Source organism: Staurois parvus, unplaced genomic scaffold, assembly GCF_062004578.1.
Source record: "Staurois parvus isolate SC_StPar_1 unplaced genomic scaffold, SC_StPar_1.0 ptg000390l, whole genome shotgun sequence".
Lineage (NCBI taxonomy): Eukaryota > Metazoa > Chordata > Amphibia > Anura > Ranidae > Staurois > Staurois parvus.
The window spans coordinates 6,076,508-6,192,468 of record NW_028318186.1 but is presented as its reverse complement, the minus strand read 5'-3'; the positions used below and the strand labels follow the sequence as shown (position 1 = coordinate 6,192,468).

The 115,961-nt window shown below is 40.9% G+C and overlaps 2 protein-coding genes across 3 annotated transcripts; both read right to left on the bottom strand.

Moving 5' to 3' along the window:
- Window positions 1-29,197: 29,197 nt before the first annotated feature.
- On the bottom strand, window positions 29,198-66,602 carry LOC149455651 (cytochrome P450 2C5-like). 2 transcript variants are annotated; one of them, XM_089686044.1, is made up of 10 exons: window positions 65,731-66,602; window positions 52,966-53,159; window positions 50,546-50,708; window positions 46,531-46,680; window positions 40,363-40,523; window positions 38,704-38,880; window positions 35,911-36,052; window positions 32,371-32,555; window positions 31,277-31,418; window positions 29,198-30,157 (listed from the first exon to the last, which is right to left on the bottom strand). In XM_089686044.1, the coding sequence occupies exons 2-10, from the start codon at window positions 53,143-53,145 to the stop codon at window positions 29,979-29,981; spliced, it is 1,479 nt and encodes a 492-aa protein (XP_089542170.1). In that variant the 5' UTR covers window positions 53,146-53,159; window positions 65,731-66,602; the 3' UTR covers window positions 29,198-29,978. The 2 variants fall into 2 exon arrangements, with proteins under 2 accessions (XP_089542170.1, XP_089542169.1); XM_089686043.1 differs by lacking the exon at window positions 65,731-66,602 and adding an exon at window positions 59,083-59,198.
- A 2,228-nt stretch (window positions 66,603-68,830) lies between these two features.
- On the bottom strand, window positions 68,831-100,500 carry LOC149455650 (cytochrome P450 2C5-like). Its single transcript, XM_089686042.1, has 10 exons — window positions 100,411-100,500; window positions 96,297-96,490; window positions 90,939-91,101; window positions 84,292-84,441; window positions 81,280-81,440; window positions 79,628-79,804; window positions 78,482-78,623; window positions 77,313-77,497; window positions 73,028-73,169; window positions 68,831-71,977 (listed from the first exon to the last, which is right to left on the bottom strand). The coding sequence occupies exons 2-10, from the start codon at window positions 96,474-96,476 to the stop codon at window positions 71,799-71,801; spliced, it is 1,479 nt and encodes a 492-aa protein (XP_089542168.1). The 5' UTR covers window positions 96,477-96,490; window positions 100,411-100,500; the 3' UTR covers window positions 68,831-71,798.
- Window positions 100,501-115,961: the final 15,461 nt, after the last annotated feature.

Sequence of the window (115,961 nt, the reverse complement as noted above, 5' to 3'; positions counted from 1 at the left end):
CATTGCTGCTGTCTCCATCGCCACACTCTGCTGCCATGTGCCACTTTCAGGTCTCTTCACACTGCTGGTGTGTTTAATTTTTTGACATAGGGTGCAGGCAGATTACGGGCCTCACATAGCTGCTGCCAGGCCCCTAATCTGCCATGGGCCCCTATATACCGCCTCCTCATGCTGCTGCCAAGTCCAGAGTCTCTCATGGGTCCCTGTACGGCCTCCCATTGCTGCTGTCTCCATCGCCACACTCTGCTGCCATGTGCCACTTTCAGGTCTCTTCACACTGCTGGTGTGTTAAATTTTTTGACATAGGGTGCAGGCAGATTACGGGCCTCACATAGCTGCTGCCAGGCCCCTAATCTGCCATGGGCCCCTATATACCGCCTCCTCATGCTGCTGCCAAGTCTAGAGTCTCTCATGGGTCCCTGTACGGCCTCCCATTGCTGCTGTCTCCATCGCCACACTCTGCTGCCATGTGCCACTTTCAGGTCTCTTCACACTGCTGGTGTGTTTAATTTTTTGACATAGGGTGCTGCAAGATAACGGGCCTCACATAGCTGCTGCCAGGCCCCTAATCTGCCATGGGCCCCTATATACCGCCTCCTCATGCTGCTGCCAAGTCCAGAGTCTCTCATGGGTCCCTGTACGGCCTCCCATTGCTGCTGTCTCCTTCGCCACACTCTGCTGCCATGTGCCACTTTCAGGTCTCTTCACACTGCTGGTGTGTTAAATTTTTTGACATAGGGTGCAGGCAGATTACGGGCCTCACATAGCTGCTGCCAGGCCCCTAATCTGCCATGGGCCCCTATATACCGCCTCCTCATGCTGCTGCCAAGTCTAGAGTCTGTCATGGGTCCCTGTACGGCCTCCCATTGCTGCTGTCTCCATCGCCACACTCTGCCATGTGCCACTTTCAGGTCTCTTCACACTGCTGGTGTGTTTAATTTTTTGACATAGGGTGCAGGCAGATTACGGGCCTCACATAGCTGCTGCCAGGCCCCTAATCTGCCATGGGCCCCTATATACCGCCTCCTCATGCTGCTGCCAAGTCCAGAGTCTCTCATGGGTCCCTGTACGGCCTCCCATTGCTGCTGTCTCCATCGCCACACTCTGCTGCCATGTGCCACTTTCAGGTCTCTTCACACTGCTGGTGTGTTTAATTTTTTGACATAGGGTGCAGGCAGATTACGGGCCTCACATAGCTGCTGCCAGGCCCCTAATCTGCCATGGGCCCCTATATACCGCCTCCTCATGCTGCTGCCAAGTCTAGAGTCTCTCATGGGTCCCTGTACGGCCTCCCATTGCTGCTGTCTCCATCGCCACACTCTGCTGCCATGTGCCACTTTCAGGTCTCTTCACACTGCTGGTGTGTTTAATTTTTTGACATAGGGTGCTGCAAGATAACGGGCCTCACATAGCTGCTGCCAGGCCCCTAATCTGCCATGGGCCCCTATATACCGCCTCCTCATGCTGCTGCCAAGTCCAGAGTCTCTCATGGGTCCCTGTACGGCCTCCCATTGCTGCTGTCTCCATCGCCACACTCTGCTGCCATGTGCCACTTTCAGGTCTCTTCACACTGCTGGTGTGTTAAATTTTTTGACATAGGGTGCAGGCAGATTACGGGCCTCACATAGCTGCTGCCAGGCCCCTAATCTGCCATGGGCCCCTATATACCGCCTCCTCATGCTGCTGCCAAGTCTAGAGTCTGTCATGGGTCCCTGTACGGCCTCCCATTGCTGCTGTCTCCATCGCCACACTCTGCCATGTGCCACTTTCAGGTCTCTTCACACTGCTGGTGTGTTTAATTTTTTGACATAGGGTGCAGGCAGATTACGGGCCTCACATAGCTGCTGCCAGGCCCCTAATCTGCCATGGGCCCCTATATACCGCCTCCTCATGCTGCTGCCAAGTCCAGAGTCTCTCATGGGTCCCTGTACGGCCTCCCATTGCTGCTGTCTCCATCGCCACACTCTGCTGCCATGTGCCACTTTCAGGTCTCTTCACACTGCTGGTGTGTTTAATTTTTTGACATAGGGTGCAGGCAGATTACGGGCCTCACATAGCTGCTGCCAGGCCCCTAATCTGCCATGGGCCCCTATATACCGCCTCCTCATGCTGCTGCCAAGTCTAGAGTCTCTCATGGGTCCCTGTACGGCCTCCCATTGCTGCTGTCTCCATCGCCACACTCTGCTGCCATGTGCCACTTTCAGGTCTCTTCACACTGCTGGTGTGTTTAATTTTTTGACATAGGGTGCAGGCAGATTACGGGCCTCACATAGCTGCTGCCAGGCCCCTAATCTGCCATGGGCCCCTATATACCGCCTCCTCATGCTGCTGCCAAGTCCAGAGTCTCTCATGGGTCCCTGTACGGCCTCCCATTGCTGCTGTCTCCATCGCCACACTCTGCTGCCATGTGCCACTTTCAGGTCTCTTCACACTGCTGGTGTGTTAAATTTTTTGACATAGGGTGCAGGCAGATTACGGGCCTCACATAGCTGCTGCCAGGCCCCTAATCTGCCATGGGCCCCTATATACCGCCTCCTCATGCTGCTGCCAAGTCTAGAGTCTCTCATGGGTCCCTGTACGGCCTCCCATTGCTGCTGTCTCCATCGCCACACTCTGCTGCCATGTGCCACTTTCAGGTCTCTTCACACTGCTGGTGTGTTTAATTTTTTGACATAGGGTGCAGGCAGATTATGGGCCTCACATAGCTGCTGCCAGGCCCCTAATCTGCCATGGGCCCCTATATACCGCCTCCTCATGCTGCTGCCAAGTCCAGAGTCTCTCATGGGTCCCTGTACGGCCTCCCATTGCTGCTGTCTCCATCGCCACACTCTGCTGCCATGTGCCACTTTCAGGTCTCTTCACACTGCTGGTGTGTTAAATTTTTTGACATAGGGTGCAGGCAGATTACGGGCCTCCCATTGCTGCTGCCAGACATGTAATCTGCCATGGGCTCCCGTACCGACTCCTCATGCTGTGACGTTGCAACAAGGTGTAATTCAACCCTACATATGTTAGACCGCCTTTACGAACAGCTAAAGGCCATCACAGATTTCCTGATGTTAAAAGCGGATAAAGGTACTCCCTGTGTAACTTAGATGTCAGCCATTGTCAGCTCATGTGTGACACCTGCGCTTGCTCAGGCCCTTTGAGGAGGCCACGCTATTCGTGAGTCGGCAGGACTATGGGATGAATGAGGTCAAATCGGCCATGGGCCCCCGTACCGCCTGTTCACGCTGATGCTGGTCCCACAGTGTGACCTGGGTCCCTGTACGGCCTCCCATTGCTTCCACTCTGCCATGTACCTCTTTGAAATCTCCTCACACTCCTGCGGTTGTCCATTTTGTCATAGGTTGCTGGCAGATTAGCGGCCTTCCATAGGTGCCGCCAGGCCCCATATCGACCATGGGCCCCCGTACCTCCTGGTCACGCTGCTGCTGAGCCCACAGTGTGACCTGGGTCCCTGTACGGCCTCCCATTGCTTCCACTCTGCCATGTGCCACTTTGAAATTCTCTCACACTCCTGCGGTTGTCCATTTTGTCATAGGTTGCTGGCAGATTACAGGCCTTCCATAGGTGCCACCAAGCCCCATATCGGCCATGGGCCCCCGTACCGCCTGGTCACGCTGCTGCTGGGCCCACAGTGTGACCTGGGTCCCTGTACCGCCTCCCATTGCTCCCACTCTGCCATGTGCCACTTTCAGGTCTCCTCACGCTCCTGCTGGTTTCCATTTTGTCATAGGTTGCTGTATGGCCTCCCATTGCTGCTGCCTCCACCGCCACACTGTGGCTCCAAACACTGGTTTTGGCCCCGTGACTGGCCAAAGGAGTGAAGTGTGCAGTGATTCTAAGATCGACGGCACTCATCTGCATGTCATACTGACAGACAGTATTATTTCTCTTCCCCAGCAGACTCCAAGGGCATTTAAATTAAAGGTACAGTGTTCTGCACTAATATTAAGTCTCTCTGAAGCCTAGAAACACCCTTTTTTAAGTTAAATTCACAGCGAATTTATTCGACTCGAATCGAATATTGTCCACGAATTCGCCGAATCAGTCGAATCGAATTTTTCATTTCTTCGCTCATCTCTAATTGTTACCATAGTAACATTGTACTACTTTGGGGAAGTGATCAGTATTTTTTATTTTTTTTTACACAATTTGCTTATAGCAAATAATTACTTTGCTATAAGCAAGCATTTACCTGAATGACATCGATTCATTCAGGTTTTTTTTTTTTTTTTTTTGTGCTTAGCTGTGATTTGGCCACAGCTAATCACATGACATGTGCATGTGACCTGCTGTGACCATTCACAGCTAGGCACTAGTATACAATGGATGGCATGAATGAAGCCATCCATTATATAGCATTGTCATGTGACCTGCTGTGATTGGTCACAGCAGGTCACATGGCACTGGCAACGGAGGCTGGTACTCAGATCTGTCATCGGCCGTGTCCGAGGTACACGGCCTGTGACAGATCGCGCCGCGCTCTGCAACCGTGCGAACTGCGCATGTGCGGGAGGACGCCAAATGGCGTGCACCCGGAAAGGTAATACATTTTTGCCACCGCCAAACGGCTATAGGCCGGGCGGCTAATGGTTAAAGATGAAGGCAGCAAAAGTGGTACATGCTGGGTTTAGTGCATTTCTCTCTGAAAATCTGAGTAAAATGGGTCATTCCAGACATTGTTCAGAAAAACAGCGTACTTTGAAATTAATTGGAGAAGGTGGAAAACATATAAAGAAGTGCAGAAACGGATAGGCTGCTCAGCTAAAATTATCTTAAATAGTTTAAAATGGCAACTAAAATCAGAAAGACGTGGAAGAAAACAGAAAACTACCATTAGAATGGATCAAAGAATAACCAAAATGGCAAAGACTCAGCCAATGATTATCTCCAGGGTGATAGAGCTTTTGCTGCTTAGAAAAATAAAGAACCAGGGACCTGCACAAGACTACCCAGACTGCCATCCATATGAGACTTTGAGGGGTGCAATATGAATGTTATTATGGTTGACCTGTAACTGCCTTTAATATAATGCACTATTAAACTTTGTAGTTTGTTTTTTATGATAACTGCGAAACCAAAACCTTAAATTAGAAGCTGAAAGACACAAACTGACTGCCCCATTGCCTTGGCTAGAATGCCAGGAAGGGAAGGAAAGTGGCATGACCATCAGGTATTAATATTGCTCAAAAAGAAAGGACATATCCAAGAAGTCTTACTGGCAAAGGACTGAATTAATAGGATACTGGTGATCAGGTTTAAATACACTTAATAGTCTAGCTTTTTAGAGGCAAAATTCTTAACATAGGGAACCACAATAAGCAAAATTCACATATGTAAATTCTCTTACCTGTCAATTTTTAATTCCGTTTTGAAAGTCTTGTGATCCTGTACAGCTCGAATTCGCATAAATTAAGCTATTCCCAAAGAATTCAAACAAGATGCAAAAAAAAATTACTAGTGAAGGTCAAACTATGAGGCAACTTATGTGCTTTGTGGGACATTTAATTATATTACAGTTTTTATATATTGGCAGTCTATAAATACAGGAAACATATAATGACAGAGTTGAGTTGAGTTATACTGCATTTACTGGGGCGTAGCTATGGATTACTACTGGCATGTATCCATCTGGCTTGAGCTAGAAGGACATGATAAAAAATTAAAATGGTGGCCAGACCCTATGGCAGCTTAATGATGAAAACGTTTCTCCTGTTGTATTATACTGCAACTACTGGGGTGTATCCATGGTTTACTATTGGCATGTATCCATCTAGCCAGATGCCTTGACCAAGTATGGAATTATAGGAAAATAAAATTGGGAGCTAGACCCTGTTACAGCTTTTAACTAAAGTAATTTTTGCAAAAAAGAAGAGTGACCAGATATGCATTCTGAAATATTCTTTTCCAGCTCATTCATCAGATCATTTAACTATGATCACATTGATTCCATTCTTCTTTTTTGTCCAACCTTCTCAAAAATGTCCCTCGTTGATATGTTGAATTGTCCTTCTTCATCTATCCTTTGCCAAAAGAAAAAAAAATGAAAGATATGATTTGTTATCACACGATTCTTATCCTTGACATGAAGCCATATAAGTTTATGCATTTAATTATATTTTGAAAATATAATTTGGATGTGAACTGCAATTTTGCCACTTATAAATCCATTCCTCTGTACCATTTTCCCTGGTGTGGATTGTGACTTACCTATCATTTCCTTTGGTCTCTTTTTGAATTGGTATTAGCCTTTTGTCCCAGACTGCGACACATATTCCAATGAAGGTTTAGCACAATCTTCCTTTTTAAAAAAAAGATTCTATCTTTTTCACTGCTTGCTAAGCTCAGGGCGTTCCAAAACAGGTATCATCATCACCTTCAAGTTTGCTAATTGCACCATTTCCATATTGTGAAGGTTGTTTTTACGATAGAAAGCCCTGAGGCACCAGTTCAAATTTCTGAAAAATTACTTATTCAGTGTGGCATTGGTCCAGATCAATCTGACCTTGTTTTTTGAGGTAACGTTTCCATTTTGTTGACTTAGCACTCAGCACCTTGTTAGACTTCGGGGTGAGAGTAATTGCCAATAAGCTTGAGTCGATTCCAGAATGTACACTTTCACCAACTCCTGCTGTGCTCTGTATATGAAGTATGTTCTCCTCCTTTCTATACATTATTATCTGATTCACTGTGCTTAGTTAAATTTAAATTATGGAGGAGTCTAGGATTGAAGCACCACACTGTGATGTTGTAGTCTAGATGCAGCAACCTTTCTCAACTTTCTGAACATGGGGTAACCCTTGAAATAACTTACAGGTCTCAGGGAGCTCCTGGCAATTATTACTACAGCTACAGTTCACAATACATTGTGGTCAGTAGGACGAATGCTTTTTACAATGGTGCTTAGTGGGAATGATGCTAACTTACAGATAGCTAAAAGAGATTATTGGTGTCAATGTGGTTACACATATAAAATGTAGAAGCTGTTCATTACTCAATTAACACTAGCAAACCTCTGTAGGAACCCTAGTTGAGAAAGCATGAGATACAGATTTATTCCAATGTAGAATCAGATAAAAATATGTATAGAAAGCCAACATGCTTCGAGGGATAAGCTTTGTCACTTCATCGGGGATAAAAAAAATGGCATAGATAATAAAGCCATAATTATCATTAAACATATAACACCTAGTTTTAGTAGCGTGTGTGATAAAGTACTAATAAAGCACAAATAAATATATTTCACATAATAAGAATATACAACTAAGGGTGATAAATACGAGGGTTCAAAAAATTTCCACACTTTTCTAACTCTATTTATTAAGAATTTAAAAGACAATGTGACAACTAAACTGCAAGTTCAGCAGGCTCGGCAGACAGATTAGTCACATGACACTCTCAGACATGACCAATTACTACTCCTCCCACTCTCACTGTTTCCAACGAAAATAGAGTGGAAACGTTTTTGAAGACCCCACATACATATTTATCTCATTTAAAAAATACATAAAATGAAAGACTAGATATAGCATTAGACGTGCAATTCCTTTTATTACAAGTCAAAATTTGGATGAAATTTTTGTTATTCAGAGATTGGAATGTATATGATTCTCTGAATTGCAATAGTAAAGAATTTCAACAAATCCAAAATAAAATATAATGAAACAGCAAAATTCTTTGTATTCATTTGTTTCATTTAGATGACATGATGCAATAGTTGGGCCTTTTATTCATGTTTGAAGCATCTGAAATTGCATAATGACATAACAAATGAAGCTGAAATTAATTTCATTCCATTTGTTCATTCAGATCCATTTCTTTTTTATTTTGCATTAACATTTTTCATTATTATAAAAATTGCACTACATACTGTATGAAATGGAAACATGTTGCAATAAATACAGTAAGATATAAAAGTGAAAAAAAGGTGATTCTAATATCCCAATTATTGTGTTTTGGGTTGAATTGAGGTGGATCCATCAGAATATCTGAATCATAACGTAATGAATGAGTCTGAAATTAATTTTGTTTCATTCATTCTTTTGGACAACGTCCAATCAGCTCATTCAATTTCTCTTATCGTATCGTAGAAATATAACGAATGAATTCAAAATGTATTTTGTTCCATTTATTTCTGGGATATTGTCCAGTCAGCTCATTTCACATTCCAAATATACAAAGCTAATCCGAATATACAAAACAAATTCTGAATATACAAAACAAATTCCAAAAACGAACATGAATAGGAGAAAACAAAATTATTAACATAACAAATGAATCCGAAATGAAACCAATTTCAAGCCTTTCCTGGATGGATTCCTGTCAGGTGGATGGGAAAGATAAAATGATCCATTAACATCCCCTTGTGTTACCTGCACTTACATCTGAATCTCCCTTTCGGTTGAGGCCAACCTGTAGCACATCGCTCTTATTGTGACCATCTTCATGTTTGCCATTCTATCAACTATATTACATATTATGTATATATAGAGGATGGACTGCTGACAATCTCTTGTGTGTGTTTTCCATTCTCATTTCTAGGTGTCACCGTTGTGCCTTTCTTGTGGAGGAGGAGGTGCCCTCGTTTCTTTCTCCACCTGGCGCATCAAGGCCAACCGTGACTCTCGCGGCTGGCCCTGAAATTACCTAGCAGTGAAAGGGGGAGAGAAGCGGGCCTTTAACGCCTCACCCTATGGGGGATAATTTCCTCTGGTCCCCATATACTGGCTCTGCCAGTCTGCTGGTTTGTCGCCGGTGGGGCAGCTACGCATGACATCATCATGCCCTGATGGGTTGCGTGGCACCACACGTGGCCATAACAACCGGGACTGCATATGCGCAGTGTAAGGGTTTCACTGCGCATGCACAGGCATCTGGACACCACATTTAAATCCTGGGATCTCCCATTAGTAACTTTACTGACTGATATTTAGGTTACTATGCAGGTGTGTTTTCCCTTGGCTTGATAAGTGGGCATTTTAGGTAAGAACTGGTTAGTTATCTCACTATTTTTTTTTTTGGGGGGGGGGGTCATTTGGGTAATTGGCCACTGAGAGATATATATTTTGCACTTTGGACAGATGGGCAGAATTCTGGCTGGCCCCTGTGCATGTTTATTTGTATACATTTTTGTTTGTTCTCAGTCTCAGCCACATTTATGCCCTTTAGACAACTGATGTAAAGCCCCTGATTTGGTTCCAGTGTGCTATTTTAGAGTGACTTAAGTGTTAGAATTCTGAGGGTGTACAATAGACATTTTCTAGTAAAATTCCCACTGTTTTTTCTTTTTCCCTCTGTAGATGCTACCTTGGCAACTGACTTGACTTAAGTTCCTGACTTGGTTCTGGTGTGTTATTTTGGGGTGACTCCAGTGTAAAAATTCTGGTGGCTTTTCCCTGTCTCCCCACGACTCACAGATACCAAGCACAGGATGCTCACGAAGTGGGCGGTGGACACACACTATCAAGAAATTCTCTATAATCTTTGTAAATTGGGCGATTAACCTATTTAAAGAAACTGGATGGTATGTAATACTGTTTTATGTCTCTAATTACATTGTTTGAATCAAATAAGCATTAAATCTCATTGATATTTATTGGATTCTATAGAATGCTTTTTAGCCATCCCTTTTCTCCAGTTTACCCCTGAGGAAAGACTTAGTTCTGAAACACGTTGGATTTTCCAGATGAAGATATTTTGCCCCTTCCCTCCTCCCTTGATCATCTTGAAAAGGAAGGTATTTCCTCACTACAAATCCGCATGTTTCTTTGCAACCACCTCCACGTGTGGATTTCAGTTGGGTTTTTCAGCTGAAGAAAATGTGCCTTTCTCTTTCTTGTTTACCATCTTATAGGTGGAAGCTAATCTCCACAACAAGTCAGCATGTTTGTTCACAACCGCCTATGTATATTGATTTTAGTAATTTCCTAATATGTTGATTCTATAACTTTTTAAAGAATTTCTGTAATAAAATGTATTTGTTTATATAGATTTGTGTATTTTGCCTAAACAGTCCCATTATATTCATGGGGAAAATTTCTTGTTCTCTATTCGTTCTTTGGACATTGTCCAATCAGCTCATTCCATTTCTCTTTGTAACGTATAAATATAACAAATGAATCCAAAATTAAATTTGTTCCATTCATTTTTGGGATATTGTCCAATCAGCTCATTCCACATTCCAAATATACAAAACTAATCCAAATATATGAAACAAATTCTGAGTATACAAAACAAATTCCAGAAAGGAATCATTCTAACATAACGAATAGAATGAAACAAAATTATTAACGTAACAAATGAATCTGAAATGAAACAAATGTTTTTGTTATGCACATCTCTATATACCATATGAATTAATATGAAAATGGAACTTTAATCTATAGAAAATTACAGTGCACATACAATCTAATTGTGTTGGGATTTTGAATATGAAAACATAGTAAAATATAATATAATATGTTTTCATATAATATTGCAGTCATTTTCTGATACATTTTTAAATTGATATAACTTTACAAATCAATGTAATGAATACACAAATAGTGATAAATGAAATCTAATCAAGAGGTTTATTATGAGTCTATCATGTTAAAATACCAGCATATGTTATTGTACACTTGCTGAACGCTCATGGAGTCATTGTTGCTGTTCCTCTTCCCCTCCCCCCCCGTCTGACCCCCCTTCAAACTTCCCCCTATTTCTTTAATGCATTTGGGAGACATCACTTTGATTGGCTGGAACAATAATGTCTTTTGTTGTCAACTTTTACCTACCTGTTTCCGCTAGTAATATATAGACAATTGTACTATGACCCTCATTCATATTGTTTTTTTTATGTCCTATTGCCACTTCAATGTCCAGTGTACATTAGCAATGTCTCTTGTTTGTTCCACTCTGATTTATTGTTAATAAAATTGTTTGAACAAGAAAATACCAGCATATGGTATAACTTGCTTTCATATACAAGACAGATAAAACAATGTCTCTTTCCTTTTTTTGTATGCTGATTTCTCCTGCTTATCTTAAAATCTCAAGCAACTGGCAACAGGTAGAATGTGTCAATCATTTGCATGATGAGGTTAAGGAGGAACCACCTATAGCTTTTGGAGAACTCCCAAAAGTGGAATTCAAACAGAATCCAAGAGGAAATGGACCAGCGATGATCAAACCTTAAGGCAGTTGTACTTTCTGCAAGACTGTGTAATACACTGTGACCACATAAAAACAAGAAGTGAATATTAAGAAATAGGTGTTTCCTGTTGTTTTATAGCACTAGTCTTACCTGCTGTATTGCAGATTATAACATGGCTCCTTTGTTACTCATGAAAACATAAAAGAAACATATACAACATTTATAGCCAATATCTGACTAATTTCATCTTAATGCTATTAAAGTGGACCATGCAGTATGCTAGATCCATTCCTGAGCCCCCTTCCTATGTAAAAATTGGTGCTTATGTCAGAAATGTACCTGTAAAGAAAAAATTAGATTTTATACAGGACACAACATCATTATCCTTTTGGCAAGATTTTTGGGAAATAACGAGTACCCCAAAATCGCAAGAAGACAATCCAGTCCAGTGCAAAAGTGTCCCAAGATCATGTCATCCTCAATTTGGCGCCGCAGAGACAGAGAAGAGATGGATTTAAGGTAATATATAATCTTTTTTCATAACAGATAGATTTCTGAATTACAGTATTACTGAACTGTACTATTGGACAGTGATTTTTACAAGAGGAGGGGGCCTGGACCTACTAAGTAGACCTTGCATTTTACTGTCAGTCCGGCTTTAACCACTTGCCCTCCAGACGATTTACCACCCTTCCTAACCAGGCCATTTTTTGCATTACGGTGATGCGCTGTTTCAACTGGTAATTGTCATTGCAATGCTGTACCCAAACAAAATGTGTCCCTTTTTTCACACAAATGGAAATTTCTCTTGGTGGCATTTGATCATCTCTGGGGTTTTTTTTTTTGCGATATAAACAAAGACCGAAAATTTTGAAAAAAAAAATATTATTTACTTTTGGCTATTAAAAAAGTATAGTAAACTCAAAGTTATACATTTAGGCCAAAATGTATTCTGCTACATGTCTTTTGGTAAAAAAAAATCCCAATAAGTGTATATTGATTGTGTGAAATTTATAGCGTCTACAAACTGTAGTATAGATACTGCAATTTACACCATTTCTACAGCATTGTGCTAGTTTAACTGTCAATTGTGCGGTTATGAAATAAGGTATATAAAATTAAGTTTATGTCCTTTTTTCACACAAATAGAGTTTTCTTTTGATGGTATTTGATCACCTCAGTTGTTTTTGCACTATAAACAAAAAAAGACAGAACATTTTGAAAAAAACTATATTTTCTCATTTCTCTTATAAAAATATCCAATAAACTAAAGTTCCATCATAAATTTAGGCCAACATGTATTTTGCTATATGTCTTTGGTAAAAATAAATGCCAATAGGTGCATATTAGTTAGTCTGTGTGAAAGTTATAGCGTCTACAAATGGAGGTATAGATATTGGAATTTGTCATTTTTTTCTTTACGGCGCTGCACTAGTTATTATTATTATACAGTATTTATATACCGCCAAAAGGTTTGCTCAGCACTGTACATTATAGTGGGGGACAGTACATGAGAAAATACAGTAACAATACAATATACGAGGGGTTCGAGGGCCCTGCTCTTTCAAGCTTACAATCTAGGAGGGAGGGGATAGTGGTACAGGAGGAAGTGGCTGTGGGGGATGGAGTGGTAGGAGGAGTTTAACTGACAGTTGTGCGGTCATGCAATACTGAACATAAATTCAATTTATGTCACTTTTTTCACACAAATAGAGCTTTCTTTTGGTGGCATTCGATCACCTCTGTTTTTTTTCTGTGGTATAAACAAAAAAACAATGAAAATTTTGAAAAAATTATATTTTCTCCTGTCTGTCATAAATAATATCCCAAAAATTCAAATTTCATCATAAATTTAGACCAAAATGTATATTGTACATGTCTTTGGTAAAAATATCCCAATAACTGCATATTAATTGTTTTGTGTGAAAGTTAAAGTGCTTACAAACTATGGCATGGATACTGGAATTTACACAGCTTTAATTTCTGGCTGCCTATCACATTCCTTGAGGTACTAAAATACCAGGGCAGTACAAATACCCCCAAATGACTCCTTTTCAGAAAATGTAGACATCCTAAGCTTTTTGTTGAGAGGCATTTTGAGTCCATGGAAGATTTATTTTTTTCCACAAGTGTTTGGAAAATGACAAAAACATATTTATTTTGTACACAAATTTGTTACTTAAATGATATATTGCTAACGCATGCCATGGGTATATGTGGTAATACACCCCAAAACACATTCTGCTACATCCACTGAGTATGGGGATACCACATGTGTGATACATTTTGAGAGCCTAGCCACATACAGGAGCCCGAAATCCAATGACCAGTTTGAAAGCCTGAAGGAGCATAATTTCTTCATTTCACTTCCTCACTACCTATCACAGTTTCGGAGGTCCTGAAATGCCAGAAAAAAAGAAGCATAGTGAGTATTTTTCAGATCTATTTTTTCTCACAAGGGTTTAAAAAATAAAAAAATAAAATAAAAATATGTTTTAGTTTTCTTTATTCATTTACTCAAATACTCACCAAGTTTTTTTATCAAATTCCTTGGGGTGTCTACTTTCCAAAAAAGGGTCATTTGGGGGAGGTTTATGCTATTCTTGTATTTCGGGGTCTCTGAAACTGTAATAGGTAATCAGGAAGTGTATTGAGGAAATAAAGCCCATTAAAAGTCTTAAGGTGCCTATTGGATTTTGGAGTCCTGTACGCAGCTAGACTGCCAAAAAGTCTCTTACATGTGGCATCCCCATACTCAGGAAAAGTAGCAGAATGTATTTTGGGGAATAATTCCACATATACCCATGGCATGTGTGAGCATAATATCATTTAAGTGACAACTTTGTGTAAAAAAAAATTATTTTGTTTTTGTTATTTTCCAAAAACTTGTGGTAAAAAAATATATTCTTCTATTGACTCAGCATGCCTCTCAGCAAATAGTTTGGGGTGTCTACTTTACAAAAAGGAGTCATTTGGGGAGGGGGCATTTTATTCCCAGCATTAAAAGTTTATCCCACACATCACTCACTCTTCTAACCACCTGAAGACCCAGCCTTTTCTGACATTTTTTGTTCACATGAAAAAATCTGTATTTTTTGCTAGGAAATTACTTTGAACCCCCAAACATTATACATTTTTTTAAAGCAGACACCCTAGTAAATAAAATGGTGGGTGCTCCTAATTTTTTTTTGATGCACAAAAACACAATATATTGGCCAATTGTTTGGTAAAGTATAAAAGATGATGGCATGTCGAGTAAATACATACCAAACATGACATGCTTTAAAACTGTGCTTGCCGTGTACAATGGCGACAAACTGCATACATTTTTAATATCCATAGGCGACGTTTTAAAAGCCTTTACAGGCTACCATTTTAGATTTACTCAGGAAGTTTAGTGCACGTATTACTGCCCTCATTCTGATGTTCGCGGATATACCTCACATGCATGGGCGATGGTGCTTTTTTTTTTTAGTTATTTTGCTGTTTTAAAATTATTTTTACACTGTCCCTTTCATTTTTTCTTCTTCTTGCAGCTAATTAGCCACTAGGATTGCTATTACATAAAAGCCGATCGCCGGATGAAAAGAACAATACCAGGATGATGCCTGCAGCTGCAGGCATCATCCTGGTATAACCACTCAAAGTGCAGTGATGTACCAGTATGTCTGTCAGGAATGGATTCACCACTGGTGGTGGGACTCACCTGCCATGTGGGCTGCAGTACCAGGGCTGGCCAGCGGGTGCTCTCAGCAGCCAGAAGTTCACTCCTGTAATCAAGCCATCACCCGAGGCTGATTGCAGGAGGTGTATTTAAGGAATGGCCAGGCCTGCAGTCAGTGCCTTGGTGCATTGTTCCCATGAGCCCCTGTACCTGCATCCTGTCTGCTTCCTGCCTGATCCTGACTTTGCTTTGATCCTGACTCTGCACGAACTCTGCCTGTACCAACCTCGGCTATTCCTGATCACTCTTCCGCCTGCTCCTTGTACCTTGTCTGCCCATTTGCTACTGACCTGGCCCACCTGACTACGTTTGGTGTTGTACATATTATTATCTGTTGGAGGTTTGGTTTGTTTGCACTGTGTTTATGTTTAGCCTTGCACTGCGTTTATGTATTGTTTAGCCTTTAATAAATTGTATTGTTTTATACTATACCTAAAGTCTGCATTTCCCTGTGTCGGTCCACACATCTCTGGTCATACCCGGATCCCTGACAATGTCGCTGGCCCTTGGGTATATATGCTATGTTGTTTTTTTTTTATACAGCCTGTGGGCTGAATGAAAAAAAAAGGAGAAATCTCTGCCAGAAAAAGTGTTTGGTATGCTCACCATTGGAATATACCACTGTGCATCCACCCATTTCTAATGGTGGGCACAGAAGAGATTTTCTTTTTTTGTCGTTCAGCCTGTGGGCTGAACGGAAAAAAAAGAACCTGGCAGATTCCTCTATTCACATCAATTGATGTGGATGAAGACAGCTCTGCCAAAATTCTTTTAAAAAATATATGCAGAAGCTTAGCAGCCATCCATCCACTGGCCACCCCGGGCCCCCATGCTTGGGCATATATTCTCTTTTTTAACTGCGGATGAAAATTCTCATCCAACAGCACTGCACACACTTACTTATGTATATTCTGAGAGCAAGACCCTGAATAAGTCTGTGCTGCAGCTGAATGGCATTCCTGCAAAGAAAACAGCAATGATTACCAATAAAACAGTAACTCAATAAAAGAAAGACATCAACATCAATCAATCAAATAATGAACAGTGCTTAGAAATTCATAGATATGTAAAATATAATATATAAAGTTAATTCAACTCCAGATATTGCATGATCTGACACCACAATGAATTGCATACATTATAGTGCCACCTCAGTGCTCTAAGAATTCTCGCCTCCATTGCGTATTACACTGCACGTTTTTTTTAAATATTTCCATTGTTGATCTCTATCTCCTCCAACCACTAGGTACTGTCCACTCCTCCTCTCCTTTAGTAGATGTTAGGGTAGCCTTAAGGGTTCCACCATTTAGGATGGAAAAAAACACCCGTTGATGCAGTAAAGGCTTCTTTCTGGGACCTCGACCATGCAGCTCATTTATGTTCAAGTGTCATCATATTGTGCTTCTTCAAAACAACCACACTGTCTTTTTCCAGAGCAGCCTGTATTTTTCTTGTGGTTACCTATGGGCTTGCCTTTGTATCCCGAACATTTCTTCTGGCAGTTGTGGCTGCAATCTTTCTTGGTCTACCTGACCTTGGCTTGGTATCAAGAGATCCCCGAACTTTCCACTTCTTATAGGTGATTTAACAGTACTGACTGCCATATTCAAGGCTTTGAACATCTTTTTATGTCCTTTTCCATCTTTATAAAGTTCCATTACCTTGTTACGCAGGACTTTTGACAGTTCTTTTCTGATCCCCATGGCTCAATATCTAGCCTAGTCAGTGCTTCTACTTAAGAGTTAACAAACTCATTGACTATTTATACACTAACTGAAATTTAAAAAGCCACATATGTAGGACATTAACCTCTAATTGGCATTAACCCGTGTGTGTCACCTTGTGTGTCTGTACCAAGGCCAAACATCCCAGGATATGTAAACTCTTGATCATGGTCATTTGGGTGATTCCTGTTATCATTATGATTTAAAAAGGAGCCAAACAACTATTTGATAATCAATGGCTTCATATGATCATCATCCTTCAATAAAAGAGCATTTTTTGGCATGATCAATCATATTTTCAATATCAATGCAAAAATTTCACAATTTCTGCCAGGGTATGTAAACTTTTGAGCACAACTGTATATTTATATGCAGAAGGTCAGTAGATCTAGTAAATACATTTCTGCTTCTCAGTCTTAGTTGAACTTTTCATTCTGACAGGATTGTAGAAATTATTTCACTTCCAACCATTCCACACAAATAAAATATTCATATATTGTAGCAAAATCTCTTTATTTCAGAATATGTAGCCATAAAAAAAGTCAAACAGGATGGTGCTTTTATTTCAAATCTTTTTTATTGAAATTTTAACAATTACAACAATATAGATAGATTCAGGATAGAAAATCCTTAGCACCATGGCGCTAGTATGCTCTCAAATCTAAGAAAACAATCGTACACTGACCTATTGGCCTTCAAAGGTATACAAAAACAAAACAAGTCAATAATTGCAATTTTAGTTACCAACAAAATTGGTTACAATTAAGGTGTATAGTAACTGCATAGTGCATATTATAGTCTTAGGAAAAAAGAGAGAAAGGGGAAAAGGATGAGAAAGTAAAGGAAGAAACATAAAGGGCTAGAGGAGTACAGAGCACAAATTTAGCCAAGGAGACAATATTATACTTAAAACTATATATTTATATTGTGTAGCATTTCTTTCCAACAAGACCACTTCAAGTCAAATTTTCCCATGTGCTGATAGGAAAGGGTTACAGCCCTCTCGCAGATGTAAAGTGAGTGTACTCTTTGAATTACTTCTGATATAGAGGAAGTTTTAGTTGATTTCCAAGCAGCAGCAATGGACATTCTGGCAGTGATAAGTATATGGCCAATTTTTGTTCTAAATTGTCCAGGGAATAGGTTTAAGGTAATATAAAGTAACGCCAGATGTGGTGCTGGGCTAGTCATCATTCCAGACACCCGCAAAATAGGTGCAAAAACCTCTTGCCAGAAATTGTGTAAACAGGATCATTCCTACATAATATGAAAAAGGTTACCTTCCCTGCCACAGTTCCTCCAGCACAATGGCAACACATTAGGATACAATTTAGCTAGTTTGTATGGGGTGAGATAAAATAAGTGGCAAGCGAGCGCTCAATTCAAATCAGCTGCTAGCATAAAGGATGAAACCCTATATCCTCAAACAAACTGGAAACATAAAATGCAGCGCTAAATATTTAAAATGATGAGAAAGTGACAAGTGCATAAAAAGGCACAAAATAATGTGCTAGAGAAGTGTAAAATTAAGTGTCGTCAATGAGTGACGAGAAAAAAGTGAATGGATAATCACTAAAGTGTATCAAGTGGCAAATATATACATTAGTGAAATGTATAAAATAGCGATCAGTTAATGACAATAGGAAATATATTGCAATACATTAGATGACAATTGGAGATATCTTGAGATATAAGCAGTCCAATAAAAGTGATGCATCAAATTTCCATGCTCGTGACTTCTTCTGATAAAGGGTTGAAGTATGCTTGCACTCACTGGAAGAGCAATATTAATGCGCATGTAATAATATCCGGGAAAACACTGGTGGTCATCAGGGTTCTGGTCAGGGACAGGGGGCTCCGCTGGTGCACACACAGCACACAGGAAAGGCACTCCAGACCTCACAAACCGGACACTCACAGCATACAGGGACAGCTCCTTCTATGCATCTTCACCAGGAGAATAGATTTCCAAACTGGTACTACTCCACCTTAAATGGCTCAAGAACAAGCCACCAAACAAAGGTATTGTCAGGAATCTAGGAATGACCAGAAAGGTGTGGACTGACACAGGGAAATGCAGGTTTCAGGTATAGTATAATAATACAGTTTATTATTAGCCACCCAGATATAAATATATAAACGCACAGTGAACAAACCAACCTTCCACTAATCTTAGTAGGTGCAGGAACACAGGCGTAGTCAGGGCTGGAGAGGTGGAACGGTCAGGCCGGCCATAGGGTTCTGTAATGACCGTTTGGTGGTACCTCTAGTGGTCCCCAGGACAGGATTCCCCAGGGCGCGGAGTCTAAGTCCCAGTCTGCTTATTCACCAGGGCCCCTGATGGTGGGGATGGACTTGGAGCAGACAGGAACCAGGTCGCGGCCCCTGAGTACACCTGCTAGTGGTAGAGGGATCCGCCAGAGGTATGTGCAGGTACGGCTGGATCCGTGCAGGATGGATGGATGGCAGAGTAGTTAGCGTGGTCAGACGGGCCAAGTCAGCAACGTGCGGGCAGCAAGGTACCAAAGGAGCAGGCAGAGAATGGTCAAGGTCACAAGCTGGGTTCAGTAACTCACGGGCAGCATGGTACAGGGGATCAGGCAGAAGGATGGTCAGGCAAGCCAGGGGTTCAACAGGAGACGGTCAGCAGAGGTCAGGATCAAGCCGGGTCAGCAACGAAGCAGGAACACAAGATACCAGGTACAGAGGCTCATGGGAAAACATTCACCAAGGCCCAGTTCACAGGCCTGGTCATGCCTTAAATACACCTTTCTGCAATCAGCCCCAGGTTTGGCTGATTGCACGTGTGAGCTTCTGGCTGCTGAGAGCACCCGCTGGTCAGCTCTGGTACTGCAGCCCACACGGCAGATGAGTCCCACCACCAGTGCTGAGTCCATTCCTGACAGGTATTTTGATAGTGTAGTATTTTTAATGAATATTGTCAAAGAATTCCAGGTATGCAGTATAAAAATTGTAAGCTTACAGAGCAGTGATATAATTCAGTATTAAAAATGGCCGCTGGTCTACCATGTGGCCTCGGTGGTGTGACGTCAGTGCGGCAAGGCTCCTCACTGATGCGTTTCGTGCGAAAGCCCGTTATCAAAGGGATCCCTTTGCCACTTGATACACTTTATTGATTATCCATTCACATTTTTTCTCGTCACTCATTGATGACACTTATGTTACACTTACCTAGCGCATTATTTTGCGCCTTTTTATGCACTTGTCACTACCTCATCATTTTAACTATTTAGCGCTGCATTTTATGTTTCCTGTATGGGGTGAGGTAGCTACGGTATAATATTTTTAGAGAACAATCCCAGTGATTTGTACATTTAGTAATACTCAGATTATTGCTCAAGGCTTCATCCCACTCATCTCTGGTGAATGATCTCTGTACATCCCTCTCCCATCTACCCACTCAGTTTAGAATAGAAAGATCGTTATCATAATGTAAAAACTTATAAAACCGTGAGATACCTTTTTTTTAGTCTAATAGGATTAGTTAAGACATGTCAAATTTTAGAATCTATTTCAATCCATGTCTTTGGATTCACACTATGATTACCTCTTATTTGCAGTAAAGAGGGTAGGCCTCTGCTTGGGATAATGTTTCATATTTCAGTGAAAGTCATGTAGCCTAGGTTGGTATTGAGATTTGGGATAAAGTATTCATACGCTGATAATGGAATATCAATTTGAAGCTAGGGAGAGGAGGTAGTTAATTTATCCAGGCCAATTATCCATGCTTCAAGAGTTGCGGTGATGAATGTAAGTAATATAGTTAGGAGTTTGGATGTGACAAATCTAGCCAACAGTAATGCCTGAAGGTCTCTATTGGGAAGCACATTTTGTTCTATTTGTACCCATAATTTATCTGACGGGACAAACCATGCCAGAAGTTGATCTAAGATAGTTGCATAATAAGTAGAAAGTACTGGAAGACCTATCCCTCCTTTGGATTTATGTTTAGTGAGGGACAGGAATGGGGTCCGCGATTTCTTTCCCCTCCAGATATATCTTTTAAGCTCCGCCTCCAATTTACTGAAGTAGGCATGAGCAGGGGCAGACTGACCATTTGGAAACCCAGGCACTGCCCGAGGGCCCGGGGTCAGTAGGGGGCCCCATGAGATGCCCCTGGTACCTTTTTCATAGGCTTTTTTGAGTTTGGGCAAGGACATAGGGGCCCAATGATCCCCTATTGCCCGGGGGCCCCATGAGTTGTCAGTCCGCCCCTGGGTATGAAGAATAATAATCGGAATCGATCGAAAATAATATAATATTTTGGGAAATATCAGCATCTTAAACACCGCTATTCTACCTACCCACAAGGTTTCAAATTTGTCAAGCCACTGTAACTCCACTAGGATGGACTGGTACAATTTTTCATAGTTGTCTTTAAATGTATTGGAGGATGGAGCAGATATATACATATCAAGGTAGTCAAATTTTTTATGGGTCCAGGTAAGGTATTTCAAGGGACCCTTTGCTACAACTATTGGTAAAGCACATGATTTTGTAATGTTAAGTATATAGTAAGAAACTGCACTAAATGACTGCAAGGAAGCCGACATTTCTGTAAGGGAATTCACAGGGTCAGTAACAGTAAGTATAACATCATCTGCAAACAGTCCAATTTTATGGGATGTAGTCGCTACTTGAATGCCCAAGATCCATGGGTTAGTTCTAATTGCAGTTGCTAGAGGTTCCATTACTTGTGAAAAAATAATGGGAGATAGAGGACAACCCTGCCTTGTTCCATTAGTGATGCTAAAAGGTTCCGATAGTGCGTTGGACATAGACACTTGTGCGGAAGGGACTGTATATAGTGCCATAATAGCCGACTTTATAAATCCACTGATACCAAATTTGTTTAGAGTAGCATCTAAGTATTGCCAATGAACTCTATCAAAGGCTTTTTTGGCATCCAATGCCAAAAACACAGCCTGTAGGCCATGAGTTTCAATCAAATGCATCAGGTTGAGTATTCTACGGGTGCCATCTGCTGCTTGTCTGCCCTTAACGAAGCCCACTTGATCAGCCTTAATAAGGAGAAGGGTTACATTTAGGAGACGAGTTGCTATGATTTTGGCATATATTTTAAGGTCTGTGTTTAGCAGGGAAATGGGCCTAAAATTTTGTGGGCGGTCCAGAGTCTTCCCTGGTTTAGGCAGAGTGACAATGATAACCTTCAACATCTCGAGTGGAAATGTGGACTTAAGCACTGCTTCATCAAAAGATCTGCCCCGTAGCCCTTTCCAGCCTTGTGGAGGTCCACAATTTTGTCTCTGGTGTCTTTTGACAGCTCTTTGGTCTTGCCCATGGTATTAGTTGGCGTCTGACTGACTGTGGGGTGGACAGGTGTCTTTAAAGAGCTCAGACAGGTGCTACTAAGTTAGATTAATGAGTGGAGTAGAGGTGGACTTTTTAAAGGCACAGTAACAAGTCTTTGAGAGCCAGAATTCTTGCTGTTTCTTAGGTGTTCAAATACTTATGTTCAGCAGTGCAAGACAAATAAATTCTTTAAAAATCATGCAATGTGATTTCCTGAATTTTTTTTTAAATTCTGTCTCTCAGAGTGGGAATGCACCTACAATGTGAATTTCAGACCCCTCCATGATTTCTAAGTGGGAGAACTTGCAAAATCGCAGGGTGTTCAAATACTTCTATACCTCACTGTAGATTGGAATTCGTTATAGTACTTTAAGTGGAAAAACCATCAGCCCCCGGAGATTTCCCTTTTGGTAACGCTTTAATAGCCGCAATTATTTCACTTTCAAGGATAGGTTGTTTAAGCCCCTCTAATTTTTGATGTTCTAATGTAGGCAATGGTAATTTTTCAAAGAATTGATTAATCAGCTCTGGAGTAGGTTTTGGAGTATGAGGGTCATCTTTAAGATTATATAATTGGGAGTAGTAGGAGCGAAATGCTACCATTATTTTGTTAGGATGGTAGGTGAGTTTATTCGATATAGGATCCAGAATTGAGGATAATTTAGATTTGGATTGTCTAGCTGCAAGATATTTTGCAAGCATCTTGTCGGCTTTGTTCCCCTGCGTGTAAAATGTAGCTTTAGCCTTTTTCAAATTTTGTCCATGTCGCCATAATAAGAGGCTCCTAAGTTCAAATCTAGTGGTTTGGAGTTCCTGCAATATGGTGGGAGATAAAGATTGTGTATAAATTCTAGTCTAGCTATCTTGTCAACCGTGTCAGAAAAAGCTTGATTCCTGTTATGTTTTGCCTGTGAGGATAACTTCAATAGTAAACCTCTACAATATGCTTTGTGTGCGCACCACGTGCTAAATACATTTGTGTCAGGAGAAGAGTTAATATCAAAATATTCCTGTAAAGCTGTAGTGAGAATAGATCGAAAAGCGGGATTACAAAACATAGAGATATCATTATGCCACAAAAATACTAGGGAGAATTTTAGAGTCTCTTCAATACTCAAGGAGATAGGTGCATGGTTCAACCTCGTCATCGGATGGATCTCAGTTTTGGATAAATTTTGCAGTAATTGAATGTCCATTAGAAAGAAGTCAATTCTTGAATAAGATTTGTGAGGGTCCAAGTAATGCGTGAAACCTTTTTCAGATGCATGTAGGCATCTCCAAGGATCATAGAGATTAGCTTCAGCTAAAACATGAGCTAAGGAGTTACTAAATAAAATAAGTGAATATTACTTATGAGCCACTAAAGATAAATAAATTAATGACTTCTAAATATTAGTGTGATTCGCTGGCATAAATACACATCCTCATAATTATGTATTAATCAACCATAAATAATAAAAACTAAAATGCCTCGCACCAGAATTTGATTACCATAAAAATCAATATGCAATACCACATTTCCATAATTGTATCATTAATCATGTGTATATTACCCTGTGTGCTTTGTGATTTGATTAGATAAAAATTAAATATAAAGTGAATTAAATAAATAAATCTATTACATAATAAAAATACCAATCCAAATTAAAATAAATAAATAGTGAAAGTCCAAATTAATATATGTGATCCAGATGATATCTATATTCCTTGCGTGAGTTCCTTCAAATTATAGTAGTGCTAAGCGCTCATCTCCATGAAAGCCTAATATATATAGGCAAACATAGATATCACATCCCCCTGACGAAGCCACATGACCCGGTGTTGCAACGCATAGGGTAGGGGCTCTGACGTCACCACGCACCTGAGCATAGACAGCGAGTATAGGCTGTGTGCAGCAGACAAACAGAGGAGGCTGTGTTATTTATATATTAAACGTGTTACTTATTTTAACAATGTGAGTGCACAATCTTACTGGGCAATAAATATAGTTGCAAGAAAAAGTATGTGAACCCCTTGGGATTACGTGGAGTTTTGCATGAATTGGGCATAAAATGTGCTCTGAACGTCATCTAAGTCACAATAATAGAAGGACACAGTCTGCTGAACATAATACTACACAAACATTAGATGTTGCCATGGTTTAATTGCACATAACATGTAAACATTCACAGTGCAGGGAGGAAAAAGTATGTGAACCTTTGGACTTAATAACTGGTTGACCCTCCTTTGGCAGCAATAACCTCAACCAAACGTTTCCTGTAGTTGCAGATCAGACCTGCACAACGATCTGGAGTAATTTTGGACCACTCCTCTTCACAAAACTGTTTCAGTGTAGCAATATTCTTGGGATGTCTGGTGTGAATCGCTCTCTCAAGGTCATGCCACAGCATTTCAATCGAATTGAGGTCAGGACTCTGACTGGGCCACTCCAGAAGGCGTATTCTGTGCTGTTGCAGCCATTGTTTTGTTGAATTACTTGTATGCTTTGGGTCATTGTCCTGTTGCATCACTCATCCTCTGCGGAGCTTCAGTTGGCGGACAGATGGTCGTACGTGCTGGTCCGGAGAGGAGCAGGGACCGGCACCATTTTGAGAGGAGGGGGCACCCGCCGGAGTGAAGAACTCCGTATATTTGCGGGGCCCCTCCTTTATCTTTCATTTTCTCATTCCTCTTATATGTTGCCCCACACCACCCAGAGGTGAGCAGTAGTGTCAGCAGGTATTCCCGCTGCCGTTTGTCGCTGTCAAAGGTTGCAGCTCTCGGCAGCTGTCAGAGCTCTCCTACTATGCGGCCATCTCCGTCCACAGCCGGCCTCGCCCCCAGGATGGTGCTTTTTTCAAGCAATTGTGATCAGTATTTGTGACCAGTATTTGTATACACTTCAAGAGGCAGAAATGTTGGATACAAATAACCATAGATACGCATCCAAAATATGTGTAGGCAGTCTCAAAGTATGTGGAAGTAACATAGTTACATACTTAGTCTGGTTGAAGAAAGACAAAAGTCCATCCAGTTCACCCATTAAAAAAAGTTATAATCCTATACCCACAGTTGATACAGAGGAAGCCAAAAAAACCCAGCAAAGCATTATCCAATTTGCTCCTGCAGGAAAAAAAATTCCTTCCTGATCCCCCGAGAGGCAATTGGATATTCTCTGGATCAACTTTACCTATAAATGTTAGTATCCAGTTATATTGTGTATCTAAGAAAGAATCCAGGACTTTTTTAAAGAAATCCACTAAGCTGGCCAGAACCAACTCTTGAGGGAGTCTATTCCACATTTTCACAGCTCTCACTGTGAAGAAACCTTTCCGTGTTTGGAGATTAAATTTCTTTTCCTCCAGACATAAAGAGTGCCCCCTTGTCCTCTGTGATGACCTCAGGGTGATTAGCTCTACACCGAGTTCACTATATGAACCACTGATGTATTTATACATGTTGATCATATCCCCCCTTAATCTCCTCTTCTCAAGAGAGAATAAATTAAATTCCTCTAATCTTTCCTCATAGCTGAGCTCCTCCATGCCTCTTATCAGTTTGGTTGCCCTTCTCTGTACTTTCTCAAGTTCCTCAATGTTCTTTTTGTGAATTGGTGCCCAAAACTGAACTGCATATTCCAGATGTGGTCTTACTAATGATTTGTACCGGGGTAATATGATATCTCTCTCTCTGGAGTCTATACCTCTTTTAATACAAGAGAGGATTTTGCTCGATTTAGAAACTGCAGCTTGGCATTGCATGCCATTATTAAGCTTGTGACCTACCAGAACCCCCAGATCCTTCTCCACCATTGATTCCCCCAGTTGTACCCCCCTAGTATGTATGATGCATGCATATTCTTAGTCCCCAAGTGCATAACCTTACATTTATCTACATTAAACCTCATTTGCCACATAGTTGCCAAATTAAACAGTGCATTGAGGTCGGCTTGTAAATTGGAGACATCCTGTAAGGACGTTATTCCATTGCACAGCTTGATGTCATCTGCAAAGACTGAAATGGTATTTTTAATCCCAGACCCTATATTGTTTATAAATATATTAAAAAGTAATAATCCCAACACTGAACCTTGGGGTCCACCACTGACAACCCTAGACCATTCAGAGTATGAATCATTAACCACTACTCTCTGAATACGATCTGTTAGCCAGTTTTCTAACCATTTACATATTATTATACAGGATATATATAGCGCCAACAGTTTGCGCAGTGCTTTACAATATAAATATGGAAAGCCTGTAGACTTTATCTTACACATTAGCCGTGTGTGGAGCACTGTGTAAAACGCTTTTGCAAAATCCAAGTATACCACGTCCACCGCCACCCCTCTGTCCAAGTATACCACATCCACCGCCACTCCTCTGTCCAAGTATACCACGTCCACCGCCACCCCTCTGTCCAAGTATACCACGTCCACCGCCACCCCTCTGTCCAAGTATACCACGTCCACCGCCACCCCTCTGTCCAAGTATACCACGTCCACCGCCACCCCTCTGTCCAAGGTTTTTATCCACCTCCTCATAAAAAGAAATCATATTTGTTTGACAACTTCTTTCCTTAATGAATCCATGCTTAAAATATTTTTTTCCAGCAAGAACTTATTTATGTGGTCTTTTATTAAACTCTCCAATATCTTCCCAACTACAGAAGTTAAACTAACAGGTCTATAATTACTTGGTAAAGATTTTGACCCATTTTTAAATATTGGCACCACATTGGCCTTACACCAATCCAGCGGTACTATGCCAGTCATTAAAGAGTCCCTAAAAATTAGAAACAATGGCTTTGAAATGACAGAGCTCAATTCTTTAAGGAACCATGGGTGTATGCCATCCAGTCCAGGTGCTTTATTCACCTTTATTCTGTCTAAATATTTTTGGACCATATCAATTGTGAGCCAACGTGGATCATCTGGAGCTGTGTCAATACCATGCCCATTATGGACAAAAGCTCCCCCATGCTCCTTTGTATACACAGAGCTGAAGAAGGTATTTAAAAAATTTGCCTTCTCTTTGTCCCCAGTCACCCACTCTAGATTATTTTGTAAAGGGCCTACATGCTCGGATCAGACCATTTTACTATTAATATATTTGAAGACTATTTTGGGGTTGTTCCTGCTACCTTTTGCAATCTGTTGTTTGTTTTCAAATTTTGTGGCCTTTATTTTCCTTTTGCATTTTCTGTTATATTCTTTGCAATGTTTAAACGATGATAGCATTCGTTCATTTTTATATTTAAAAAAATTTCTTTTCTTATCGTCTATAGCTTTTTTAGCTTTGGCTGTAAGCCACATAGATTTGATTTTTAGCCTTTTAAAGTTATTGCCCATGGGAATATATTTTGCAGTGTGTTCACATACAGTCTTTTTGAAGAACTCCCATTTGTGTGCTGTGTTCATTGATGCCAATATTCCCTCCCAGTCTAAGTCTTGGAGAGCAGCTCTCAGCCTTGGAAAATTAGCTCTCTTAAAGTTGAGCGTTTTTATTTTACCCGTATGTGCTTGAAGTTTACAGCTAACAGTAAATGAAATCATGTTATGGTCACTGCTACCCAGATGTTCTTTTATATGGACATTTGTAATAAGCTCTTCATGGTTTGAGATTACCAGGTCCAGCAGAGCATCATTCCTAGTAGGGGCCTCTATGAACTGTACCATAAAATTGTCCTGTAGTAGGTTTAAAAATGTTTGCCCTTTAACTGCTCCTGCAGTACCATTACTCCAGTCAAGTCAAAGTAGTTAAAATCCCCTATTATTATCACTGTCCCAGCCCTTGCAGCCCTTTCGATCTGTGCATGGAGCTGAGCCTGCGCCTCCTCATTAACACTGGGAAGTGCGAAGGAAATTTAATGAGATATGTTTTTTAAGGACTTTTTCTATCCAAAATATAAGAGTTTGCGCTTAATAAAGTATTCTGTGCTCAAGATCGCCCTTTTCATTTGCCCTCCCCCCTTCCCAAATGGAGCACACTTTGACTTTAGAAACTACAGTATATTCATGCCTTTTTTAAGGTGTTTTCTATCTGGACACGTCTTCTATGAACTTTACTTGCTCTGGAGGAAGGCAGATTTTGAATGAAAGCTGTAGAGGATAATTATGTGGTGCCATTCTCCAGGACTGCTATTAGAAATCACTAGGCCCATGCAGCCTACCTGAAATTCAAATGCCATGGGGGATGCTATGCTCTGCAGCCATCACAGAAAAGATACCCTCATCAAACAGGACCCATCCAAGTGAATAGCACTGCTCTGCAAGTGCCTCACAACAGCATGCAAAGCAAGCACTTGCAGTGCATTAGTACGGGGTTAAAGCAGGTGGTGAGGAGGCAATATGTCTTACCACCTGTAAAATGCTCTCTGAAGAGCAATCCAAATGTTGACTGCTCTTCAGACAGCAAAGCACATGTGATGAGCCCTTCATTTTTCTTTTTGTATTATTTATTTTTATTTTATTTAAAAAAAAAAATTTTTTAGAATTTAAGTTTTTATTTAATTAGCTTTTTCTACTTTTTTTAACTGCCCTGTTGGGAGGCTGAGGTAAAATATGGATCTAAACAAACCCCAATGTCTCACATTTTGTGATGTCTCAGAAATTCATCAGTCCCTTTCTCTGCAGCCTCAGCTGTACAGATTAATATTTGGGAAGCGCTCTGAAGCTCCTTATTCATTTATAGACTGAAGCATAAACACAGTTTACTATGTTTTGGTAATGAATGGACACAGGAGTGATTGGTACTGTTTAATCACTGTGGTTGGTACTGATTAATCACTGTGTTCATTCAGGAAAGGAAAAGACCACTCTCTAACCTGAAACCAATCTCCCTGTGTGCCCTGAAGAGCTGCCAATGGGAGAAGAGAAGAAGGAAGCTGGTAGCTCTGTGAGGAGGGGGGCACACAGGGGTGCCTGACAGCAGGTGGAAGGGGGCGCAGATAGTAAAACCGATCCCCCTGCAGTGCAGCTGGAGGGAGAACACTGGCAGAGCTGCAGTGGGAGGCAAAAGAGTCACAAGTTAGTTCAGCCAGCCCTTCTTCTGAGAAGGAACAGAAGAACTGATTGCCTTGAGAGTGACCCTGCCACTCTCTGCAGCATTTGTTTAGGACAGGGGGCAAACCGTTGATGGCCTTGAATCAGTGAAAATGTAAATCTGTCAGGAGTAGCACCAGAGAGAAGGTAAGTATCGCAGATGTTTTTCTTTTTCTTCAAGAGTTACCGTGAACTTACATTCTGAATTTTTTGTTATTAAGTTGAGCTTTAAAGTAAAAAAGTAGAAGTCCATAATCAGTACAAATAATGTTTATGGGGTTCCTCTTAATATAACAGTCATACATGTGTGAAAGTTAAAAAATAGAACTTTTGACTGTCTGAGCCAGAAAAAAACAGGTCCAGTGAACTTGTAGGACCAAATGGACTGATCAATTTGCAAGGGAATTTAGTGGATGTGGTGATTCTCTGCTTTTTACATTTTCTTTGCTATCATTGGCTATTCTTTGCAAAGTGAAATTTCACCACATTTACTAAGTTCTTGGTAAAATGTCTATTACTAAACTAATTACTTATGTCAGTCATGGTGGTACAACAGCAGGGACAGGCACAAATACAGCCCTTCTTTAACTGACTCCCAAGAATCTTATGCAGGACAGGCTGAGAAAACCTGTGGATGTCTGGTTAGTTAATAAACCACCCTATATATTAGCAGCCCTCATGACTCCCAAAATTGAGACAAATTTGAGAATAGGTTGTAATTTGAGATCTAATTGCCTGTCATGTTATATTTACTGTGTCTGTTAACAGTAACTAAGGTATAAAATACAGATAATTGTTTGACTTGGTCTTTTGAATACATCAGCTAATCTGCACTGGTGTTTTACAGAATTATTGGGGCTCAATAATATATTTGTCACTGGGCCACTATTATCTGCCAAAAGAAAAGCATTAATTCTTAAAGGGGCAAGTTAAGGCTAATATCCATATTGCAATTGATATATTTTTTTTTTGGAATACATTCACATTATCAGCAAAATCAATACAAAGTCATTTTCACATTGTCCTGATCCCGTATTATACACGGGGTAACGCACAAATTTTATGACTCACAGGACCTCGTGTGAACCCAACTGCTGTTTTAAAGTCCAACTTAGTTCCAGGAGGAGCCTGGAAAGTGAAGTTCTGTAGAAGACTTACAAAGAACAGAAACAATTCCATTTTGCCCAGTGTTTCACCAACACAGCTTCTTTTACCTGTTAAATACAAAAATATATCAAGTTGTCTGAATTGGCATGGAAGTGAGTCAAACTCTCCCTAATAATGATAGAAGCAATAAAAACCCCCAAATTGAACCCTTCCCCACTCTATCCAAAACTATATATAAAGTTTTGGTTGGATATATTGGCTTATATATGACCCCATCAGGTGACTTTTCCAAAATATGAATGAATTGCTGGCAGAATATAAAGGGAGTTTAGACACAGTGATTTAGAAGGTGAACATGTATTATATGATGATGTAAATAAATATAAAATATATTAATAAATTAATCTGAAATTAGTGTAAATCTAGGAATAAATAGGGAAAAATAATTTTCTATTGATTTTATATTCTGTATTTCCCTAACAGACCCTGAGAGAACAAAAGAAAAAACATGAGGCAGAATAAACCCAAGGTTAGCATTCCCTAGCTATCCCTCCATCTCATACACTACTGCATGTCTCACCCTTCTTCCCTAAAGCAGACCTGTGAGGCATGGAAATCTATGTAAACACTTACTAAAGATAGTATACAGTCCTCAACATAATAATATAGCCCAACTCCAACCAAAACTTTGTTTTAGTTTTTGTAGAATAGAGCAGATCTAGCCAACTTTTTATTATCATTTATGTCAAAATCTGGGATTTTTCTCCTAGTTGCTTTATATGTTTTGGGTGTCATACAGAATAGGAAATAAGGGGATGTCTTCGCAATGAGGGCAAAAACAAGGTTCAAACTTATGCCAGCTGTCAGTATTTGTATTGGGTAGACTTCTCCTAAATTGTAAAGAGTCCCTGCAATTTCCCTTAAATTATCTAAATGCATATCCCAATGGGAATCAGCCCAAAAGATCCTTCATAAATGGTATTACACTCCTAACTATAAATATACTACTCATATATAAGTCAGATAACAGAAAAATCTCCTCAGTGGAGCACAGACAGCAATTACATCAAACAGAGGCTTCAACTCTTTTACTTTCTATCTGAATAAACAAAAAATAAAAGGTCAATAGAGTAAGATTTCAACATTCTGTGTGGATCATTTTTATAAATTACAAACCCATAAACTGGGATCATATCTTGGGACCACACATGTGACTTTTAACTCACCAGCCGAAAACGGGATGAAGGCTTCTTTCTTCACAAAATTTCCTTTAGCATCCAGAAAATGTTCAGGAAAAAACTCTTCTGGTTTTTCAAAGTGAGCCTCATCGAACATCACAGATGTCAGCAATGGAATCACATGTGTGCCCTTAGAAAAGAGCAACATTTAATAAACATCACATTAAAATACAGCTTGATAAGTTTGTAAAATTATTATGATGATGTGTTTTTAAACTAATGCTTCATCAGTGGGGTACAAGTACAACATAAGGCAAAGTGTTTCTAATTTTTAGTTTTTGATGGAGTGGAGATGGATTAGAACAACTGTCAGGTTTCTATTGCTGTGTGTGCCATTAGGGAAATTCACCCTCTATGTTTGTCCTGTTTACCATTATCATCGAAAGTGAAAGTAAAAGAAAATTCCACATTTCCGGTTGTCCCCAGAAGGGGACATTTTCCAATGTGGACACTAGTTCTGGAGACCTCAGGATCCCCAAAGAATTCCCTTGATTTGCATGTTTTTCCTCTGACTTCCTGTTTTGGCTATCGGACAGGAAATTAGGGTAAATCTCTCCAATGGGACACAGGTGGCAAAAAATAAACTGTCAGGGTTTATAACCCTCCCTTACGCAATCCCAAAAAAACGTTTTGCCCATAGTTCTACTTTAGGTCTGGCTTTTTTTTTGGATAAAGTAAGGTACGATTGTCAGTCCTGTCAGTTTAATTTTTTCCATCTGTGTCCCATTGTAGAGATGTACATTCACTTCCTGTCCTAGAAAGGAAAGAAGAGACAATCCCTGCAAATGAAGGGAATTCTTTGGGGACCCTCAGGTCTCCAGAACTAGTGTCCTCATTGGAAGATTTCCCCCTATTACATTTCTGTGGACACTCTAAAATTTAGGATCTTATTTCACTTTCACTTTCAATGATAATGGCAAACAGGACAAGGATAGAAGGTGAACGTCCCTAATGGGGACACAAACAGCAATAAAAAAACAGATGTTCTTCTAATCCCTCACCACTCTATCCAAAACTAAAATAAAAGTTATGCCTTTAGTTATACTTTAAATAACAAGGCACAGTATTAACTTGCTGCTTACCTTTGGAAGGAAATACCCTCGGAAGTTGGTGTCTTGAGTAGTAGCATGTGGGACATTGGTTGGGACAATATTTCCGAATCTTTGAATCTCGTGAATAACAGCATCTGTGTACGGCATGTCTTTACGGTGTCTTGCCTGTGGCGAAGATGATCCAATCACTTTTTCTATTTCTTTTTGGACTTTTTCTGGTTCCAATACAAGAATTAAAGTTGCAAGGTCCAGTAAAATATCAAAGTAAAATGTTCAGTCACAATAATTTTTTTACTTTAAATCTTTAAACATGGGGTCTTGTGAGCTACTATGGTGTAAAGAATATTCTTAATTTGTTAAATCAATAATGTGAATATTTCCATTAAATAAAAACAATTGGAATATAATTAAAGTAAAATGAAATTGAAATTAGTGGGCCGCCTACACTCATAGTGTCATAGTGAAACCAAGAAAATTATAAACAGTGTCGCTTTACACTAACAATTGCAATGAAGAGTGAAAAAATATTAAATAGATGAAATACAGTCCAACAGTAAATTTTATGTGAAAATGCAATCGCGCTTCTGCTGCAAAAAATATCCCTAATTAGTCCGTGACTTTGACATTCCTTCTAGTGATGTGCTAAAAGATGATTTGCATGCAATCCGCCAATCATAAAAGAGTGCACCTTCACCAACTGTGCTCTCACCTGGAATATATGACCAAACCGTTAAGTGAGGTCATATAAGGCTTGTGTCCCTTTAATTGGACTTAGAGATGGATGAAAATATCCATCTTCACAATTGGAGGTCTCCTCACTTCCTTCGGACTCTTCCTCCATAGGTATAAGTGCCATGAAGAGTAATAAAGAATATACTGCCTTATCTTCTTTTTAAAACATTTATTAAATAAATAAAGTAGCGAACTCACATGTAATGTAAGTTAAAATTGCTTTAAAACATTGTAAAGCGAATCCACACTGTGCTTTTAAAAGCTGCAGTATGCTTGCTGTGTGTTGCCTTTAAGCGTCGTGATGTCAGAGCCCCTCCCCTACTTGTTACGCCTCCGGGTCACATGACTTCATTAGCGCCTTCATTAGTGGAGCGAGACCCTGTTTATAATTTTCTTGGTTTTACTTTAAATCTTGCTGCTACATAAAACTAGACTATGTTTTCACTGTACTTACAAGCTGAGACATATAGCTGAGTTGGAACAACTGCATTTCTTTTTTTTTAATTTAACTGCTTTTCATACATGTTATATAGAATCTTTATTATACATATAACCATCTATTACAATGGTCATCCATGAAGATAGCCTAGCACTAATCACATGTTGTTCAGTTGCCTCTGGGAGAAAGAGCTATTTCATGGTGCTCCAACTGCTGGCAGAAAGCAACACATATATAAAAAATGGAAAATATATTTATTATTTTTTTTTATACTAAAAGTGCAAGGGGCAATCAAGTCAAACCAAAACTTTTAATTTTACAGGTTTAAAATGGGATGCTAATGTAGTGGAACTACAAGCAGTAGTAGGTGGCAAGTGTGTCCCATTACTTAGGCGGTGCACATATCGATGGCTAGTCCAGAGGCCATTAATCAAGATAATAGACCCAAGCTTGCATGCATCGAAAAGCGTGTGGTGATGAAGTTTCTTGTGAACGAAGGCGTAAAGCCCTCAGATATCTACAGAAGACTTCAAAAAGAGTTGAAGGAGCATTTTGACAGAGAAGGCCATGATTTCCTGGACCGCATCATTACATGTGACGAAACTTGGGCACATCATTTCACTCCAGAATAAAAATGAGCATCAAAGCAAGGAAGAGTGCAGACTCACCACCACCAAAAAACATTAGAAGAATTGCGTCGGCAGGTAAAGTGTTGGCAAGTGTTTTCAGACAAACGTGGTGTTATTCATGTAGATTTTCTACTCCGTGGTGCCACTATCAACAGTGGATATTACTATCCTGTCCTGAGTGACGTGCATACATCTCTGCAAAAAAAAGGGCCTGGTTTGATCACTAACAGTGTCTTGTTTCTCCAGGACAATGCACATACTAAGCTCATCACCGCACTACATGCACATTACAGCAACTCGGCTGGGGGGTATTGCTACATCTTCTTTACAGCCGGACCTTGCTCCAAGTGATTTCCACCTCTTTGGACACCTAAAAGAGTTCCTCAGATGATGAAGTGAAGCAGACTGTCCTAGGATAATTCAGGCATACTGATAAATCTTTCTATGCTGAAACTTTCCAGGCATTAGTTAAATGCAGGGGTGGACTGACCATTTGGAAACTCGGGCACTGCCCGAGGGCCTGGGTCAGTAGGGGGCCCCATGAGATGCCCCTGGTACCTTTTTCATAGGCATTTTTGAGTTTGGGCAAGGACACAGGGGTCCCATGATCCCCTATTGACCCATGAGTTGTCAGTCCATCCCTGGTTAAATGCTGGGATAAGTGTATAAATGTAGCAGGGGAGTTATTTTAATTTGTTTGAAATTTGTTCTTTTATTATATAAACTCAAAAGTCCTGGTTTGACTTTAATGCCCCTTGTATATATATAATGTAGCACCCTCTTAAAGTAAGTTGCTAGAGAGGTTCCAGTAAATCTAGTTATTTAGCTCCTCTGTAATTATTGGAGTGCTGTGTGATTTGTTTTTTTAATTTTATGAGTATCACTGACTGCAGGCTGAACTGCTTCTGCCTGTTTTCTGGTGGATTCTAGAATGCAGTGGGTTGGAAGAGTCAGACACTTGGCCTGAATATTTATGTGCCCTAGCGAACCCCTGTGGGAAGGAATGCCCAGTACATGGCTAAATATGGGGCCTGGAGCAGCAGGGTTCTTTTCCAGAGGGAGAAGACCCCAGCTTGAAGGGCTGAAGTTGCAGGAGTTCATTGAGGTCCCAGCTCAGTGGGAGCTGAGGGGCCTATTTTCTGCAAAACATCAAAATAGTCAAATCAAAGGACTTCACTGAGGATCTGATCTGGAAATGCATGGTAGAAGTGTCTGGCTGATATTGGAAGAAGCATCCAAGTATCTGGGGATATTGTGAGTACAGGGCTCGGTGTAGAATCCTAGTGACTGTCCATTGCTACTATCTCTTTGAGCAGTTGCTCCAGTGCTATTGGTACTATCTTAATAAATGTAGACAAAGCAAACAGTGTTCTCTGATTATTTTTTTTTGCACTGTGTTCTGGAGTATCTTACACCATAAAAAGACACCTTACGTGTGATCATTGAGCTGTGAGACTGTCTGCACTGCTGAATGCTTGACTGCTTCTACATCAAATTGGGAAGAGAACCTGGGACAAACTATTGGGCTCTTCTAAAATAATTTCTCACTTTCAGTAACGATACTGGTTGCACTGTCTGACATACAGACAGGCTGTTCACTCTAGTTTTTACAAGCCAGTATGTGAAACATTATCATGTTTCATAAAATATGACTCAGGCATACAAAATATAAACAATAAATTAAAAACTGTCTTCAGCTATATGTTATACTGACCACACAGTTGAAAGGCATTTCAAATAGACCATACAAAAGTCCAGCTCCTATCTTACTTTGGATATCTGGGTATTTCATCATCAGTAGAATTCCCCAGCGAAGTGTAGTTGAGGTGGTCTCCATTCCAGCAGAAAAGAGATCTGTCACAAGCATTGTCAGGTTTTCATTGGTGAAAAATAATTTTTCATTGGGTTTCTCCTGCAAGACAAGACCATTGTTAATCTCCTAATCTTGTTAGCCTTTGTCCCAGAATTGGGCATTTTTAAGTTCTGCCCTTCTTCTCTGACTTCAACCTTTATGAAGACTCCAAAAAGCTGCTAGCCAATCTCACACAAGTCAATCATTGGCTCATCCAACTGTCTGTAGTGGCTTATAGGAGAAATGTGGAATGAGCACGTTTGGAGCTTATTTCATAAGCACTTTATTGGAGTTTATTGTATGTTATTTGAAAAAAAAATGTTTTTATAGATACATCATAGACACTTGATTAATGTTTTCATTTATTTATACACATTTATGAAATTACATTATTTTCCCTGGCTCAATTTGCAGTATTGAACACTTCGCCACTTTAATAATTAGATAATTATTTTTGGGGTTTTTTTTAAACTACGAACCGAAAAATACATTTGTTTTTTGTTTCATGTATGTAAATTAGCACAGAACATTTTGGAGGATAATACTTGAACACATTTTGGTCTTAACACTTTATTGGTTAAATATTAAAAAGTGATGTAGCTTTATACATTGAATACTGATACTATATCTGTTTTTATAACTGTTCTGCATGCAATATTCACTTATTATTTGTTTATATAACCACTTTGAGTGTTGATTGTCAGTTAAAGTGGAGTTCCACCCAAAAGGGAAAGTTCTGCTTTAATTATTGGCCCCCGCTCCCCATGAGGAATTGGCACCCTTAGGGAGTGCCCGATTTTGACAGGTACCCGCTCCCACTTCCACTGCGATAGCCTAGGCCAGGGGTCTCCAAACTTTTCAAAAAAGGTCCAATTTACTGTCCTTCAGACTTTAGAAGAGCCGAATTAGGGCCAGTAAGGATAGAAAATGTCCTGGCCCCAGCATCAGTGAGAATAAACATGGCCTCAGCGTTGTTGGTCAGTAGGAGAAGGAGTAGCACCCCATCATTGGTATTAGTGGGAAGAATAGTACACCATCATTGGTTTTATGGGAAGACATACTACCCCATTGTTGGTCTCAGTGGGAGGAATAGTGCCCCAAGGGCCAGATAAAGGGTAGCAAAGGGGCCATACCTGGCCCTCAGGCCACAGTTTGGAGACCCCTGGCCTACGTGATCAGAAGTGGAAATTGTCTTCCCTCCCCGTTGTCTTCTGGGACACGTGATAGGTCCCAGAAGACTGCGAAACCATTCACAAGGCGCAGTGCTACTTGTGCATGCACTGTGGGCACCCAGCTGCGAAGCCACAAGCTGTCATAGCCGGGTGCCCACATTAAAAAAACTGGCACTGGAGAGCAAGGACGGCTTGTGAAACTGGCTGTGGTGAGTAAACTGCTGGATTGTGGGAGAAGTGAGTGGCTGTTTTTTAAAGTCAGCAGCTACAGTTTTTGTAGCTGCGGACATTTTATTTTTTTAGCTTTTGTCGGGAGCTGTGCTTTAAGAACCTATTTCATAGTTGGAAGTTAAAGTAATCTTTAAGTTAAACATTAAAAAAAATAACACTTACGGTATCTGCTCTGTCCAACAATGTTGCTCAAATATGTTACTTTTCTTCTCTCGTAGCAGTCCCTGCCAGTGCTGTAGGTAGCTCCCCTCCTTTGGGTGCCTCCAGTACATAGCTTGTTGGCAGGTGGAGGGCTGTCTTGCGGGTGGTTGCAGCGAGCAGCAAAGCTGACCCCCCCAATGTAAAACTGACCTTCTGGGCAATTCAAGACCTTGCCTGACAGAGTAACTGAATAAAGACACCGCCAAGCTGAATGTGGTTAATGTTTTTTACTTGAAAGCATCAATCAATCACATGGCTTCAATGGGTCTCAAACCCCAAACACAGTTCCAACAGTAAATGGACCCTTGGTCGCAGGTCCTACTGGTTGCTGCTTGTGTCCCTGCAGAAAGGCACTCACTTCCTGTTGACATGATGATCTTCCTGGGTTAAGGATGGGAAGAACAGAGGGGTATACCAGCTTCCAAGGTTCTCTCTTTCTCTATTGGGGTTAGGATGGGAAACCCCAGGACACTCTGTCCTTCCCCAGGAGAGAGGAGAGCAAGAGCCAGCAGACAGATGTTGCTCCTTTCTCTTCCTTTTAAGTCTCAACCACCTCCCTCCTAGGTCCTGCCTAGTCTTCCAGTCTTCTTTCAGGAGAAAGAGGAACCTTAAAGGGGAACCTACCCTACCACCTGCCTAAATGTGGTGTTATGAAAGCATCCTTATGTGCCTGTTCTCATTGGGTCCCACTCCAATCTGTGTGTGCCCATGGACACACAAAGCGCTAGTACGCCATACCCCCACATCCTCCTCACAAACAATTGACTGATGACAGCAGGAGCCCAAGGCTTTGGAAGTGAGGAACATAAGGGGAGCAGCACTGGAGCTGCTGTTGGTGACATGGATCCAGGAAAGTGTTTAGGGATGGGGGTGGGTAGGACAGGTACTGGGGCATTTTTTTTACCATAATGCAGAGAATACATTATTGTAAAAAATGTTTAGACTTTAGCAGTACTTTAAATTTCTTTTCATACAACCTCGGAATGACTTTTTTTTAATTTTAAAGATGTAGTCAAGCAAAAAATCATTTATATAGGCAGTTTTACCTGCAATCATTTTTTTAACGTAATTACTTCTCTTAATCAGTTTCCCAAAGTGTCGCCTTACCTCTTGCTGTTTCACCAAGAATGCATCAACCAGGTTCCTCTGGTCATTGACATCCAGTTCCATCTTATGTGTGGTAAAGGTCTCCCTAATGTATGCATGCATTTCTTTTTGGTTTTGCATGACTGTCCTGTGTGTTCCAGGCAACCAACGTAATATCGATGGAAATGCATTATACAGCTGCCAAAACAGAGGAACAAGAGCATAAAATATACTGTATGCTAAAATATAATTAATGAACAAATTAATGGACTAAATTTGAGATATATTATATGCCAGTTCAGTTTCAAAATAAAGACATTTAGAAATGCAAGCAGTGTGAGTAACTGAATTTGACTTTGCACTGGCATCTTGCAGTACTTGTACAGCAGAGCTCAAATTGGGGGAGGAAGAGGCATCACAAGGAGCCAAGCAGCTGTACTGCAGCGCTCATGTGCTAAGCATGTAATAAGCATGTTGATAAGAGGAAGATGGAGTGACAGAGAGATAAGCTCATTAGTATGCTGCTTCTGCTTTTACTGTAGAGCAGGGGTCACCAAGCTCACTAAACAAAGGGCATTTTTACAGTCCTTCAGACTTTAGGGGGGCTGGACTATGGCCATTGGGAGTAGAAATGTTTCTGGCATCAGTGGGAGTAAAGAGTGTATCTTTGGCATTAGGGGAAGGAATAATGATCCATCATTGGTGTCAGTGGGAGGAATAGTGTCCACTGTTGGTGCCAGTGGAAGGAATATTGCCTCATTGTTGGTGTCAGTGAGAGGAATGATATTCTATTGTTGGTGTCAGTGGGAGGAATGGTGTCCCATTGTTGATATCAGTGGGAGAAATGGTGTCCCATTGTTGGTGTTAGTGGAAGGAATAGTGTCCTGATGTTGATGTCAGTAACAGGACTGATGCCCCATTGTTGGTGTCAGTAAAAGGAAAAGTGTCTTGCATCATTGGGAGGAAAAGTGCCCAAACAGCCACAAGCAAAGTGCCTCCTCTGTACCCCAGGCCACATATTGGAGACCACTTCTGTAGAGTCATATGTTGGTGAAGAGTGAGACCTGTAAGTTTGATTTACAGTAAGTGCAGCAGAGAAAAGGGGCATGACCAGGGGCGGACTGACAACTCATGGGGCCCCCGGGCAATAGGCGATCATGGGGCCCCTGTGTCCTTGCCCAAACTCAAAAAAGCCTATGAAAAAGGTACCAGGGGCATCTCATGGGGCCCCCTACTGACCCCGGGCCCTAGGGCAGTGCCCAAGTTTCCAAATGGTCAGTCCGCCCCTGGGCATGACAGTGAGATGAGCCAATTATTGAGTTTCCTTTTCTTTCACTGTCCACAGGGTGGGAGTGGAGAGGAAATCTGTAAGTGAAACTGAAACTGCAGCAGAGAAAGATAAAGTCCCCTTCACTGCCAGGCAGGGCTGCAATGTGTGGAAGAGCTGTGTACATTTTGAAACTGGAAGGACAGAAATATTAATTCTTTGGTAGGTAAAACAGCTCATTGATCTTATTTAACTTATATAATTAGCTACTTGTCCTTCTGATAAAGGAAACTGAACAAACATCAAGCTGTATCGTAAAACTAAAGCTGCCTACTGAATTTAGTGTAGACCTTCTTGGTTACTTCTGTAGGTCCCAGAATGGTCTATATCAAGAACGGAATTTAGTTGCTTACCATAGCTGCTGGACTGCCAAGGATTTGGATATTTTCCATATATATATTCAAAAGCCTCAGATATGTTGAATCTTCATAGTCAAATCGATGGCTCAACAATATGGAAACAATAATGTTGGCCACCGCAGCATTCATAGTCATGGTGTGATCAAATGGTTCTCCTACAATTAGGAGACAAAGAAAATGGATATTACTGAAATGAAATTCCGTAACATATATGCGATTTTTCTCTTAAAAAATGGAAAGTGTTCAACTTTCAGATAAACCTTTGAGCAGGCACTCCTGTCCCTACTACTAATGAACTTAGCTACCCACTCAGAAATCCAATTGGCAACTGCCCAGCTACTATCTTTGATAAAACTGTTCTGCTTTCTTTAGCATGATGCAAACCTAAAACACAAATGGGGTTAATTACCAAAGCTGGAGAGTGCAACATTTGGTGCAATTCCCCATAGAAACCAATCAGCTTCCAGGGTTTTTTTGCCAAAGCATGGCTGAACAAGCTGACCTTAGAAGCTGATGCACAGCTGCACCAGATTCTGAGTGCTCCAGTTTTAGTAAATCTACCCCAATGCTTTTTCAGACTGAGAAATGTAGGTGTATCAGAACCTGAAAAAAATCACAATAAATGTCTTTCCCAAGTTCTACTGATAGAAGCATCTCCAGGTGGAGGCAGCCTGCTCAACAGCATAGAAAAGCAGAAAGCTGAAAAACATATCTAGTGTACATTACACCTACGCAGATTATTTTTAGAAACACCCGTTCCTCTAGACATCAAGAATATTTTCAGTAATTATGAAATAATAAAAAATACTAATAATAGCCAGAAAAAATAAATATTGTAAAAATAGTCTCCTCTCAATGTAGCATATGTTGTGTTCCATCTATTATGTATTTTTCTTTTATTGCTTTATGTTCTGATGTATGTTAACATCCAGGGGCAGACTGACAACTCATGGGGCCCCCGGGCAATAGGGGATCATGGGGCCCCTGTGTCCTTGCCCAACCTCAAAAAAGCCTATGAAAAAGGTACCAGGGGTTTCCAAATGGTCAGTCCGCCCCTGTTAACATCTAGTGCTGTGCCACTACAACTTGTTATCATGTGCATTTGGTACCCTCTCTTTTGTTTCCCCTCTTGATTTATGCTAGTTGGTACGATCCTAACTATACCCTCCCTGCTTTTCTTGTGTTTCTTTAATTAGTTTCAGTGTATTGCAGAGGCAGGGCTTAGAAAGTCATTGATAGAAATGGGGGTATATCAGGGGCGTCCCCAGGCAGGTGCAGGGGGTGCACGCCGCACCAGATGACACCTATTACATGGGGTGACACTGGACCCGCTCCATGAAAAGGTAAGTTTTAAAGCAAGCCGACGATCCCCGCAGGATGGATCGGATCTGCAGATTGAGCATAATGGATCGAAGTACGATCCATTATCCTCCCCAATCCGCAGATCTGATCCATCCTGCACGGATTGTCGACTTGCAAACTATACGGGGTTAACTGATCTCTCCAAGAAAAGGTAAGCTTTAAAGCAAGCAGACGATCCCAGCAGGAAGGATCGGAACTGCAGATTGATCATAATAGATCGGAGTTCGATCCTTTATGCTCCCCAATCCTCAGATCTGAGTCATCCTGAGGGGATCATCGGCTTGCTTTAAAACTTACCTTTTTTTGGAGAGATCAGTTAACCCCATATAGGTTGCAAGTCGAGGATCCCTGCACGATGGATCGGATCTGTGGATTGGGGAGGATAATGGATCGGACTTCGATCCATTATGCTCAATCCGCAGATCCGATCCATTCTGCAGGGATCGTTGGAGGGGGTGTCACCAAGTTTTACCACACCTGGTAACACCAACCCTAGGGACGCCCACGGGGTATATGGAGCAATAATTATTGTGTGTGTGTATATTGATGATAATATGAGTTCAGCAAAAAGTCCATAAATTCAGTTGGAACATCTTGGGCGACTTATTGCTGGTCTCAGGAGGAAACTGAAACACCTCCTTAGAGACTTAAGTGGCTCTGAGTGAACAGATAAAAAGAGGAGAGGGTGCAATCTAAGTGTAATATAAAACATATTTTTTGAAGTGAAAGACAATTGGCAACTTATGCTAACAGTTAAAACAAATTGCTCATCAACAAGTTACAGCCTGTGATGGAAATCACAGAAGAGACTCCATGCCCCACATGCCAGATCCAGCTGCTGATTGTGATGATAAAAAAAAAAAATGTATTTTCTACCATGTGAGTTACTAATTTACATGTACCTAATGCTGCCTGTAACCCCTGGTGTGTCTTCTTGGCTGTACAGGTTACCCTCCAGCCTACCTCGTATGCTCGCTTGTACCAAGGTGTCCTGCTATGCTGAAGATTACCACCCGAGGCCTTAAATTATTGATGAGTGATGTCTTTTACCTGTTTGTGTAAGTTGCCAATTGTCTCTTATGACAATAAATATGTTTTCATTTACACTTAGATTGCGCCCCCTCCTCTCTCTATGTCAGAAAGTCATTGGGGTTGATTTACTAAAGCTGGAGACTGCAAAATATGGCGCACAGAATCCAATCAGCTTCCAGTTTTTTTATTTTTTTGTGAAAGTTTAATTGAACAAGCTGAAGTTAGAAGCTGATTGGCTACCATACACAGCTACAGCAGATTTTTCACTCTGTAGTTTTAGTAACCCCGTTGTCTTCTTCAAAAGACTGAAAAAAATTGTGTTGGATTCAAGTTCTGCATCCTATTGAAAAGATGAGCTGCTGAGATTCTGATTCTGCCACGTCAGTAAATGGCCATACTGTCCACACAAACTGCGACTAGGGAGGTATGTTATTGCATACAGTATATTGGTATTTGAAACAGAATATATAACTGTTGCCGTAACAAAGTAAACTTTAAATACAAGGGTTTAGTAGACACATAAAGCATGCCAATGAGACATGAAGATAGCAGCAGTGGGGTTTGGCAGTAACAGACATGCAGGGGATTAAATAATAGTAATATGATTTTCTAAAAAGCACTAACTTGACAATGCATAGGCAAAAAGTGGCAAACCTGACAATACATACAATAAGCCACAAACTCATATAATATTTGGGCAACAAATACCTAATTGGCATAATACATGGGCAACAAACAGTCAAACATGAATTATAATAGTACGTGCATATGAGGCCCACTATGTGTGTACGTAAAAAAAGAAACTGATGTATGAGATATTTATATATGTGTATTTGTGTTAGGTCACAAACACACATTTAAATACCTCCTATGCAGACCTCTGACGAAGAACCTGCAGATACAGTATGTGCACAGCTTACTTACTTTCCAAATTATCACTGCCACTTTTCAGTGAGGCGGCAGAATCATTTGTGAAGTAGATGGTAGCTGTTCTAGGTGGTTGAGAAGATCTGGTTCACATGTGACTTTCTAAAGCCAGCCAAACATGGATCAAAATTTGCCTGGTTCATCATGGACCAGCAGAATTTCAATCCCTGTATGGGCACTAAGATTTTACAAAGTTGATCTACCGAACGACTTCTGTACAACCAGCCTGTCGGGTTTTTGGCGCTCGATCAGCGCTGTCAGCTATAGCTGGTAGTGCTGATCAGTGTATTCTGATGGCAAGGAAGTCAGAATGCAACAGCCCAGCGGGAAGATTCCCCTGTCCACCTGTGCAGAGCACTTGAATTAGTCCGCACCAAACTCATCAAACCATGTCTTTAGTGATGGGCTGAACACCCCCTGATCACGGTCGAACATTCAAACTTAACGAAAGTTCAACCACAAACTTCAAATTTAATGCAAGTCTATAGGACCCAAACTTGTAGATTCAAAAGTGCCCATTTTGAAGGCTTATATACAAGTTACTGCCTGTAAAAGGGGTATGGGGACTCGGGCACTGCCCTACAGGACATGAATCAGGGAAAAACTATTTCAAAAAGTTACTGTCCCATTCTTAATGGGACAGTAACTTTTCATTGCTTAACCCCTTGGCGCCTCCCGGCCCTTTAAGGGTTTCAGAAGCCAGGAGGAGGGGCGTTGTTTAGGGTCATGTGACCGCTGTAATTCGCTGTCATGGTGGTCACATGATCGGGAAAAGTTTCCGTGAGTACCGGACATGTGTGCTGGGAGTGTGCAGGGTGCACGCTCTCAGCACATATGTTTTTCTTAATTGCACGCAAATGTGTGGCTGCTCAGCATCAAGGCCCAGACCCCGGGAGGTTAAAGGAAAAAGAGATAGAAAAAATCCTTTAAAAATCATGCCTGGGGGTCCCCTTAAATTATCTGAAATTACCTTTTTATTAGAAAAAAACTGCATGACCACTATCCTCCCCAATTCATACCAAACCCTTCAGGTCTGGTAGGAAGGTTATGAGGGACCCCACAGTAAAATATATATTTTTTTAAAGTGTGTGTGGTTCCCTCTAAGAGGGCCTGATATGGAGTTTTAAAGGCAACTCCACCTCCAAAGTGTGGGGGGGAAACGTTCGTGTGGTTCCCCCTAAAAGCCATTCCAGGTCTTTTAGGACTTTTAATGGGAACCCTCCCCCCAAAAATGGGGGGTAAAAAGCTTAGGGTCCCCCCTAAAATTCCTAGCAGAGCCTTAATCTGAGCACAGGCCTGGCCTGAGCAAGCGCCCCCCCCTCCTGAACTGCACCAGGCCACATGCCCTCAACATGGGGGAATGCCTTGGGGTAGGGGGGCTCCCCCAAAAAGCACCTTGCCCCCATGTTGATGGGGACAAGGGCCTATTCCCCACAGCCCTGGTCTATGGTTGTGGGGGTCTGCGGGTGACTCATCGGAATCTGGAAGCCCCCTTTAACATGGGGGCCCCCAGATCCCGGTACCTATCCATTAATCAAAAACGTGTAAAAAGTCCTTTATTTAAAAAGAAAAAAGCCAAAAAAATGGTTCCATCGTCAATCACGCTGTCCAGCATTGTCATGACGATGCCGACATCTTCAGAAGCAAAATGGCCCAACGTGTATAGAGTGGAGACCAGTGAATGGAAACTTCAGGCTAGGCACAGTTCTTGGTGAAAGAGGAACCAAGCTCTCCATATCACAAGACAGAGTCCGCATCGGGGTCACAAGCCAAGATCAGTGATAAGCAGCAATAGAGAGTCCAAAAAGCAGCTGGCAGAATTGAATGACCTCTCACACAATCCTGTCAGCTGTTCTTTGATTTCTCTATTGCTGCTTATCACTGATCTTGGCTTGTGACCCCGATGCGGACTGTGTCTTGTGACCCCGATGCGGACTGTGTCTTGTGACCCCCATGCGGACTCTGTCTTGTGACCCCGATATGGACTCTGTCTTGTGACCCCGATATGGACTCTGTCTTGTGACCTCGATATGGACTCTGTCTTGTGATATGGACAGCTCGATTCCTCTTTTACCAAGAACTGTGCCTAGCTTGAAATTTTCAGCCACTGGTCTCTATTCTTTACAGGTTGGGCCATTTTGCTTCTGAAGATTGAGCCACTTTTTGGGGGAACCAACTGTTTCTACTGAATTCAATCGGTGCACACCATATACCTTTGCTGGCGGTGGATAAGGCTTACCTGCTGGAGGAGTTTCTATTTTGAATGCACATTTTTTTTGTGCTTCTGGTGAGTGCATTAGGAGGAAGAATTGTCATGGATTCACCCACCACTTGAGGTCACGTTTATTTACAATTTCTGGACACTATACATAGAGATTGATGCGAATATTACATTGATAATTATGCACTGATTATTTGCTTATGCAAGTCGCCTTTTTTTATGTCATATATCATTTTTTTTCCACGTCACTTATGTGCTAGCAACTGATGCAACTTCTCCCCTGGCGCTCACTACATTCTTCTTTTTACATGTTAAGGACTGCTGTCCTCTAGGGGATGATGCGTTGCTGTTTGTGTAATTTGATTTCCATCTCATCCACTGGGCCCTCCCAGGCCCTGGTACATTGTTCATTGTTTTGTTACACGTTTATGTACACATTGTATCGTGTAAGCCTGATTGATGTCGCCCCTGCGTGGACAGACCTTGGCGTGTTATACCCTTTAAAAATGCTTTTACAAACATTGAAACAGAAAGCTGAACTAAATCTATGAGATGAATGACTTACAGTACATGTTAGTGGAATATAATTTCTAATCATAAAAACATTTGAGAAGAAAGACCTTTGAATGATTTGATCTCTTTCACCAAACAATCACATTCTTCCAGAATCCTGTCTTCAATTGTCTTCCTCCCCATTCCGAAATCTTTTAGAGATGAAATGGTGAATCTTCTCATCACTCTCCAGTTTTCACCGCTGGAAAAAGTCATGCCTGAAAAAAGGTAAGATTTTGTAAATCCACCGACAAGTGATAAATATTATGCATGCTAAGTGACCCCAGGAAATATTATCTAATACCAGCTGACCTCTTGTAATACAGTAATGTAATAACCCAATGAAGGAAAATTATATATTTCTATCTGTCGTTCCCTAAATTGTCAGCTACCATAAGCCTAGGGCTACAATGCCAACTACACCTCTGCTACTGAGAAATCTAAGCAGGGACTTTTTGTAGTGCAGTACCATATGATAAAACATGTGTTTTGATGCATGTTATCATTGCTGTGCCCAGGGGCGGACTGACCATTCAGAAACTCGGGCACTGTCCGAGGGCCCGGGTTCAGTAGGGGGCCCCATGAGATGCCCCTGGTACCTTTTTCATAGGCTTTTTTGAGTTTGAGCAAGGACACAGGGGTCCCATGATCCCCTATTGCCCGGGGGCCCCATGAGTTGTCAGTCCGCCCCTGGCTGTGCCATATATTTAGAATGGTACTTCTTCACACGCATACTATGCAGTAGCTTCCGTTTGCACTACAGTACACCCCAATCCATATAGAGCTTGTTGTGGTGCACTACATTGCTCAAAATGCTGCAGGTGTTGATGTACGCCAACGGATTCACAGTACCCCATTAGCATCACATAAATTTTATTGTGCTATAGATAAGACAACAGCCAACAAGCCCAATTCCATCTTAATACAACCCCACACCAAGCAAAGAGATGTAGATGCTGCTAGACTAAGGCAAAAGGCTGCACATCAGAGCCATGTAAATGTCATCTTCTGTAAAGCTTTAAAGCGTTGCATATAATGTGGATTATTTGGAACAATAATTCTTCTAAGGGACGTTTCACATGGGTGGTTTTCATTCTGATTAGCAGGGGATCCACTCACAGATCCCATGTTGATCGGAGCACAGTGGGGTGGATGACAGGTCTGTGTCCACTCAGTTTCAGCAGAGCGGACATGGACAGAACCCACTCTGCTTTGTCTGTTTACACTCGGCTGACTCCGATTGGGTCCACCCAAACTAAAGAGGATGCAGTCCTCCTCCATTTTTTGTAGCGAGCCTGTACAGACTCAGAGGTAGGCTGGTGTAAATGGTTACAAGTCTGTTTACACTCCATGGTCCATAGGAATGTGTGGACCATCCGATCACCCATGTGAAAGAGCCCTATGGCCATTTAGAGTTAAAATAGAAAGCATGCAGAATCATTTATTGTGATTAATAATCCTAAACTAAAATGTCTTACTGCTTACAGGTGTTTCAGCTCTTCATGCCGGCCTCACACATATATGCAGTACCATGGATATGTGCTTTAATGCTGGGCTATAGTACATGTGGGTCCATTGTTCTGTTTTGGGTGCACACGCTCTAAGCTTCCCCAGCACAATAACCAAGCTGTCACTGATAGCTCCTGGTCACTGCTTATAATTGGAATGGGCTCCAAACATGTGATCGCTGTGATAGCCAATCATAGCCATTACATTATTTTTGTCCAATATACCCCCCTATCTTGTAACCACTAGAGATGAGCTGAAGAGGGGGAATGCCAGACCGATATGCAGAGACTTTTGCTTTCACACAAAGAACAAAATTCCCTCACTGCAGCCTGCTACCTATTCCTTAGATACAAAGAACAAATGAAATAAACTAAATTTCCTGGAGATAAGGAAAGTAAAGGGGGGTATAACCACCATGTATAAATACCAGTGCTGGCCTAAACACTGCCTAAACTATCAGAATCACTGAGTGATATTTTATTATATTGTGTATTAAATTATTCCCAATAGTCTATTCTCTTCATTTTACTGCTTCCAGTAGTGTGTGTTTATGTTAGGGCTTTTATCCAATCGCATTTCAGCCATGATAACCATCATGTGTTGCGAGGGTCAAAGAAATCTGCTTTGAGGCCTTCAGAATCAATGATGTTGGCTCCTGTAGCTTATCATAAATGGCAATGAAACTGTTGCTTTAACCAATTAGATTTTGAGTTGGCACACAGAAGCCATCTAGCAGGCGAAAACAAAAACTTATACCAGAAATACAACTTGACAGACTTGACTTTCAACATTAGCCTTCATGGCGAAAGAAAAGATCTTATTGTTGAAACTGAAATGCACAGATAACCTGTAATTACTGAGATAACCTGAGTAATTGAACTCTTCCTAAGGAAAGAAAGGAGGATGGATTTTATGTGCAAATAATCAGTGGTTGTGATGAGTACATTGAATTTTATTTAAATATTTTTGATACAATCAACCCTGGCTAATCCAGGCCCTGCTTTTTTCTGTGCTGCATTTTTAAGGTTACAACCAAAAATTACTGAATTAATTCAGGTAGGACATCATTGAAGGCCTAGGTGTAAAATGCATGGCCCACCACTGAAAAATAAATAAGTCCCTATTGTGAACAAAAAGACGTTGTGGTTGTTTCAATGAGCACAATATGATGATACTTAAATGAAAATGAGCCGCATGGTCCAGTTGCAAGAAATAAGCCTTTACTGTACCAATACTACAAAAAAGCCACATTACAATATGCCTGACAGCACCTTGACACACCTCAAGGCTTCTTTGTGGCAACTCGACCTTTTGGATCATTTTTGTTCAAGTACCATTGTATTGTACTCCTTGAAAGAATCACATGTTCTTTTTTTCAGAACAGCCTGTATTTCTCCTGAGGTTACCTGTGGGTTTTTCTTTGTATCTCGAACAATTCTTCTGTTAATTGTGGCTTTTTTTTGGTCTACCTGACCTTAGCTTGGTACCAAGAGATCCTCAAATTTTCCACTTGATTGAACAGGACTGATTGACATTTTCAAGGCTTTGGATAGCTTCTTGTATCCGTTTCCATCTTTAAAAAGTTTAATTACCTTGTCACGCAGGTCTTCTGACAGTACGTTTCTGCTCCCCATGGCTCAGTATCTAGCCTACTCAGTGCATCCATGTGAGAGCTAACAAACTCATTGACTATACACAGACACTAACTGCAATGTAAAAAGCTGTAGATGTGGGAAATTAATCTTTAATTGCCATTGAACCTGTGTGTCACCTTTTGTGTCTGCACCAAGGCCAAATATTCCAGGGTATGTAAACTTTTGATCAGGGCTATTTGGGTGATTTTGTCTAGGTTAGGGGTAGGCAACCTGAGAGCCGCAGGACTACAAGTTCCATCATGTCTCTGCAAATCATAGCTGTAACTGTCAGTTTTGTATTCTTTGCAATGCCTCATGGGAAATGTAGTTCCACAACAGCCAAAGAGCCACAGGTTGCCTACCCCTGGTCTAGGTGGATCGGAGGGCAGTCAGGTGTAAATGGACAGCGGAGTCCATTTACTCCCGGCCACCCATAGAGCAGAGCGGGCTTTGTCCGGGTCCGCCCTGCATGCACTGAGCAGACAAGGACCTGTCATCTGCCTGTTCTGCTCCGATCAGCAAGGGATCAGTGGACAGATACCCTGCTGATCAATTAGAGTTCACCCGTGTGAAAAGGGCCCTATTATAGTAATTTTTAACATGATTATAGAGTTTTTTTAATTTCTTAGTAGCATTTTTTATAATCAGTATAACCTCTTATTTATATAACTTCATTATTTAATAGGTTTTCCTATATTCACTTAAAACATCATAATTGATGGCATATAATATTTTATTAGAAAAGCCCAGGATTTCTTGTATCAGTTATCTATTTTCTGCTTTTGCATAAAGAAAGACTAATGCAGCCACTAGATCTAAAGACTGGTAAGCTGCTGTACTTTAATAGTATTGTAGAGAGATAATTGACTAATGAAATGTAACCTATGCATCCCATATAAAGAAAGTTAAAGTAAAGAAAACTATGAAAGGTTCATGTTACCGTGTCCTTTGGTTATTTCTTGGAAGAGTGGTATTATCGGCCTCCCAGAAAACTCATCAGCATAATTCACCAAAGCATCTTTTATTGTCTCATATCCACAAAGGATCACCATTGTTTCCTCTCCTATCTTGATACTGTATACTGGACCATACTTTTTAGAGAGCTGCAATTGAACCAGATATAATTAGTAACAATATATTACATGACAGCTTTTTATCCCCTTTCTGGAGACATTGAAGACCACATTTAGCAGCATTGATAGGCACTGGATGAAGGTATGTCAAGGAAAAAGTGGGAAAGGGTTAGAACCTCTGTTGGGATTTTACTATTATTTAGAACTCTGTTTGAGAGTTTTCAACTCACTTTATGTCTTGCTGGCAGTGTTTTACTAAACGAGTAGTGATGGGAACTCTACAAAAGCAAAACTTTCAAAAATATTAACTTTTTTTAGTACGGAAAGGGAAGACCAGAACCACATCTCCATCGTTTTTATTGCATAGTGCTGATCAGTGGCCAGACCAGAATGTGTAGCTCTCCCCTAGCTGTGTCAGTCTACCCCATATTGGCACTATACAACATGTCTATTAAAATAGTTAACCCTTACATATGCCCATTGAAATGACTAGCCTCAGATGATACACAGAGATGAAACAAATCTTCCTACATAAGTTGTACCTGTTTATCTTTAGCCCTCTCTTCTCTACAGTATATCAGTTCAAAGTAGAAAATGTATACAGCTTGTCTGAAATTTCAGAAAACGGGGCGGAGAACTGAAGTTACACACTGCAGAGCTCAGTGAGGAGAGCGCTGAGCCCTGATAGGAGGGAAGGGACACACCCTCTTCACACAGCACAGGGACAGAGCTGAGGAAGTACTACAGTGACAACACTCAATTATTGTAGTGGCATGGGCCATGACAGGTTCTTTTTTTTGGAGAGATCTGAGGTCTGTTAGACCCCATATTCCTCTTCTGGCCTCCAAAGTATCAGATGAAACCAAGATTGGTTTCATCTGATGCTTTTACAAGCCAAAAACAGCTTGTTTACATGAGTTGTCTTGTGCAATAGTTAAAGTATATCCAAACACAAAAACTTAAATGTAATCTGTTGCAGTTTACCGGTACTGAGATCTGATGGTTCCATCAATTTTCATTATGCAGGATTTTTTCTTTAATTTTCACCTTGTGATTCTTCCAATAACACACTCTCTGTACTACAGTGACAACACTCAATTATTGTAGTTTAGTAATGAAGAAGCATTACTTTCACTCTTGAATAGGAAGTGTGTTAAGACTACAGAACACCCCCATTTGTATAACATTGGGATATTCTCTAGCTTAGCTTTAAAGTATGGATAGAACCAGGGGCGGACTGACAACTCATGGGGCCCCCGGGCAATAGGGGATCATGGGGCTCCTGTGTCCTTGCCCAAACTCAAAAAAGTTTATGAAAAAGGTACCGGAGCATCTCATGGGGCCCCCTACTGACCCTGGGCCCTCAGGCAGTGCCCGAGTTTCCAAATGGTCAGTCCACCCCTGGATAGAACCATCTTATGGCACCATCCCTAGACAAAGCTGACAACACTACACTAATTCTTTACCCCTGCCCACCCATTAGGAGGCAAAATATAGGGTCGGTAAGCTGAAATATATTACACTTTTTCTCCTGGGTTTAGATAGACTTTAAAACACTCTAACTGGTGTGTTTTGATACCATCAACCTTCGGCTGTCAGGTAAAACTTAGAGACAAAAATTGTTCCAAAGCTCCTTGAGTTTGAAAGACGTTTACAAAAATAAATTAACAAAAATACATATTGCAAAACATTTTTAATGAGTTTAGCCCTGGTTCACACCTCTGCATTTTTTTTAGTGCTTTTTGCATTTTGCAGAGACTCACTACATTGAACATGGTTTCCTATGGGACACGTTCACATCTATGTGTTTTTCTGCCGCTGCAGCTTTGGATAGGGCCAGAGGTTTTCCTGCAGCAAATTGCAACACATAGGTGTGAACCAGGTCTTAATATTAATTGAATATGTCTATTTTTCTTGAATTTCTATTTTATCATTACCTGCAATGGCTGCATGTAAAAAAGTTTGTCCAAGACATATTAATGCACGATTGGCAGTGGGGTGCCTATCATCAATAAATTGCACCCCAACACACCTTGCCGGCAAAGAAACATGGGAAGGTTTCTTAAAAGCAAGTCTTTTTTTTCATTGCTATACTTCAAAAGTATAGGACAATGTTTCAAAACTGTCATCTCATGGCAAAATTAATTTTGCCAAACTCAATCCTCTCATCCCTATTGGAAACACAACATGTCATTGGACCAGGGGTGTCCAGTTATCTGCATATGTTTGCTACGCAAGGATTCTACCTGTCCATTGCTTCTGCATCTTCTGTGTAAGTCAACATTACCTCATGCATGGTTTTATATGGCTGTTCCGAGTCCAGGATGTGCATGTTTCCAATGATCGGTAAAGGTGTGGGTCCAGGAGGAAAGTTGGGGGTACTTTTTTTCCATCCAAATAAGGCAATGGCCAGAAGCACACAGAGAATGATGGATAGTAATAAAGTAACTGGATCAGCGATAGTCATTGTGTCAGTAAAGTCTGGTCGGGATAGAAAATAGGATGTTCAATTTATCAACTCATTAAACAAGGCATTGATTTGTTTGATGCAGCACAGTGAAATAAATAAGCAATTTTGAAGCTGATCTCTAGGTAGCCAGCTAAATACACACCTGAAATACATGAAAAGGAACTGTTTAATATGTCAAAGGGTTTGGCCACTCTTGTGAACCAAGCTCCCCTGCTAGACAAAAAGCCAAGAGCCTGGACCTCTTTTGGGCAATGCTGCAGGTACAGTAACCTCTCACAAACTCAGACCACCTAGAGCAGCCACCCTCAAACAGAGCTCCATTGAACCCTAAGGTTTCTACAGAGATTGTTAAGGGTTCCTTGGCCAAATGTAGACTGACCTCCTATCCAATAGTTCCGGGGGCCAAAATCACTTTACAGAGTAAATGGCATGCCACCAATGATCTTTCTAGCTGTCTGCAAGGGTGGCATTCTTCTCATCGACCACCAATTTAAGAAGGTGATGCTCCACTAGCAAATTCTGTAAGAGAGTCTGTGTTATATGTATAACCATTATTATGTAGTTACATAGTTTATAAGGTTGAAAAAAGGCACAGGTCCATCCAGTACAACTCATTTGTGTGTGATTTTTATCCTCCAACAATTCCCAAAGCCCTGTATAATCCATTCCTGAGGAAGACATCTAAATGCTTTTGAAGTTGTTGATACTGTCAGTTAATACCATATCCTGGGGAGGGAAAACAGTAAAGGAACCCTTTCTCAATCTAAGTTTAAACCTCCTTTCTTTTCATCTCAAATGTTGGCTGCATGTCCCCTTCAGGGACCTTAGAGGAAATAGTTTACTACAGTTCCTGAAGTCACTGTTAATATATTTGTACATTGTAATCATATCCTCTCTTAAATACCTCTTCTCCAGAGTGATTAGCTGAGGTCCTTCATCTACCTTGATTTATTAATTATATTTATTAATTTGTTTGCCCTTTGATGAACTATTTCTAATTCTTTTCTAATTCTTAAAACAATTTCAAGGATTCTTTGGGGATAAAGAGGTTGAGAAAGGCTGACTTATGCTGGGTACACATGTAACGTTTTTTTTTTTTTTTTCATTCAACCCAGCAGGAGGTCACCTTACTAACTATGCTATGTTAATGTGGCAAGCTCCTCTGCTGAGCTTGTGTTCTGAAAGGGGGACCACCATCCCACCTCCCGCCAAAACACACTGATCAGCACTGGCAGGCGATGGTTTCAATCTTTGGCAGCCGATGGTTTGGCAATCTTTGGCCTGGGGGCAAACACTAACATTTTTAAGGTAGAGACAGATTTCTTGCATGGATGTAATATGTCATGGTGCCACAGTGACTGGTAGGTATAATAACATATTAGAGTTTCTAAAGGACAGGCTTTATTATGATCCAGCATCAGCTGCATATAATTTTAGGCATTCTGCTAGGACATTGTTGCTGGAAGACTCCATGGTTGCAGGTCTAAATAGGGAGTAGAAAGCTATGTGATGCCTGCAGACACTACACATCATCATTGATTTTGAGTGATTGATGTCTAAATGGTGATGTACTGTATGTCCACTCAGGACCCCTTTCCCAATGTATCTTGTTAGTACTGGCCTAACAGTCAAATGCCTGCCAGACCAGTCCTCCCGTATGCTAAAGTTATACTCAAATCTTGCCTTGCTATAAAAGCATGATCCTGTTCCTCCTACCTCCTGATCTTTCATATCAGTCAGTGAGGCTGCTCATCACAGTAAGTGAGGAATTGGGAATCTCAGGAGCTTTACCGGCCTATATCAGCTTTCCCAGGGCAAACAGTTGTGGCTTAGCTGTCAGTGTGAAGTGTAATGCTACCCCCCAGGGGGCCACTGGTAATACCTAGCTCTTCCCAAACAGTGCGGAGGCTGCCTTTCCCCACACGCACCAGTCCATACACACCAGATCCAATAAATCATTCTAGGGGATGTCTTTTTGAGATTTATTGCTTGAAGAACTTTAAACAGGAGAGGGGTTAGGACATAGGATACTCCAAAATGCTTTCACATTTACAAGAGGACACTATTCTATAGGCTTACACTCCAGGATTCTGCTGAGGACAGGGGAATGTCCAGTACTCTGAGACCCTTTGAGAGCCGTCTCAGTCCAAGCTACCTCTGGCACAGTTAGCAGAAATCAATTCAGGGTCAGTACTCACAAATCCATAGGACAGCTACACACCTTCCAGCTTCGTCCAGACACAGTCCACTGAAGGAGACAATCATCCTCCAGACCAGATTCCTTATAGTGAAGTCCTACAGCTAGTTCCATATCATTCCAGGTCCCCAGGACTGCCTCTGCCTCTCCACCCACCTTTAGGTCACTCTTCTCCAGGGATTGGCCAGGGCATGATAAATATTCAGACTGGCCCCTTGAATCTCCCTCCTTTAATTCTGAAATTTTCTTCCAGAGGCAGGGGGAAGCTATCAAACTCCCAGCCTGTGAAACCCTGAACAGACCAGAACAAACAATCACTGCTCCCTTGACTACAGAAGGAGCCAAAACCAAAATGTTCCTAGTATCCTACACTAAGAGGGGGCTACAAAAGCATAACAAAAGGAAATATTTACTTTTAAATTTGACTACAGTTGTGTAGTGTTAGAATGGCTGTCAGGTTTTTACTGCATTCTGAGCCCGGGTTCACAAATGTATGGGGTCAGTTTCAGTGGCAAGCCTGTTGAGCAGTTCAGGTGTGAATTAGGTGCAAATTGTTAAAGTGTATGACATTGGAAATTGCGCCTGGACCAACCTGAAAATCGTACCTGACTCTTTTTAACCTCCCTAGCGGTCTGATTATGTCAATATTTCTGTGCTCAAAGCGGTACATTATTTTCAATGGAAATATGTTGTTTTTTTATTGTAGGCCTGTAATTCTTAGGAATAACTCACTGAAATCTGTCCGAACAAGAGTCTAGTAAACATCCCGGGTATGATAAAATTTGAAACACGAAATCATAAATTATAATATAATATATAATCATAAAAAATAATAGTATAACAATAATAAATTTGATTCAATAATGTAATCAAACCAAAAACACTGAAATTTGAAATATAGCGCCAAGTTTGCACATCTCTGAGTTCAGTCGCAAAATCTTTTTCAGTGTCTGATGATGAACTTCCCTACGAATCATTATCACTCAATTCTGCAAGTGGTTCTAATTTACTATCGCTGTTCTCTAGCTGATCTAAAATCGCTTTTGACCTAAAGGGACACTTTTTGGACACCATGGACGTTTCTCAGTTCCCAGGCAGAAAGAACAGTAAAAATGCAGGCAGGGCACAGGACAAAGCACTAGGGACAAAATGTATGTGAAATGGTTTGATACAGTAATGTACTACTATCAGATTTTAGTGTATTTAGTGAATGTCAAATTTTTTAATTTTTTTACTTTCCCACCGGTTCCATCCCCCATACGTCCCAACGCTCGCAGGGAATGAAACCCGGAATACGGATGCCGGCATCGGCCGGAGGACATGGCCAGGGATGCTGCAGGGAGGACATTGCGAGAGCGCAGGACAAGGTAAGTGCTGCAGGGATTGCTGGAAAAGCGCTTCAGTGTATTCCCGAGTGTAGCTCGGGGTTACTGCTTCTAGTACTGAAAGTTACCCACGAGCTACACTCGGGAATACCGCCAGGGGGGTTAAATTCGCACTGCAGCCAGCCTGCACATATGTGAACCAGCTCCATAGAGAGACAGTTTGGTTCACATGTCATGCGTATCCGATACGGCTCAAAATGCATCCAATTTACATATATGTGAACAGTGGCTCCATCCTTTGTTAGGGACGTTTGCTTTCTCTAGTTGTCCTGATCACCAATGTCACCAGGAATGAAAATGAGAGTAAATCCAAGAGTTGTAACCAGAACTGGAATCAAAGGGAGATTCTGCAATGGGAATATTTGTTCCTGTGATACATTTCAAAGTGTGGATTTCCCTCACATTGGCAAGATATCCTCTGACTTCCTAATGAGACACAGATGGCCAACAAAATGAAAATGTCAACAGTTTAAATTTTCCAGTATTCTATCCAAAATAAAAAAAAATGTTTTGCTGTTAGTACAATTGAACTTCTGGTTCCACTCCGTGAATTAAAACTTGCTGCCAGGAACTCTTTCAAAGAAATCTGCAGGAGCAAAGGTTACAAAGCTACAGATAACACTAAACAATGACATGGGTGACTGTGCCCATTAACCACTTCCCCTCCAGAGCAAATTTTTCTTTTTTTCATACATGTTAAAAATCAGCATTTTTTTGGCTATGAAATTATTTAAAACCCTCAGAACATTGTATTTTCTGAAATCAGAGACACTGTAGAATAAAATGGTGGTATTTCCAATTTATATGTCCCACAATGTGTTGAACAACTGTTTATATTCAGGAAAAAATATACTAAAAATAATCTTAGTACACCCAAACACCAATTCATTCCCCAATTTATTTGTAAAATTGTTGTTCAACTTCTCACTGCATGTGCGGCGATACCCAGTATACTGTATGTAGGGCAATAGCTTACATGCACATACATACCCTACACTCACGGGAACTTAAGGGTTGATTTACTAAAACTGGAAGGTGCGAAATCTGATGAAGATGTGAAGATGTGCACAGAAACCAATCAGCTTGAGCCTGAGTTCACACTTGTGATTCGCACAGGAACCTCACCGTATTCCTGTGCAAATCACATGCAAATTGGTCCGATTTAAGCCATGCGTTTTGTTTGGCTCAAATCACACCGCATTCGGACCAAAAAGGTGCAGGACACTTTTTTTGGTCTGCACCAGAATTGGATCGCATGGGTTTTCACACCCATGCAATCCGATTCTGCACATCGCACCTTGTTTTGCGGACCAATTTTGGGGTGTTGTTAACTTAACCACTTCAAGTCCAAACACTTTCACCCCCTTCCTGTCCAGGCCAATTTTCAGCTTTCAGTGCTATCACACTTTGAATGATAATTGCGCGATCATGCACCCATAATAATTTTTTAGCATTTTTTTGAGACAGATAAAACTTTATTTTGGCGGTATTTATTCACCACTGGGATTTTTATTTTTTGCTATATAAATGAAAAAGTTCAAACATTTTGAAAAAAAAAAAGTGTTTTTCTTATAAAATTTTGCAAATAAGTAATGTTTCTTCATAAATCTTGGCCAAAATGTATTCATCTATCTTTTTAGTAAAGAAAAAAATAACCCAAATTAGTTTATAATTAAAAATTATAATATTTGAAAAAGTTTTTTTACATTTTTATTTTATTTTTTGATAATATTATTTATATAAGTGATTAACATACACACCCCCAGCGGTCCGCATGAACGGGGTGCGATTGTGTTGCGCTGTAGAATTCACACAGAATCTGCTGCGAATTCCGCACCACATCAGTGTGAACCCAGGCTCCACATCAGTGTGAACCCAGGCTCAAAGTTTTTTCTTGTCAATGCTTAATTGAACAAGCTGAAGGCTGGCCATACATGATACAATTTTCTTGAGATTTTTGGTTTAGATTTACCAAAAACCATATAATAGGAGGTCAAACCTAACAACACTTTCAATTGTATCCAATTAGGCAGGCTCTTGCACTACATAGTTGAAGGTAAATGTAAAGAAAATTGGGTAGAAATTGCCCAGCCTTAGCAGATTGGCTACCATTCACAGCTGCACCAGATCATGCACTCTCGGTTTTAGTAGATCAATCCCTTAGACTTAACATGCATACTGTAGATGAGGTCTTATGAATACTTTGTAAGGGGCAAGATATTGTCTCTGTCTATAGAGTCTATACCTCTTTTAACACAAGAAAAGATCTTCTAAAAACTGCATCTTGGCATTGCATGCTAGTATGAAGTCTATGATCTACATTTGCAGTAGCCGTGTATGTTGTGTACTTACAACTTTGTCAGTGTGTTCATCCAAACGACTTTTGAAGGTCTTCCAGGAATCAGGCACTTCCGGGCGTGTTAGAGGCCTCTCTGTGCTGGATTCAGCAGCTGTATTCCCCCTCCCTCCTCCTACGTCATTGTAGTGTGTGTGTTCTCTCTGCTCAGTCTTCTGTTTGCACTAGACTGAACTGTTCTAGTGGCTATACACACTTCGATAAATGATCAATTCTTTTTCCGATCGATCTCTTCTGATAGGTATAACTAATCTATAGTCAACAACCCATTTGATCATTATGCCACAAATGGGGAAGTGGATTTCGAATGATAGTCAACATACGATCATTATTGTTTGCATCTCCGTTTCAACTATGCAATCTCATAATCTGATCTATTAAAACATGATGGTATTTGGGAACAAAATTTCTCAGTGCTGCAGACTGATGCAAAACGATCAATAATTTTATATCCTTTCCAATGGACTCAGATCTAAAGCAAGTCTAATCGATTGGATAAGAAAACTGAAACATGGATGGCCACCACTTACACCCCTTTGTATCTAAACACAGGATAAGTCATTTGGGAAGTATAATCAACTTTTATGCTGACTAGACCACTTTTTCCTGTGTTTAGATGACCCTGTATTATGTAGCGCCCTCTAGTGGACAGAGTTGTTAAGCGTAGTTAGATGCTTGCTAGAAGCCTGGGTTTAGGAAGATGTTTAGTTCGGGTTAATTTGGAGGCAGGGGTGGACTGACCATTTGGAAACTCGGGCACCGCCCGAGGGCCCGGGGTCAGTAGGGGGCCCCATGAGATGCCCCTGGTACCTTTTTCATAGGCTTTTTTGAGTTTGGGCAAGGACACAGGGGCCCCATGATCCCTTATTGCCTGGGAGCCCCATGAGTTGTTAGTCCGCCCCTGTTTGGAGGGCTCTACAGGTCAGTCCTCTGGTGGCTCCCCATGCTCTAGAAACTTGAAGAAGCTTCTAGAAGTCAGTAGACAGAGGTGAGGAGTGGCTGATCTTCATATCTATGGAAGTCTGACAAATCCCAGGCAGGAGGCCTGGCAGTGTGGCAGACCAGCCCATAAATATGACACAGCCTGGCCAGCAGGGCAGTCGGGTGGAAGATGGAGTGCTGAGAGGTGCTGCTGTGTAGCCCTGGAGGGGTCCCTGGAGAAGGGGGGTTCTACATCCAGGCAGGAGGTTAGAAGCTGAAGGACGAAAGAGGAAAGCTGAAAGAGGGAGCTCTACTGCCGTGCTGTGGGAAGGACAGCCTGCAAAGCTTGGAGAGGTACCATTCCAGATAGAAGGCCTGAAAGCAGTGCTATCCACAGCTGCAGCACAAGGACAGTGTGAGTACCTCTACTCCCTCAGGGCCTAAAAGAGGTCTACTGGATGCAAATTCTTTGCAAGTCCTCATAGGACAGTTCAAAACTTACCCATTCCCTTGTCCTGGGATTACAAACCATAGCCAGGTGGGCTGCTTTTTGTTCACTTAGGGGGCTAAGAGCTCCTACAAGTTGAGATTTTGCTAAAAATCCTCTAATGAGAATTCAAGGCTCCTGCAAGCTGTCACTTTCATAAGACTGTCATGATTCCAGAAGGAACACAGTCAAATATCTGCCATTTTTGAAGTAGTTAGAGAAGAAAATTGTCCTTTTGTGTTATTCTTCAATCAAGCTGGGCATCCTATAACCCCTATACCCTATCCAGGTTGAATTCCCTAACAAATAAAAAAAAAAGCCCATGGACTGCTTCTTATGTCTGGAAAATGCATGTTTTCTGGCTGTGCAGGAGACAAGGGGGACCCAAAGCTACCAGATCTCAAGAGGATAGCTCTACAATTATAACACAGGATTTATATAGCACCAACAGTTTGCACAGTGCTTTACAACATGAGGGCAGACAGTACATTTACAATACACTTCAAGGTAAGAGGGATCAGAAGGCCCTGCTCATTAGAGCTTACAATCTTGGGTCTGGTTCACACCTATGTGTTTTTTGAAGCTTTTTGCAGAACTGCACTATAGTCCATTTAACATGGTTTCCAATGGGACACGTTCACATCAATGTTTTTTTCAAACATTTGCAAAATGGTGCATTTTTGGTTCAAAAGACTTCAATGGAGATACTGCAGAAAAGCTGGTAGTATGTTTTTGACACATTTTGCAATTTTTAGTCTGCCCAACAACAAATTGTCCAAAGAAAAAGAAAGAAAACGCAAAATGCAAAACTCATCAAAAAAGTCATAAAAAATGCGTGTTCAAAAATGCAAAACACTGTAGAAATGGATAAAAATGCAAACTGCATAGGTGTGAATCAAGCCTTAAAGGGAATGTCAAGTGATACAGAAGGTAATAACTGTGGGGAATGAGTTGATGGAGAAATAAAAGTACAGTTATTAGGTGGAGGCAGGATAGGCCTCTCCGAAGACAAGGGCTTTCAGGGATCACCTTAAAGTGGATAAAGTAGGAGATAGCTAAACAGACTGGGGTAGGGAGTTCCAGATGGCAGAAAAGGTTTGGGAGAAGTCCTGCAGGCGAGCATAGGAGGAGGAAACAAAGGAGATGGAAAGCAAAAAGTCTTGGGAGGAACAAAGAGAACGATTGGTTGGCATTTTGAAACAAGGTTATTGATGTAGCTGGGGGCAGGGGCGGACTGGCCATGGAAACTCGGGCACTGCCCGAGGGCCCGCTGTCAGTAGGGGGCCCCCATGAGATGCCCCTGGTACCTTTTTCATAGGCTTTTTTGGAGTATGGGCAGGAACACAGGGGCCCCATGATCCCCTAATTGCCCGGGGGCCCCATGAGTTGTCAGTCTGCCCCTGGCTGGGGGATTTGATGTATTTCTATGACATACGTCTTTTTGTGCATTTCAACACATGAAAATGCAAAGGGATGAAATAGGTCATAGGGCTCATTTACACCACCTGTGTTCAGTGTGCAGTTCTGCATTTGCACTTACATGCATTTGTCATGCATTTGCAGCACGTTTGTGTTGCATCTGCAGGCATTATTTATACTTTTTTCTTTCTAGTAGTGGCATTTGTGCGCATGTTACAAAAGCTCGACGTCTGCGCAGATTCAAAGCACACTGCCTCCTGGTAGAGCTATGATATAGCAATCCCAGGAGGCAGCAAGGCATATAGGTAACAAAAATAATATATACTTTTTTTTACATTTTTGTAAGAGGGAAGGGGGAGTTCCAGTCACACTGCAAAAAAAATAAAAGTCAGCAGCTACAAAAACTGTAGCTTCTAACTTGTAAAAAATGTCCACTCACCTGTCCCTCCATCCTGCAGTATCCTCCCCACAGCCCATTTTACTGGTCAGCTGGTGTTCCCGGTGCCGACATCTTCAGTGTGGGCAACCAGCTGTGACAGCTTGCAGCTTCACAGCTGAGTGCCCACTGCACATGCGATGCGCTTTGTGAATGGTCCCGTAGTCTTCTGGGACCTTTCACGTGTTCCAGAAGACTACGGGCGGGAGGACAACTTCCGCTTTGGACCCTGCCCCCACTCCCCAAAGGTGCCAATAATTAATGAGGAGCGGGGGAACCAGTCTTTAAAGAAGAACTTCCCCTTTTGGGTGGAGCTCCACTTTAAGTTCTGCTTTAACTGCTTCCCCGCTGCCCTATAGCAAAAATGCTGCAACAGGGCAGCAGGGCTGAACAAAATCATGTATATATATGTTATTTTGCATTTCCTACCTGCTCTGCCATTGGTGGCTACAGCTGTCGATCACCTGGTCCCGGCCAGAGATTCCCCGCCGGTACCCGGCGATCGCTGAGGAACACTGACAGGGGAGAGATCTGTTTGTAAACAATACAGATCTCTCCCCTGTCAGCACTAGCATGCTTCTTTGTTTAGCTCTGCACAGCATTGCAATACAAAGCAGCATGCTTACCTATTAAAACAGAACACAGTTAACCCTTTGATCGCCCCAGATGTTAACCCGTTCCTGCCCAGTGTCATTAGTACAGTGTCAGTGCTTTTTATTAGCACTGATCACTGTATTAGCGTCACTGGGCATATTAGTGGCAGTTAGTGAGTTACCCCCCAGTGTCAGAATGGCCGCCGCAGTCCCACTATAAGTCGCTGATTGCCGCCATTACTAGTATAAAAAAAATCCAGTATATATACCGCCATTTGTAGACCCTATAACTGTCACGTAAACCAATTTACATGTATTGGGATTTTTTTTAGTAAAGACATGTAGCAGAATACATTTTGGACTAAATTTATGATGAAATTTGAGTTTTGAAATTTTTTACTGGATATGTTTTATAGGAAAAAGTCAAAAATATATATTTTTTTTTTCAAAATTGTTGGTCTTTTTTTGTCTATAGTGCAAAAAATAAAAAACAGAGGCGATCAAATACCACTGAAAGAAAACTCAATTTTTGAAAATAAAGGACATATATTTCATTTGGTTGCAGTATTGCATGACTGTGCAATTGTCAGTTAAAGTAACACAGCATTGTATCGCAAAAAATGGCCTGGCTAAGAGCGGGGTAAATCCTCTGAAGGGCTAGTGGCAGGGGCGGACTGACAACTCATGGGGCCCCTGGGCAATAGGAAATCATGGGGCCCCTGTGTCCTTGCCCAAACTCAAAAACGCCTATGAAAAAGGTACCAGGGGCATTTCATGGGGCCCCCTACTGACCCCGGGACCTGGGGCAGTGCCCGAGTTTCCAAATGGTCAGTCCGCCCCTGGCTAGTGGTTAAGTAACTTTCAGGCCAAAAATGCACATTTTAGTATGTAAGTGAAAAAAAGAATTGATTTGAAGGGTTAAATAACTTAAATACATCTATAACCTTTCCCATCTATATAAATCTACTAATTGCATGTTCATTGGATAATGTAACTATGCAACCTCAAATACATTCCTTTATACACTGTTTTCCATCTTATTGTATATATTTGTTACAATGTTTTACCAGACAAGAAGTGAGGGATGACTTGCAATAGTAACACAGACAGTAATGCATGCTTTTGTTTATGAGTAGAGGAAGGATAGAACTTCTGTCAGCTTTTTATTTTTCATCTCTATTGTCTCTTGTCTCTATGGAAAATTTTCCCTCACTTCCTATCTGGTGAAACCATTGTCAGCAGGACAAAAAGTGAAGGGTAATCTATGTTTACTGTAAAGCAGGCCAGAGAGGAGTTGAAAAAGAACAAAATTCATGTCATCATTTGTTTTTTGCATCATTAGTGTGCCGGCTGTGGCACGCAATTTTCATGATGCAAACGAAAGTGCCTGATCTAACATGCTGTCTGGAGTGTTGTATTGGATAAGCAGGGGAAACAAGTGGAACATCGTGAATGTGCCAAATTCACGTATAAGCAGAGTCAAGTCACAAGCTGGGGCCAGTAACTGCTGAGCAAAAAGGCACCAAATTGTAGGCAGGATCAAAGTCAGGAGTAAGCAGGGGTCAGTAGTGATAGAAAAATACAAAGTTAATAAGCAGAATCTTAGTCAGAAGTCCAGGCCAAGCTCAGTAACGATATACAGTTAACATAAGCAGACAAAGGTAATCCAAAAACAGGTCAGGTGAAAGCCCGGTCAAGTATCAGGATCAGGAACACAGGAGAAAGACTGAAAACCATTCAGCAACACTCTTGCACAGAGTTCAGGTTTAAATAGCTTACTTGGACATGCTCGAATGTCTGCTAGTACACGCACATGTGCTTGTGCATGTACGTGTGCGCAACAATGCTTGTGCAGTTAGGCTTCTATGCCTGTAAACATGTGCATGCTTATGTGCTACAAGCCAGCGGATGGAACAAGCCTGCCTTTTAGTTACACAAAACCACAGGTTTTCATTGTGCACCATCACGACCTAATAGCCGCCAGCATTCTGACAACCAAAGACATCATCAGTTGATAAGGAGGATGTCAGCTGCCTGCACAGCAACCTAGTTTGACCCTCCCCTGCCCCTCTCCATCAGCGCTGGGGTCACATTAGCTCAGTGATGGAGAAAAACTGAGTGAGAAGAGAAACACTGGAATACTACTCAGTATCAATGTGCAAAAGTGTATTTGCTTTGGAAGAATAAATCACCTCTAATGTTGGGAGTCATACATGTGTGGATGTTGCTGCGTTATATAAAACTATTAGAATAGTTTTTAGCATTTTAGAATGGGGTGCTTCGAAACTGTCCATAATTTTAAAGGGTGCCTTGACTGAAAAAGGTTGAGAAACATTGCACTAGACAAGAGGCTGGCACAAGGTTCCTGACACTAGCTGAGAACTTTTAGATGTCTTCCTCAGGAACAAGAATACACACTGCTATACGGATTGTTAAAGAAAAAAATGGCACTCACATACACACACAAAGGTTGAACTGGATGGACCTTATAAACTATGTAACCATGCTCTCTCCAGATCTCCTACAATACAACAACCCACGTGTTTACTAGGTGCTCCAGGTTGGCATCACTGGATGTATACTTTTTGTATTTTATTAAAGAAAAAATACAAGATCAGCAGTTATGCACAAATGTGCTCTCTGCTCATTTTAGATCTGCCTTGACCTGCATGGATCAGTTAATGCATCCCTATTGGTTACTGTAAAATCATAAAGTGAAAAAATAAGAAGCATAAAAACTAAAATGAGTGTCTACCTCTAAATTACATGACTGCTGTAACAGTCTTACCTTAATGCAACAGTTGAGACACACTTCAGCCTCCAAGTAACTCACAGTATATGTCCTCAAGGACTCCACTTCTAGGTCAGGACATGACAGTGACAGGATGCTGTCATGTAGGCGGTCGGCAGCCGAGTGGAGGGGGGCCGGGTTCAGGTTGCGGAGCTTGCAGCTGGCGATGGTCTGGCGCCTTGGGGGAAGGGGAGTTAGGGGAAGGGGAGATGGAGAACGTGAGGAGGTGGTGGTCGGAGAGAGGGAAGGGGGTGTTAGTGAACTGGTTGAGGGTACAGAGGTGGGAGAAGACGAGGTCCAGGGTGTTCCCATCGATGTGGGTGGAGGATTGAGTGTACTGTGTGAGCACGTAGGAGGAGGTTAGGTGGAGCAGTTGGGAAGTAGCCGGGTTGTTTTCGTTGATGGGGATATTGAAGTCCCCAAGGATGATGGTCGGTAGCTCAGAGGAGAGGAAGAAGAGAAGCCAGGTGGCGAAGTCATCCAGGAAGCGGGGTATGGATCCGGGAGGCCTGTAGATCACTGCGATCCTTAGGGGGGTGGGGGAGAAGAGCCGGATGCAGTGAGTCTCGAAGAAGGAGAAGGATAGAGAGGGGGGGTTAGGGAGGACCTGGAAGGTGCTCAGCGGTGATAGGAGCAAGCCGACACCACCACCTCTGCGACCGCTCGGTCTAGGTGAATGGGTCCAGATGAGACCTCCATGGGTGAGTGCCACAGGGGAGGTAGTCAGTGGCCTGTACCCAGGTTTCGGTGACCGCTAGGAGGGAATGGGAGATAAAGAGGTCATGGATGGCGGTAAGCTTGTTGCAATGAAAGAAGACCAAGGGCTTTCAGATTCTCCAGACGTCCTCAGCATCCATCAGCTAGACCCAGACTTCACTTCCTCCTCAGCACAGGAACTCCTCCCCTTTCCGAGAGGGTTTGTGATGCAGTAAGTAATTTCCTAATTGCAGCCTCAAACCTGTATTTACAGTTCACTATGACCCTTCTGAGGGTCCTACTCAACCCCTAAATTAGCATTCATTAAACTTTATAAGGTAAATAAGTATTGGTTCTGTCTTAGCAAACTTGATTCTCGTACTTTGCTGCCATCTACTGACCAAAGAGCATATTACAGGCACATTATAATTTAACATTGGACAGCAGTATTTATCCATGCGTCACACCCTTACAGCAAATCGAGCGGGCGTTCAGGAGTGCAACCGAGAGAGGGGGGATGGATGCAGGGAGGAGGGGTACAGGTATGAGGTTGAGGGGGTTGCAGCGGCTGGCAGGAGCAGGGGGGTCCCTAGGGGGGGTGAGGTGGTGAGGGGCCAGGGTTCGTGGAGATGTCCCCAGTGGATAGGGGAAGGAGGAGGGCGAGGAAGGTGGCGTGGGAACGGGAAGTGCAGGAGCGTGTGGGTCTGATAGTGGTGGCACGTGGGTCGATGGGGGAGTGGAGTAGCAGGAGGAGGTGGTGAGTGCCATAGTGGGGAGAGGGAGAAGTGAAGGGGCAATGTAACCTTACATTGGTAGTCAGTTGAGAAATATCCCCTTACGTTGGTAATCAGCAGAGATATATCCCCTTACATTGGTGATCAGCTGAGAAATATCCCCTTACATTGGTAGTCAGCTGAGAAATATCCCCTTACGTTGGTAGTCAGTTGAGAAATATCCCCTTACATTGGTAGTCAGTGGAGAAATATCCCCTTACATTGGTAGTCAGTGGAAAAATATCTCCTTACATTGGTAGTCAGCTGAGAGATATTCCCTTACAATGATGGTCAGTGGAAAATTATCCTGTTACATTGATGGTCAGTGGATAAATGATCCCATTACATTGTTGATGAGTAAATGCCCTTTAAAATGATGGTCAATGGGAACATTCCCTAATACAGATGGTCACTCAAGAAATGATACCTTACATTAGAAGTCAGTAAAAAAGTTTTCTCTTATGCTGGTGGTTAGTAGAGAGATGCTCCCTCACATTGGTGGTCAGTGGAGAGATGCTTTCTTACATTGGTGGTCAGTGGAGAGATGCTTTCTTACATTGGTGGTCAGTGGAGAGATGCTTTCTTACATTGGTGGTCAGTGGAGAGATGCTTTCTTACATTGGTGGTCAGTGGACTGCCTTACAATGGTGGTCAGTAGAGATGTACCCCTTTACATTAGTGGTCAGTAGAAAAATGCCCCATTACATTGGTAGTCAATGGAGACTGTGGTAGAAATGTTGAAGTCCTGCTGTTCTTAGGGAAGTAAGCCTGTGAATGCATATGCAGAGAAATATTTCCGTGAATATTTCTGGTTTCACTAGAAGTGTAGCTGACATTTTATACATTCTGTAGAAATAGGTCACCCATTAGTCAATAACAGATAAGAAGGACAGCAAGGTATACAATATTTGTCTGGTAGCTGGTACACAATGCTCAGTCTTGATTGGTGTATTTCTTATACAAATTACATTTGTTTCATCAAGCAAGAGACCCTTTGAAGACATTAGGACAATTGTATAGTATTAGTTACTGTATATTAGTAATTGCTCCTATTTTGTTAGAGAAGACATTGGTTCAAACATTGCTAGAAGTCTGGCCTTACTTTCAGACAGCAGCACATACCTTCAATGGTTAGAGACACTTTTCAGAACAATAGTTTGACCTTGTCATCTGTTTCAGTTTTTCTACCAAGGGACTAGATAGAGAGTGAATTTCACAAATATTAATTCCTAGTAAAATGTCAAAATTCAACTTCTATTACATAACTAGACCCAATACATACATACAGTAGGTGGTCACATAAATGGTTACATTGGTAGTCAGTAAAAAGTTGCCGGGCAGTGGGAAAAAATGGATAAAGCAAAAAAGTAACAGTCTTCTTGCATCTTTGCAGCTCTACTGCTGTGTATACAAATGATTGAAATGTCACTTTGAGTCATTTTTGTAGAGTTAAAAGCACCATTTTTCACAGTTTACCTGGACTTTCTCTTTGAAGCAGGCTTTACAATAGAAAGCATTGTCAAAACATTTTTAAAAGTCACTAATACTTTACTTATATATTACTTTGTAGAAAATTTTGTTTTGAGGCTTTTATTTGCTAAGATAATGAAAGCCAAACCATTACTCTCTTTAGTTTTTCAGTATTTTTTATTTGGGAACAATCACAGAACAGCTCAGTTAGCAACCTACAGTATAAATGTAGGCATTAATACAATTGTCTATCAAGATACAAAATACATAACAGAGATAACTTGGAAATGAGTTTTTCCAGACATTGATTATTACCATATAGAGGGTAATAATGCTAGGATTTTAAAGGCTTCAAGAATGCTTCAAGAATCTGTACTAAATTGCCAATATACTGTACACTAGTATTCCATTCAGTGTAATTCAGGGTTTTTTTCTCAGAGAATAGGTGCAGCCCCTTACCCACCTCTGAGCACCCTTCCTTGGTTCCAACCCCCCACCCACTTCCTAGTACCGCCCATTTTAGAGGATAAAGAACCAAGTGTCCATGTGTAGCACCAAGTCATTTGTATGGAACTGGTTAATGATCACAAGAAAAGCGGTAAAATTGATCCCCTTCAGCTAGCCACAATAGACCCCCAGCAATAATAGACCCCCCAGCAACAATAGATATCCTGCCACAAAATACCCCCCAGCATTAATAGATCCACTCAGCAACAATAGACCCTTGCCAGCAACAACAGATCTTCCAGCAGCCAGCATCAATAGACCCTCCAGCAGCCAACAACAATAGACCCCTCCCTCATCAGTAGATCCCTCCAGCAACAATTGACCCCAAAGAAACATAAGATCACTCTGGCAACAACATCTCCACAGTAATAATAGATCCCCATCAACAATGGATTCCCTGCAACAACAAATCCACCCCAGCAATATTAGACCTTTGCCAGCAACAATAGATCCCACAGCAGACCGTATCAATAGACACTCCAGCACATTTCAGCACCCCTTGCCATTACATAAATTCAGTGCTGGAGGTGCCAGAACTGCATTCCCCCTGAAAAAAAGCACTGAGTGTACTTTACCTTTATGCTGTCACATTTGTCTGAACTTCTGAGTGATGGTGCAAGACTGGTAGATGGTGCCATCTGTCAGCTGTGTGGTCATACCCACTCCTATGACTGTTGATGGAGATCATTCCTGCTGAGTAACTGATGATGCCAATCTTAATGCAGAACAAGCTTCATGAACCCAGCAGAAGTAATCTCTATCTCCAGGTAGGAAAAAAACATTATTGTTTATAAACTAGAGCAGAAAGGAAAACCAGTTTCATAGACTAGAAGCTTCAAATATTCAGTTCAGTGTGCCCTGAGATTACCCTCCTTTGATACAGTGAAGGAAAAATGTATTTGATCTTGTATTTGAGTTTGGAATCTGATTGATTGCTCCTGTGGACAGGTGTCTTTTATACAGGTAACAAAATGAGCTTAAAAGCACTCCTTTTAAGAGTGCTTCTAATCTCAGTTTGTTACCTGTATGAAAGACACCTGGTAGCCAGAAATCCTGCTGAATGATAGGGGATCAAATACTTATTTCCCTCATGAACATGCAAATCAGAGCATCATTTGTTAGACATGCATTTCTTTTGAATTTTTTGTTGCTATTCTGTCTCTCAGTGTTACAATCCACCTACCATTCGATTTTTAGACTGATCATTTCTTTTTGAGTGGGCAAATACTTTTATCACCTTTTATTTATAATTCTGTATTATATAGTTTTTGGACTTGAGAGACACTGGACATTATATATATATATTTTTTAATTTTTATCTTATTTTATTTATTGTGAGTGACTTTATGATTATATATTTTTTTTGTATGGGCACATTATTATTATTTTTGAGGGTTATCACGGAATGCTGGATGAATACTGCCTAGGGTTTATTCATTTATTTTATTTATTTCATCTTTTAGGGTTTGATTTAGTAGTGTGTGGGTTTCTGTGATTCCTAACAGAATTGTTATATGATTATTGGCACTTTCAAGGGTGAAAGTTTTTCTATTTTTGGATTGTAGTTAATTGTCAGGTTGGATTGAGGAGATACCGTATTTCATGTTTATATGGGTATAAATTACACTTTAAAACAGGATAGGCAAAAAATGACCAATATGTCTGGTTGGCCTATTATTTCCTATTAGCAGCCATTTTGGCATTTGAAACCAATAAATAAAATGAGCATAGGCTATATTTGGAGATCTGAACATCCCTGCCGCCGGAAAATTTAGAAACATTTAGAATGTTGGGAATAGAGTTCTATTGTAGCATTACAACCTCATATATCATTTGTTGTTTCTGGTAACTAAAGGTATATGAAATAAAATTAAAAAATACTTTGATGTGGACTTCAGTGAAAAGTCCATTTTGGTGCTTCACAGAATTATTAGGATCAGTAAAGTAATATTTTCCATTGGGCCACTAGTATTTAACAACATTTTAATTGTATACATAAATCACACAATTTAACTTCTCTTATTTCTACCCTTTTGGTCTGATAAATTAAAATAATTTTGTTATATCTGTTTGATTAGTGCAAAACCATACGTTGATCCTGCCAGGAATTTATTGAGCTTGTAAATTTCCGTACACTCTGCCTGTGCTGCACTTTTATCACTTACTGGTGTTCCCAGTCCTGTCCAGTTCTCATTGTGGACTGAAGAACACCTCACCATTGTGTTATTGCATGAGGATAAAATAGGCATTCTGTATTCTAACATGCTTCCTGTCCTAGGGTGACAATGCTGCTCCCCCATAGATACGGGAGGACAGGAAGTATGTTCCTGGCAGGATTACCAAGTGAAAATAAAGGAAAAAGCCTGAAAATAGAAAACAGCCACCACATCAAAGAACTGGTAGGTTGCCATATATTATATATTTATTATTAGATATTCTTTAAGCTGCATATTTAGGAATCATGTATCTGTACTCCTAGTTTGCACAACTAGTTAAAAGTGTTGAGGTTCATCCTCATATTGTAGTTGGTCTGGAGATTCCAAAACGTATTTGGAAAGTCTCTGTGTTATCAGCCAGATAAATATAAAGTCATTTGTTTCACATGGCCATGATCCAATATTACCCACGGAACACAGCACAAATTTTATGACTCATAGGGCTCCGTGTGAACCCAACTGCTGCTTCCAAGTCCAACTTAGTTCCGGGAGGAGCATGGAAAGTGAAGTTCTGTAGAAGCCTCACAAAGAACAGAAACATTTCCATTTTGGCCAATGTCTCACCAGCACAGCTTCTTTTTCCTATTAAATATAGGAGATACAATATAAGGTTATTAGAATTGGAATTCTGTACCCACTTGTGTAAATTATAAGGATATTAGGGTTCACTGAGGGGTTTAGTGGCTAAATAAACCTCATTCAAGTTACTCTGAAGTGAATCCTAGTATCCTTGAAGGCTACAGGTGATACATTATTCCTTAAAATATAGTTACAAAAACTTACAATACAGACTGACTTTGAGGAACATATAAACTGATAAAGAGACATCACTACAGATATATCTGATCAAATGTGATATATAGCAATCCCCATCCATTGCTGTGTCAAGATGCACTCAACTTGACCAATGCATGATCTCTACTCATTTACATATCAATGTATCATCTATATTCATTGGACATATGATCACCTTAAAATGAACACACTGACTGGCAGAGCTTAGTGCAAGCAGACAAACCTGTATTCAGTTTTTCAGAAATGTCGGAATGTGCTGCTTATACAAATATAAGTTTCAGGAAGTTCAATAACCAAGACATCAATAGCAAATATTTTACATACTATACCATAATGTGATGGCAGGACATTAGTCATTTCCACTTCCACCAAACCCCTCCAAATTCTGGTAAATGGATGAATGGCAGTGGACGGAGTTTCCTGCAAAGCTGGAAGGAGCCTAAAGGCTATTTCCAGCTTTGCTATCAGTTTAAATAGTTTTTTTGGGCCAAGCTGGCCTAAACAAACTATTTCCTTTACTAATACTGTACATCACATTGAGTCCCAATGTGTTACTGTGCCTTTAAGGAACATTGAGCTACTACCTACAAGCAAACCTGCCCTTAATGTAACCTCTGTTATATGTACTCCAATTTGGAGACTCAAAACTATAAAGTTAGGACCACAGTATACAGAGAAGCCTTGGCGAGGCACTGTGGCTTTCACATATATTTGCAAATGTGTGCAGCTACCAAACCAATGTTTTAACATGAACTGTTAGACAGTTGTGTTTGTTGTTTGAAAAGTAGAACCAAGGAAGACAAAATTTAAACAGAATAAACTTTAGCTTGTACTTACCAGCTGAAAATGGGATGAAGGCTTCCTTCTTCAAAAAATTTCCACTAGTATCCAGAAAATGTTCAGGATAAAACTCTTTTGGCCTTTTAAAGTGGGCCTCATCGCACAGCACAGATGTCAGAAATGGAATTACATGTGTCCCCTGAAAAATATTAATATTTAAATAGTTACAATATATACAAAGTAGTTCAATAGGGTAGATTATTCTATGGATGCTGATTGCTTCAGTAGACTAATGTTTACCATAAGTTTTTGATTTACTCTTCTACTTTCTACCCTTGTTTTTATTCAAAACAAAAATCAGGACTTGTTAGCTATCACTGTGTCCTATTGGGGAGATGTGCTTTCACTTCCTGTCCCATAGTTAAAACAAGAAGTGAGAGGAAATCTCTGCAAATTAAGGGAATCCCTTGGGGACCCCCAGATCACTAGAACTAGTGTTCCCATTGGAAGGTTTTCCCTCTCTTACTTTTGTGAGGACAATCCAAAATTTGTGAATTTCTTTTACTTTCACTTTCAAAGATAACCGTAAACAGGCAAAATAGAGAGGGTGAATCTCCCTAAGGGGGCACAGACCACAATAAAAACTTAATAGATGCTAGGCATTTTACACCCTTCTCCGTATTTTTTTCTCTTTTCTCCCCTTTCTTTTTCCTTCACATCTTCCATGTTTCCTCCTCTTTTTCCTACTTTTTCTCTCTGTCTATTTTACATCAAGGAGGACTGAATTCAGACTGTGTCTAGTGCACCCTTCTGCGTCCAACTGTTGAGGAAGGAGAGGGGGCTCACATTTTTTCTGTTCTCTACTTACTAGTAATCACCGTCCCCTTCCTTCTGATTTTCCCTTTTTTTTCCTCCTCTCACCCGCTTTCTGCCCGTTGTTCTTGGCCCTCAGAGGACCAAGATGCACATTCTTATTTTTGCACCCCTATACCCAAATAGGTGACACAGCTTAACCACATTGTTGATCAAAGCTATACTCTCTCCTCTAACAGTTACATTTGTTTCCATATATGCTAAAGGTTTGAATGTTCCTGAAAAACTTTCACAATTTCTCCATGAATTATGGGAACTAAAGGCACAAATCATTTGCTTTCAAGAAACTCACTTCAAAACTGGTTTCATACCTATGCTAATGAACAAACACTTTCCGACAGCATACCATACCAGTTGCGCTAATTCCTAAATGAAGGATGTCTCCATCTTGCTTGCTAAGCACTTTAATTTTGTGCTGCAAGATAGGTAGAAGGAGTCTTTCCTTAGCTATCTTTTTTTGAAGAGTAACCTTGGGACACATCCAATCTCAATTGCCAACATATACTGCCCAAATGAGAAAGAGTTCTCCTTTTTCCGCAGCATCGAAGAGCTGCAATTGACCTTCACTACTGGCATACTGATTTTAGGGGGCGACTTTAATTTACTCCTAGATCCAATTCTTGACTCCTCTACTGGCTCTTCAGCCCTGCCAACTCTGCCAAATCAAACTGCAGTTACACTTTCACTACCTCCATGCCACCTGGTACCTTACACCCAAATACCAAAGATTATACCTTTTTTCTTTACCCATGTATCTCTCGGATCATACAGTATCACAATCATGACACTCTTATTGCTTGACTCAAGCAGCTAAAAACAGACCACAAGTGCACTAATGCGACTCACACCTTTCAAGAGTTGACTGAGACCAGAGCCTAGAGGCTAGAGGAACTAGGTAAGAAAACAAGACGACAACATATGCTCATTCAGAAATTATTTCATGAGCAGGGAAATAAATTTGGTTGATTCTTGGCAAGAGCTGTGTGTACAAAGAAAGCTTCTAGGCCAATTTATCCACCACATCTGAGATCCTACGGGTAATATTTTTTCTAAGAATAAGGAGATAGCAGTCCAATTTGATTTGTTCTACCTTAAGCTGTATAACTTGTCTTCCACCCCACCTAGCCACAAGACTACGACCAATTAGGATCACCTCAAAGCGGACATCCTCCATGAATATGGCCCAATCTCTGTTTCCAAAAAGACAAAAAGTCTATGCAGCTAGAAAAAAATTATCTCTGCAGAGGAGTTTGCCAGAGCCTTTCAAAAAATTAAAAATGAAAGAAGACCAGGGCCTGACGGCCTTACCCTGGAATACTATAAGTCTTTTGCTAAGGTCCTTACATCCAGTTTCTTGTCTTCCTTCCATACCTTTGCAAAGTGTCTCCCCCCTTCCCCCATCCTGCCAGTTATTGAAAGGGCATATACAGTAACTGTTATCCTGAAAGATGGGAAAGATCTAGAGCATGTTCCAAACTATCGTCCCATATCCCTGCTTAACATGGATGTCAAGCTGAATGTGAAAATCCTGGTAAATCACTTTCTCCTTTTGCTCCCCACCTTAGTCTCCTTGGATCAAGTGGGTTTTGTCCTCGGCAGGGAGGCACATAACATAACAAAGGCCCTTACCCTTCATCACTGATTGACGTACCAAGGTCAGCAAGGCTTTTTCCTCTCTCTAGACTCTGAAAAGGCATTCAACAGAGTTGCCTGGGACTATAAGGTGGCAGCTCTTTGGTCGATAGGCCTGCTGCCTAGTATGTGTGCCAGTATCTTGGCATTATACTCCTCTCCAACAGCTTGGGTCTGTGTAAACAGCCATTTATCGAATGCCTTCCAACCTAGAAATGGGAATAGACAGAGGTGCCCCTTCTCACCCTTACTTTTCATCTTTACCCTAGAACCTTTCTTGAATAGATTGCACACTAACCCCAACATCAAGGACATTTCAGTACAAGACCAGACTTATAAACTGGCTGCTTTCGCAGACAATATCTGAGTTTTTCTCTCGGAACCCCACATGACACTTCCCAACCTTCTGCAAGATCTTGATCACTTTCAAAGGATTTATAACTTAAAAGTGCATTACTCGGAGTCGCAGGCATTAAACATATCCCTGTTGGATGGAGATATGGAACTGTGTAAAACTAACTTTCTGTTTGTCTGCAACTCTGAACCTATTACTTATCTAGGAATGAAGTTACCTAAGCGTCTTGACCAATTATACCAATGAGCTCACCTTGCAGCTCTAGATTCCACAAAATGGTCCTCTTAGGCTCCTATATTTAATGCAAACTGCTGATACAGCTTCCCTCAGCCTTCTTCAGGTCATTCTGATGAGAATGCACCGCCTTTCTTTAGTGTGGCAAACCCCCCAGAATGAAAGTCTTGGGCCTATCCCTTCTAAAACACAAAAGAGGTATCTGTCTACCTGACCAGTGAAATTACCACTGGGCCTTCTTACTAAGCAGAACAGTGGGACCAAGGATCGTATTTCTCTTGAGAAATCGTTGTTAATTACACTCAATTCCCTGGCTTCTGCCATGTCAGATCCTGAGGGACGTGAGATTGCACCCCCTGCTTAATCCTCAGCTTATGGTCCTTCATTGGGTATACAAAATGCTACCGACATCTTCATTGCCAGGGCCTTTAATGTTCCTCCACTTGAATCCAGTGTTCATCTCTGGGATGTCAGCAAATTTCCTACACCCTCTATGGCCAAATAAAGATGTGTTAGCGCATCACTTTTTGCTGCGCTTTATCTCCTACAAAGAAGGGGGCTTGTTACTCCACATACTACTGTTTTGCGCATACCTGCACTTTAGACATTTCCTAAATCTGCAGGGTTGTAAACCTTCATGGATTAGATCCCTTGTCAGATCCTGAGGGAGGTGAGATTGCACCCCCTACTTAATCCACAGCTTATGGCCCTTTATTGGGTATACAAAATGCTACCGACCGCTTCATTGCCAGGGCCTTTAATGTTCCTCTGCTTGAATCCAGAGCTCATCTCTGGGATGTCAGTTAATTTCCTACACCTTCTATGGCGAGCGTCAATGGTTATAAAGTCCTCACCCTTTGGTGCAGGACACCCTATAACAAGTTTTACCCCTCTCTCCCCAATCGGTGCTGGAGATGTAATGAGGCAGACAGCACAATGTTGCATATTTGGTGAATGTGTCCCAAGCTTCAACCCTTTTGGTAGAAAGTCCATGAGATTATAACAACTATTACCACTGACATGTTGGACTACTCCCCAGCTCAATATTTATTACATCACACATCCCTGCCAAAAAAAAATACTTTAAATCCCTTGCTATGTTTATGGTCAATGCTGCCGGACAGTGCATAACCTACACCTGATGCTTGCCTACTGCCTCAGAAATCCTAGCTCAAAGCCAGTAGAATTGTCATTCCGTTTCTTTTGAAGAATGAAACAGCAAAGCATGAAAAAAATTTTGCTGCTTACTTTTGGAAGAAAGTAACCCCTAAAGTTGACATCTTGAGTAGTAGCATGTGGGAGGTTAGTTGGAACAATATTTCCAAATCTTTGAATTTCATGAATAACAGCATCTGTGTATGGCATGTTCTTACGGTGACCAGCATGGGGCACAGATGATCCAATCACTTTTTCAATCTCATGTTGAACTTTCCCTAATTAGAAAAAAAATATGTTACTCTGTAAAAGGAAGAATCCTTTTTTTTACAAATAATACTTTGCCACCTAGTGGTGATCAAATAACATCAAAAGAAAGCTCTCTTTGTGTGAAAAAATGTAATTTGCATACAGTGTTGCATGACCGAATGATTGCAAGTTATAGTAGCACAGTGCTGAATAGAAAAAATGCCCTGGTCATGAAGGTGGTCAAGTGGATAAAAGGAAATAAAGGGCAATGATAAAAATAAACAATGAATTAACATGCTTGGGGCATACTATAAACTTGCACACAAAGTGGCAAACCTGTAGAATGCACTACACTATGAATTAACACACTTTTAGGATGTACTACATCATGAATTGGCACACCTGTAGGATATACTACAGCAAATGTGATATTTAGGATGAAATTGGATGAAATTCAAGCCATGGGTGGCCCTGAAAGCTATGGGTGGACAATCACTGTTCAGCAGCATCACTGTACATGGGCAACTGTTGGTGTCATGGCTGCTTAACACAATAGCTATCAGTGGAGATTCCTGAATCCCTGTATGGATACCTTTATAGTTTATCTGTCTCATTGAAAGTTGGTGCCTGACTTCTACCTTGTTGACAGTCTGTGGTCCTTTTCATTTCTATGAGTTTCACTTATTCCACTTATATCAATGAAAATCTGTGTCTCCATGCATTTCAGAACAGACTGCTGGGTCATTTGAAGACAAATAAAACCCTTTCCAAAATCATGCATTCTCTAAAATTCTCAGTTTTAGTTCAGGTAATGGATGCCAGCTCTATTGTCTGACATACTCAAAGCTGCACCTACCAGTGGTTATAGGTCTCGATATGAATTTATAATCATAAAAACAGTCCGAGTATGAGGAATATAATCAATAAATCAACAATATTTTTAGACGTTACATAAAAAACACAGTTGCATGGCAATTCATGGAGACTGTACAAGAACTTTGCTTCTATCTTACTTTGGATGTCTGGATAAGTTATCATCAGCAGAATTCCCCAGCGAAGTGTGGTCGAGGTTGTCTCCATCCCAGCAGAAAAGAGATCAGTTACCAGCGCTGTCAGGTTTTCATTGGTGAAAAATAACTCATGACTGGGCTTCTCCTGAAAAAGTGAGTTTTGTAAACTTTGTAATAACCATTGCTATTCCCATAAACATATCAGATATTGCCCCAGAAATTGTGTCATCCCAACTCCAGCTTTGGTGACATTAAATTCCCAAGTCACTTGTGTAGCAGATATGTATTTTAAAATGTTCTAACAAATTGAAAGTTAAGTTTTATTATTTTTTTTTCAGCAGTATTGTATGTAAGGTATACACTCACCAGCCCCTTTATTACATCTTGCTAGTGCCAAGAAAGTATCCTCCACACCATTACACTAACACCACCAGCCTGCACCATTGACACAAGGATTTCATTTTGTTTGCGCCAAATTCTAACCCTACCACCTGAATATTGCAGCTGAAATTGAGACTCATCAGACCAGGCAACATGTTTCCAATCTTCTATTGTCCAATTTTGGTGAGCCTGTGCAAATTGCAGCCTCTGTTTTCCTGTTTTTAGCTAACAGGAGTGGCACCTAGTGTAGTCTTCTGCTGCTGTAGCCTATCTGCTTCAAGGTTCGATGTGTTGTGTGTTCATAGATGGTATTCTGTATACCTTTCTTGTAACAAGTGGTTATTTGAGTTACTGTTGCCCTTCCATCATCTCAAACCAGTCTGCCCATTCTCCTCTGACCTCTGACATCAACAAGGCATTTCTGTCCACACAACTGCCACTTACTGGATATTTGCTCTTTTTCTGACCATTCTCTGTAAACCTTAAAGATGGCAGTTTTTTAAATACTCAGACCAGCCTGTCTGGCACCAACAACCATGCCACTTAGAGTCACTTAAATCCCCTTTCTTCCCCATTTTGATGCTCGGTTTGAACTTCAGCAAGTCGTCCTCACCACATCTAGATGCCTAAAAGCATTGGGTTGCTGCCATGTGATTGGCTGATTAGCAATTTGTGTTGCCAAGCAATTGATCAGGTTTACCTAATAAAGTGGCTGGTGAGTGTAAACTCTTTAGTGGCTTCTTCTCTTTTTTGGATGTGTTGCCTTACCTCTTGCTGTTTCACTAGAAATGCATCAACAAGATTCCTCTGGTCATTGACATCCAGTTCTTTTCTTTGGGTGGTAAAGATTTCCTTAATAAATGCATGCATTTCATCCACATTTTTTACAACTGTTCTGTGCGTTCCAGGCAACCAGCGGATCAGTGAGGGAAAAGCATTATACAACTGCCAAAATACATAAAAAACAACTTGTAAACAATAACATACTGTATATTTAGACATTTAGGCATGAATGTGTAATTAATACCACATTTTAAACTATCTGCACTTAACAAATGATTATTTGACATTTATTGCTATATATTATACAATTAAAGGATTTTACTTTTACTTTTCTTTTTACTTTTTGCTTTGTTCTGCCTTTGTCCCCATAGAAGATTATCTATTCTGTCGAATGTCTGTCATCTGGTCAGGAAGTAAGGGGAGACCTCTCTCATGGGAAAATAGGCAGAAGCAGGGGCGGACTGACCATTTGGAAACTTGGGCACTGCCCGAGGGCCCGGGGTCAGTAGGGGGCCCCATGAGATGCCCCTGGTACCTTTTTCATAGGCGTTTTTGAGTTTAAGAAAGGACACAGGGGCCCCATGATCCCCTATTGCCCGGGGGCCCCATGAGTTGTCTGTCCACCCCTGGGCAGAAGACTATTTAAACTTTCCTTATTTTACTAGAAAAAGGTGTCCTGTCCTGTTCCGTCTGACCTATGTCACATAGATAGGAAGCAGATGGGGGATTTCCTATAATGTCCTGTTCTGTACGATACCATTGCATAAAGAGATATCAACCCAGGTAGAGGGTTAGCAGAGTGATAAAGTAGTGCTGCTCTTTTCAAAACTGGAAAAATCATTTGCTAGAGGGGCATGACTAATTTAGTTAGAAATCATCATTTTATGCTATTCAAGAAATGCTGTAAGTATTAATAGAATTAGTATAGAATAAAATTCAATAAACACAGGATGAATAAAATTGTTTGAGGCACAATATATTGGCTTGGCTCTGAGCTTGATGTTTGAATTTCTGATTGCATGACCAAGTAAAATTTCACATTCTCAGAACATGCCCTCAGCCCTATCATGCACCAAGTTCACAGCCAAGCCAATAAATATATTAATAAATCAGTAAAAAAGTGAACTTCTGAATATAAATGAAAATATAGTAAATACAACCCAATTCCAAAAAAGTTGGAACAACTTTACTTTTGAGACATTCTGACTCTCCAAGATGTTCTCTTTATACCCAGTCATGTTACTGACCTGTTGACAATTAACCTAATTAGTTGCAAAATGTTCTTCCAGCTCTTTCTTGTTAGTACCACTTACTTTGCCAGCTTTTTGTTGCTCTGTTCCTGAGACATGTTGCTTCCATAAATTTCAAAATTACCTTATTTTTTTCTTAAAATGGTAAATTTTTCCAGTTTAAATATTTGATATGTTTTCTATTTTCTATTGTGAATAAAATATTGGTTTATGAGATTTACAAGTCATTGCATTCTGTTTTTATATATATTTTACACAGTGTTCTAACTTTTATGGAATTGGGGTTGTAAAAAAAAAGGATAATAAAAAAAGTAGGTAAAAGGAAGTGGTTACATCTGCACATCTGCCCATATTAGTCTGCATTAATAGTGACATTTAATTGGTTACCATTGCTGATGGGCTGCCAATGAGGTGGGTATTCTCATTAACTATTTTCAAAAGCCTCAAAAGTTTTGGATCTTCATAATCAAACCGATGGCTCAGCAATATGGAAACTATTATGTTGGCTACTGCAGCATTTATGATCATTTTGTTATTAAAAGGCTCCCCTACAATAAAGGGTGAAATAAAATCAATATTAAAGAAGTAAAACTTCCTAGCATACAGTATATGTGGATTATAGTTTCAAGAAACAGGATTTCCCTACAATTCACGCCATACATGGATCAAATTCTAAACCAATTTTCTTTCGAAAATCAAATTTGCATCATTAGTGAGCAGGTTTTCATGTGCCCATCAAATTTGAGTGATTGGGCAGGTTGGAAATTTTTTGAAGAAAAATTTCTAATCAATGATGGCAGAATTGTGCGAGAAATGTAATCAAAAAATAAATGAGCATGAGCTGTGACCTGGAAAGAAAAGAAGGTTCCCAAGTATGAAAATTATTTTCTGTAGCAACATGAGGTGAAATTGAAGGCTTGGTTGTTCAAACTTCTAAATCAATGGTCGCACCATCTTATTACAAAACGCACAAAATTTCCGATTTTCTAAAGAAAATTCATTCAGAGCTCAACCCATGTATGGCCTGCATTAGTCATCACTCTTCACTTTTAGGCAAATCAGTTTGCAGGTGTTCCCTTTCCCCGTCGTTGATGAGTTTAGCTACTCACTTAGCAATTCAGCCAATTAGAAACCAACAGGATACCATCTATTTGAGAGATGCCTTGATATTTTTAGCATGGTGCAGGCATAGGTATAGCTTGACTTGAGTAATTCACAAAAAAGTGGTGGCTGAAGTGTGCTGAATTAGACAAAGCAGCTGGGGTAGCCTTGAAGCTAATCAACAACAACATTGAAACATGAGGAAAAAAAATTTTCTTTGTATGGCACTGAGGTGATAATTCCATTATATCCTTAGGGAATACCAAAGTTGGCCATACTCTAGTAAATTTTTGAATGAACATTCGTTTGCACATTCATACGAAAATTTCAATAAGTACATTTAATGACTTGCGGAATATAATTTGAACGTAATTTAAAAAATGTTAACTTTTAACATTCAATTTTGAAGTGAATTGACTTTCCTGAATGAATCCACACTGACTGTTAAAAATTTGTTCATGCAAGAAAAAAGTAAAAATAATAGGAATAATTTTTAATATGAAAATTAAATCTAAGTTCTCAAGTGATCATATACCATGACATTGTTAAAAATTAAAGTGATGTTAAAGGCTTTTTTTTAAAATAATAAGCATGCCATACTCACCTGCTCTGTGCAATGGGTCCCCTACCAGAGCTTCTGGTCCCTCCCTTCTGCAGCTTGCTATAGGAGCACAAGAGCAGGCTTGCTCCGTTCACACACGGAGCATGGCTCAGGCCCGCCCCCACAGCTTTCTCCTCATTGGCTCACTGGCTGTTATTGACAGTAGCGGGAGCCAATGGTTCCTGCTGCTGTCTCAGTCAATGAGGAATAAGAGTCCTTGGAAAGCCACTGTTCTCGTGCACATCGCTGGATTGAGATGGGGCTCAGCTAACTATTGGGGGGCTGGGGGGACTGCTCCACACAGGTTTTTTACCTTCATACATAGAATGCATGAAGGTAAAAAGCCTTGAGCCTTCACAACCACCTTAGCTTTTGGTTTCTACTACATCTATGACCTGCTAAGGAGAAGTGATCATTTAGCCATGTTCCTGGCATTATATACAAGATGACTCTATCGGTTTTCTTGTTCAGAAAGGGTCCTATGAACTTTCCCAGCCTAGCCAAATTGAATCCCCACTTTTTTACTTTTTTAGCCTGTATAACAAGTATTTTCACAGACAAAGCTAGACCACTGATCTAAGTCTCCAGTGGTCTGATACTGTTCTAGAGGAGTGCTGGAGACCGAGACCTCTACATTCTGCTGATATAGGGCAACTTTTACAGTACAAAGTACACACACATTGTGAACATGTGTAAAAAAGGATCTCATATTTCTTACTTGTTATGAGCCTTTAGATTCATATTTCCTCTATAGATCATTGCTCAGGGCATGCCTGAGATGCTAGACAGCAGCCTTTCTGAACCTTTGGATAATCTTGTCTTTTGCCTTGTTTCTGGTGAACCTTAAATTCCTTGCTCCTCCCATAGACTTCCTATTTAAGGCATGCCTTTGCACTTCCTGTTTGTCATATTATTGTGCTCTCTCCAGGGGATATTTTGCTTCTTTGTGTATCTGCAACTGTCCTTTTCTACACTACTACTCGTTACCGACGCTTGGTTTGTTCCTCAACTGCGCTTTCCCTTGATCCCACTACAACCAGTTGTTACCGACTTTTGGCTTGTTTACTGACTAGTATGCTTCTGCCTGATCCCTACCTGATATATCTGCTACTGGACCCCGGCTTGCTTACCTCCTGGTGAGGCAATCCCAGAGACTGCGGCCTGGTACTAACATAAAACAAAACCCATCTCCACCATCAGGAGCTCTGGTGAATACTGGTTAGTGCTTAGACCTTGCAGCTCAAGGGATCCCACATCACCTGCTAAGGTGTGACCTGCTTGTGTACTTATCCAGCTGGTCGGTGGGAGCCTCTCTACTACTATTGCCATTGGTCTCTGAGTCTGACCACCTCCTCCCCCCTCCCTTTTATAGAAAGAGACTGGATTATCCATTTTATCAAGTTCCTTCAAATTCCTATTGTGACTTAACTGACCAACGGGAAATGCTATGCACTACAATGTAAGTTTGTTCCTTATATCTGACAGTGAAATTTGCAAATCCTGAAGATTTGCTGCAAACCCATGGTAGCAGCAAACTCAAACCTCACAACTAGTCCTTCATTAGATATGTGGGTATCATCTTTTAATTATGAAACATGGCCTAAGTATATGCTACTAACAGCGTAGATATTAATATTATATTCTTTACAAGAGTGTCATTCATTCACAAATGTCATCCAAGATTTGAGAAGCAGGACCTTTGAATGATTTGATCTTTTTCACTAAACAGTCACATTCTTCCACAATCCTGTCTTCAATTGTCTTCCTCCCCATTCCAAAATCTCTTAATGTTGAAAGCGTAAATCTTCTCATCACTTTCCAGTTTTCATTTCTGGAAAAAATTACTCCTAAATGGGAGAAAGAAATATGTTTATAAGTCCACCCACAACTGATAAAAGTTTCAGTACATCTGAAGTGGCCCCAGGTGATATTTTCCTATACCAGCTAACTTCCTGTCTGGCAGTCCCATAAAAGAAGGACCCGTTGTTTTCAGTATCAAAAATGTAAGCAGTTATAATATTACGAAATCAATAGTTCAAGGAAATATGGAGTTATTTTGGTGTTAGAGTTTGGTGGGTTATGATAAAAGTAATGATAATAGGTTAAGTGGGATTTTCAATCATTTTAAATCAATAAATTGCGGACACGTTACAATATACAGAACAGTAAATGTTGTAAGAAAAGCTTTACCTTTTAACATTAAAAAGCTCTCCTTGAGGTCAAATCTAGGGACTTTGCCTAAGTTGAGATGATGTCATCCATCTGCTGCAGGAAGGAGGAAGCATTTCGACAGCCTTCTTCTCCCTAGCGACCAGACTGCAAAACTGTAACATTGCAGGAAGTCACAAGGTGAGAGTCTGCAGCAGAGGCTGACATGTGTCAGACATTTGTGCCACACATTTCACAGACACCAGAATTTACATGCTCGTGTTATTCTTAAGCCAGAATTACAACTGAAGAAATAGATCCTGACCCTGGATAATGCCTGAACAAAGATTGCACTGTGCTTTTGAGAGATAAAGTGCCCTGGAATGCTTATTGTGTATCCTTTTTATTTTATATATATATAAAATAGCTCAGTGGGGAGATTTCTGTACTAACATCGGATTGTTAGTACAGGATCTCATCCTGAACTCTTAGGCTGTCTGTAGAGGGTGCTTATTCAGGTGAACATACTGGCTGGACAGACCGAGGTCTAAAGGAGGTATGTCAATTAAGGATGCACCAATACCAAGTACTTACACAAGTACTCGTACTCATGCAAATGTTCCCGATACCTGAAACCAATACTTTTGTGGTGCAATTTGAGACCATACAAAATGAATGTGCTCTAATTGCACTACAAAGAATTGCATGCAATTTGAACAAGAATGCGGTGCGATTCCTGTCCAAATTGCATGCAATTTCCCCACCATTCAGGAGCTGTCCTTTGTCTGCAGTGCTGAATTTCCTGAGTCATGACCAGCACATGCTGGATATAAACCCTTGACTTGGCAAAGTGGATTATGATTTATTCTGCCCAGACACTTATAGTATTACACAGGTGTAGCACCCTCCTAGTTAGCTAGGAGGAGCTGGAGTCCTAATTGTTAGAAAGGATGTCTGAGTAGCAGCCTGGTGTAATAGTCAGAAGGTCAAATTCTGGTCAGGGCTGAGAGGCTCTGAAGACCACCCCTCTGGAATTTCTCCGTGCTCTAGAGCTTTGGAGGAAGGTCTAGAGGCAGTGGGTGAATATGAGGAGTAGCTGGCTTGTACTCTTGAGGGATCCTGACCAATCCCCAACAGAGGGCTTGGTAAGGGGCCAGGACAACCCTTAAAAGTAACTGAACCTGCTTAGCAGTAGGAAAACTGGAGGGAAAAGGAAGAAGAGAGAGAAGGATGTGAGGCTGGATGCAGGAGCCTGTGAGGGGGCTCAGATGGAGAGGGGCTCACCTGCAAGCAGAGGATCTTGGAAGGTGGAAAACTTTGGACTTCACCAGCCCCCTGAGAGAGGACCACCTGTGTAGCCCAGCTAAAAGGCCTGGTAGCAGCCATCAGCTCCCCCGGCAGCACAGGAGAGGCACCAAGTGAATAAACCTACACCTCCTGGGCCAGTAAGGGGAAAGGAGCACTCTAGTGGGGAACTGGATTTGCTATCTTTCCCGGGACTGTTTCACACTGCAGTGGCAGGCACTGGATCCCCTGCCCAGGGATTCACCCAGTACAGCTGGATGAGGAGAGGAGTCATCTGGGGTCTGGGATGGTACTACAGCAGATGCTGGATAGCTCTCCAGGAGAGAAACTGCTGTAGAGACTTGTACACAGTTGCTACGGAGTTTGTCTTCAGTTGCCATTTCCCTTAGGCATCACATACACCCCTTACCTCATCCAAGTTCTAAAACCCATAAATAAAATAACAAAAACAAAGCTCAAGGACTGGTTTCTATCTCCTAATGCAAGTTTGAATGAGGAAATTGTGATCCTTGGCTGTGTATAACTAAAGGGGGACCCACATCTCTTGCAACTCCTAAGGGGGTAGTGGTACATAGGTAAGGCCCCTCACTATATTCCTCTTTGTTAGGCCTCTATCCTTTTTTTTAACCCTGTAGCTTCTATCTATCCCCCCCATCCTGAATCTAGTGTCTTTGACTTTCTAGTGGCCAGTAGATCACCATCCTCTCTCATCATCTAGGACCTGCAGGGATGTTCTCAGCGATCAGAGGCTCTCTTCTGTGTTAGCAAGGCATTACCTGATCAGGCATGGAATACACGGCTGCTTGTGGTGCACACAAGGCTGGAGATGCATATGTGGTCTGCCCAAGCTGACATCACTTTCGCCCTATACCTGTATACAGTATGCAGAAGTATATGCGGTCTCTCGGAGTCTGGGCGTCGATGCCAAACAGCTGCATATTTGCCTGCAATTAGAAAACACATGTGCTGAGAGCGCGCGCCCTGTGCGCTCCAAGCTCATATGTCTGTGACTCATGGAAAGATCCCGATCTCCCCTTTCAATTGGGACCTTTGCCGATCTTGTGACCGCCGTGACGGCGAATCACGGCGGCCACATGACCCTAAAACCCTGCCCCGCCTCCCGGCTTCTGAAACTCTTAAAAGGGGGTCCATTCAGATTTAGCAATACATAATAACTCATCTCCAAAGCACATGCATTATTCTGCACCATAATGCATGGTTACACTCTATCTGGGTTGTGGTGCATTGTGTCAGAAAGATTGGTACATGTCTGATTTTTAGTCTGTTTTGTGCATTGATAAATGAGCTGTCTCTACAGAACATGCATTAGCTTGCGCCACAACATGCATGAATTCACCACAAAGGATCACATAGATCTGAATGGACCCCAAAAGGTTCAGGTTAAGTGTTACATTTAGTTTTAAAGGTTCGATTAAAGGGCCACTATCATAAACAATACTTGCATGAATTTTAATAAAATTTTAATTTTTAATAATATTCTGAAAATAATTTCCTTTTTCCGATTTCATATTCACTTCTTTGTATTTTTTTAGAAAATTTACATACAGGCAAGGTGTCTAGAAAAAAGTGTCACTGACTGCGGTGAGAACAAATGACAACATTGCCAAAGGAGCCTGAGGTCAGATTTAAAGCTGAACTCCAAGCACAAAAACCTTCCTTTAAATATGAGCAGGCTCACCCATTAAAGCCTGTAGAAAACTACAGGAGTTGCGGATACAAGACCAGTCACCCTGCACAAGAAGAGAGAGCAGCAGCGACTGGTCTTTTTCACAGGAAGCTTCTGCACAAAGGGAAAGTTTTGATTACTGCACAGATCTGGAAAGAATACACAAAGCACACTAGATTCAAATAAGAATACACATGGCTCTTAGATATTGACATTTGATTATCTTGGGGTTCAGCTTTAAACCATGTAAATAAAGTTACTGTTTGTCTTAAGGGTATTCTATATGGCATTGGAAAATTGCTTATACTTGTAACTATCATAAGCCTTGCATTTGAGGGGTGCTGGGGACTCTTTGTAGACATGTGGACTTATTGCTCTTTATGCTCACTGGCCACTTTATTAGGAACACCTTGCTAGTACCGGGTTGGACCCCCTTTTGCCTTCAGAACTGCCTTAATTATTTGTGGTGTAGATTCAACAAGGTGTTGGAAACATTCCTCAGAGATTTTGGCTACTGTTGCCTTTCTATCATCTTAAACCAGTCTGCCCATTCTCCTCTGACCTCTGATATCAACAAGGCATTTTCATCCACACAACTGGATATTTTTTGGACCATTCTCTGTAAACCCTATAGATGGTTGTGTGTGAAAATCCCAGTAGATCAGCATTTTTTGAAATACTCAGACCAGCCCATCTGGAACCAAAAACCATGCCAGGTTCAAAGTTACTTAAATCCCCGTTTTTTCCCTTCTGATGCTCGGTTTTAACTTCCGCAAGTCATCTTCACTATGTGTAGATGACTAAATGTATTGAGTTGCTGCCATGTGATTGGCTGATTAGCAATTTGTATCACCAGGCAATTGAACAGGTGTACTTAATAAAGTGGCCAGTGAGTGCATACGTATCTCTGTTGTGAAGATATTACGGAACTTCCTATGAGGCCAATGGTAAAGGAAGTAAGAAAATCTCTCTAATGTGGCAGCAATAAAATTATTAGGGAAAATAAGAAAAGCTAAGAGCCACTGTTGGGCTTTTATTGCTGTCTTTGTCCATGTTGAGGGAGGTTCTTATGTGGTAACCGTGAAAAGAAGTAAGGTGAAATCTCTCCCAAAGGAAGTGCAGACAGGAAAAAAAAGTTCTAAACATTCCAATGCTTTTGAAATAATAAAGCTTAAAGCCTATTTTACCCATATTGTAGCCAGATATTAAAATCTGATTAGGTGTTATGGACTACCACAATTTGTATATTACGAGTGGGGGGGGGGGGGTCTGAAAAGTTCTTGGCCTGACCCCTTCCCAGCAGGTAACACCAATTTTGTTATTATAATTGTAAATAGTGATTTTTTATATGATATTACGCTAATTTGGAGGATTAGAGCTCTATTTTCTCAATTGTTACAAGTAATTTAATGAACCATGGTGGAGTAGAAGGGTGTGCTGTTTTTGTAGGTCAAGGCAGACAAAACACTGATTGTTTTGAAGGATTTAGCGTCTCAGTGCATAGACCATCCACCCTATTCACCAGGTCTTCCTCCGTCCTATTTCCTAAATTTTAGAAGACACTGAAAGGAAAGACATATTTGTGGGATTGAGAGGTCATAGCAGCAACAGAGCAGTTTCTCGCAAGGCAGTCAAAATAATTTTTTGTTGGAAGCGTTAAAGAAATTGAAGAGATGATGTGGTAAGTGTGTTGGACTTAGGGAAGAATATGTAGAATAGCAGCCAAGTTTTGTTGCTCTAGCCAAGCCTTTTTCAACCAGGGTGTCGTGACACCCTAGGGTGCCTTCTGGGTTTTTCAGGGGTGACTTGGTAAAATGTCTAAAAATTGCCTGAAGCTGCCCAAAAATTGTCATCAAGCTGACAGGTGGATCAAGCCTGCCTTTTTTTGTTACACAAAACCACAGGTTTTTACTATGCAGAATTATAACCTTGGGCAGTGTAGAATCATCTACTGGCGTTCTAACAACCAATGACGTCATAGATTGAAGAGGAGAACGTCAGACACCTGAGAATATCTTTGTTTGTCCCTCTCCGTCAGCACTGGGGTCACGTTAGCTGAATGATGGAGAGAAGGGAGACAAGAAATGCTGGAGCACTAGTCAGTACCAGTGTGCAAAAGTATATGCTTTATAAGAATAAATCACCTGTAATGTTGGGTGTCCTACATTTTTGAATAGGAGCTTTGAGATTGTGCAGATTTTTAAAGTATGCCTTTACTGAAAAAAGGTTGAAAAACAGTGTTCTAACTCATTTTCCTTCTGGTTGGGCCGAGAACATTTCAGCCCCCTTCATATTCCTAAATGGATACTTTAGTGGTTTTTGGTCAGTTGTAAATTTTTTTGAAGGGTAAAATCTTATTTTATGAAAAAATAATAATTGAACACATTTTTCCAGAACAAAACGTGCATTTATTATTTTTCCCTACAGGAGTTTGCAAAGCATTGCACCGATGATCAGCAAAACAGGCTCCTGTTCACTGTCCCTCCAGCTTTTTGCTCATACCTTTGTATGGGCTTTCAGGTAGAAAGCTAGAGGAAGAGTGAATGAACTACAAGTGTGCTGAGCAGCGCACTCATAGTCCATTGAAAACTACAAGCCGTCTGCTGAGGTGGAAGACTGGACTTGTAGTTCATTCATTCACAGATCCTTGTGAACAAAAGATTTGGACACACTGATTTTACCTGTGGCAGTGGCCATGGGGAGGGGAACTCCTGCTCTCTGTCTTGGGGGTGGGTCAGGGGGTGTGGTGTGCTGAAACATTTTACATGTTACACCCTAAATACAGGTGTAACATGTGACATGTTCCAAAGGTGAACTGATCCTTTAACTAGATCTTTATAAAAGATGTTATTTGACAAATAAAAATTTTAAGCAAGATGCTTTCGTGCTACAGTTTAGGCAATCCACGGCAAGCTGTCTAATTTCTTCTGTGGACAGGAGATCCTGATGGCGCTGTCTCTAGAATTAGAAGAGTAGATGGTGTTTCTTTCCTCCGGTCTATTCATCAGAGTCATTCAGCTGTGAGCATGTGTCACCTGACATCCTGCAGGTCTGTATTCACAAAACAGCAGTGAATCAGCTAAAACAATGGTGTACCTAGTTACATCTGGCAAAAGGGTAAATATAAAATAAATACATAATAAAACGAGAGGAAAAAGTCAAGGAAATATCAGAAAATATCATAATGTGAAACATTTATGTTACCGTGTCCTTTAACGATGTCATCGAAGAGCGGAATCATTGGTCTTCCGGAAAACTCATCAGCATGATTTACCAAAGCATCTCTTACTGTCTCATAACCACAGAGGATCACCATTTTTTCTTCTCCTATTTTGATACTGTACACTGAACCATACTTCTTAGAGAGCTGTAATTGGACCAGATGTCAGTCGTATAAATATATAACCGAGCAGAATTTTCAAAAAAGTTAAATCTTTGAATACTGTATGTAGAAATTGATGAGTCTTCATGGGTTCGATTTGCAGAGGGATTTATGAATCCTGTTTTCAATTTGACAAACCTGGACTTAGCAGGAAATATCATTAAAGTCTAAGGGAGACAAATCTTTTTGGTAAGTTATGGACATTTTTGGGACTAACAAATATAAAAAAGGCATTGAAAGCTGCCATGGGAGACATGTACCAATGTAGAAAAAAATACCATACCCTCTTTTTGCAGTTTTGAAGGCAACATAATGAGTATGTAAATTCTTTAATCAATGACCTTGCGGGGATACTTCAAATCCATATGTGGTGACAGCATAATCTGGCAGTATATATTTGTCTGTAGAACTGATTTCTTTTTCTTCCACAAATGGCATGGCTTGTCTTACATACAACAGCACCTCAATTTGATTTATTGCAGGGACAATAGTCCTAACTAGTGTATGATTAACTTTTATTTTTACTAAGGGGGTGGGGAGGGAGTGTGATAAATGGGAGAAATATAATGGAAGGGAGTTTAGGTGTACACTGTCCTAATTTAATTTTTCTTTCAAATGATGCCTGAACAAAAGGCAGCTCCACAACTAGATGGTCAGTAACATGAAAATGCTACATTTTGAGTACCTCAAACTTATAAAAGGCCTTATCGACCTACAATAAAAAACAATTTACCCCTAAAAGACCATCCCCTGAAACAACATCCAATTTTTTACAAGTCTTTCAGCAAAAATACATTTCGAGTTTCTGAAAGTGATGGCAGATCATCAAGCACAATCACAAAATGAAAGAAAATACAAGAAAAACCACCAATAATAAAACCAAAGAGTCAGCAAAGGAGTTTGTTTGCCCAAAAGAGCTAATCAATAAGAGTTAAAGTACAATGTCCTAACTGACCTCAATCTATTCCTAAGCAGTTTGTCGGCATTCCCTATCCTATCCCTAAAGCATCTTCGAAAGCACTGACATTGTGACTGCCTTCTACCCCTGAAGTGGCTGGCTTATCCAAAAGCACCCTTATTGGTCTCTCTAAGCATGCTGGCCATAATTCAAATTCATACAGTACATTAATGTTTTAAAAATATTTTTCCTAAAGCAAATCTGCACATAAATTCACTAATACTGCAAATCTCAAACCAGCAGGATTTGCCACAAAACAATGGTAGCAGTGAACCCAAACCTCATCTCTAACTGTATATATAAAACAACAGGCCCCAGTAGCAGAAATATTAGCTGTGCTCACATCTTACCAACCTGGGAAGGTATCTTGCACTAGTTTCAAAAAAAGACCAAGACCAACTTCTGCATGACAGTATCAGTGATTGACAACTTCCAAAGAAGGGAGGGCCTTCAACATCACAAAAGGGCTGTGTTCTGAAACACTCATCATGTGTCCATTACTGTAACATTGGATTTTGTTATAAATTAAGTGAACCAATGCAGCGCTACAAGTGGAAATTCTACCTAAACCCAAATGTGATAAAAATACAAAAAATTATAATATATTAATAATAATTATATACTTAAAATCCAAAAGAATATGTCCAAAAAAATATCCAAAAAGTAATTATGTGTTTTCTTCTTAGTGACACTCTTTTCCTTCTATAATCACCAAGTGCTGCACACACAAAAGTGCATCCTTCCACCTCGAGATGTCTGCTCACCTCCAGCAGTGTGACCTCACATAATCCTATCTTGTGGTCCCACAATGGACTCTGAATATCACTTGATGGATTATCAGTTGTAATTCCCACTTCATTTGGGATGTCGGATCTTCACCACTAATTCACCTCATCAATAAAAAAAACTCCACATAATGCGTAAAGCTTTATAACATTTTAATATAAAAAATTAATATACAAATGCACACTTACATGCAATGTTATATCAATATTGGAGTGCACACTGCTGTAGGCAGATACAGCAGACTCTTCACGGCACAGTTTACTCAGATTGCCAAGCTATTATAACCAAAAGTGGTACACAGCTGGTGCGGTTAGGCACCATTTGCATGTGAGTGTGCATTTGTATATTATTTGTGATATTAAAATGTTATAAAGCTTTACGTACTATGTGGAGTGCCCTTGGCTTGCTTTTATCTGGCCCTTGGGGCACTATTTTATCAACTGATACCAACAATGGGGCATAATTCCCTCCACTGACACCAGTTATGGGGCACTATTGCTCACAATGACACAACAATGGGGCCCAATGACACCAATGATGGGGCACAATTCCACATAATGACACCAATGATGAGGTGCTATTCCTCCCACTGACAGCAATAAAGGGGCATGGTTTACTTCCACTGAATTCCTACTAAGGCCTCATATGCCCATGGAGGACCATGTTTATCTGCACATGGATGCACAATTATCCTATGCATCCCTGCACAGGCAGTCTTATTCATGTCAATTGGGACGTTGCGGCTGCAAGGACAGATCTGACATCCATGTAGGTGTAAATTCATGGCCCCAAATGCAGACAGTGTGAGTTCAGGGTTATACACCCACATGAATGTCAAGTTCCATGTGCCCATGCAGCTGCTGCATCCCAGTTGATATGGATGGAACTGCCTATACAGGAATGCACAGAAACACCTGCACATTCCCTGCACTTACTGTGTCCCAAATTACATCAATGGGACTGCCTTCATGGGGATGCATGGAACACCTGTGCATACCAGCACAACTAAACACAGCCTTGCTGTAGTATGTCCCTTGTGAATGAGGCCTTAGGCCTTGTTTAAACCTGAAGTTGGGGTGTGGCAAAAATGCATGGTGGAGCTGCATTTTTGCTGCCTGCCAACCTTCTCTCCTTAAGCTACTATTGGCAGTGACCAGGGTGCTGTGGCCCAAGATGCTTCACACACACGGCAAAGTTGACCCAACTTGCTGAACACACGTTTAAGTCAAAGTAGAAGTGACAAAAATGCCCTGCAACTGTGTGCAATACACATTTGCTGGCAAAATTGGGTTAAAACAGGTGGATAGGAGGTATCACATTGCTTCCTCACTGTCTGTTAGTAGCCACTGGAGTGTGATCCGAACATGGATCGGGCCTCAGAGGCAAGGGAGATTTTGAGATTTTTTTTAACTTATTTCTTTTTTGCACAGGTAAAATTTTATTTTTTTAAAATTATTATTATTTGTTTAATGTTTTTTTTTATGTGTGTGTGTGTGCGCGTGTGTGTATGTGGGGTAGGGGGTGAGGTCTAAAGCTCTAATGTCTCTTTTTTGAGACAGAGAAAGGGACTGCAGACAGTCCCTTTCTTTGTAATCTGGGCTGCACTGCAGATGAATGAGATAGGAGTCTGTATAGAGACTCCTACTCATTCATAAAATTAAACATAGTAAACAGTGTTTACTATATTTCATTCACAAACTGACACATAGTAAATACAGTTTACTATGTGTCAGTGAATAATGAATACAAAAGCGATATGTACTGATCGCTGTCTGTATTCTTACTGGAAAGGAAGGGAGCTGGTAAACACATCCCCCCTCATGGTCACTGAAGCGACTGTGCGCTTATAGCAGAAGAAGGAATCAGGTCTGTACGGAAAACGGACCTGGAAGACTTCAAGCAGTGCTGTAGGTCCGTATGGTCTACGGACCTGGCAGCAAAAGGGTTAAAACATTAAAGAATACATCCAGTGAACTTTTGAGACTTGCTCAGTTCAGCTTTGTTGACTACACAACACCCTTCCCTCCAATGTTATGGAGATACGTCCTAACACACTTCCTGTCTTAGGGTGACAACCCTGTTCCTCCATACATACAGTACAGTTAGTGAACGTTTTCACTCTAAGAAAGGAATTGTGTTACTGGCAGGACCACAATGTAAAATGTAAAACCAAAATGTCTAAAAAAGAACTGCAGTCACTACTGTATATCTAGTGAATGGCAAATTACAAGATATTACATTTTTGTTTATATATTTTTTTTTTATGGTTTAGGTACACTTTAATAATGGAAAACCCAAGCAACTTTCTATGTGAGTTGGATTTTACATATAAAAAGATGCAAAAATAGATAATATATACATAGAGTTAATTCATATGTCATGCAATAAAAGCTTTAGTGAATTAAAACAAATAGATAGTGTAAAAAATAGCAAATGTTACACAGTAATGATAACACTGCATGTCTTAGATTTTTGTAAACTGATGTCAATGTATATTATTTTGCTAAACCTATCAAAACATAATTGTGCATAAAAATTTGCAAAAATGTGTTCCTTTTTCAATGAGAACTAAGCATATCATTTGACACAGACTGCCTATATCAGGCTTTCCCAACTAGGGTTCCATGAAATCCTAGGGTTCCTCCAGACTCCATGACTAAGCATCGGTGGAAGGGGTGAAACGCATCAACTATGTGGTAGTGGAGCACAACACTCTACATGGGTAAAGAGGGAGATCAACGTTTCGGGTACCTATTCCACCAGTGGTCACTAGGAGTTCCTCAAACAGTGATCAGCGGCAGATTGATCTCCCACCTACAATATCCACCAAGGTAAGGGGGCAATATCTTTCTGATATCCAAAGTAATGGGTCACTTCTACACTTAGCAGTGTAAAGGGGGCTTTTTTCCATAGACCAACAATGCAAGGGGACATTACCACTTTTACAGTTTATGTTTCTTTTCTGGTCATTATTATTTGTTTACTTTAATTAATACTGCTGCATAAAGCAGGGGATGGTTGTAAAATAATCAGCGTTGGGTATCAAATACCCTATTTATGCCAGTTTATTTATTGCTATCCTAAACTTTCTACAACTCAAAGTGGTTCTAAAGACTGAAGGTTTTTTAGAGCTTCTTGCTATGAGGACACTCAGCAGGGGGGAAGGGGTCAAAAGCACCTGCTGGGGACTCAAGAATTAGATGATCTGGGCTGATCTGTGCACAAAACAGGCTTTAGAAACACTTTAATGATCATGGAATGTATCGTGATCTCTTATGTAATTTTTTGCCAAGGGTTCTCTCAGACCTCAAATTTATTCGAAGGGATCCTCTGGAGTAAATAAAATAAACACTAGCCTAGATGTTGTCATATAATTCTATACTTCTGGGATTTTCTGGTCCTTTGCTGCAGTATATTTTGCAGATGTCATTATTACCTCAATAAATGATTTATAGGGCGTCTTCATGTTCAGGATGTGCATATTTCCAATGATCGGTAAAGGTGTGGGTCCAGGAGGAAAGTTGGAGGTCCTTCTTTTCCATCCATATAAGAGAATGGCCAGAAACACACAGAGAACAATAGATAGAGCCATGGTAATCGGATCAGAGACATTCATTTTATCAGCAAAATCTGATCAAGAGAGTAAAAAAATGTTGATCATGTTACAAACCTGCAAACTCATCAAACAATGCACTGGTTTGAACTTTTGGTAAACAGCTAAATACACACCTTTTCAGGACAAAAATAAATAAATCAGGCTAGGCTATGCTAACTCTTCTGGAAAGAGGTGTAGGAGTGTGTGTCTATGGGAATATTTGACCATTCCTCCAGAAGCACATTTGTCAAGTTCCTCTATCCCAAACTCGCTCATCCATGTCTTTATGGACCTTGCTTTGTGTACTGCTGCACAGTCATGTTGGAACAGGAAGGGGCCATCCACAAACTGTTCCCACAAAGTTGGGAGCACGAACTGGTGCAAAAATGTCTTGGTATGCTGATGCCTTAAGAGTTTCCTTCACTGGAACTAAGGAGTCAAGCCCAACCCCTGAAAAACAACCCCACACCATAATCTTCTCTCAAGAAAACTTTACACTTGGCACAATGCAGTCAGGCAAGTCCTGGCAACCAACAAACACAGACACATCCATCAAATTGCCAGACAGAGAAGCGTGATTTGTCACTCCAGAGAACACGTGTCCACTGTTCTAGAGTCCAGTGGCGGCATAATTTAAACCACGGCATCCAACACTTTGCATTGCACTTGGTGCTGTAAGGCTTGGATGCAGCTGCTCGGCCATGGAAACCCATTCCATGAAACTCTCTATGCACTGTTGTTGTGCTAATCTGAAGGCCACACGAAGTTTGGAGGTCTTTAGCTATTGACTCTGCAGGCACTTGGCGACTTTAGTGTACTGTGCGCTTCAGCATGCGCTGACCCCACTCTGTCATTTTACATGGCCTACCACTTCATGGCTGAGTTGCTGTTGTTCCCAGTTGCTTCCACTTTGTTATAATACCAGTAACAGTTGACCGTGGAATATTTAGTAGCAAGGAAATGTCACGGATGGACTTATTGAACAGGTGGTAGCCTATCACGGTACCACGCTTGAATTCACTGAGCTCCTGAGAGCGACCCATTATTTCACAAATGTTTGTAGAAGCAGTTTGCATGCCTAGGTGCTTGATTTTATACCCCTGTGGCCATGGAGATGATTGGAACACCTGAATCCAATGGTTTGGAGTGGCTTTCCAATACTTTTGGCAATATAGTGTGTATATATATATATATATATATATATATATATATATTGTATATATATGTATATACTGTATATATATATATATATATATATATGTCATTGCAAACTTTGGACACCCATAGTCATTAAAACACTGAACTATCTCAGTGCTAAAGCATTAAAAAATATTTAATGTCTGACGTGTCATGCAGACCTTCCACCTTCTATAAATAGTTTGTTGATAAGAAATGTCATTTATTTGCTTTTTAACCACTTGCCGCCCTGCCACTGTAGAAATACGGCGGCAGGGCGGCACGGGCAGGCAAAACCACGTTTTAAAACGTGTGTTTTGTAAACAGATAGGGGGCGCGCGCGAGACGCGCCGCTGCCCTATCTGTCCCGCCGATCACCGCCGCGGATGTCAGTCGCCGGGTCACAGCCGGTCCTTACCGGCTGTTTCCCGGCGATCAGCAGCAAACAGTGACAGACAGCACAGCTGCAGTAGCTGTGCTGTCTGTCACTTCCCTGACAGCTCGAGGACAAGCTGATCGAGAAAGAAGAGTTTCTCTCGATCAGCGGTGTCCTGTGCAACACACACCCCCACTCCCTAGTAGAACACTCCCCTCACACAGATAACCCTTCCCTGCAAAATAAAGTTAACCCCTTCCTCCCCAGTGCCATTGGTACAGTGTCAGTGTTTTTTTTTTTGCACTGATCACTGTATTAGTGTTTTTGGGGATGTCAGTGACCCCAAGTCAGTACCCCCCAATGTCAGAATGTCAGCCGCAGTCCCGCAGTCCCACCATAAGTCGCTGGTCGCTGCCATAAGTCACTTATCGCCACCATAATTTGCTGATCGCCGCCATTATTAGTATAAAAAAACCCTAAAAATCCCAGTATCTTTCCCGCCATTTGTAAACGCTACAACTTTCACGTAAACCAATTAATTTACATGTATTGGGGTTTTTTTTGTCGCAGAATGCATTTTGGCAGAAATTTATAACTAAATTTGATTTTTGCATTTTTTTTTACTACATGTTTTATAGCAAATAGTCCAAAATATTTTTTTTTTTTCCTAAAAATTGTCAGACTTTTTTTTTATAGCGCAAAAAATAAAAACCGCACAGGCGATCAAATACCACCAAAAGAAAGCTGAATTTGTGGGAAAAAAAAGGATGTAAATTTAATTTATGTACCGTATTGCATGACCGCGCAATTGTCCGTTAAACTAGCGCAGCGCTGTATAGCAGAAAAATGGCGTAAATTGCAGTATCTATACCATAGTTTGTAGACCCTATAACTTCCACACAAAGCAATCAATATACACTTATTGGGATTTTTTTTTACCAAAAACATGGAGCAGAATACATTTTGGCCTAAATTAATAACCAACTTAGAGTTTACTATATATTTTTTATTGCTGAAAGTAAAAAATATTGTTTTTCGTCAAAATTTTTGGCTTTTTTTTGTTTATAGCGTGAAAAATAAAAAGCGCACAGGTGATCAAATTACACCGAAAGAAAGCTCTAATAGTGTGAAAAAAAGAATGTAAATTTAGTTTGGGTGCAGCATTGCATGACCGCGCAATTATCAGTTGAATAAGTGCAGCGCCGAGTACCAAAAAGAGGCCTGGTCATTAGGGGGGGGTAAATCTTCTGGAGCTCAAGCGGTTAATCCAAGACAGGCAATGCATTTTGCAGGAAATAACATATAAAAAATAATCAGAAAAAGTAAAGGATATTAAAGAGCAACTCCACTTTATCTGAGAAAAAAAAGCAATTTCTTCTGGGTGATCAATGTGCAGTTTAATAAACTTCATAGGTGATTCCTACCTTTTGTCGCTCTAAAGAAATAGATGTATGATTTCTAGATTACAGACTTTCAACTGGTTTCAGCAATCAACAGATGCACTCTCAGTGTTCTGATATGAGAAAACTGTGAGGTTTGCACAGGGGAAGACTGACAACTTATGTGGCCCCCGGGCAATAGGGGATCATGGGGCCCCTGTGTCCTTGCCCAAACTCAAAAAAGCCTATGAAAAAGGTACCAGGGGCATCTCATGGGGCCCTCTACTGACCCCGGGCCCTCGGGCAGTGCACGAGTTTCCAAATGGTCAGTCCACCCCTGGGTTTGCATCTCATTGGAAGTATTTAACCCTTGGAGAGAATGTCACCAAAACTGAAATTTATTTTGCGGGGGGGCTGAAATGTGACTTGTCTTAGTGCAGACTTCTGGGAAAATCAGTGAATCAACCATATAAGCAGGTAATTAAATTTCTGGGGGGGATTTTCTACACCAGGTGTGTAGAGAACACCTCCAGGTAGCCGTATTGTATTGACATTTACAGAAAATTGCAGCTGCAGATTGAATAGGAAAGGTAATCTTTAATAACAATAAATTACAACATGGCTTGTATAGCAACGGTATATGCTATATTACTTTTTTATATACTATATTTTGTGTAAACAAAACAAAAAACATTCCACTACAGAACTTGCCACCATGAACAGTTTCTTTAAACTCAACACTACCTTTCTACCAGTTCATCAGGAAGTGCACTGCTGGACAGTATGGTGCACTTAATTTGTAAAAAAAAAAAACAAACAAAACAAAAACAGAAGGCCATGTCCAACAGAAAAGCTATTATTTACAAATATGTGCTTTCTCTGCAAGTAAGTCCGATTCAGATCTGCCTTGATGTGCATAGAGTTGGTAATTCATATCTATTTACAGCTGGTAAATCATAAAATATAATATAATCCACAATATGACAGCCCACTTGTAACTACAAGAGTGTTGTAAAAGTCTTACCTTAATGTCTCCGTGGAGACAAACTTCAACCTTTAGGCAATTCACGCTTACTGTCGGTGCAAAATGGCTCCACTTCGCAATATCTGAAATAAGAAGGTAATATCAGGTTTTGTTTATCCTGCAATAGAGCAAAGGGCACATTGCATCAGACTTTTTTTTATTTGTGAAATACTCGTTTCTCAGCCAGGGAACTCTAAAGTTACAACCAATGACAAAGCACAATAGTACAAACAAACAATTTGGCATAAATATACTACATTCTGCCCCACCACCTCTCAAATTCAAGTTGCTCATCAGGTGTAAGATGAGGGCATTCAATACTTGTTAATGGTCCTCTAAATCCTGAAAGTCTCAATAGATATCATTAGTTTTGAATTTGACCTGAATATGCATTACCAAAACATTTGTAATACAAGCAGCACTAGGTAGGCACAGTGGCAATAAAATAAAAAGTAGAAAAAACAAAGGAGAACCAAGAAAATATTGATGCCTGACAACAAATGCAGCAAATACATGTCCACAGAACAGTTATTCATTATGAATCTCCCACCTTGACTAGTGTTGCAGCATCTCCTCTCCAGTCTACCACTAAGTAGCCTAGCCTCACTATCAACTGTGTGAAATGCTGTGTGACAATTTAATTCCCAGAATGCTGTGTTACTATGGATAGGTTGGTGATTTTTGTATAGCTTAGATATGTGAATAATTAGACTTCAGTTATTTAAGTTACATATATTGTCTTTGAAAGATAAGGCCTCCCTTAATAATATGCAAATGAACCAGTTGGACTGATTTATAAGGTCAGCAGAGGATATGATGTAGCAGGAAAAGATGGGAGAGAAAAAGGGCTTTGGACAACCATATGGTAAGAGACAAAGGAACAATTGTTCTAGAGACTTGGAGGAAGAAACAATGTGTTGGAGGACTTTGGAGAAGTAGGAAGCAGTCTAGAATATCCTGGATCCTAAAAGATGTCTCCATCATAAAGAAAGATCCAAGTGTATATATATGTGATTTTGCATTTATAGGTAGGGGGGCGTGAGCGCGCCCTGACAGTACTCCCATTCGCGGCTGTGGCTGTCAATCCCTGGGTCCCAGCCAGTGATTACTCGTCAGTGCCCGGTGATTGACGAGTATCTCCGATAGGGAAGAGAACTGTATGTAAACAATACAGTTCTCATCCCTGTCAGCTCGTGCACACTGCTTTGGATGGCTGTGCTGTGTACAGCCACCCAAAGCAGTGTGATCACAGTGAAGCACCAACACACAGCACATAGTAAAACAGCACACAGTTAACCCTTTGATCGCCCCTCATGTTATCCCCTTCCTGCACAGTGCCATTGGTACAGTGTCAGTGCTTTTATATCACTGATCACTGTATTGGTGTCACTAGGGATGTCAGTGACACCAAGTCAGTTCCCCACAGTGTCAGAATGCCCACAGCCGTCCCACAGTCCCACTATAAGTCACTGATTGCCGCCATTACTAGTAAAAATAAAAAAAAAATTCCAGTATATATACGGCCATTTGTAAACACTATGACTTTCACGTAAACCAATTAATTTACACATATTGGGATTTTTTTTAGCAAAGACGTAGCAGAATACATTTTTGTCTAAATTTATGTTGAAATTTGATTTTTTAAATTTTTTTACTGGACATGTTTAATAGCAAAAAGTCAAAAATATTGTTTTTTTTTCTCAACAGGAGATAAAATACCACCAAAAGAAAGCTCAATTCGTGGGAAAAAAAGGATGTAAATTTAATTTGGTTAAGTACCTGTTGAGTTTATGCCCATCACATACATTGTACATGCTTATTTGCTAAGAATTGTTTTTCCTACAGTTGTATGTACATTTTTTTCTGTTTAGTAAAGCAAAAATTAATACACTACAGATGTCTGAGCTTCCTTGACTTATACCACAAAGCAACCTTAACCACTTGCCCTCCAGAGGATCTATCCCTTCCTGACCAGGCCATTTTTTGCGATACGGAGCTTTAACTGACAATTGATCAGAAAGAATGTGGTCCTTAAATTTTATCCAATCCTTTGAAGAATTCAGAGGTGCTGACATTTTGTTTTTACAGTCCATTCTGGAAATTAAATTACCACCCAGCCATGTAAGTAAAAGCAACACTTTATTTTCCAAATGTTAAATGAAAACAGCTTGCTTCAGCACAGAAAAAATAAACAGTCCATACTTCTGGAACATACAAATAACATTTCAGCTCTCCACTGTCACATGCTTATTCCTTGCTTGTCCCACCACAGTTTGTAAAGCTCCCACCTACTTAGGGGTCCAGAAATGTTTATAGAGCTCAGCAGCAGTATCACAGTCAAAAGCAAGTCCACACTCTCCACACCGCTGTCCCCCTTAACCACTTGCCGACCGCGCATAGCCGAATGACGGCTTCACCGCGGCCGGCCAGTTCTGAGTGGACGTCATATGACGTCCTCCCAGAACGCGCTCTCCTGCGCGCCCCAGGGGGCGCGCACCCGGCGATCTCCGTGATCGCTGTGTCCTACGGACACAGCTGATCACGAGATGTGGTGAAAGGCCGATCCCACCGGCCTTTTACCACGTGATCAGCGGTGTCCAATGACACGCTGATCACAGGAAAATGCAAGTGCCGGTTCTCGGCTGCACTTTCCTCACGCTGTCAGATCGTGAGGAAAGTACTGCCGAGAACCGGCAGTTGTCAGAGCGGGGATCGGCACCGATCATCAGGGCACTGATGATCAGTGCCCTGATGATCGGTGCCCAGCAGTGACCCCCGCAAGTTCCGATCAGCTGTGCGCCCACTAGCCCCGCCCACCCATTCCCAGCGGTGCCCCCACCTGTGCCCAGCAGTGCCCCCACCTGTGCCCAGCAGTGCCCCCACCTGTGCCACTCTGCAGTGCCACCTACCTGTGCCCAGCAGTGCCACCTACATGTGCCCAGCAGTGCCACCCACCTGTGCCCACCCACCTGTGCCCACCAGCGCCACCCACCTGTGCTCACCAGTGCCACCCACCTGTGCCCACCCACCAGTGCTGTCCACCAGTGCCACCCACCAGTGCCACCCACCAGTGCTGCCAGTCAGTGCCACCAGTCAGTGCCCAGGGGTTGTGCCAGTCAGTGCCGCCAGTCAGTGCCCAGAAGTGATGCCAGTCAGTGCCGTCTATCAGTACCCATCATCAGTGTCACCTATCAGTGCCGCCTATCAGTGCTGCATATCAGTGCCGCCTATCCGTGACCCCTAATTAGTGCTGTCTATCAGTGCCGCCTATCCGTGCCACCTCATTAGTACTCCCTATCAGTGCCCTTTAGTGCTGCCTATCAGTGCCCATCATTGCCGCCTATCAGTGCCCATCAGTGCCGCCTCATCAACGCAAATCAGTGAAGGAGAAAAAATACCTGTTTGAAAAATTTTATAAAAGAAACAAATAAACTTTTTTTTTTTTTCAAATTTTTTGCACATTTTTTAATTTATAGCGCAAAAAGTAAAGCGCCCAGTGGCGATTAAATACCACCAAAAGAAAGCTCTATTTGTGAGAAAAAAATGATCAAAATTTCATATGGGTACAATGTTGCATGACCGCGCAATTGTCAATCAAAGTGCGGCAGCGCTGAAAGCTGAAAATTGGCCTGGTAAGGAAGGGGGTATAAGTGCCTGGTAGGCAAGTGGTTAAAGGGACCACAATCCAAATAACGGGGACACATATTTCCCATCCAGGACCCATCCATTTTGTCCTGTACAAAGGATGTATTTTTCTGCCACATCGTGTTTGAACTTCCTCCAGCATGGTGTGATGGACAGATATTATTATGTGCTATAGATATTTGATAGCCTGTCCAATTTGGGCCTGATGAACCTGTTGGGGTATGCTGAGATAACTATCACATATCTGAGCCACTTTCTGTTCTGTCTCTTCCCTCCTGGGATTTTGCCCTGTGAGAATGTCAGCTTAAGAACCCAGTCTCTACTTGGCAATGGGTCTAGGCATATGGAAGGATGCAGGGATCTCCTTTCTTGGGAGTAACGTCTGAAGGTGTTGGCTGCAGGGAAAAATTGCACAAGACTTAAAGGAAGCAAAGCTGCAAATGTCCTCACATATGGTAAGGTATAATTGATTCAAAAGTGATACAGAGTAGCCTTTCAAAGCTGTTCTGCCTTGGAAGTGAAGATTGGGATACCACTTGAACCTCATTTGCCAAGGGACCCAAGTTCTAAAGCAGTCCAGCTAGCACAAACTGTGATTTAGAAGGTAACCATGAGAGCTGAAAAGTAAGATCTAGAATAGATTGATTCCACAACAAAATACTCATAGAGGTGCTGGGAACTTTCAGACTTGCACATGTACTCATGAAAGAGACTAAGTAAAACTTCAAAGAAGCTCAGTAGCTCTAGTGAGGTGGTTCCCACATAGGAAGGTTGCCCTTGATGGGCACCCAACAGTAGCTCAGACCAAGGAAATGCAGATCATTACTGCTCACTGATTGGTTGCTAGAGGTTACTGCACATTATTACTATGGGATCAGTGGCATTGGTGGGGAGATGGGATAAGTGCTAGTGCTGGGGGAAAGGGTTGAGTGACAGTGCTGGTGGGGGATGGGATCAGTGGCAGTACTTGGCGGAATGGGATGAGTAGAAATGCTGGGTGTGGATTGGATCGGTGGCAGTGCTGGATGGGTGGTAACATTTCTACAGTGACCATCATGTTAGGGGGGATTTACACTGACCACCAGTGTAACGGTAATTCTGATCTTACCTCTAATGTAAAGGGAAATTTACACTGACCACCAATGTAATGGGGAATTTGCACTGACCACCAATGTAATGAAGAATTTACACTGACAACCAATATAATGGGGAATTTTGCACTAACAACCAATACATATCTACATTGGCTGCAAATGTAAGGGGCAATTTAAACTGACTACCAACTTAAAAGGGGCTTCTACATGGACCACCAATGTAAAGGAGAATTCAACACTGATCACAAAGGGAGGATTTGACACTGACCGCTATTTACATATGAATGCCACATTGCTGGCCCTATTTACATATGAAGGCTGTCACTATTTGCATATGAATGCCAATTATTTACATGTGAATGCTGACAAGGTCTGCACACCTGAGTCATTTGTACATATCAATAGAGCAGAGCTGGACAGCATAAGTGACAGCACTTCACACTGACATATCAGTACACAGCCCAGAAACAAAGACTTAAAGATGGCCCTGCATAGATCATGGTCAATGAAGTAAAAGGGTGCTCATCAGCACCCTTCTTCGAGAATTGCTCATCAATAGTGCATTGAAAACTACAAACAGTTTGCCACAGTGCCAGATTGAACTTTTAGTTAATTAATTCACAGATCTCTGTGAATGAATGATGTGGCTGTGTGGGCGGAGACCGCTCCAGCTGTGCTGTTTATAAAATGTGACAGCAGATGTGGGAAGAGGTGGGCTACTGCATGGTAACATGTCACAAAGGTGCACTTATCATTTTTAAAAAATTGGCAGGTACAAACACAGAAAAATCAAGTATGACGTCCTCACGGAGCGGGAGAATGTGAGGACCTCCGGTGATGAAACGCGTAGGGCGGAGCTTGTGGATGTGACGTCACAACGTTCGACGATCTGTTGGCGTCCGTGGATGCCGGAGGAGGCTGTGTGCTTTTATTGCTGTGAATGCAGTTTATGCTAGTGTCGGCTAAGACACAATTCATTGAAAGTGCGATGATAAATTTTAAATAAATTCTTTGTTATATGTTGCTTCACTATGAGTTTCTCCTCTCTTGCTTTCTGAGTGCTATTCGGAGTATATGAAGAAGGGGGTGCCATACTGAATTGTTCCATATATGCTGAGAGTCATCGGCAGACCATTGCTCCCAGAGCACAAGCGCTTTTGCTGGTTTATAATTTGACCAGCACATTGCTCTGGTGAGTTTATTCAATCTATTCAGTGGTGGATTTGTGCACGGTGGTTTTGTGTTTTTTCACATGAAGAATTTTGGATTAGAAGATCTTGTTTATTGATACAGATACAACAATGTTTTTGGTGTTGGACACTTGCACATTTAATTTGGACACTATTAATAATTGATTTATATAAAGATTTATGTAGTTACACTATAAGTAATAATTGTTATAAGTTGTGTGGGATTATTAGCGCAAACATGTTTTTGAATAGACTTAATAATATAACTCATGTGGTATTTTAGTAACTAGGCTGTATCTTACCACATACTCAGATGCGGTAAGATACCGCTCAGTAAATTGTTCATATTCGAAGTTCGCAGTCGAACATTCTGTAGGTTCGGATGTTCGACCACAAACCGAACAGGGGGGTGTTCGGCCTATCACTAGAGAGGATACGATGTAATAGAAAGCTAGGAGAAGAGGACTTTTGAGGAGGTATGTGGCTTAGACAAAGACAGAGTTGTATGGAGAGACAAAGAAGAAGAGTTTTTCTGGACTTTGGAGAGGAAAGAGTTGTTTTAGAAAGACAAAGAAGGACTCTCTTGTTCTGAAGATAGAGGAGGAAGCAGTTGGACCATAAGAAGATTCCAACACAGGAATGCCCAAGATGAGTAGCTGTTTAGTATACTTATTCCATACTTGAACATGCTTACTTACCAGGAAGATAGTCAGCTTATGCATTTTGCATGCATACTTTTTTATATTTTCCATGCTATTATTTGTGTTTTCTGCAGTTGTATGTGAAGATTTTCTGTTTAGTAAAATAATTAATACCCAACAGAGGTCTAAGCTTCCTTGACTTTTATCGCAAGGACCTTTAATAGATGCAAGCAATAAAACCCAGTACGAGGTGTACTCCCATTTGGGATCCAGTTTACTACCCCTTTGGTATTTTGGGTTCTTTACCAATACCCAGTCCCCTAATCACAAAGGCAGATCATTTAGAGAGCCCTCAGCCAAATTCTTATGTCTCAAGCACTACTTTGTTTGTAGCCGGTCCTAGTTTTCCTTTACCCATGTGTTGGGGGTGCGGTTCAAGGATCATTCTCAAATAGGGGGCCTCTTCTCCATTGACCATGGCATTGTCCACTGCACTGGGTGTGACCATAGCTTCTGGTCTTATGGGACATTGGGTTACTGGTCCCAGGGGTCGTCTCTGAGCCCTGGGAGCCCCTAGTTTAAAGGTGGCCTGCAGTGGCATTTAGATTCAACTGAATTTCTTGATTAAATGATTTCTTGATTCCACAGGTCTGGCAGTAATCATGCCTGGGTGTGGCAAGTGAAATTTAGCTCAGATTTCCAAAACATTTGGTTAATCACAGTTCATTCATGATTTAGTAAGGTCCAGGCAGGTTTGGACAACTTTTTCTTCCTTAATAAATGAAATCATCATTTAAAAAAGGCATTTTGTATTTACTTTGGGATATCATTGTGTATTATTAAAACTCGTTTAAAGATCTGAATTATTTAAGTGTGACAAATATGCAAATAAAAAAAAAACTTCTCCAGAGCACTGTAGATATATATATATATATATATATATATATATACACAGTGGGGATCGAAAGTTTGGGCACCCCAGCTAAAAATTTGTATTAATGTGCATAAAGAAGCCAAGGAAAGATGGAAAAATCTCCAAAAGGCATCAAATTACAGATTAGACATTCTTATAATATGTCAACAAAAGTTAGATTTTATTTCCATCATTTACACTTTCAAAGTAACAGAAAGAAAAAAATGGCGTCTGCAAAAGGTTGGGCACCCTGCAGAGTTAATATCTTGTACTGCCCCCTTTGGCAAGTATCACAGCTTGTAAACGCTTTTTGTAGCCAGCCAAGAGTCTTTCAATTCTTGTTTGAGGTATCTTTGCCCATTCTTCCTTACAAAAGTCTTCCAGTTCTTTGAGATTTCTGGGCTGTCTGTCACGCACTGCTCTTTTAAGGTCTATCCATTGATTTTCAATTATGTTGAGGTCAGGAGATTGTGAAGGCCATGGCAAAACCTTCAGTTTACGCCTCTTGATGTAATCCCCCGTGGATTTTGAGGTGTGTTTAGGATCATTTTCCATTTGTAGAAGCCATCCTCTCTTTAACTTCAGCTTTTTCACAGATGGCATCAAGTTACCATCCAAAATTTGCTGAAATTTTATTGAATCCATTTTTCCTTCTACTCGTGAGATGGTCCCTGTGCCACTGGCTGCAACGTAACCCCAAAGCATGATTGATCCAACCCCATGCTTAACAGTTGGACAGAGGTTCTTTTCATTAAATTCTATACCGCTTCTTCTCCAAATGTACCTTTGCTCATTCCGACCAAAAAGTTCAATTTTAACCTCATCGGTCCACAGAACTTGTTTCCAAAATGCATCAGGCTTGTCTATATGTTCATTTGCAAAGTTCAAACAATGATTTTTGTGGTGAGGACGTAGAAGAGGTTTTCTTCTGATGACCCTTCCATGAAGACCATATTTGTACAAGTATCTCTTTATAGTGGAATAGTGTACCACAACTCCAGTGTCTGCCAGATCTTTCTGGAGGGATCGTGCAGTCAAACGTGGGTTTTGAATTGTTTTTCTCACAATCCTGCGAGCTGTTCTGTCTGATATTTTTCTTGGTCTTCCAGATTTTGCTTTAACTTCCACTGTTCCTAATGACTGCCATTTCTTAATTACATTCCGAACAGAGGATATTGACATCTGAAAACGCTATGTTATCTTCTTATAGCCTTCTCCAGCTTTGTGAGCGTCAACTATTTTCAGTTTCAGTTTTCTAGACAACTGCTTAGAAGAACCCATGGTGCTGATTGTTGGGGCAAGGTCAGATGAGTCTGGTCATTTAAAACCTTTGAGACTGACATCACCTGGTCTTCCCAGACGATGATTGAGAACAATCCATGACACTGGCAGGTCTCAGCTTTGCAAAGGGGGCAGTGCGTGCTATAAATTCTGCAGGGTGCCCAAACTTTTGCAGACACCATTTTTTTGTTTTCTGTTATTTTGAAAGTGTAAATGATGGAAATAAAATCTAACTTTTGTTGACATATTATAAGAATGTCTAATCTGTAATTTGATGCCTTTTGGAGATTTTTCCATCTTTCCTTGGCTTCTTTATGCACATTAATACAAATTTTTAGCTGGGGTGCCCAAACTTTCGATCCCCACTATATATATATATATATATATATATATATATATAGATAGATAGATAGATAGATAGATAGATAGGTAGATATACTGTGTATATATGTATATGGGGAAAAAAAATAACAATGATTATCTATTGCACAACTGATGAGCAATTAATGGAACACCAAACATGTACATAGAGCTTGGTCAACAAAGACATAAAGTAGAATAAAAATAATATTAATAAATGATTAATTAATAAACTGATAAGAACATTGTAATGTTATTGCATACTCAGCTGAATATTGGAATGAACCTGTGAAAGTGCTTACCACTCTGTAGATGGTAATAACAGCATAATAAATGAAATATAATGTTTTATCAGTTATGTGTAGCTCTGAAGCAGGGTGATGAATTTGATAATCGAACACATACATAAATACAGATAATCGAAAAATGAATCAAATTATAGAATGTATTAAATGCAGCTTAATTAGGAAACTAAAATAATGTGTAGGTTAGATGACTGTACAAGCCCTGAGACTAGTATAATATTAAGTTTATTCATTAATCATTTATTTTTATTTTTTTATTTGATTTTATCTTGACCAAGTTTTAGGTACGTGTTTGGTGTTCCATTAATTACTCACCAATTGTGAAATATATATATATATATATATATATATATATATATATATAAAATCAATTGATCAATTTATTTACATATGTTAACAGTACAATAAAATTTTTACTTTTTTACTTTGTTCAAAAGTGTACTTTTTAACATCATATTCCTAGAAATGTTGGCACTCATAAGTATTGCTGTTATACCAACATGTATGACCTCTGTGTAGCGTTCCCAAAAAAGTTAATGGTTTAGGAGTTGCTAAAACAGTCAGCCTTAAAGTAAAACCTACAGCAGTAAAATCAGTCTATATATGCAGCAAATCATGCTTGTACAGTATACTCACTGTGGAACCTAAGGGGTTAATCCTCCGCATTGTGCAAAAACGCTGTTTGATCCTGACTTCTCTGGCCCTTCCCTTCTTCCAGTGTCTCCTGACTCACTCTGCATATGCTCAGTTTGGTGTGTATTGCTTGAGAGGTGTTTGTTTTTTTCTTGGGAGAGTGCATGTGATCAGCACAGGGCCAGTCAGCACTGTCCAGAGGTCAGGGGTTCTGCATCCTCCTAGAGCAAAATTAATATTCCTCCTACAAGCTTTAACCAGTGCTCTGCTGGACACTGATAGAAGTCACAAGACTGCTCTAACTGCTGATGAGAAAAGGTATTTAGCAGTTTTTATTTACTAAAATAATTGCATTTCCATGTTCTTTGTACTGAGGGAGACCGGATATAGTGGATGCAGGGTCCTGGGTTTGGTAACACTTTAAATTCAGGTCACTGGTAACCCTCAAGTGAGGCTGGTGAAAGGGAAACTCCCCCAAAAATGCATCTCTGTGCATCGATATCTTGGTTACTATGTATGACATCCTTTGACAGGTAGATCCTCACTGATAGCACTCAGCCATTTCCACGCGTATATGGAATCAGTGGTGTTTGTGTGGCAGCGGGTTTCCATGCAGCCCTGCTGGCCTTTATCCAACATCCCTGAGCCTCAGAGTAGACTTTACACTGCTCAGCTGCCAGTGTCCAGTATTACATGCCTATCTCTCCTTTTCATTTGTGAGTGCATTTTAATTACGTTTTTCAATCAATAAATGGCAGTACACACTCACTACACTATGATCTGTTTGCGCTGCATTTTTTTGTCTCGGTTGTTTTGCATGATCCCCGAGTTCCCCTCTATCTGGTTATCTGGCTGCATCAGAACTGCATTTTTCACCAGGTGCCTGTTAACTCAGTTTACCCGGCACCTACTAGTTAATAAATAGACATACTGACTTTGAGATTTATGTTGAACTTATATCAGGCCCTCTTATTGAATTGTACATGAACTACAGGCTTGTCAACAATTAACTTTCAATATCCCATTTACGTTTGAGCTGAGCACTTTATTCAGATTTGATTTGAATGTGCAATATGTGTGAAGTGCTGCACAAATTTGTCAGTGCAATATAAATATCTATATTAAATAAATACATGATCTATAAATTAGGGCAGTACAGTGGCTAAATGGTTAGCACTTCTTCCTGGCAGTACTAGGAGCGTTGGTTCTAATCCCAACCACGGCACCACCTGCCTGGAGTTTGATGGCACTATATAAGTACCTGAAATAAATAATAAATTGGACAAGCCATATTTTTGTGTCACAATTTTACTTTTATTTAAGTTGAAACCAGTGCAGGTTTTCATTTTTCACTAAAGCACTCTCATAGAGTGAAGAAGAAATTGACAATTACAAAAGGACAATTCAGCATCTGATCTCTTAAAGGTCAATTCTACTTTTGTGAAAAACAGAAAAACAAATCAAAACAAACACATTAAACACCAATGTCGGAGGAAAAGGTTGTTTCCGTACCCGTGTGTTGCTGTTAAGGATCCGCCAGGTGGTGCCTCTGGCAGCCCACTGGACAGGAATACCCAGAGCGTGGAGTCTAAGTCCCGGTCTGCGTGTTCACCAGGGCCCCTGATGGTGGGGATTGACTTGAAGCAGACCAGGACCAGGTCACGACCTCTGAGCAATCCCACCCATGGCAGAGGGAACCTCCGGGGATGGATACAGGAGGAGAGCCAGATGTGAGGAGGACGGCAGGCCCAGGCGGGATGGATGGATCGTAGTCAAACTAGCCAGTTGTCACCGTGGGGGCAGCGAGGTACAGAATCGTCAGGCAAAGGATAGTCAGGTCACACGCAGGGTCAGTATCGGAATGGTCAGTCCGCAGAGAGGTCAAACAAGCCGGGGGTCAGGACAGGAGAAGGCAGCGTAGTCAGAGCAATCCGGGTCAAAAACAGGAGAAGGCAGCGTAGTCAGGGCAATCCAGGTCAATATAACACAATCACAGGGTACAGGAACTCAAGGAACAGGATAAGACCTTGCGGCGATTTGTGACAGCGCAGGGCATCTTTAAATACCGTGCCCTGCGCTGTCATTGGCTGCCCAGCGTGTACTCGCGGCGCCTACTGCGCATGCGCGAGTCTCCCTCAGCCGCGGCCGGCCAGACTTAGTGCCCGTATCCCGGCTCGAGCCGCCGAGACTGCGCATGCGCCGGACAAGACGCCACGGCGGACCCTCACAGTTGCTATGGATATTTTGTGATATTTATAGTGTGGATATGTGAAATGTATAGATATATTTTAAGACCATGTGCTGTTTTAGAAGATAAGGTCCTATTGATATGCCAAAGAACCAATCGGACTGGTTTATGAGGTCAGCAGAGGAAGTCAGGCTATAGAGGATTAATGTTGGGCTTCCCGTTCGAGTCGACATATATATATATATATATATATATATATATATATATATATATATATAAAATAACAAAACAAACAAAGTGTATCTAAGGCTGGCCATAGACGGAGCAAATTTGCTTGATTCCCCCATCAACACAGTCAGTGTTGACAATGGAATCCCTACCGTGGGGCCATTGTGGGGCCATTGAGGAGGAATATGGAGGTGGGGGTAGATATCCCCACTGAGAAATATAACAGCCGCTAGCAATAATCACATGTAAAATCTGACAGGCTGGCTATACCCAAGTTGATCGCTCGATCAACTGGGGTACATTCAGCCTACCCATACATGGTTCAAATATCGTCCAGTCCCTGATGAACCGTCCAGTCCCCAGACTCATCCAGTCCCTGATGAAATTTAAACCATCTCTGGCCGGCTTAAGTCCTTGCATATAGTGGGTAGACCTCCCCAACCCTCACCCCCATTGTGTTTTTTTTATTTATTGTATTTGTTTATTATTTACTACTGTATTTATTGTTATTTTTCTTTTTTCTTATTTTTTTGTTTTTGGATTATATATTTGTATACACAGGTCAACAATCAAATTTTGTTGTTATTATTTACTACTGTATTTATTTATTATTACTTTTCTTTCTTCTTATTTTTTGTTTTTGGATTATATATTTGTATACACAGGTCAACAAGCAAGTTTTGTTAATATTTACTACTGTATTTATTTATTATTACTTTTTTATTTTTGGATTATATATTTGTATACACAGGTCAACAATCACATTTTGTTTTTATTAGATGCACCTTTTTATAGCTCCTGATGAAGTGATTGAGAGTCGTGAAACATGTAGAGCCACTGTTCAGTTGAGGTTGTACTAGCTCTGTACTATGACAGTATATCTGTGTTCAATCAACTACACGGTCATCCTAACCATCGGTGATCCACTTTGGTACCAATGAGGTTATATGGTCATTTAGAAGCGGTAGGACTTCAAATTATACAAATATTGAGGTGCAATTTCTTGTTGTTGTAAATTGTGGTACTTATTCAGTATCATATTTTAGAAATCATTGTTATTTGTTTAGTTGTAACTATGTGGTTTGTCAATAAAGAGAATTACGATTTTACAAAATTATGATGTTTCAGTGTCTATAAAGTCCATCTAGTTGTAATCACATTTTGGCTAGTCTTCCTAAGTTGTGGCACAGTGTATGAGCTATGTATCCATAGTACCACCCTATGGATATACCCTTTAATTATTATTATTATTATTTTTTATGTGTCCCTCCTGAAGATATTCTCTCTCTCTAATTATCCAGATGACTATCCAGTAATATACAGTTATCACTCGAACAGTAGGTGACAGGAAATCCAATGTGTGGTTATAAATAGAGATGAGCGAATTTCTCAAAAATTCGATTCGGCTGATTCGGCGAATTCCAGTGTGAAATTCGATTCGATGCGAATTTCTTCGCTACGAAGATGACTTATAAAAAGGGTTTCTAGGCTTCAGAGAGCCTTTAAATTAGTGCAGAACACTGTACCTTTAATTTAAATGCCCTTGGAGATGAGGAAAGAGAAGGAGAAGGAGAAGGAGAAGGATGAGAAGAAGGAGAAGGATGAGAAGAAGGAGAAGGAGAAGGATGAGAAGAAGGAGAAGGAGAAGGATGAGAAGAAGGAGAAGGAGAAGGATGAGAAGAAGGAGAAGGATGAGGAGAAGAAGGATGAGAAGAAGGAGAAGGAGAAGGATGAGAAGAAGGAGAAGGATGAGAAGAAAGAGACGGATGAGAAGGAGAAGGATGAGAAGAAGGAGAAGGAGAAGGATGAGAAGAAGGAGAAGGAGAAGGATGAGAAGAAGGAGAAGGATGAGAAGAAGGATGAGAAGAAGGAGAAGGATGAGAAGAAGGAGAAGGATGAGAAGAAGGAGAAGGATGAGAAGAAGGATGAGAAGAAGGAGAAGGATGAGAAGAAGGAGAAGGAGAAGGATGAGAAGAAGGAGAAGGATGAGAAGAAGGAGAAGGAGAAGGATGAGAAGAAGGAGAAGGAGAAGGATGAGAAGAAGGAGAAGGATGAGAAGAAGGATGAGAAGAAGGAGAAGGATGAGAAGAAGGAGAAGGAGAAGGATGAGAAGAAGGAGAAGGATGAGAAGAAGGAGAAGGATGAGAAGAAGGATGAGAAGAAGGAGAAGGATGAGAAGAAGGAGAAGGATGAGAAGGAGAAGGATGAGAAGACGGAGAAGGAGAAGGAGAAGCAGAAGGAGAAGGATGAGAAGAAGGAAAAGGAGAAGGATGAGAAGATGGAGAAGGAGAAGGATGAGAAGAAGGAGAAGGAGAAGGATGAGAAGAAGGAGAAGGAGAAGGATGAGAAGAAGGAGAAGGAGAAGGATGAGAAGAAGGAGAAGGATGAGAAGAAGGATGAGAAGAAGGAGAAGGATGAGAAGAAGGAGAAGGATGAGAAGAAGAAGGAGAAGGATGAGAAGAAGGAGAAGGATGAGAAGAAGGAGAAGGATGAGAAGAAGGAGAAGGAGAAGGATGAGAAGAAGGAGAAGGATGAGAAGAAGGAGAAGGAGAAGGATGAGAAGAAGGAGAAGGAGAAGGATGAGAAGAAGGAGAAGGAGAAGGATGAGGAGAAGGAGAAGGATGAGAAGAAGGAGAAGGATGAGAAGAAGGAGAAGGATGAGAAGAATGAGAAGGAGAAGGATGAGGAGAAGGAGAAGGATGAGAAGAAGGAGAAGGATGAGAAGAAGGAGAAGGAGAAGGATGAGAAGAAGGAGAAGGATGAGAAGAAGGAGAAGGATGAGAAGATGGAGAAGGAGAAGGATGAGAAGAAGGAGAAGGAGAAGGATGAGAAGAAGGAGAAGGAGAAGGATGAGAAGAAGGAGAAGGATGAGGAGAAGGAGAAGGATGAGAAGAAGGAGAAGGATGAGAAGAAGGAGAAGGATGAGAAGAAGGAGAAGGATGAGAAGAAGGAGAAGGAGAAGGATGAGAAGAAGGAGAAGGATGAGAAGAAGGAGAAGGATGAGAAGGAGGAGAAGGAGAAGCAGAAGGAGAAGGATGAGAAGAAGGAAAAGGAGAAGGATGAGAAGATGGAG

Bases quoted from the DNA above. Each gene is read 5' to 3' on its own strand.
- LOC149455651 (XM_089686044.1), bottom strand. From the start codon at position 53,145: ATGACTATCGCTGATCCAGTTACTTTATTACTATCCATCATTCTCTGT. The intron at 38,881-40,362 runs GTAAGCAACTAA...CTGTTTTGGCAG, and splicing joins TTGGCAGTCCAGCAGCTATG to CTGTATAATGCATTTCCATC. The intron at 30,158-31,276 runs GTGAGTTAAAAG...TGTATTTAACAG, and splicing joins CTTCATCCCGTTTTCGGCTG to GTAAAAGAAGCTGTGTTGGT.
- LOC149455650 (XM_089686042.1), bottom strand. From the start codon at position 96,476: ATGAATGTCTCTGATCCGATTACCATGGCTCTATCTATTGTTCTCTGT. The intron at 78,624-79,627 runs GTAAGGCAACAC...TCACTTTTTCAG, and splicing joins TTCTAGTGAAACAGCAAGAG to GAGAAGCCCAGTCATGAGTT. The intron at 73,170-77,312 runs GTAAGCAGCAAA...AATATTTTTCAG, and splicing joins GGGGTTACTTTCTTCCAAAA to GGGACACATGTAATTCCATT.